The 113,050-nt window shown below is 38.6% G+C and overlaps 4 protein-coding genes across 4 annotated transcripts; 2 read left to right on the plus strand and 2 right to left on the minus strand.

The window, feature by feature from the left end:
- Positions 1-24,831: 24,831 nt before the first annotated feature.
- On the plus strand, positions 24,832-71,286 carry RXFP1 (relaxin family peptide receptor 1; the record flags this gene model as incomplete). Its single annotated transcript, XM_084263721.1, has 18 exons — positions 24,832-24,880; positions 42,728-42,883; positions 55,472-55,576; positions 56,435-56,540; positions 57,822-57,893; positions 59,464-59,535; positions 60,509-60,580; positions 61,204-61,275; positions 62,071-62,145; positions 62,429-62,500; positions 63,321-63,392; positions 64,088-64,159; positions 65,366-65,437; positions 66,338-66,409; positions 66,634-66,863; positions 67,692-68,102; positions 68,610-68,828; positions 70,985-71,286. 18 exons carry the CDS (start codon positions 24,832-24,834, stop codon positions 71,284-71,286), a joined length of 2,301 nt encoding a protein of 766 aa, XP_084119847.1.
- A 1,677-nt stretch (positions 71,287-72,963) lies between these two features.
- Positions 72,964-74,608, minus strand: LOC311190775 (renal cancer differentiation gene 1 protein). The gene is made up of 2 exons (XM_084262796.1): positions 74,298-74,608; positions 72,964-74,167 (listed from the first exon to the last, which is right to left on the minus strand). Exons 1-2 carry the CDS (start codon positions 74,448-74,450, stop codon positions 74,012-74,014), a joined length of 309 nt encoding a protein of 102 aa, XP_084118922.1. The 5' UTR covers positions 74,451-74,608; the 3' UTR covers positions 72,964-74,011.
- A 215-nt stretch (positions 74,609-74,823) lies between these two features.
- Positions 74,824-92,451, plus strand: ETFDH (electron transfer flavoprotein dehydrogenase). The gene is made up of 13 exons (XM_084263802.1): positions 74,824-74,937; positions 76,258-76,404; positions 77,230-77,459; positions 78,302-78,383; positions 78,651-78,769; positions 79,079-79,156; positions 81,735-81,881; positions 83,534-83,674; positions 84,851-84,994; positions 89,249-89,417; positions 90,627-90,809; positions 91,137-91,358; positions 91,651-92,451. The coding sequence occupies exons 1-13, from the start codon at positions 74,904-74,906 to the stop codon at positions 91,812-91,814; spliced, it is 1,860 nt and encodes a 619-aa protein (XP_084119928.1). The 5' UTR covers positions 74,824-74,903; the 3' UTR covers positions 91,815-92,451.
- A 151-nt stretch (positions 92,452-92,602) lies between these two features.
- Positions 92,603-106,187, minus strand: PPID (peptidylprolyl isomerase D). The gene is made up of 10 exons (XM_084263605.1): positions 106,076-106,187; positions 104,092-104,232; positions 103,237-103,343; positions 101,032-101,220; positions 100,145-100,267; positions 98,423-98,529; positions 95,825-95,966; positions 93,520-93,606; positions 93,402-93,444; positions 92,603-92,837 (listed from the first exon to the last, which is right to left on the minus strand). The coding sequence occupies exons 1-10, from the start codon at positions 106,158-106,160 to the stop codon at positions 92,749-92,751; spliced, it is 1,113 nt and encodes a 370-aa protein (XP_084119731.1). The 5' UTR covers positions 106,161-106,187; the 3' UTR covers positions 92,603-92,748.
- Positions 106,188-113,050: the final 6,863 nt, after the last annotated feature.

A 113,050-nucleotide genomic window follows, 5' to 3' on the forward strand; every position in this document is an offset into this window, starting at 1 on the left:
ATGATATGTCTTTTCTTCCTGTCAGAAGAGTATTTTTCTGCTCTGACTAGAGAAGCTCCCAAAGAGTTCACATCTACAGAATTATTAGCACACACCTATTTCTATAGTGTCTGTAACAACACAGCTCATCTGGGCAATGAGTCATGAGGGCAGCCTCCCCTTTGCTTTCAGATTTTGATGAAATTTCTTGAGAATTCTCATTATTCTTATTATTTTTAATTTGTAAGTAGAGAATTCCAGGAGCAAATTGGCTTCAGTCAGTCTCCATTTGTGATCTCAAAGTCTTATGAAAGTAAGTATGAGTATCCTCAAAGAAAATAAGGAATCATGCTTTGTAGTTGAAAACCACCTTTAAAACAATCTTTTCTATTTTTCATACTATCTTAAATATTCTACTACTCTATTCCTTTTGATAAAAAAAAACCAGCCTGTAGTTCTCGCTGTTTGAATGTGGCTATTGCCAACCAGCTACAGTTTCTGCATTTCTTTTTATATGGACACCATTTCCCTCTATTAATTGCTTCATTATAAATTATCACACTTTATAAGCAATCCAAAGGGGACACTGTTAAGCAGTTATGTCCAAAAAATAGACTGCCCAATCTCCATGTCCCTGTAAGCCTCAAGCCTTGTGTCTTGGATTTATTCTTCTTTTTGAAATATTGCTATAACAACACAGATCAAAAGAAAACCCAGGAGGAAAGCCCTAAAAAAAACCAAAAAAAAAAACAAAAAAAAAAAAACCAAACCCCTAACCAAATGTTTCATTAGTATTTACAATCTGCTACAGGTTTCTCACATTCAGGACCATGAATCTGGAAGGAAGCTTTTTGGTTATCTGACCAGGACTCTGGGTAGTGCAGATAACTGTATCATGAAATCCATTCCATACTTGTGAGTCTTCATCTTAAAAACACTTTGGTTCCCATACTCATTTGGAAAGCAACTCCTTGTGGTGATGGTTTGGTACTTTCCAAAGAATAACACGATGTTATTTCTGTTTAAACTTTTTCATACAAGTTGTTAACAATGTATTTGTGTGCTGATGTGGTCTGTCAGCTTCAACAGACCTTTCCCAGTCTCTCATGAGGACTTTTGCTCCCTGCAACTCCACGAACTATTTTCAGACAGTAACTCCAGCTACTTTCTGCCTTCATTTTACTAGGTGAATAAATTGGTTCCTTTTGCATTTTTTCTCCTAAGGCAGGTTTTCTGTGCTCCTGATAATCCTTGTGGATTTTCTGTGTAACTAAATCTGAATAAATTGGAATAATACTCAGTGCACAAGAGGAACTATGAACACCATCTATAAATTCATTAATATTTTCCTGCTACATTGAAAATAATCCTTCTGATGACAAAAAAGATTTCATTTATTTGTTTCAAGGCTACACATTTCATTATTATGAGGGAAACCATGTTCACCTTTTAAGTGTTAAAAGTGTACACAAACTAAAATCAGCTACTATGACATCGTTGAGTTCACCAGGTTAAACATATTTTTAAAATGCTCTAAAGATACACTGTTAAATGTTGGGAAAAAATACTTCTTCAGTTATTAAAATCTAAATTATTCTGCATTGAAATCCACGGGCAAAAGAAATTTGTTGTATTGGGTTTGGATATAATGACCTTATTTCAGCCAAATTCAACATGATCTCAGTAGCTGTAGCTAACAGAATGCTTGAAATTGGTCATGGGCTTCTACAGAAAGTAGAGAAGTATTCAAAGCATGAATTGCTGTGAACAATGACATACTCAAGGATCTAGGGAGAAAGAGGACTAGTAAGTAAAAGGACTAAGCAGGCAGTGAGAGAGAGATGTGAGGTGCAGACAATCATCTAGGGATTTGAGACAAAATAAATGGAACTGAAATGAGGGAGGATTTTAGCAAAAGTTTTCAGACAGGATTGATCTAGCCCTGACAAGGATGATACAACACGCTGTCATTTTGAAAGCTGAAACTGGTGGGGAAGAAGAGACTAATAGGAAAAAATTCAGTGTAGGTCATAAACACAGCAAACTGCTGAAGTGTAATAGGAGTTGATTTTTCACTTCACAGGAAGGATATGGAGATTTACCTTAGTAAGAACAGGTGGAGTGACAAAGACAAAAGCATTACTGGAGAAGAAGATAAGAGAGATTAGTTATCCTTGAGGAGTAATAGACATTCTGGGGAGAATGCCTAAAACACATAAAACATTATTTTGAAGAGAAGGGTAGTACTTGGAGGAAACAATTTCAAGCTAAAAATAACTATGGGGCCAAAGTGGAAGCAGCAAAACTTAGTTCCCCTGCGCAGGAGGAGGCAGCACTGGTGTAGGTTTGAGGAGCGTGCACCCCTCAAACCAACTCTAGGGGTAAGGGTTCCATAAGAAGGTCAAACAGCAGGTCCTGCAGCTTTATGGGACAGACAGTCCAGAACCCCAGAGCTTGCCCTTGATGCAGACTTTGTGTGAAAGCATTACCAGTTTTTTTTTCTTTCCATAGAATTAGTAAGCCCCTCCACAGAGGGTAGAAGGAAACTAAGGTAAAAATATAAGAAGGGCAGGGCAAGAAAGCAAGAGGGATAGGAAAGAAGACATTATTTTTATAAATACTCTAAGAACTACAGGAGAGGTAAGAACACTCTGTGCTCTGCTTTAGGGGAGTGAGATGGAGCTGTATAAAGGGAAAACTAATCACCCATGAAAAACAAATGTTTTATTCAAAGCATGGAATTATAATAAATGGTTTAATTAAATGTTGCTCACTAGATACCATGTGCATGCAAGACATGCACAAGTCTTTCTTATCTAGAAACTGTTTTGTTAACCAATTATTAACTTGCGACTCTGTAAAGGTTCTGAGAAGTAGTATTAAAAAGGAATAGCAGTTAAGGAAAAAATAAGGAAAAGTCTTATCTGCCGTGTTGGTGCCAATACTCTGTTCAAAGCTTAGTTGCTGACATTATCATTTGCAAGCTGGCCTGGTCTTTCTGCTTCTCCCTCCCTTCTCCCCATCCTTTTAAAGGTTAGCAATGGCACAGCAAATAGATACAGCAGAAGGATTTGTTTATGGAGGCCACACTTTCATACCACCTCATTAGTTTTCACTCTTGGCAGTGTTTTGTAGGTGCTGCAGAAGGTCAATATCCTCTAAGAAGAGTTCAATAGTCTTCTGGACCCTCTGCTAATTGTTCTGTACCCTTAGGCACCTAGCAAACAGCAGGACAGTGTGTTAGTGAGTGCTTCTTATTTTACCTTGTGAACTAGGGTGAATTTTGGAGTGAATATTGACTTCTGCATGCATAAATGCCAGCTCTAAAGTTCTGTATTTGGGGAGTCACAAAATCTATAGATACTAAATCCATTTATCCTTACTGTACTAGTCTTACCCCATATTTCAAACCGTGCTAAAATGCAGCTGCTGAAGTACAGGGGTTTTTTAATGCTATGCTTTCCCATCTTTTCATTGGGGTCAAAAGAAAAAGAAGAGGAAATTAAATATTTATCTTCAAAGCCCACCTTGCATAGAGCAACTTTGAGGGACTTGATGAGTAAAAATAACATCAGTTTCTTAGTATCTATTTCTTATAGTAAAAGTTATTGAATTTTGTAAGGAAATATATGCAAATAAATAATACTGGCATTTGATATGTAGACCAATGGTGCAATATGACTGTATTCATAACACTTTTTCATGACCTGAAATCACAGCATTATGCACAGTCCCATATATTGGAGAATGTGCCTAACTAGAAGCATGTGAGCAGTTCTATCATATTTAAAGAACTGGGGACCAAAGGAATCAAATAAACATTAGAATATATATTATGCAAAAATATATTTCAGATAAATGTTTGTTGCAACTCTCCATCTTTGTTAGCAGAAACATACTGACAAGTGCAGGCAGACTAGATTCAGAAGCTGAAAGAAACTGAATACTGGGAGAGAAAAATGTTATAGCTTTTATGTCCCAACTATAATATAGCAATCAGTGCAGTTATAATTCTTCAAAATATGATTATACCTTTTCTCCAGAGTCAGTTATATTTATTCAGATGAATCTTTCATTCCAAGAATGACTTTAATGTGCCTGAATTTTTTCAGCTGAGGTTCTTGGTATTCTGTTCACTCTTGCACCAAAATAAAATATAAATAATAACTATCTGCATACATCAGAAGTCTTCATCATTTACACCTACTATCTCTATTCTATTAAAAAATGAAACAGATGAAAGTGATAATGAGATTCAAATTATTATCAGCACACCTCTCAGACAGTAGCATGAATGTCACATGACAATTTCTTGTTTCCCATCATAGACTCATATAGACATTTGACCATCATGATAATCTGCCATAGCTGAGACTCTCTGTCATTTCAGTGCATAAGCAAACCCTTTGTTACAAGGTTAAAAATATTTACCTTTTTCAGTTCCAGCATCACAAAGTGCATGGCACCAGCTTTAGAACACTGCAGATGCTTCTGTGATATACAAGAAAGTGAGAAAAAATCTTTTTGGTTTTATTCCTCAGGATGAAAGAACAAAAGAGAAGAGGAAATATGGTTTGAAAGTCTGGTTATTTTTAAGACATAGTGTAGATAGTAAAAGGTTCTTGCCTGAAAAATACTTTCTACATGGCTGGTGTGGTGGAGGGAGATCACTGAAAAGAAATACGAGTCCTGTATAACTGAAAACCATTAAGATATTGCTGCATTTGTGTAGGTGACAAGTAAAACAGAAAACAAGTCTATTATTGACTGAGGAAATGCTACAGAAAGAGAAAGATAAACAAGCTGCAGGAGTAAGAAAAGGTATCTATGAAAGTTAATCCTATTAAGTATTCTGTTACTAAATGAGAAAGGGACTTCATTGTTTTAAGGGAATTTTGCACTGTTTAAGAGATGTTAATATGTACTGAAAAATACGGTGTGTTCCCAGAAGGCAAAAAAGAGAAGAATTATGAGTAATGTTAAATGAGGCTCATGAATGCAAGAAACTTCTAGCAGCTAGCTAGAAATTCAGGGCAAAATAGAAAGGACACGTTTTTGTCTCGCCTGATTTCAGTTCCATAGTCAGAAAAGGTTCAGAGACATTAAACAGAGTTTCTTGGATGAGCAAGTGGTAGAAGCTTTACTGTCCCTGGCCAGATTTCATGTTAATTATAAGAAAAACTTTGGGGACTTAAAAATCTACAAATGATTTAGTGGAAAGGTTATGATAGAATGGAAAAAAACACCCATTCATGAAGAGGTTTGCAAGCCTGACTGCTCAAATCATTGAACTATTTATTTTTGTTCTCTTTGCATATAATGATATTTTAGCGCATTCTATAGCACTGTAGGATGCTGCTTCAGCAAAGGGATTTAAAGGAATATATGACGTTAAAGTTCCTGTGTAAATCAACAACACTCACCTCCTTCACCTTTATAGAAGTGAATTTATTACCTATATAAAATATACTTTGAAACCTGCAAAATGAAGGAAACATCTAACTCATAGATAGATAGTTCACAAGTTCAACCTAGAATTCTTCCTGTTCATCTGCTATGGTAACAATCTTTGATCATATATTGTCTATATGCAAACTTGCCCACGCCTGAGTTAGGATATAGGAAATCAATCTTCTTTCCTCCTTCCCTTTTGAAGCCGTGTTTAGGTACTGGATTCTTATCCTTTCTCCCTACCAATATTTCATACTATTAAACTATGTTGGCAGCAAACAATGAACTGAACAGTCTAGTAATACCATATATATTGTTGCCATACAAATAGCTAATTTGGGATAATTGTGACTGTTCTTTCAGTAGCCTAGGATGCTTTCTTCTGGAAAAGGTAGTCATCACTGCTATTCGCCAGTGAAGCATGGGGAGGAAACAGCAGCACCTCAACTGAATGAAATAACAAATGTGTGGGTTTGATAGCTACTCTTGGGCCAGTCACAAACATCTGTCTGTGTCATTGTGTAGGTGTGTGTGAAGTTATTCCTTTGGAAAATTTATGCCTATTTTATTCTAATCACTTGCGAAGAAGCTGTATTACATTATTAGGTTGCTTCATATACCCAAGAGCATTTATCTCCTACAGTATAGAAATTTGTCTTGGAAAATGCAAATGTGAATATCTTCATACAGGATTCTGAAACAAAGCTTGAATTTCTCTTTCCCTAAGCAGATGGTAGAAAGGCAGTTGGTGCAGCCATCAACCAAAAGCACACAGTTATGAGCCTGATATTTTTGTTCAGTGATACGAGTGTTGTGCAAAATACCTGTTACCTCCTGGCCTCCCTCTGTGCAGGTCATGGAAGGTTTTAGTGAGTAGAGTGCGAGACTGACTTTCTTACCTCCATCTGAAAGAGCTGCTACTTGCCATCATGAGAGCAACAGACACGATTTTATTAAGGACCCCCATCAGAAAGTCCCCATTCAGCCTATTATAGCTGAGTAAAGTTACAGGAGCAAAGACTTCTGGATGATGCACTTACATTACTACCTAAAATGTTAGGTGATAACAGTGCTGTCTACTAGAGGCAAAATCAAACAGTTTTCAAAGCAACAACCATTATTCAGATATTGGTGAAAGAAAATTTAGCAGTTCATCAAAGTTGACATAATTACTTTGTGTTTAACGATAGTCAGACAAAGACAAAGAGTGGAATTACCAGATACCAAATATTCCTGGTTCACAAACTTTCAGTTTAATTAATCTCTGTTACCAGAAGTTATTCTGCTTAAAGTATATTCTGGTACCAGATGTAGTGCATTAAACAGTTGTTAAAGATCTAAAACTGGGAGACAGCCACTAAATCATATGAACAAACACTGTCAATGACTTAAAGCAGCAATTGTCCAGACAATACAACCGCAACCTTATTGCAAGGAATCCTGGAGCCACACCAAATGAAATAACAATCAGAAAATTGTTACCTTTGGTCCTTTCTCTGAGTTGCCAATACAATTATTTTTCCCCAATGGCTTTGTTTTACATGCCAAGGTACACAAAAAATACACAAAAAGTGGTTTAAAAAGACCATGCATTTTGATGCCCTAACTTTGCATTGAAGTCCTACATAGATTTGGGATTTCACATCCTTTGTTTCATACTTCCTCTGTGGTCTAAGGTAATTTCATTACTTGAACATACAAGGATATGTTGCTGCTATTCAACACGCACTTTTCACTACGTGTATATATTTATGAAAAAACCCTAAATATTCTGTCATTCCTCATTAAAAACAACACAAGCACATTAAGGGGTTTTTTTTAAGCAGTTAAATGCTAAAATCCTGAAACAATCTTAAAGTGCCTATGTTTTTCCCCTCTTATTTTCTTTAGGGTGAACAGAGTAGTTATGTATTCCAGTTTAAGCTACTAACACTATACCCAGCAGTTGGATCACACTAAGGATTTGAATCCCAACCCTCAAGACAGAGTCACAGTGAGTTGATTTTTAATCAGTGAGAAAATGTATAGAATATGCGAGGGCAAGAAAAAATTATATTCATTAAGAACATTATGTCAAAAAACCAGATTTAAGTAACAATAAAAGGAAAAGAATAATAGCAACATCTCTTTCTTGAGATGGTAATAGCAAAATAATCTCAGTGAGGAGTGTGGGGCACTATTTTCAGAGTCTTGCACATTGTGATAACATACTTCATATCCGTCTATTGCAATAATACAATAAAAAGCAATGTTTCCTGAGTTCATAAAACTGATCTCCAAAGTCCTGTACCAATGAGTCTTTTATTGCTTCCTCAGGATAATTATGATGATGGCATTTTAAAAGAAAATGAAACTAAAGGGAAATTCATTAAGTCTTTATAATAACGGAAGGTTATAATTCTAGAAAGACAGCAAAACAAATCAAAGTTTATTTCACATCTCTGCCCAAACCACTGAATATTTAGCTATTTAAGTCTTAGTCTATTAAGCTTGGAAAAATGATGAATGGTTCAATAAACACTGATTGTCCATCTCTATCGGTGCTGACTGTCCAGCATACCTGAAGAGAAACAACATAGTGATTTTTCTTTGTCTTTTCTTCAGTTTTAGAATGAATTGGCTGAGGAAAAAGTCTGCCCAGGAGAGTAATGGGCTTTTTAAAGCAGGGTTCAAAACAAATCTATTTTCCAGTTCTACAGTTTAGTATTATTGCCCATCTCTGTGCTAGCTAGAATTTCATGCTGCCAAATCTGATTGCAGGATCAAAGTCATAATTGTTTAACTTTCCTCTCAGGAAAAGTATTGCACAAGATGTAATCTTCTTCATTCATCTGTCCTTTGTACTTAAATTGTGTGTTCTAAAAAAAAAAAAGAAGAAAGAAAGAAAAAAAAAATCAAATCTTCAGAATCTCCAGAGAATTCACTGCAGCTCTTTAAGTTAAAAATTTGCTCCGCTATGTCACAGCAGCTCATGGCATTTTTCAACTGTAGACTCCAAAATTGTTTCAAGCAAACCCTAATACTGTAGCTATGGTGGGTTCTCATGGGAAGCAATGCTACTGGTGTGAGAGTTGCTCCTCCTTTCACCTGATTTTTCCTACACAGGGGAACCCAACAAAGAAGTGAATGGCAAATTAGCATAAAACATCTGCACCTGCTTAGAGTGGAGTTTGAGTGGGTCCTGGCACAGACTGTGCAGCTTTTGTGAGAAATTTCTCCTCAGAAAGAGTGGTTGGGCATTGGACCAGTTTGCCCAGGGAGGTGGTGGAGTCACTGTCCCTCGGGGTGTGCAAGGAGAGATTGGGTGAGGTGCTTCGGGACGTGTTTTAGTTAAGTAATATAGGTGGTATGGGGACAGTTGAACTAGATGATCTTGGAGGTCTTTTCCAGCCTTAAGAATCCTATGATTCTATGTAGGAACATGTGTTGCACTGCAGAGAACACTCAAAAGGAAACACCTGCCCAGGCTATGCTACTTCTCTTCCCAGGTATCTACTGGGCAGGTTTCCCTTTCTCTTTTCTTTTTTCTTTGTGGTTTGGTTCCCCTCCCTGGCCAAAAAAAAGACAGTTTCCCCATTAGAGCCTGTGTGTAATCACCATCCATGAACCCTCCAGTAAGTCTTTGTGCATGTCAGCCTGTGTCAGAAATAAATAAGAACATGATGTATTCCTTAAAAAGCTGTCTTGGCATCCCCTGGGACTAGTGTAACTACAACAGCGTAATACCTTCACTGGCAAGTGGTATTTGATGTTGATCTGAACTTGTATACACAGACATACTCTGAGGATAGCTGTTTCCCTCCATGAGTTATATTACATCTCTGCTATTTAACCACCATTTTTGACTTTTACTGTAGCTACAATGACTAATGGCTAGAAATGCAACGAGATAAATGCCCATGCAACATGGAAATATGATTGCACGCAGTGCTATGTACCTGCAGATTTCAGGGTTACCAGGCATGTGTTTCTTTTACTCTTTACTGCTACTTTCTCTCTGAATCTAAGCAAGAATCAAAGTAATATTTGAAATACAAACAATGCTGAGGAACAACATTAAATAAAAATTATGTGCGGCTTTCATCAAAGTTTAGACACTTAAGTGAACCATATAAGCTTGAATATTATTTATTATGCTTTCCTTTTTTTAAATGTACTACCTGCAGACTTTCTCGCTGCAGGGATGAAGGCACACAGGTGCAATTAGAAAAGATTCAGTTGGAAGCAGGTGAAGTTATATGCCCCTAGCAGCCAATTATTCTTTAAAAGAAAATATAAACCAAAGCATTGTTGTTCTTACATTCTTTTGTTACTTGCTGTTAAAACAATTGGTACACCCAAATATTATAAAACCCAAACTTGAATAAGTTATAATACTGAAAGTATATTTAGAAAGGAACTTTAAAAATGACTTGGTTGAATTTTTTTCAAGGAATCTGCTTGATTTAAAGGTAGCTCTGGGAAAGAGCTTCTATAGTTTCCAACACAAGGAGACTGTAATGTATCATACTGGCTAAGGAGGAATTCTTTCTTCAGGAAAATACATCTGCCAGGTAAGAAAGAGGGAGAGGAGGTAAAAAAAAATAGAAGAAACATTATAGGAATGCCGAGATGGTTATTTTCCTCAAATAGATTAACTCAAGCCAAATGAAAGCAGTCCAGCAGACTTAGTGTGATGTTAGCAACAATATTTGGTGAGTGTGAGTAAAAATGTAAACATAATTAAATTTTTCTTTACATTCTTTAGTAGTGTCCAACATTTTATAGTGGCTGCTTCTGGGAGTGCACGTATAGAAGCTATCTCTAAATACCTTATCACAGACCCCTATAGTCAATTGAGAATCCTAAAAGACATCAAGAAACTTTGAATAATCATTGTAAGCTCCACTGGATACAGTGTTCCTTTTACAGACATCTAGATGAGGTGCCTGAAGCTGGAATATGTGAATTACCTTTCTCGGTTTCATTAATTTGCATTATGTTTTCGAAAGAGCCAGAGATAGAAGTCAGCACAAAGAAATAGTCTTCTGTTTGTTTCTACACATGAGTAACCAGGGATGCTAGGAATTCTGCTAACCACATTTTTTGGCTCGGCTGTATTTGTTGCCAAATCAAATCCTCTAAATGAAAAATCTAAACTGGTCTGATACCTTTGGAAAAATCCAGATTTAGAGCCCAGTTAGGATCCCATGACTCAATTTCATCTCTATTTCTCTGCAGTAGTGTTAGGACGCCTCCTAAGTATTGCCCTCTGAAGGCAACTGAGTTTCCCTTGATGGCTTTAGTCAAAGAAACTGTGGTAGAGCCACGTATGAGCCTCGTACTGTTTGCAAAGAGGTTTTTACATCATTGGTGTGCCAGGTCAGACCCTAAGATCTCTTTAGCATTATCTTTCAAGAGCAGCTCATCTTGCCATGACTGTTGCCTGGAGAATTTACCAACAGGGTAGACAGTAGGGAGGCCAACATGAAGCATAGGAAAGCCTGCTGAATGCAGTGACTCCTACTTTAACTCTTTGTATTAATCTGGCAATTTTTTTTTTTAACAGGACTCACCTAATGGCTGTCCTGTCATCCCACAAAGTGAGAATACTTACTCACCATCTTTGGCCGATGACAAATACTCAGGAAACTGCATGAGATTATAGCATCTCAGAGCTATGGCTGGGCCTGTTGCACTGCCTGCAATTGTTTTTAGACTCCTCCTGTGAAAGGGAAGATATGAATTAGTTTAGGATGGCATAAGTGACTAAAGACCCCCTCTAGTGGGATCAAAAAATTTAGTGACTGCAAGAGGAGTTTCATGCAGATGCTATGGAAAGTTCACTGTACTCTTATGAAAACCACTGAACAACACACAATGGTATGTGTTTGAGGAAATCTAGTGTATGAGTAACTGGCAAATGTCTTCTGTATGTCTGTGGCATGCTGCATCTTCCACAGTGTCCGTGTTCTCACAGCAAGTGAACCTAGGAAACCAGTGTCCAATATAGTAAAACAGGTTTAATGTCTCAGGGTGGCAAAGGAAATGAGAGATGTGGTATCAGTCACTATGCATGCCACATGGGGAGATTCTGAATGATCAGCTACTATGTCACGTGCCATTTTGCCAGTCTTGAAATACAGTGAAGCACATAGTACTAATACACTTCTGAGCTTTAAAGTGCCTCCTGATTGCATTTTTTATGCCCCTCCAAAGATGGAACTGCTAATCTGTATGGGGCGTATTGTACCTTGTTAATTTTATAGACCATGTTGAAGAGGGGCTTATGTCTTTGCTGAATAAATTTTCAATTTAAATGTAACTCTCTGCTTGTTACTCTAGAAACGTGGGGTCACATTTAATTGGCTTGCATTGATTGTTTGAAACTGCTTATTAGTTTAATATAGTGTTTTGACAAAACTGTAGCTTTCTGCTTCCTTTCAAATAAATGGAAAGAGAGGTTACTACTAACATAGAATTCTATTCAACTTTTCTATTTCCCAATATATGGATGTACAAAAAGCACATTTATAATTTGCTGGGTTTTTTAAACCATACACAAAATTGGAAGCTGAAAAAAATTAAAATGTAGAGACTGACAGAAAAGCTTTACTTGTTTCTTCTCTATGTAGTGTTTGATCTATTGTGTCCCAAAAATATGCTGATGATTTTGAGAAGAGAGGAGTAATTCACTAAAAGAATGAGAGAATGGGAGTCTGCAATATGCCTTACATGCAATTAAGCATTCATAAAGGGTTATATGCAACACTGAAAGCAAATAAATTAGTTCCTCTCTCTTTATGAAGGTTTTTTAAACCTGCTAAACATTATTAGTGCCGTGTTCAAGTAAAAATTGCCTTGCCAACTTACTAAGCAACTAAATGTTCTGCAAATAGCACCTGCCAAAGTGGAGAGAGAGGAAAAAAACCTAACAAAGCCATAAAACTGACTAAAGAAGTACCACTTGGTTGCTTAGACTTCCTTTGGTCTCATTTCCAAAGAGGAAAAACAAAGCCTGACTAGTTCAGACTGAACATTGCCACTAGTTCATCTTTGGAAAAGGTGCAATACTCCGAAGCTTTGCTGAAAAACCAGGGTCTGTTGATGTTTCCCAAGGGAAGGAACCACTCCCGTGAAGCGAGGAGCTCTGCCTCTACTAGCATTCAGTAACCCCTTCATGATGTCATAGCACAACCTTTATATTTTAAGTCTTTGAGGCATATACAAGGGACAAGAGATTTATTGCTCCTTCAGTGGTCTGGTTAATAGGACTGGTCAGAGCTCCTATCTATCATGGTAAATTCTTCTTCAAAGCAAACTTTCAGTAGCTCTCTTGACTTGATTAAAGTTGTCTGTTCTATTTTTACACCAGCCTTGCCTGCTGGCTCCAAATAAATTACACATTCACACCTGAAGATGCCCGTATCTTTTCTTCATCTCTTGTTCACACTTTCAATTGACAGCTCTTTTGAACTATTGAGTAACAATACCCACTAAGCTGTCATGTGAACTGTACTAAACTTTAGCTTGTTTTATGAAACTTGCAGTTTCTTATACTGTGTCGGACTTTTACTGAAAAGGACTTTAGAAATTCACACTGAAAACTCTGGAATTCTTTGTGGTAGCATTATTATGTTTTCATTGTTTAAAATAAAGGAGCAGAGGTTTTTTTCCTGAAATGTCAGTGGCATTGACACAGCATCTGTGGATGAACATGATTCTACACTATAGTATCTGCCATACCACAACGACGTATTTGTATTTGACAATTGAAACTTCAGCCTTTATAAACCTATTATGATCCAAATAAAATACCCGTGTCTTAGCTGGAAAGTAGTCAAGCTCTGACAGGTAATAATTAATAAATGTCTGTTCTCTATTATGAGATGTAATCTAGGGATCCTGCATGGAATCATGGTCCCACATGAAAAAGCACAGCCAGTGAGGCTAAACTGAGAATTTCACAGGTTTTAAGTTCACAAGCAATAGTTGTAGGGAAGATGGAATATAACACAGATTTCCCCAAATGATTCCAGATTATATGTGTGTTGACTAAAGCATGTTTTATATAGTTCTTCCTGTGGTCATTTATTCCTCTGATTAATTATCCTCGTTATTAGAAAGCCAAGCATTATTTCTTGTTTGTGCACATCTGGCTTTCATCTCTTAACTGCTTATTCATACTACATCTTTCTCTGCTGTATTGAATAGACCATTATTAACCAACAAAAGTAACTCTGCAGGAAAATGTTCATAAAGTTACCTTTTAATCTCTATTTTGATAAACTACAGAGAAAGAATCACTAAAATTCTTTCTTTCCCTCCTTTTTTTAAATGTTCTGAGCACATTTTCAAGTTTTGAGTCCCTCTGCCACAAATTTTAATTTATACAAACCATCAAGAAAGTAGATCAAGTGTTCATGCCCTTGCCTGTTTGCAAAGATAACGATTAACCTCTCTGATTTAGCCAGGCATTCAAAGCACTTTAGGATAAAGACCTTTAGGCCAGGACAGTAGGAAGATATTTGACTCATTTACATATACCCAAAAATGTTCTTTACCTTCTTGCCTCTTCTCATTGCTCTTCTCTTGACCACCTGATCACCTTGAACTTGATTGAAAGCATCCAGATAAAGAGCACTAAACAGTCTAAAATGCAATGATACTAACTAGCATTCATAACACATTTACCAATAAGCACAGTCCCCACCCTGTCCTTTCTTTTTAAATTACATATCTGAGAATTTCTTGTTCTTCTTAATGTCCCTTCTCAGATGCAGCTCTCTTTGTCCTTTTGGTTTTCCAATTTTGGTCAGTGTGCCTGTTCTATACATTTGTACTTCTCTTCAGCAATCTGATTTAATTTCATTTCCAGTACAGTACCTTCTTGTATTAGAAGCTGACAAAAAGTTACTGATTAAACCCACATGATTTTTTTTTAATTACTCTGCCTCTCTTCCCCCACAATAATATCATTTACACTTTTATTCTAAATACTGCCTCTCTAGAAAGCCAGATTTCTTCAGCTTTCTTTTTAGATGAGTTTCCCAGAAGAGTTCACCTTACGAAACCTCAGATTTATGAAGTCTGCTTTTTGAAGCCTGCTATTTTTATTTTGTACTACACCAGCTTTTCAAGCCAAAGCTTCCTTGCAGCTGTACTTTCTCCAAACATGTCAAAAGTTTCAGACCATTTTTGGTTTTGTTAAATTACGTGTGGATGCTCCAAAGAAGCAATAACAATCAAATATGTGTAATAAGCATGCAGGGAACAATGGCTGCCTAAAGGTGGCATCTTCTTTGTCAAAGTATTTTGTGATTTTTTTTTTATTTCACTTTGTGAGGAAATAAACAGGAGAGGAAAACTTGCCCCAGAGGAAAAGCTGTGTGTCATTGCAGCAGAGTTGCAGCAGTTAAAAAGTGCGTGTGGTATTACACATGGCTAAAACTTTGTAAACTAAACTAAACAAGATTGTTATGCCAAAAGAAACACAAAATTCATTTAAGGTGAAATAAAACTTTTAAAAAAATCTGAAGAATAGGCTGTTCCATCTAATGACTTCTCATGATCCATTCATGAAGCCAACCTTTGGAAAAATCTTGATTTCTTTTAATAAAAATTACTCAGACATATCTTGCTTAACGATGAGAAGTCCTAGAGCACGTTTGACCTCTAGATCTTGACAATGAAAGAGATTCCACAAAAGCAGAAAGAGCAGGAATGTCATATAATATCTTGAACCTTTCACTCATATGAGCAGATTTCAAAAAATTGAGAATAACTGCTAAAAATGTACTGAACTTCTCTTCTCTGACTACTGCCTCATCCACACACTCAAACCCCAGCACAATTTCCTAGAATTTTCAACATTTACCGAGAAGAACTTTCAAAATATATTAAACGTTTGACAGTCTATTCCCTCAGCCCTTTATAAAAATTTTGACACTATAATCCTTACTTTCCATTTTCCCAGGTTAATATTGATGAAAATACTCTAATTTTCTAATCCAAGTGTATTTGCCTTTAAAATGCTTCAGTAACAGGAAAGTATTTGTAAAGTCATATACTTATGAGATAGGAAACTATTTCTAAAATTAAAGATGAAAAGAAATTACAAGTGTAGGCCAGGCAGTAAGATGGGACTGATTGATGTCCAATACCAGTGCATTTCTACCACAGTAACACAGTGTCTTATGCTGGTTCCTTTCAAGGTAATAAGTTTCATGAGGCTGGAAGACGAGTGAACTTAAGTCACATCCCCAGCTTCAGGGTGAAGGTATTATTAGCAGCAAAGACAATGCTGTAACAATTTTAGTTTATAGAGGGGTATTTCCAAGTGCCGCCTGCATTCCTAAAATCAGATAATAGATTAGATTGTCAGTGCAACACTTGCACATATCTCAGAAAAAGATTGCTCTATCTATGTTGGAAAATAGAATCATTAATTTCTACCGGTCAACTGCTGAAGATGGGGAGAATGAATTCATTAAAGCATCAAGCAAATGCTTTGTGCTTTCAGATTTTTTTGTGTAGCCCAGTCCATGTAAGAATGGTTTTTAAATCAGTTGTTATCACTGGAAAAGGAGGCCAAAGCATGAAGATGAATGCAAGCTAAAGTATATGGAAAAAATTATTAACTTTTGTTCAGAACTTGAAAAAACAGCACGTATTTCATATTATTTTGAAAATTAATTTTACCTTTAGTCATTTCTTACTTGTTTTCTAACCTCTTCTGTTCTAAAAAGAAGTAGAATAATGGATGAATTTTTAGTAAAGGTCAGGTAAGAATAAATTAGTCATCACACAAGAAGGACTACTTAAAGTCCTTCCTTCAGAAATCTCTCTTTTGACAAGAGAAAAAGCGTTATTCTCTCCTCTTTGTTGTTTCTATGTTGTTCTGAATTACAACTGTTCCCGGGGTAGAAGTATTTGTAATTAGAGGACAGTTATGAAGCATGTTCTTCAGCTGCCTTTACCGTAGAAGAGGAAACTTAATATTCAGGAGCTGTGCTCATGCTTCTTATAGGTACTGTAATAACCATATTTAAAGAAAATTGTTCATCTGGATCAGCAGTTACTAATAATAAAAAACTGATTTGCAGTTTGCTGATGCAGGTAAAAGAAAAATTACTGAAGTCCTTGCAAACTTGTGCTGCTTATTTCAACAAATTAACCACTGAGCTGGTTACCTAGGCATTGTGTGCGCTACACACGGAAATCAGAGAGGTGATATCCGGGCAGTGCACAGGAGCACAGTGTATTTCTCAGCATCCAAAACCGCTGTACAAGGTGCATCAGGGCATACAACATTTGCTTAGACCTTCTGGAGACCACCATGGCATTATTGCCCTTGACTTGAATTCCCCTTGAACTGCTGACACTATCTGACTCTACAGCAAGTTGAGTGCCTGGGGGGTAAAATATTTGGGCTGAAAAGAAATGCCCAGAACCCTAACCAGGCCACACTAATGAACCAGGACACATGAAACTGCTCAATACAAGATGATCAACTAGTTGTAGTGTGGCCTTGGGAAGACATCCCAAAATCTTAGTGACCAGTTTTATACTTCAAATGAAGTGTAACTGCAGCATTATTAAAATCTAGCTCTTTGATTTTCAAACCAGGCATGTATTTATAGTGATTTCCAGCATATTTTTAGATCACAGGTTACAAATAACTCTTAAATAACTTTTGGATTTCCCACCTTGTCCTGGAAGGGCACCAGCATACCTCTTGCTGTGCTGAATATGGACCATCCTTGTGCTGAATGTGGACCCTCCTTATGCTGAATGTCTTCTGCTTAGGATTTCAGATTTATACTCTATATTGCTGCAATTCAATTATTTGTGCTAAAACTATTTCAGCACACAGTTATTGATTCACCTTTTAAAATAAAATATAGAAAGGCTTTATATATATAATAGAGAAATACAGATCTGGAGGAAGCCAACATTACTACCAAGGCATTTAAATGGTACCTGGATAAAGCATGCATAGATCAGAAATATAATAATTGTTGCTTCTTAGAAATCCACTTATCGGTTCCTATTTATTTCCTTTAACATTTTAGGCAATTACAAAGTCAAAAAAGGAATATTAACTCTTAATCCGTATTCCCTCAGAGGCCTGAAGATAAAAGCTCATGGGTAGAAATGTAGGTAATCAAAAAACATATATTAAATCATGCGAGATCTAAACCGGTACAAACGTACCGCATCTTTTAAGCAAAGCAGTAAGGGCTGAAACTGAAAAGGCCCTCAGATTGTTGAGGTCACATGACATCTATACAACTAAAATTCATTGCTAATTTGCTGCTTCCTGGCCACTGGGGACAGTTTGTTCAGGTTAAAGCCCTGCAAGGTTTATTTCACTTTATCTCGACAGGATCCAGAAACTAGGTATTCAGCTGCCTCAGCCCTCTGAAGACTTCATTTCAGAGCCCACCTGTACACCAAAATAGAGTCAGCCTGCATACAAAGCATAATGATGGCCCCTGCTGCTTCCTTTAACCTAAGTGTGTGTCAGCACCAGCCAGTACTGATCGTGTTGCCTCCTTTCATGTCATAGCCCAGCATTTAAAGCTTTTGAGCAGGATGTGGGAGATTTCATTCAATTCTCTCATATCTTTGAGGAGCGCACAAGGGATCAAGGGGAAGAGAATGAACTGTTTCTTTTACTGATGCTACATTCCTAAGCAAAAAATAATCCCAGACTGAGCCAGAAAGAGAGTGCAAGCTAGAGCATGCCATTACAATGCTAGTGGTTCAAACACTTGTCTAGGATTTTTGCTTTACAATCCCTACCACAAGGACACCTTCTAGAATTAACGTGGAAATCATCCTGGGATAAAATGCAAAGCCAGGCTAAATGCATTGTTTAAATTATCTCACTATCCGTTATAATTATACATTCTTCTCTTAATGGTGTTAGACCATTCAAGATTATTAGGGAAAAAATAACAGCAAGAGGGAAGAATATTTTTATACTGTTAGTCAGACAAACACTTGGGAAAAATACCAAATATTTTTACTTGAAATGTTGATTTTGTAAAAATATCTTTCAGTCATGCAAACTTAGCAGTTTCAGCTATATTTCAAGATAAAATTGGAAAACAAACAAGAAAAAACCTGGAGGTCATAACTTCCTGTGGCTTAACCATGTATTCTGCATGGTTGCTTTGAAAATGTTTTCTCCACTTGTATCACTCACAGTGCTTTAGAACTGTCTGATTAATATTGAAATCAATTCCTCATTTTGGCTCAAGCTGCTCGTAGAAATATTGATTTTTTTCATGCACAATTTAGTTGGAGGAAAAGAAGAAAAGCTTACCTAAAAAAAACCCCAAAATCTCTGTTAATATAAGCTCCTTCACCACAGGCTATCAGCCATTCCCCAATCCAACATCTTCCCCAGCTCTGTCAAGCAATTTTCATTTTACGCTTCACAAAAGGTACAGTATTAGATACAGATAAATGTTATACTTTCTTTGCTGATTGCATCAAATGTGTATCAGTGCAAAAGATCAAATCTAAATAACACCCCAAACAATGAACTCAAAGCTGTAGTGAGTTTATTGGGGATATCTACTGGATATTTACTAACATTAAGATAATATTTTACTGGTCACTTGTAATTATAAAGTGATGACTTTGGGATTTCTGAATTTCATAGCTCTCTTTAGCTCTTTCTGTTCTCTGTAGGCTGTTGCAGAAATACAAAATTAGAATTGTAAATTAAGGTATTACATAAAAGCTACTGGATTGGAAATCATACCTACTTCACAAAAGGCAGGTTCATTTTACAGAGTTTATTTTCTTCACAATAATGCAGTGGCAAAGTGTAGGTATGGATACTAATAATCTCACAAATGCACTCTTCATTTCAGTTTTTCAGTCTCCTCATATTATATATTTGCCTTGTACTAAGTCCTGCTTCCTCATAATGTAACACTCCTCATCCTTCCCACTTCCTTTTCTTCCTATGAGGTTTTTAGGGGTTTGCTTTTATTCTTTTTTATTATTATTATTCCACTTTAGCATGTGTTTATCCAACATGTCTAATTGGTTGGTCCTTCTCTTGAATCTCAGTTAAACATTTCCTCAATTTAGTTTATACCACACAGGGAACATTGTTGGTTCACATGCAAAGCCACAGATGAATAAACTAGCTGAAAGAATACCAGGAGGCTCTTGGAGTAGATAATTTCTTAATCCAGGTGATAGACAGCCCATCTGTATGACCATTCTGCTACCTCACACACATTTCTCTCCAACTTTGAAGTTGGCTTTGATAATTCTCTAGCACAAAGGTTTTCATAGATGAGTTATCGAAACACCTTGCCTCCTCAAAACTTGATAAACTGCATGTTTCTAGAGCTCATTCCATCAAAGTATGACTTAATTGTCAATGATTGTATGTTTGGTACCACCTCATGTTACAATATGTAAATATATCGCAAGTGAACCTTTTATGAACATCACATCTTCCCATATTGTGTATTTACCTATTCATATTTGGGAAATTTGCTTTTTCATCTAGAAGTTTAGATGCTGGGGTAAAAAAGAAAAGTAATCTCCCAAATATGACAAAGAGAACATGGAAAAAGAGTCATATGTCACACATCATATGCCATTACTGTGATACTCCTAAAGGGAACAGTAGCTTACCAAAGCCATTAACATTATGCTTATACTCATATGCAATCATAGAACTACTGTGACAATCCTTGATAAATCAAAAGAGTGAAAATGGCTGCTGATGAAAAGAGATGATTGACACAGCTTATACCTTTGGTTATTTTGAAAGCAATGTACTTTCTACATTCCAGCAGCAGCTTTGAGTCAGGCACACTGGTGATCTTTGATTTAGTCAAAACACCCAGCTGGAACAAACATCTGCAGAAAACTGGGGGAAATGAGGGAGGCAGTGACTAATTTGCTCTGTGTGCCTTCTAACACACCAACTATGGAAAGGCAGCTGGACCAGCTCAGAGTATCTTTTGCAGAAGAGAGGAAACATTTCAGTGACCTCAGAGCTAGCTAGATACTGCTGCTCCTTATGCACTGGGGAAAAATCTGTAATGTCCCTGTAATAAAGCCCTCCAGGAGCAACTATCGGCTCAGGTAGTTTCTCCAACAGAGGAAAGTCTGTTAGCTGGGATTAAGCCAGTAATTCCAGCTCATATGTGGCTGTGCTGGTAAAGAGGGTCTGGAGAGGGGAGGGATAAATCCAGTGGACCGGCAACAGAGGTCCCTGTGCTGGGCTGTTAGGCCAGGTGTCCCAGGGTCTTCAGGTTTTTAGGAGGCAAATCCTATTAAATCTCTGGAATTGTGCAGTGAGGAAAAATAATCTTTATGAAAAGATACAGACCCAGTCTGTCTTACAGGACAGATTCAGTCACAAGGGTCTGAGATAGATAAAGGTACAGCAGTCCAGATTACTGTTTGAAAAAAGCTGCGGTAGTTGAGTCTTACTTTTCTGTAGTTAGGCTGCTTAGATAGTCTTGTACATTTCCTAAGATGTCCTTTAGTTTGCTTTGCTCTCAACTCAGGGAACCCAGATATAGGTGTTAAACAAGGAATGTATCCTGCAAAGGTAAGTGTTGCCCTGTAAAATATAAACATCTTACTGTCAGTCTGCAAAGCATACCAGTGGAGCTTTGAAAGCTATGTAAATTAAATATAATTAAGACAATTATGTTCATTTGCACAGTTAAATCTTTTGGATTCTAAAACTGACATACATAATGGAGGATTTACATTTTAAAGGCAGTATTCTGATGCCTTATCTGTACATTAATTATTCACAGTGCTGTAATACAAAACCTAAAGTTTGGCCATCAAATGGCTTGGAAAGCAAGAGGCTAACGTCTTGGGGCATCATTTCTAAATATAAACTATATAGTTTTCATGACTAAGGATGGCAACATGGGCCCAGTTTTACTTCCAGTGCTTCACTCTGCACTTGTGTTTCACTAGGGTACCAAAACAGCAGGAAACCCAGTAAGCATTTTCAGCTGAAAATTCACTTGCTTAATGAGCAGCTTCTAGGTATAATACCACTATAACTATTGTCTTGAGAGGTCTTTGGTTTGATATGTGACATAAAGTATCCTTGAAACTATTCTTAATCAAACCAAGGACAATTCCCACATTAGGAAACAACAATGAGACCCATAATACTGAGAACTTGGATCAGCATAGTAATAGGTAGAGTTTGCTCCATGTAGACTAAAACTTAGAGATACCTTTGCTCCCACCTGTACTGAATCTGTTTGAAGCTTGTCAGCTGTAACACTGAGTGTAGTAGAGTCAGCAGGAAAATGTTTGTTAATCTCTAAGGGAGTAGCTGCAGGCCATGGGAAAGTAGACCTTTTTCTCAAAGCTAAAATGATTTCTGATTTATTTCTGCAAAGATTTTGCAGTACAGTGTATTTTTATTTTTAATGGTGGTGCTTACAAAGGTGAAGTGTGCAACTATGATTTGTTTACTTGTAGGAATTTCCTTCTACATAGCTCCTAGTGTGAAGTATAGAAAAAAACACTACAAAGTGCTAGAAGTTGTCTAGCAGTGCTTATTTGTAAGGGCTTTATAATCATAATTATTTCATTGTAAGCCCTGTATACTCTATTTCACTTTCAACACATTGCAATAGAAACATAAGGTGACTCTTCTCAGTAAAACAATAGCCATCTTTACTTGGATTTAGTGAAACAGTTCATTAATGTCTTCTGATAGGTTGTGTTGCTGATGGTGTGATGTTGGTTGAATTTTTGCAGTGGGATAGTGAGGTGTCCGCTACAGACCCAATATGTAGGTTCCTACAGTTTTAAAACTGCAATTTTAGACCAACTCTTTAGGCTAGTGCTAGTTAGCTGTAGAGACAGAAAATCAAAGTGTCAGTGTTTGTCAATAATCAGTAGAAAAGAAAAATTACACCTTCCTTTTTATTCCAGACAATTCAGTTGATGCTGCTCATTCCTTAACTCAGGGGTAAACATCTTCATCATAACCCATACTGCAATTTTCTATGATGTTTTTGGAATTTCAATTGTAGAACAGCTGTACGTAGAAATACAAGAAAGTATTGACCATCTTTATGAAGCCAAACGTCTTCTCCAAGTTGTTTGAAACAAAGGTGTAATTTGGATGTGTTACTTCTTTTCCTAATAAGGGTTTAGCTTATAAAGCCATTGTTTTCTTGAAAAGACAGTTCTAGCTTTTACATTTTAGGCAGGAGGGGAGTACTTATTGCCCTTCTAATGCACTAAGTGCTTCTTCAAAGAAGTAGTAAAAATGCTTTCAAGTCAGGTAAGCGAAAAGTATTTTTCAAAAGCTAGTAATGTCCTATTCAATGGTTTGTTCTAACAATGATCTTGCCTCTCCTCCTTTTTCTGGTCTGCATTCCAGAGTTCAGAAGTGTGCGTGTTTGTAACTCTAGCTTCATGGTTTAAATATAATCACACTGAGAGAATGGGCTGGAAAGTGCTGCTGCTTTATGTATCCTTATTATGAGTATCTAAGCAATTTAGAAAAAGGACAATCTCAGTGGATTTTCTATAGAGCAAGTGTTCGCAGCAAAATTAACTTTAATGAGTATCCTTGCTAAAGGTCCTTGAAAAAGAGGAGGGCTGGGAAGTGACGACTCCCATTGGGACAGAGCTTCAGAAAATGTGTGGGTGGTATATGCTGCAGTTTTGGTTTTCCCTGTTTATACTGGGGTAGAAAATTCTGAGCTTTTGTACTGGGTTAGATGAGTTTTTGAAGAAACAGCTTGCTTGTTTTATTGTATCAGGTAAAAATAGGATATATGGTTCCTACACATCTCAAATAGAAGTGACTAAATCAGAAGCAGAACGCCATGGAGAAAACTATACTGGGGGGGGGGAACAACTTTCTCTAAAACATCACTTTCTGTTGCATCCTGCAGCATAGAGGTAGAGTTTTTATTTTGCTTGAAAGTGTGTTTCTTCTAATCTTCACATTATTGGTTCATTTTCTTCCACTTCTTTCCCACCTTGGAAGCCCTTTTCAGGCCAGGTACTAGCCCTGGAGTATCTACTTGTTCTTTGAGGCAACCATGGTTTTACTTGGTAGTTTCTAATCTGTTTAACCCTTTTTTGCCTGTACACTGTCTAGTACTGGTGTTGATACAGTAGATGCCAACAGACTTTTTTGGGCTCCCACGGAGAAGAAATTTTTTAGTTTAGCCCCTTCTGTATTTTGTGTGGTTTTATATTAGAAATCAATATACTGATAGTTCATAGTGTTGATTTTATAGACTACATTGCCGTACCAACATTGTGGACTTTGCTTTTGACTGTGATACAGATTCCTCCCATTCTCTAAATTCACCGTTTCATATATGTGTTCACACATGCATCACACATGATGTAGCTGCTGACACGTTACCCCTGTTCCCTGGCCCATGTCATCCTGGCAAGCTGTTTAAAATAAAAATCTATCCTCTGACAGCAGGTACAGTTTAGTTTCTTGATTCAACTGACTGATTCACTTTGAAATACAGCTTTCTGTGCTGATGATTGTTAGCTTTCACGTTATAAAAAAATATTTTTAACCATGTAACTGTATATGTGGTCAAGTATACCATGATCTACTGGTAACAGTAAAGCCAAGGGCCAGAGAGAAATGCCTCAAAGAATTTAAATCAGGAGAGAATCAGTGAAAAATCTTATTCCCATGCAGTACGTGTTTCTGAACATCCCTCTTTGCTCTTTCAGATTGTTTTCTTTAGCATTAGTCACAAAGAGTGGTTAATGTGCAAAAATAGTGACATGCTGTTATTGGAAATAAATTACATTGTGCATTTTTCTGTATTTCAGTGAGTGGCTGGATTGTTACAGAGGGGCTGTGTTTATAAATTTCACTTCCCCTTACTTGAGAAAAGTCCAGTTTTCATCTAAACTATAGCAAATGTTTTGTTTTAAACATATTTGCTGAAATAAACCTGCATTTTTCAGGCCCCTTGCAGTTTTGCGACTGAAGAAAGGGGGGAAGAAGGGGAATAAAAAAAAAAGGAAAAAAGGAAAAAAATAATTGGACAACTGGTGGCAGTGCTCTGGACCTGGCTGTTTGTGCAGCACCAGCTTTGCTTGGGACAGACCCGTGTCCGTGCACATCCCAGCCTTTGCCTGCTGCAGAGCAGACCCTGTTCTGTGAGGGAGAGCCTGAGGAGCCGGTGTGCTGCCGGAAACTTTCACGTGTGTATGTGCCACAGACGGGGGAGAGAGGGAGACCTAGTGCAAAGGAGAGTAAGGAAGGCAGGGGAGAGAAGAGAGCTCGCTTCGTGCTCTGCTGAAGGCTGTCAGAAGCAGAGCGTGTGAGCAGCGTGCTGGCTGCTGTGCAATTTAAGAGACAACGTTCACTGACTTTATTCGTTGAATTGCTGAAGGACAGATATGACATCCAAGTGCTGCTTCTATATGTTTTTACTTATTGGTACCAAGGGTAAGTGTATCTGCCTTTTTTCTTGCTTTGACCACTGTAAAGCAGATGCCTGATAAACTTTTAAAAACTCTATCTGGGTGTTGGTTTTTAGTTCTTCGTAGCAATTATCCTCTGATAGAATTTAAGTGTAATGCAGTCTCTCAAGGTTACTAGCTACATGCAAGGACCAGATATTTATGCATTTAATGCTTTGAGAGTTACTATTAATAGTTATGAGCTGAAATTAAAAAGCAAGAAACAGTTTAAACATTGCATAAATACTTGCTGTAAATATTTAATGAAGGTACAGATAAACGGACTTATTTCAGATGCCTTGAAATCCACATTTTAGGCTCAGTTTAGTGGTTAGCAGTGGTACTGTGCAGTGCTTCCAGAACTGGTAGCTCTGGAAAAGTAGATTGTGTTCAGGTAACAGGAATTTTTACAGTCTGATTCAGCATGGTAGGCAGCATAGCATGTGAGATGGAGGCTGAATTAAATTTAAGTTTCCTTCAGACACAAGTCTGTTCAGCGTGGTGGGAGCTACACCTGGCCTTCTGCTTACTTTTAGTAATGTTTTCTTCATTCTGTTCGAGAGCCCTGCTTGTAAGTACTGCTTTCAACTCGGGTAAAGCCTTCCTTGTGAAGCTGCTGATATTAATACTGATTTATCCGTTGGATTTTCCTAATGATTATGATTTTATTTAGTTGTAATTTTTATATTAAAAATACTCTTTGTTGCACTGTGACAATGCTAAAATAACTTTTTATTAATTTTTAGATGAAATAGTTACCCTTTGCAATAAATAATAGGAGCATAAGAATTAATTCTGCTGCCTTCTTCTCTATAGAACAATCGCTCGGTCTCTCTCCTGTTTTTCAATTAAACCTTTTTGGGTTTATGTGTGCATACTATGCTGCCTAACATAAGATTCATAGAGGATATTGCCCCCATTAGGAGTTTGTGAAATAAAGCTCCACTTAACAGTTATTTTTACAGTTGCAAAGCTTAGTTAAACCTGTGAACAAACTCTAAGCAGTTCTTCTATGTTTTGGAGGAATGCATAATATGCAAGCATGGAAAAAAACCCAGTGATATTAATGTATTTGGAATTAAACAGGCTATGATAATGAGATCTTATCGAGCCCAGTAGCAAAGTCCGTCTTCGTGTGCAACCATGTTATCCATGAGCAATAACCCAGTGGTTAAAGGTAGTAGTACTTCAAGGAATGCAGAACAAAAGCTAAAGGATTTCAAATTGCTGTTTTCTATACCAAGAGAGTAAGCTGTTTAAACATTTGAAACATTTACACAAAATGTGCAAATCATTGTTGGTATAATTTCTGCTGTCTTAAATTCATCTCAGCTGTGGAATTTATAAAAACTACTGAAATGTGTCAAGGTTTATTGCAAAATAGGATAGCAGATGAGGACTGTGAATGACTACAGATCATCTAGTATAAGAGTTAATAACAGCCATTACCTTTTTAGGTGTTTATTTGCTCATCACATATAGTGTATATAACACTTATGAAAAAACCCACATGGCTCATCTAGATTGTTAGAGAGAAGCAGCACAGGCACAGATTAAAGCACAACTCTGCTTTATTTTGTAGCAAAATGAGTTCCTAGTTAATGTTGCTTCTAACTTTGCTCAGTTTACAGAGTTGTGGTTTGAACCAGGACATGTAGCTACACTGCTTTTCAGAGTGGTAGCTGGCAATCTGAATTATAGCCACATAGATCTGCAAGTTTCCTGAGCTCATCCACCCAGTGGATTTAAGCTTAGCCCATGTCTTTAAACTAGCTGATATTAAAATAAACACTCCTAAAGTAAGTATAGTTGTGCTTAGAAATTGGATTTCTTGTTTATGGACTGCTAGTAGTTCAGTTGTGGAGTTTTAAAATTATTATTTCTACATCTCACAGGTGCTCCTAATTCTTAAAAAGTACAATGAGAAATATCTATTGTACAAAAACTACTCTTGCTTGAACCATCCATATCAATTCAATTTACACCTGCGTAGTTTTCCATTCAACAGCTAAAGCTGCACACAAGTAACTACAATAGCTCTTCTATTTCACTCTCTTCCTTCAAGTTCTTCATTAAATCTTTTTATGTGAAAACCTTTCCTTCCAAAATACAAATTATCAAACTACATAGCTTTTTATTCACCAGCATCTGTTGGCAACAGCCTGACTTCTTTTCCCATGTGGAATATTCTATATCAGGTAGAGTGTTTCTTTGAAAACAAAGCAGCATCCATAGTTTTCAGCAGTGCAACAGCATCAATGGTAACATGGAGAAAAGTGAGTTTCCAACCGTAGTGATGGAACTGGCATTATTGAATGAGTAGCCAGGACAAACATCTGCCTTGGTGGCTCACCCCCCTTGCAAAGCTGGCAAGTTGCTTGGGCATGTGGCTGGTGTTGCACTGGCTGCTGCTGCATCTTCTCTTTTAGTAAAATAATCAACTGTAATCACTGCAGCAACCGTAGTGTGCATATGACTTTAGGATCACTTTGATTAGCTTTCTGGGGTCCAGAACTATTTTGACCTCCTGGACTTTGGCTAAATGACAGTCCCACAAACAATTCATTTATCAATCATTAAGAAAAACAGGAGAACATTAGTATCTAAAACTATTCAAAGTGAATTCCAGAAGGGATTTGGCAGGCTCCTCGTGGAAAACAATTGTGATGGTTATTACTTTAACCCTGTATGTTCTGTGCCCTTACCTGAAGTTTTCAAATCCTATTTCTACTTATGTCTGCAGTTCCCCTTCCCTCACCTCTTTCTGTTCTTCCGCTGTATTTTTTTTTTCTTTTGTCCTTCCTTTACTGTCACTTCAAAATTCCAAGGAAGACTTTATTAAAACTGTCTGAAACTTCTTGGCCCTTCTGGTGCTGCATGCACGTGACAGCTGTTTTCAAGGCTAAGCTCTCTTGTGCCAAAAGATTTCTATCAAATGTGGGAAAAAGACCATCCCAAATTATTTGAAGAAGTGCAACTTTATGGTTGTGCATGATAGTGCTCTTGTTTGCATGTTTTGTAGCAAATTTTAAGATCCCCTCCAGATTTGTAAATAAGAAAGTGAAATCACTTCATCCTATGCACAAACTTAAATAATTCATTGTGTAGTAATAATTTCTGGTTATTTCTTTTCTTTCTTTTTTACCGTGGGCCTCAGTCTGATTGCCTTCACTGTGGCTAGAAAAATAATTCACTGCTTGTATATCTGTGTGTACGACAGAGAAAATAATATCTTTGCAGAAGATTTTCCTTGGGAAATCATCTTCCTCTAATACCAGTTAAAGGGTAGTGAAAAGTCTACACAATGATAAATTGAAGCTCTGAAACTTAGATCATGGTCTTCTGCATGGGCTGCTCTGCATGCAACTGCTGCACAGACAAGGCTGCTTTCAGCTCTCCATCAACGTGGCACTCGAGGGTACCCAGCCTCCAAACCTGTTCTGACTCCTTATAGCAACTCTACCAGGCTTGATCCATTTGCTCTGAAATTTTACATGTGATGTGGCCTTTTTTTTTTCCCACCTCAAGCAAAAAGGCAAGAAAAACTTTACCAAAATATTATCAGTTTTTCAGAAAGTGAGAAATTGGTGCTTTGCCTCTGCTGAATGATTCTGGGGATCTTGTGTTAAGCAATGCCTTTTCTTAGATGCTTAAGGGTTTCTGCAGTCTTCCTCTGCAAAATTACTGAGTCTAGGAGAGTGTCCTCTGACAGGCCACCCTGCTACAGCTAATGAACCTGTTCAAGCCCAGTTGAAGCAGTGTAAAAAATCAACCATCTCTAATGGATGTTCCTGGATGCTGGAGACCAATGTCGTCAGAACAGCTGCCACCATTGATCTTGGCAAGTGTTTCCTGTTGGTGCTGTATGTCCCATGCTTTGAATCCATCAAATCAGACTTTGAGATGACTGATTCAAGGAAAGGAGGTGTAGGACGCTGGAGGATCAGGAAGTCGTATTGGTTGTGTCTGGGAAAATACAGGAGGTGAAAATGTATTGGGAAGGATTGAGCAAGAAGACTGAAAGTAGCAGCTGAAGGGAAAAGAAGGTGGGATGCTGGAGCAGAGAGGTGAGGGAAAAGTCTAACATACTTAGAAATGGAAATCAGAAAGAACATTGGTCTGATAGAATAAAGACTGAGGAAAGGGATGAGTGAGAGGGAGCCAGCAAGCAACAATGAATCAAAGGAGGACAAGGAGCTCTGAGAGATGAGAGCACGTGAAGAATGAGGTGAGAGGATGGTAAGACCAGAACTAGGACCCTATGTGGCTAGGAAGAGGCAAGGTTGGGAAGCAGGTAGTTATTAGGCAAAGAAAGAATGGAAGCGAGGTAAGCAGCCAGGGTGAGGAAATGATGAAGCTGAGTAGAAAAAAGTGCTGTTTGGCAAGGTGAGCACTGTGCAACAAAGCTGGAAGGAAGCTGAATATTGTCCTGATTCTTACTGTCCTTGCAAAATGTCTCCTCCTGCTGTGTAACACCCTCTGCTCAGTACTTAATGCTACCAGATCCCCCCACAATCTCAGACAGAAAAAATCTGAAGAGCCCAAGGTTCTGAAATGACACCACAGGGTGACATGTTCTGAAATGTCAAGGGAAAATTTCTTTTCTCTTTTAATATTTTCAAATGTTACCTATATCAGAAACACTATTAATTTTGCAAACTCATTGCTTAGGAATCAAGATAAAGGATGCAGTCATGATTTGTCTTATGTGTACCTATTATGTTTTCCTCATGCAATAGCTTCACAAGAGCTTGTGCTTCATGTACGGCAAAGAATTAATCAGAAACATATAGTGAATTGTGTTGTCTGTGTGACCCCTTATTTGCTGCAAAGGATAAATTGTGAATGAGGCTGGGGATTACAAAGTGATGGCCATTTGATGAAGGCAACTGAACTCTGCAGTGGAAAACCAATTTCTTTTCCTGTTTCTTACCCCAGACAGTAATGCTCTAAATGCTTCATAAATGGATAATAATTGAATGGCAGGTTTTCTAGTTTTTTGGCTCGGTAGTCCTGACATGGCAGTGTTCGTTTCACAGCTGCCACTGAAGCTGTGCTTCAACTAATCCATGAAGCTGATTCTGAAAGTAGGATACTAAAATTAGCAGGAACACTTGTCATGCATATGTTAATGTCTCAGCTCCCCGTCTGAGCAATAATGACATATTCTAAACTGTAATCTAAGCAATCTGTGAGGATTTAAGAATGGGAAGTCTAATTATTGTAGCTGTACTGATTGAAGTAATAAGGAATTTAATATTGCAACTTGTAAGTGGTTAGACCACAGACTAAGCAGTAGGATGCTTAGAAGACTAATCAAAGTGTGGGTAAAATGCATATAGTGTTATACAGAGGTGCGCTTGAAGAAATAAATGAAATTTAAAGGTAGGTGACCGAATTTAAATGTACGCTGCTGATAACTGGCATTTCATACCATAGGGGAAAAACAAGAGACTGTTTGGAAATTGTCTGATAGCCAAAACAATACAACACCACGTGATATTTAGAAGTGACTGTGTGTATGCAAAGAAGCCGTACACAACATTATTCTAGCTGCCTGCTGTGTTGTCTTCAATGCTTCTGAGGCATCCAGCATGCAGCAGTGGCCTGTTGGGAGAACCGGTCCTGGGAGGCCAAGTTGTCCTTCTTTACCTGATGTCAGGAGAACAGGGTGGCCAGGTGGTCGGGAGGGGGAGCCCAGCAGGACCCAAGCTGATCTTGTGGGACTTGTGCGCATAAGATCACTTAGCAGAGTTTATCCAGAAAGGACATTAAATCATTCAGTCCTGTAATGACACAGGTCATCGTGTTCCACCAGTGTACCATGTAGCAATCCCGAGGCTCTATTTGGTAATGATGCTTATTCAGCCAAGTAATTCTTTCCTCCAGATGGGAGCAAGTGCCACTACGGCCCTAAGAGTGACAGAGACTGTGAAGTCAAAGATGTGCCTAGATCTGTCAGAGCAGGTGAACACTGCCTCTTACTCTTCTGTTCTGCAGAGAAAATAAAAGCACTGCCTTGACCTGGGACAAGAGTCTACTTTTCCCATCACTTGTTGTGCTGAACATGGTGAAACTGGCACAGTGCTTAGAAACATGGTGGTGGTATTTTTTTATTTAGCCAAATATACTTTTTCATGTTTGTTTTGTGAGGTGGTTGGGTTTTTTTTACTTTGTTTTTCAGTGAAATTTACAGAAGAGATCTAAAAATAGATGACATAGCAATAGACCGGCTTATCTTTGAAATCAGCTAGTAAGAACAGCATCCTTTCATGAAACTTAAGTTTTGGTCACAACATAGTTAAGTGAGAGTTTGCACCGTGTGGGGAAAAAGGAATTAATGAATTTAAAAGTCATATGAGGGTAGGTCAAATGCCTTGGTTAGTCTGGAGAAGTTAATAGTAATACAGATGACAAAGTTGATCTGCACTTTTCAAGAAGGTTTATTCGAGAGGGACCATCTACCATGACAGTACACTCCCTGTCATTTCCTGGTCTTGAATTCCATGTTAAAACTTGTGAATAAAGTGTTATGTTGTCTTACCTAGGAACTACAGACACTGACTTACAAAAACTGTCATTCCTTTCTAGTATTAAAATAACACTGCAAGCTTCTACTTCTTTTGGTATTGTCTATGTATTTCAAAATGTGTCATATAATTATTTTCAAAGTGCTTCTCAACTAATTCCTTTCAAATTCCTGTTATGGCTGGTTTGAAAATGTTTTCATTTAGAAATGGTGCTTTATATTCAGATTTTCAACATCATGCAGAAAGAATACAATCACCTTCTTTCCAAATAGGTATCAGAAAAAAGTATTTAATAGTTGGGCTTTTATGCACTCATAAGACTCACGTCACATGAGGTTTCTCTTTTTCCTAATATGTTTTAGAAAAAAAGTACTCATTATTTCTCTAGCATGCCTACCTATATATTTTTAGGTATTATCACTATTTCATTTTATTTTCATTTTTTCTTTTTTTAAATCTTTTATTTATATATTATTTTACATATTCACATCACCTCCTGAACAGATTGATTTCTTGCCCAGAGAAACAATTCTTGTATTTAGGGATGTGCATCTTTGGAGAATGTAATAAATACTTTTAAATAATCAATCATGTCAACAACTGCTTCAAGTACTGGGATGTGATCTTGTAAGTTCCAAATGTGTTATTCTGAAATGATAATCTTATTCAATCTATTCAAACAAACAAAAAAAGGCATCTAGGTTTTGATGTCTGGTAATACAGAAGACTCTATTTAGGTATTAACCCTTCACTGGAACACATTATCATAACATAAATTCTCCATTTCTGATGTGAAGTTTTAAGATTTATTCTCAATAACATCCTGTGAGGTTTATGTAGGGAAGCATTAAGTCCTGAGTATCTAATACATTTCACTTGGTAGACTAAGGGGTAATTTATAGGTGAAATAAAGTAAGGATCTTGTGGTTAAAAAAGAAGAAAGTACTGTCATTGATATGATAGACAATAGAGGTACATGGGCACATTGACTTTACATCATAAATGTCCTTTTGCATGCTGTTGTGTGTGATTTGGGATGTCTGAGAAAGCCTTTGGCTAGGTAACTTTTAGAGCCTTGGTAAAAGCTGTGTTCCGATACTCTTCTCAGTCGTCTCCTTTCCACTGTCATAACGTGGCTATCTCAGCAGATTCTTACAATACCCCACTGAGACCAGAGCTATATTTTTCTAGGCACTCTTTTGCATGGCTTGCCCTGAAAAATCCACTGCCTCTGTCAGCAAGTCAGATGCAGAGTGAACAGAGACCTCACAGAAAGGTGTTGCAGGCCTAGGGTGATGCAGCAGATCACTGTCAGATGAAACTTCTCCTCCTTCCAGCTCTGCATCCTGCCTCATGTGCCATGGTGGAGTTGGATTGTGATAGCTGGACTCTTAAACCATGTTTCACAGACAGTGCTTTCATTTGTGCTGGCAAGGAGAAAACAGTGTCAGGAATGGGCGTCATCATATGTTGGCTTAGCTGGAGTAGGGACAAAAGGAAGAGCAGGAGGAACTACAGCCTATGTGGAGGTGAAATCCATCAGTAATCCATATGTGTGTGTTGTTTAGCCAAACTATCTAAAATGGAGACAAATTTCTGAACATAATTTCTCCTTATATTTTCTAACTTGGTTGGGAAAAATGAACATCCAGATAACTTACGCCTACATGCTGCTAATGCAACATTTCTTTATGTACATTAATAATTGCATACAATCTAAAAGTTATAATCTTAAAATCTATCAATCTTAATCTGCATGCCCGTTATTGTATGATCTGCAAAAGAAGCAGTAAGCCAGATGTCTCTGATCATGGTTCAACCAGCTGACATTATTCGCTTTAAGGAAGTCAGAAATCCTATTATCTTGAGATAATTTCTGGTTTATGGCACTTTAACTGGAGTGCAACCATTTAGAGCGGTGAGTTATGTTTACTCATAGTAAAATGTAGTAGAGATAGGAAAAATTGTGATTTTTAAATTGAACCAAATATCCTTGAGTCAGAATCCCAGAATAATTTATTTAAACACGGTGTCTGTAAACTGATTTTTCACAAAATAGTCCCATGAGCTCTTAGAGGAAAAATTCTCTAAAATCCCTTCAAATTATTTTACTTCAAAACAGAACAATATATTATTCCATTTTTTTAATACCTAATGAGGGTGGAATCTCATAGATTCACAGGGCACAGCAACCTCCCAAATCTGAACTTCTAGCTCTAAATTAAATTTAAATACTTAATAATTATAAGTGGTTCTTAGTAACAAAAGTATGTGAATAAATAAAATGTTTCAGATAATCCTGTCTCAGGCTTACCAAGAAATAATACATTTTTATTGTTACAAAATTAATCTTAAGCTTGCTTCAGAGCTTCATTTTAAATGATTCTGGCTTAGTTCTGTTGTAAGAACTATTATTAAAATCCTTTTAGCCTTTAATAAAAGGCACAATGAAAGAAAACAAAACAAATTATGCTTCATATTTCAAATACTTTGTGTACTCAAACCACTTTGTTTCCATTTCTCTTTCTAGAGTCTTAGATAGCAAAAGCTTACCTGAAAGTGTTTTACAAGGATTTATTTAAGATCATGTTAGTTCAGAGAAGAGGAAATACATTGTGGCTTCTGAAACTGGGGCTGATGGGCAGCTTGCTTAGTTTGAGTGACCCTGTAGCAAAAATAAGTCTAAAGAGCAAAAGAACATGACAAAAGAAGGGGTGGGGGAAATCTCCCACTGCACCCCTTCAGGTTCTTTTCCTCAGTCTGTGGTCGGGCTGGATTTCTCAAATCTTTTTTCTATCATCACCATTGCAGGATGTTCATTCTACCAGCCTTTGGTATGCTTTTGTGATGGGGGTGGCAGGGAAATACTTGGTATGAAAGAAGTTACAGCTAAGTAAAGCAATTTTTAGTTGGGGGGAGGGGGGGAAGAGAAGGAGGAAAAGAAGAAGGAGAACTAAAAAAAAAAGGAAGACTGTTTTACCTTTTTTGACCTAAGAAAAGTTGGGCAAAGTTTTTTGATCTTTTAGATGTTTTTCTGTTCTGAGAAGTTAATGATAGTCACATAGTTCTTTGCTATTCTGCTCATTTACAAATAATATATTCTCAGGAGGTCCTGCAATCGGAATGTCAGCAAGTAATTTCCTTGTTCATTGCCTTTATATTTTCATCCTCTTTTTCAATGTAGCTTTCTCCTAGGGCTTTGCTCAAAGTACATTTTTATTTTTTTCACTGGTGTCCTAGAGTTCTTTTACTTCCCGGAATGAATGCATGTGTACAGCATCTCCCCTCCTGTATCTGGTATTGTGTCATGAAAGTCACTTGAATATGCCTTTTCTTTATGGAAACTTGAGATGTTACAAATGTCTGTTGTTTGTCAGTTTAAATAATTCAGTTTTCATTAATCAATGTTTCACTTTTGCTTACATTAAATATGGCTGACTGGGTCAACTTGTGCAAAGCAACAAGTCCAAAGTGAATTTCTATACTGTAATCTCTAATTACTGACATTGTGTATTCAAATTCAGAATGCTAGTTATCCAGATGAGGCAAATGGTTGTTGCTTGAGGGACACTAATTTATTGATAGCCATCTGTCTTTCATCCTCTTGGCTAAAGTACATTTTTTAATTATTTGATTGCTCAGATTAAAAATAAAAAAAAAATCATCAGCCTTATACTGAGCTGAAAAAAAATAAAAAAAAAGATATATGGCAAACACTACTAAAAAATAAACATTTTTCCCCCTGAAATTATAAAGCATCAAAAATGCCATTCCTGGTGTTCAGCTTCAGAGATTATTTTTTTCTCTTATACATGTCTTTAAATCATTAACTCTTACAAACATGGTGTTCCAAAGGAGGGAAAAAAATAATTATTTGAAACAGATTTATCTTTGGGGCTTGAAGAGCCGGTCAAAGCACATTCCTCAGTGGTTATGAGGAGAAATCAGCTCCTGGGAGGAAAGTTTTCCTTTATTTTGATGGTTAGTCTTTGCCTTGTCCAGGCTTCCCAGGCAGGGTGGAACTGACTATCACAGTACTTTTAACCTGTTTACATTGGTGACTTCATTTTTCTATCTAATGCCACCCAAACAAAACTATAGAGCTTCGTGTATCCAGCTTTAGACTTGACATTGCATCAGCGTGAAAGAGAAATTAGTGAAACTGAAAGAGTTACACTGATGCAAAACAACTCTAGGGCAAAGGAAAGCCTCAAATGTATTCTTTACCGGAAATCATGTCAGAATATGGACATATGAAATTATTTCTAACCAGAAGTAACAGTCCTATCATTTAAATTCTGTATATTTGGGGAGGGGATGAAAAGGGAAAGAGGAATGAAAGAAAGGTTTGTCTCCGCTCCTTAATTTCTGTCTTTGGTAGGCATTGTGCTGAACCCTTATCCCCTGTGAATGCCCTACAAAATTTGACTTTCCAGCAAAAAAGCATTGTATTACATATTGGGGCTTCTTCAAATAATATTCTTTTAGCTCTTTCTGTATACCAGAATATTTTCATTCTAAATTCTGTGTAAGTAGAACAAAAAGACAAATTAATAAAAGGTATAGGAGCCAAATCCTCTGGCAAGGTGCCATGTGACCAGTCTGAATTGCTGTTTCTGGCCCTGGAGTGGATTTTATCTGGCAGTTATACAAAGAGGATCTTCCAGAGCTATAACTGGATTAATTATACTGAATTATCTGTGGCATAACTGATAACTAACTTTAGTAATGTTGTTATGAGATTGGAGTCTATATTTTCCGAAAGATAAAGCAAATTTTCTGCTTTCAAAAATGCTTCTGAAATTGTGAAAACCACAGCAAGAAATAAAGGTCCATATGAAATTAAAATCCAAGCTAATGACCAGATTGATATGTAATATAAACTGTCATAATATATGCATTATTTGTACTAAAACACTTTGGACTATATTCTGCTTAATGAAAGGAAACACTTTGTCAGTCATAAACTTCTATGTGTAGTTCAATCACTACATATCCCTACAGTGACATCTAATATGGTTAAGTAAAGATAAATGTAATATGTTAAAACTTGAAAATGTAATTCTGGTACAACAGCCCAAATATAAATAAATGTTAGTGTGCTAGACATTAAACTGTTGCAACCATTTGGGATTCTAAATAGAATTGAAAATTGTAAACAGGATGTGTACGTTATACAGGTATTTAGAAATTGCTATAGACATCAGAGCTGAACAATTCGCAGTGGAGCAGAGGAGCAAATTACAGACAAGGCAATGTAATGATAATTGTTTAGTTATACTCTTGTGGAGATCCTGCACGAGTGTTTAAATCTTTTAAGCCACCGCTGCTTTGCCTCAAGGATTAATGCTAAAGTATCTACTGACACTAGAGCAGGGCATCTTGGTCTACCAGTTTTGCCTAAGGGGTTACGCCATTGTACATAAACTGGGTTTTATTCTTGTATGAAACTAGAAACTATTTTCAATATGTTACTTACAGACAGTTTTTAAATGTTAATGAAAATCATTTTGATGGTGTAGGATTCCCAATACATGTTCTAGAAAGCTTTTCCTAGAAGAAGTATTGGGTTTAGGAGAGTCTTTATAAAATCACATGCCAATAAAACTACATTCCCACTGATAAACCTGTAATAAGTTAAAGAACATATAAAAATTAAATTCATATTTCTACTTTGAAATGCTCTGGACTAACTTCATCAGAGTCTCTATCATAAATTGCTAAAAACTTCCCTTGTTAAGTGGGAAGAAGCTGAAAAACTCAGAACAAAACCAAAAAAACTAATGTAAGAGTCAATTAAATATCTTTCACTTATATTTTTGTAATGGAAAGATCCAAGGAAACTATTATTTAAAAAAACAAAACAAAAAAAAAAAACCAAACCAAAACAAAACAAAACGAAAAAACAAAACTAAGGTCACTGGAAGATCTCATGTTCTTTGTAGTGGGGTTTTTCCTGCCATTTGGTGATCAACCACTTGTCAGTTCTATTCTTTGTCAATCATTAATTAACCATCTTTTAAGTGAAATGAATTCATAGTTATAAACTTTTTTGTAGCCTTGTTCTGATGATTTGCTTTTTAAAGTAAAGGTTACAAGCCTATGAGGTCTTCTCATACGTTAAAGGTTTCTCAAAATCAGTTCGCATGCTCTTCAAAGACCTTTCAGCAGAAGAGGAATTTTTTAATCTACTGTCATCTTGAAGCATTCAGGCTAGCACAAATGATGGGCAAAATTGATTTCAACTTTAATATTTTCTTCGTTGATTCTTTCTGTGTTAGTTGAAGAAAATGTTCTGTTCAAAACAACCATTTCAAAAGAAAATTTTCAGTCCTCTCTTGCTCTAACTCATTTCTCACTGTGTCTAGAAGTACAGCAACTAAAATAGGTTATGGGTGAGAAGGGAGAAAAAGCTGCACCAAGTCTGCATTGGTCTCTGAAAAAAATTGTGCTTTTGTAGGTAAACCAGCTTCCCATTGTACAGGGTGGGTTCTTCATTCCTCGGACCTCATCATCTAAGGACTCCTTTGTAAAAGTAGCTGGATTTCTTCTGCACTTTCAAACTGATAACTTATTTCAAGAGAAGAAAAATGTATTAGCTTGTTTGGAATTTGAGAGTCACTCCATACTCATGGTAATGGGTCTTCATGTGATTCAAATTTTTGAAAGTACAAAAACTATTTTTCTGATATTACAATATTTGAAACTACATGTGATACGATTGAGGCTGACATCATTAACAAGTACCAACCAGTGAGTCATGCTGCTTTGATTAGCTTAGATTTCTGTCTAATCAACCCAGTATTGTTTCCTTTATGAAGTCATATTCACTCGTCTTTCGGGAGCTATGTGTAACTGTTCAGTTCATATTCTTCTATTGCACATGTCCCTTATTTGGTTTCTCAAACAGCGTTTGTGACCCAGCAATCTGTTTTCAAATATCTTTTTTGCCATTTTTCGAACAATGTGCAAAAAATAGTGAGCTTGATGAATCAATTTAACTTGTGAGGAAAGCTGTATTCTCCTGGGAATATGTTGTCCTCGGTTGTCCTAAATGCATCTCCTCTTCCCTCTATGAGAGCTTGAAGAGAGCTGTTGTATTCTTTCCCCAGTTATTCTGTGACTGTATGACAGAGGAAAGAGCATTACCACCTTAAACCAGATGACAAGCCAAACCTTGCTTATTCCTTTAAAAAAGTAAAACAGTGGTAAATTAGTCTTGTATTTTAAAGGGTAGCACTTTCTGCAAGCTGAGGAAAGGTCATAGATGTCAGACTTGGCAATAAGTGCCTGGAAGCCGTAGGTCTAGATGAGCTTAAAAGGTATATGACATAAGTTCTTGTTTGAGAAGAATCGGGGGATGAAGAATGTAGCAGTCAGAAATATTTAATTTGCAGAAAGACGAGCGTGTATTACCCGGTAGAACATTGCTCTGTAATGGGATGGCAGACATCCTGTCAAAAACAGGCATGTGTGTTTGTTTGCCATTTGTACTGATAACAGCTCACATATTTCTTTTCTATTTGTTCTAGAAACACTCCAAATATTTTAATGTTTACTCTGACCATTCTGAAGAAAAACTTAATTGCTAGTGCAGTATGGCTGCAACGCGTGAAATTACCTGTAGGTCATTAGAAAAGCTAGAGGTTGTTCTTTATACGAGATATACAAAGTTCTTTATTCATATATACATATGCAATGCATAAATACAAATGCATTGTATAACATATATATGAAACATACAAAGTTCTTTATACAAATTCTTTATACATAGTTTAACAACTCTTAGTCTTCCTTTATCTATTAGCGTACCACACTGTTTACCATCTCTCTGAAGGACATCAGCTTAAAAGCATGGCTCAATTTTGTCACAGTGGAAAATCAATAAGAGACAGAAAAGTTGGAATCTTTAATATTGCATAGCAAAAAGAGCATAAGAGAGCATTATCTTGGCATGATAAACTCCATCGTCAAGATGGTTTGTATTTACAAAAGAAGTAGTATAGGGGTTTTGTTGTGGTTGTAGCATTACCTTATCTATTTTCCTCATAAAAGAAAGTTTTAATTTCTTTAATCCAAACAAGAATCATTTCAATGTTATCTAGCATTTTACAACAGATTTTACTGTCTTATCTCCTGACTACCTTTGTCAGTTTTTCCAAATATTCCCACGGAAGGTTGGGGTTTTCCATTCATAAATCTCCTGGGATCCATGAGCTCCAAACTTCTGTCACTTTTTTTCTTTTCTTTTTTTTTTTTTTGCATAAACAAAGTGATGTTAAACAAGTCAATGGACAAAGACCAGTGCTATCAGTGATTTAACTAGGATAAAGTTGTTGCCTTGTTATCTTCTTTCCCAGGCAGATATTTCCATGGCAGAATAATCCAACATAGCACAAAATCAGTAATGCAGAGATTCAGAATCAATATAATTAAGGCTATATAAATTTGCAGAGCATTAAACACAGGGAGGGATTATGTATTCTTTCATAAAGAATAATTTCTAAACTGTGGCAGAAAGTAAAATCATTAATTAGTTAAGGCATTAGTACTGTTTGACTAATTAATATTTTCTGGGAAATGTGAGAATCTATTGAATGATACTGTGAGAAGACAAAGGCCATTATTTGGAATTTAAGCTACCTGGAGATCAGCACTATTAAGCACAAATTTCAGCTCGGTCTGAAATTGTCTCCAGTGCGTCAGGAAAAAGGCTTGAAAAAGTATAAGGTGTTGGCTTGTTTTGGTTTAATTTATGTTTGATTTTTCCATATTGTTGCCTTTACCACGTGTCTCAGTAGTTGTTCAGATTGTTAAATAACTGCACTTAAGGGACTCTCAGCTGTCTGTGTTTTCTTTTCCAGCAAGATGCTTTAGACACTAGGTAGTATATGTATTCTATTTGCATGCGCCTCTGTAATATTTTTCTTAATTTTTTTTCTACTTGTTTTTGGGTGCAACAGATTAAACATAATGTTCAGTATAAAGACAAAGCACAAAACAGCAGAGGGGTTTTTTGAACAACGTGCAAGAGTGAATTCACCCTGGGATTGGAATATATCCTTATCTTTGGTGCCAATATATAGGCGAGATAAGAACCTAAAGCAATATCTTTTCTGATCAATTGCATGGCTTATACAATTGTGGATAAAAACAAATAACAAATAAATTAATATGGTGATTCTTAGCAGGAATATATGCGCTTTGTAGGATGATTTTGACAGCAAAAACAATTCTGTGCCTATGGAAATAACAGAATATTTATCTCGGAATTTCCTCCAAATAATGTGCCTACATTTAAAATTCCAAGTGTTGTAAACATTGTCAAGGGTTTCACAGAATCATAGAATCATAGGGGTTTGAAGGGGACCTTGAGAGATCATCGGGTCCAACCCCCCTGCCAAAGCAGCTCCCTAGCTCATACTGCACAGGCAGACATGCAGACGAGTCTTGAATATCTCCAGACATGGAGACTCCACAACCTCCCTGGGCAGCCTGTTCCAGTGCTCTGTCACCCTCACTGTGTAAAAGTTCTTCCCCATGTTGGTGTGGAACTTCTTATACTTCCTATACTCTAACTTGCAGCCATTGACCCTTGTCCTGTCTCCACCGACCACTGAAAAGGGGCTGGCCATACATGTTTCTCCATGTATCCCATGCTTAAGATATTTATAATCATTAATAAGATCCCCCCTTAGTCTTCTTTTCTCTAGGCTGAACAGACCCAGCTCACTCAGCCTTTCCTCATAGGGGAGATGCTCCAGGCCCTTAACATGTAAGAGTTCTTCCAGAAGACGTTTCTATGGATCTGAAATACTTGATTGAATTTCAGGTTATTCCATTAACTGAGAAGAAATCAGGACAAAAGTCAGATTTGTAATAGCACATTCCTTGTTAATCTGAGAAAGGTGTGTAAAAGTTATATACTTCATCTTATGGAAGCAGCCTGGAAAAATAGTTGCATATTTCAGAAATTACAGTATGCTATCTGAAGGAGCATCACGTCACGTCTAATGACATGTGCATAGAGCATTTCAAGTGGTCTAAAAGAGCAAAGACACTTAAAATGTAATTCATATTGGATTTTTTATTTTTCTTTATAACAGCATACTAAGTCAATTAGAAAGTGATACTCCTTTTTGAAAGTACTTGAGAAATTAAATTAGTGGGCCTTTGCAGAGGTAGGCTTACTGGACCCTTGGGAGCATGAAGAGTACTAGGTAATGTTCTGCTCTTCTTCATTTCCAATATACTGGAGGCTGAACAAGCTGCATTCTAGAGTAATTTAAATCCCTCTCTGTTATATGCTCCTGGGAAGAAGATGACTTTGTGATGAGACATTTGAGCTGGCACCCTGCAATCTGGTACAAAAGTAGTAGACCAATTGTACTTACCCTGAAAAAAAGTGGTGGTGGCAGAATTTGTCCCTTGGGTGCACTGGAGGGACATCATTCATCTGCAAATGTGGATAATGGAAGCTGCCTTAGTACTGGATGCTGAGGAACAGAGGACAGGTAGAGCCCTCCAGCTGCCTCCGCAGTCCCTCATCAGCATCCCTCTACTTTCCCTCAGCACTGCTTGAATGAACTCCCTGTATTCTGTGAACTTACTTCCTATGAGCAATGAGCTTAACTCAACAGCATCTGTGTAGCTAAACTTCAGACTGGTAGATTCTGAAACAAATCTCCAATCTTTTTGGACCAGGTTGACTACTTTTCCAAAGGATCCAATATGGTACCTCTGTCATCAAATGTTCTGCAGCAAAACTGCATCACAGATATGATCTCACTTTCCTTGTTCTTTGATCCTTGTTCAGTTTACATTTAGCAATAGCTTTAGAATTAGAATAGGCTTTAAATTTTTTAATTCTGACTTTGTATAAAGAGGACTTATCTGGGTCTAAAATTTCAGCACAAATTAATATAATCCATATCTGCAGAGCCTATCTGGTATATTGCTATAATAAATTAATTTCTAGTGCAAAGCGAAACAATCCTTTTAAGCAGTGTCCTTAGGTCATTTGTCTTGTATGATTAGCATTTCCATCTTATTCCTAGGATGTGTGGAGAGGAATTACCTGCTTACTTTATATCAAAGCAAATTTTAATTAGCTGATGATATAAATGTTTCTTGCCAAGTTAACAAGTACTTAATGTACTATTGTAATTGCATGTCCAATGAACTAATATATATTTATCACTTGATATTCACATTCAAATGCAAATGAGTATTTATAAAAGCATTATCTCAAGATATTTAAGAGCCCATCTTAAAGAGTGCATATTCTTTCTGTTTCTTTTTAGTCATCTGTGATTCTCTGGAAGATCATGTTTCTGAAGCTGGGGTAAGGTGCCCCCTGGGCTACTTTCCATGTGGCAATATCACAAAGTGTTTGCCCCAACAGCTTCACTGCAATGGTGAGGATGACTGTGGGAATCGGGCCGACGAAGACAACTGTGGTACGTGGCTGAGATTTTCACTCTGTCTAGCACCTTCCGTCACCAAAACCCATGCACAGCTTAGACTCAGGAGAGAGGTGTAGAGTGTTAGGAATGGGGAAGTTAAATGTTCTGCAGAGGATACAGCAGGTAGTTGGTTTAGCTAATGAGGCCACTCAATGAGCCATTTTCTAGGAAGGACGGACCATGTTTTTGTTTCTGTATGGTAACAGTTTATCCAATGTTATCCATGCTTTGAGCTTGTTTGCCTGTGTCATTTTGATGTGAACAAATGTATGTACAAGATCTAGCAAAAGGTCTCTGCTGAGGAAAGGTAGATGCATGCGCTAACAGAGTTTATATTGTGCTTAATGTGACTTTTAAATCAAAAACTCTTGACTGTGTGAACATGTTGCACTGCTACCAGGCTTCAGGGCTTGGAAATGTCGACATCTGAGGGAACACACATCACCAGGTCACTGCTGCCTGCTGTCGTGGTCCTTGTCAGTCCCTGCCCTGCCAGATGGTAGCCATGAACTTGACTTGGTTCACAGGCTTTACCCTTCCTGCAAATTGAGCAAGCCCAGGGCACATACTTGCCCACACTGCTTATTTGTGAGTGTGTCCACCACACAGCTTTACTCTGTGCTGAGCAGCACCTGTCACACAGTGCATGGACACAGCTAGGAGGGTGGCACAGCCCTGGGATAGTCTCAGAAAAGGCCTCTATTTCGTGAGAAGAGAGCTTAGCCATTTGGTTGTGAGCTATGACCGCAAGAAGAGAAAATCATCCCTAGAACATTTTATTTACTGGTATTGTCAGGCTGCCTGCAGCCTGGATAGTTTCAGAGCTATCCTCCAGAGCTGCTGATCCATGGCAGATGGGGAAACTAGACTTCCTATTCCTTAGCAGTTTGCCTGTAGACATGGAGGGCAGCCAGATGCATGGTGCCCTGCCTCGCACTCTGCATCCAGCTCCCCAAAGCCAAGCTGTGAACAGTCTGACTGTCCCAGCCAGGCATGTTGCCATAAGAGCTGGGGGGCAGGTGGAAGGATTAAAATATTAAGTGAAACTTCTAACCTATGTATACCAAAATCAATTTTCTGAAAGAAATGCCAAAGAAAATATGGTAGAGGTATTTTCACAAGTGTTCTCAGCAATGTCAATGAGGTTTGGAAAATAGCTGCTCTCACTGCATATCTGTGGAGGTGACTTTTGTACCAATATGTAGTATGTTATTCTTACACCTATTGAATTTCAGCATTTTGCTCCATATGAAAGCCACTTTTAATTCTAATCCCAACTAACAGACCCACATCTCTTTGTAGTTTTATGTTATTTGCTGATGCTATCATTTCCATTGCCAGTAATCAAAATCCTGAGAAAATACTGCCTCTTGTTCTATTCTTCTGTAATTATCTTGCCCTACAGTGGCAGAAATTGCTGCTGATGATGCCCTCTTATGTTTAAAAAGTCCAAATACCATAAACAGTTGGCTTATCCATGTTTCATTTCTGTGCAGTACCAGAAAGTCTGTGATGTAAGGACTTGCTGAAAGTGTACAGCTTGATCAAATGGTAATTAGGATATAGACAGTTTTATAATGGAATATACAAGACAGTAAAACCTGCAAAGAAGTTCAGCTACTGAATCCTCCTCTGGGTATTGTAATTCAAGAAAGAATTAGCCTCAATTTCTGAAAGCCTAAATTACAAAAAAATGAGGAGTCGTACTGACTTACTGGGAAACCTGTGCTATTGGTGTTTTTCTAGTATCTTGGTCCCATACTCTCATTTAGAATTGCATGCCATGTGTAACACACTGAGGTCACATTTTGAGAAAAATTTGCTACTTAAACTGGCATTGCAGCCAACTTTTGCTGTTGGAAGAGTCGCTTCGTTGCCTGGGAATATGGAATATCCTGATTGAGTTTTTCTGCAACACCCCCACACTGTAGTAAGCATGGGGAACTTTGTGGGACAGATCTGTTTGTGACCATGAGTCTTGCTTAAAATCCAAGCACAGAAGAAATTTTTTGCTGTGAGGGTGGTGATGCCCTGGCACAGGCCGCTCAGAGAGGTTAGGGAAGTCCCATCACTGGAGAAGTTTAAGGCCAGGTTGGATAGGGCTTTGAGTAGCCTGGTCTCATGAGGTTGTCCTTGTCCATGGCAGGCAATTGGAACTAGACGCTCTTTGAGGCATTTTCCAAACCAAAGCATTCTATGATTCAATGATTGATTAACTCCCAAGGCAAAGAAACTATCCAGAATTTTTTTCTTTTTTTTTTTTTTCCTGCAGTTTCTCAGGACTACTTTAGAATGCTTTCTTTATGCTAGCAGTTCTTTCCACTTTTTCCACCTTTTTTTTTTAATTTACACTTAGTTTTCAGTTAAAGTCATTGATCCTGGTTACAGAAAGGAAATTCAAAATTAAATTACTCCAGTGCAGTAATTGTTTCGTGCAGTACAACTGGAACTGTTTATCTTCTCAACAATGTAGTCTAATTAAGTAGCTCAACTTTTAAATTATTGTACAATTTAAATTTGCATAAATTTGAATAAGAGCTTTGAGGTGGACAGTCTACAACATTCAACTCAACAAGTGTCGGGAGGCAAAAAATCCACGTAGAACATCAAATTCAGAAATACTTTCTTTTTTAATTTTTATTTTTAATGCATATATGTCAAACACAGCTAGGTAAAGCAACTGTTTTACTAGAAATATCTTCAGTAAGGATAAAGCATTATCTTAAGCCCACAAAAATGTTACAGTCAAGCTTAGCATATATATTCTATGCATACTAGTATTATAAAGAAACACAAAACAAGACTCTGTCATGGACAGCAAGTATTCTTTGTGATGGAAAGGACAATACTGATGAAGAAGAGGGGAAAAGAAAAAACAAATACTTCTTTTGAAAACTATAATGCTGCTGTTTGGGGAAGAAAAACAACAGTGCTAGAAACATAAGAAAACCCAAAGTTCATCTGTTCAATTCAAGTATCAAGCATACTGAATATTAACAGCAACTACAATTACTGAAATAGCCCTTTTAAGATACTTTGGTGAATTAAACTAACAGAGAAGCAATTAGCTTTAAAAAAGGACACACAGATCTTCCAAGAGAGTGACTTTGTAAAAGTCTAAATGACCTTGAAGCAGAAAGCAGAAGGTATCGGTGCAAATGAGACCAATATGATAGAAGCCTCTGCAAATTCTGAAACAAGTCACTCAAACCATCTTGTAGCAATTCTGACCCTTTCCTTTTCTTATGAGCAAAGGTCTCTTGTTCACCCCTTCATTCCTATACAGATAGTTATTGTAGTCTTCGAGACAATTTGCAATCTGAGTCCTGTTTCATGCACTGCATGTGCAGTAACAGAACAACATAATTACAAATATTTGAAATGAAAACGAAGTCCTCACTGAGAGATGTTTTCAGATGCACTGTAATCACCATTCACAACACATACAGACTGGCTTCATCTTGCCTTCTTCAAATCTCCTTTCTCTTTCCATTCCAGCATTCTCTACGTATTAAAAAAATAACAAACCCAAAACCATAAAAACCCCACGCCAACCACAAAACTAAGATCCAGAGAAGTGAAATGACCTGAAATTTGGATGATAGACAGACTGAGAAAAGATTCATGGTCTCTGACTGCCATGCTAGTCCATAACCTCAGCATGTGGACATTGTGCTGGTCAGTTCCACTTCAGCATTTCTTCTACTTCTAGAAAAGGGTGAATTGAAGCCAATATGTTACAGCAGAAAGAAACCACTTCACTTTGAAAACTCACTCTGTTGGATTTCCAAAAGCAATAAAATACCATGTGTGATATTCTGATGGGGAACAGCTTGAGGCAATATAGTGAACTGCAGTAAGAGGAGGAGGAAGCTAGCAATCTATCATGACCAAAAGTGATGGGAGGCTCACTTTGAACTATGACTAGGTAACCTTAAACATACGTGGAAAATACAATCTTACCTTTTGAAATTGTAAACACAGTCCATCAAGTAGAAGTGAGTGTCTCTGCAAATTTGTGACAAATGTAATATTTTAAAATAATTATTTATTTAAAGTTTCATAATTTTTCAGAAAACCTTATGGCTTTGAGGACTTCCTCTTTTAGGCTTGAGTATGGAAGAAAATTGTTCTGCCCCATGCTCGTTCTTTCTGAAGCGCTGAGTTCTTAAAACACCACGGCAATCTTAAAAACAGTTTAGCCTATATCACGTTTCACTTGGAGTTATTTCTGTATCTGTTAGCAAAAGCCAAAATCTGTGGAAAGAGTAGAGCAATTCCAGCATCCTTCTGAGCTCAAACTTGATTAAAACTCAAGTTGGCAAAGCAGAGTGAGTTTGATAAGAGTTTTGTGCTACTGAGCCTGTTTTATTTCAAACATAATGGCTTTGCCCTAGTTTTCACGGGAAGAGCTTTTCCTGCTTATTTACAGCTGTTAAGATTTGATTCTACAGCTACTTGATGTTTATAGATGGGAAGTTAGAACATTTGTTTACTTCATTACTTTTTTTAAATGTGAGTAGGAAAGATAAACAACAGGCATAATAGCAAATTCTCCTCACCTAATGCTATAGCAGTGTTGACATAGGAATTGTTCCTAAAACAAGTAAAAAATATTTCTTACATCAAAAGCAGTATTGCTGCAATGTTATTGTTAATGTATTCTGAACAATCTCTAGGCAAAGCCCTTTAGAGCCCAATGACATAGTGGAAGTGTTGAGTTCTTAGGTACATATTCATGGAACAGAGCATGTTAATATCTCTGCTTTGGCAATGACCCTTTGCAGCACTTTGTAATTATCATGATAATTAATGATAGACAAAACAAAATTAAAGCCAGGAAAAGTAGAATAAAACAGAAGTTGGTTAGCACAAAACAAAAATAACAGTATTTGTGATTTAGCTTTTCACTAAGGCCATATGTGTTTTATTGTCATAAAGCACATGTTCATTTAGATGACTTAATTCTGACATGAAAAATTGCATAAACACATGAAAAGTTAAATCTTAATAGGAATGTACTCTACAAGTTTGGACAGAAGTAAATTTGCCTGTATGAAATGTATGGATTATATTTTTCTGTTTTCAAAATATCAACTCCAAGTAGCTGCAGGGGAAAAAAAAACCCTTAAAACTTATAAGCACTCTTTGTGTGTGTGTGTGTGTGTGTGTGTGTGTGTGTGTGTGTGTGTGTGTGTGTGTGTGTGTTAAAGTTTTCTGATATATCCATCTACTGGGAGGGCTGAATGAGCAAACTTTTTTCTTGGTAAAGGTCAGCTTACTCTGAATAAAATATTCCTGCTCTTAAACACAGGAATAAATTTTTGTGTGATGTCATCAGTCTAACAATTTTTTTTCTAAATATGTCACTGGGTCAGTTCTCAATTGGTAGTCATATCATGCTAATAAGGGCTGCAAAAACTCTCAATGCAGTTAAATTTTAAATCATTGAGAGACAGAATATTTGTTTTTTCCTTTGTTACAATTGAGCTCCATCTTCCATCCGTTCCGTGGGACAGTCAGCATGATTTGTTCGCTGGAACTGAAAATGAGCTGTGATGCTAATATGATTCCAGTCCTTGGGGAGAAACCTCCCAGTAAATCACAGTGTAACTTACCTCAGGTTTCTTGTTCCAAAACCACCCATCAGCTCTTGAATTTAGTTTCGTACAAATTGTAAATGGAGAAATACAGTCACATTATCAGATCTCAAAAATTCAGACCTTTTCTTCTTGGAAGGGAATCTCTGGACTTGACATCCTAGTTGGACAATTTTGAGACATATAATAAAATATGCATTCCAGTCTAACATTAAGCCCTACTGCTTTGTCTCTGATATATTTAGCACTGTGTGTCAGCATACTGTAGATACAGGTTCTGGAAATCCCTTCAATGTAAAGTACAGGTGCACTTACTTCGTTATAAATAGTCCCACTAAATAGTCTTAGTGATACTAAATAGTATCACTTTGGGTTTGATATTACCCAAACATACAGTCAAAACCTATGTAGTTGGATTCATAACATTATGTTCTAATTAAAAATGCAAACAGTAAGATTGATACAAAATCTTCAGTCACGCCAACTGAGCTTCTGACAACAACATGTCTTAAGAAGTCAGAGAACTGACCTGAACTGACTCTGTTGTCTTCAGTGAGCAAAGAATCATAACTTACCTAAATTAGGAAGCTAACAAAAAGTTTGGATGTTTCAAAAAAAAAAAAAAAATCAATTTGTGGCTCATGTTCTAGTCCTCTTAACCATACTGGATACAATGGTTTGGAAACACACTGTTGTGAGATTTGGGGGTTCTCTTGCTGGTTGTTTTTTGTTTGGGTTTTTATCCCCTAAATGAGATTAAGAAATCTTGATTGTGATCTCTTACAATGCCACTAAAACAGGAGATGTAAGACACAATATACTTCCCATGTAGTCTGCAATGTATTTCTCATAAATAAATGCCCACATTCTTCTTCTCTTAAATTTATTTGGAAATTGAGTAGATACCACTCATGCTTTGTTTAAAATTAGGATTACTGCTACTGAATCATTCTTATGCTCCATCTCCAAACTGGTTGTTGAAACATGTTCTTCATTTATTACAAGTAAATCTCTTGAGTAAATGGTTGCATGCGAATAACACAGGTGTAAGTAATATATACAATAAAAACTAGTTTAGCAGAAGCATAGTTACAGACATTAGCACTTCAGAGTCCTTATTTCAAGACCAAAGCTGCTCACGTTGGGCCTAATCACTTGTACAACCATAGACTGGACTGTGAATGGAGCATTAAAGAACCAGCAATTGTTACATATTTGACTACCACTCCAGTTACTAGCAATAATAAAAGGGGAATGGAAAGAACACCACATTACAGGGTTTCATTTTATCTTTTTTTTCAAAAGCAGGGTCTTTAATTATGTAGTAGTTAATGGAACAAAGTAGCCTGAGCTATTTTGAGTGCACAAGTTTCCTCAGTGTTTAGATATTTGGCTTCTGGACAATTTTGCTGACAGTTCTGCAAAACTGTTTTTTGGCAGTTAGGGAATGGTTGTAGTGTGTCTGCATTTGTTTTTTAATCACGGTGTCATAGCCACATTTTTCCAGTCCAGTGAAGCAAGAACAGGCATGCAGATTTAATTTAAGATGTTTCTGACTCTCTGGAGAAGTTCTTCACTAACTAAATGTATTTACCATTGTGTTGCTCTCGGGCCTGAGAGGCCCCTAAACAAAAGGCCGCATTCAACTTCCCAGATGTAAAGTTCGCTTATAGATGTGAACTTGGAATGCTGAAACAGGTTGCCTAGAGAGGTTGTGGAAGCCCCATCCCTGGAGGCATTTAAGGACAGGTTAGATGGGGCTTTGGGCAACCTGGTTAAGTGATGGTGCCTATGGCAAGGGTGTTGGAACTAGATCTTTGAGGTTCCTTCCAACCCAAAGCATTCTATGATTCTGTGTTCGTTAAACTCTGCCTAGCTCATAGGCTGGAAATCACAGACACTTTTCAGAAGGAACTGGGACAGGGGGAGGCCGTCTGAAGTCTTGTGCCTATTTACCTCTAAAAACACAGGCCTCATCTGTTACCATGCCCCATGCGGTTATCGGGCAGCTGGCTTGCCTTATTTATTAAGTTGCTACTTCTTTTTTAAAAGGGCCTATAAAATTCAACAAGATAAAAGTAATAAAAATCTATATAGATGTCATGCTGGTTTGTATGTGTTTCTTTGAAGGTCTATAAACCTAGAGAATTATTGCAGGTCTGTAGATTCATTAAATCATCTTCTAGATTTCCACAGCAGAATACTAAATTTCTATGGGATGTTTCAAAGCATCTATACAAAAGATATATGCTTTAATATTACAAGATTGTTCATAAGGAATGAGAAATTTCAGAGGGTCTGAGTTTCCCATTTTTGCCTCAGTTCATTGCAGAAGAGCTTGATGACTTTATATTTCATATTAATACTAATAGTGAATAATATAACAGTTGGTCTCATCTTTTCCTGGCATGGCATTTTTTCCCATCATACTTAAAGTGTGAGGTTTAAATGTATGAGCCACCATTCAGTTTTGAGCCCTATATAGTAAATTCTGTTTATGAAGCAAAAAGAAAACACTTGGAAGTCATCAACATTCTAAAAATGTAGCAAATACTTGGCAAGTGATCAGAGTTTCAGGCTTCATGTGAAAATTTTTTATATATGGCCAAACTTTTTCTCACTGACATTGCCATTAACTCATATGTAACACTGAAATAATCAGGTTTACACTGATGCGAAAATATTATCAAATAGGATAGTTTCGCTGAAGTTCTGAAGGCTTTTAATTTATTCCATTATTGAAATCTTTAAATACTGATGATAACTAAGGTGAACATCTATGTTTCACTAGCCTTTTTTTCTCATCTGGTTTCCATTGTAGTAGCTGACTGCTAAGGGAACCTTAAACCAACTTAAGGTTTTACAGATTTATTCATGCTATTAGTTTATTTTAGTTTGTCACAAATATTTAAAAAATTGTAAATACTTTGAGAAAAAAACCAGAATAGAAAATTCACTCTCTATAGGTTAATATATATTAACTGGAAAACTTCCCTGTGCAAATGATTCACAGCAATTAAGCTACAATATTGAGAAGGTATTTTTCTTTCAGAATTTCGAGTCCATCTATTTTATTAAAACCTGCACCGGATTGATTGTTTTAAAGTCAAGAATAAATTTTTGTAAGCATGTAATCGAGTTCATCCAGAGAAGTACAAACCTTTTTTGAACTGATTTAATCCTGTCTGGTTTTCTGTGATTGCATTGTCACCTATAAGTAGTCAAGCTATATCTTAAGTAATCAACAGGTACAAAAAGTGGTCCCTGTGCACACACAGTTCAGTGTGGGGTAAAATGCCTTTGCCTTGACTTGCAAGTGTCCAGTTTCTATGTTCTTCATTTTTTTCATTCAGGTATCTAAACTGGGGCAGTGGAATTCACTCACAAACTCTCTCAGAACTGCAACACGCCTCTTTATAAAATCTCAGTGTGGTCTTGGTCTGATTGTAAGTTATTAGGCTGTATCAGCGTGCCCTGACACCATAGAAAAGGGCAATCATATTCCTTCATCTGGTAACATTTTGGAAGGAATTGATGCTTCTCTGAAGGGTACAGGTTTTCCTCATTCCACTGAAAGAAATCTTTGAGAAAAGGCTGATTTCTTATAGCAAATGAAAGTATATTTGAACTACCAGCAGAAAGAAATATGTCCGTGGGTTATGACCTCCAACAGCAAAAGTGAAATCAAAGGGTTATAGAGTGTTTCTTTAGGGTCCTTATGCGTTTAACTGATAGTGTTTCTACCCATGAAGATATGGCCAAGAAAAGGGGGAAGTCGTCTAGATAACACCCTTTTCATAAGCTTCAACCTAAAGAAGAGATATAACTTTAATTGAGTAAAGCTGGTATTTTCTTGCATCTTTCACTGAACAGATTATACAAATCTGTAGTTTGTCAGGATTAACACGCTCTTTCTCATTCTCTTTCTGATCAGAAATGGTAATTGCAACTTTTAGCAAGGAGCAGTGTATTAATCGGTAGTCAGATGAGCCCTGTTTACAATTACTTATTTCGCTTATCCAATGTAGGGGAAGATTTGCTGATGCCTTGTTTTCTCAGATCTCATTTTTACAGAAGTGCGGCCAACATAATCTATTTTAGAACTGGCTTGGGAAAAAGTAATTTCTTATCTGAGCTGTACTCCCCCAAATGATAGATTTAGGATTTGAAGACCAGTACTATTACTGGTCATTTCTTAAAGTGTTTGGAGAACCTCGTCTCGACCGCAGTAAACAGGTCACAAACCTACCATATAAACTCTAAACAATCGCAAAGTGATTTACAGTTCTGGCATTGAGTGCTTCACTGAACAGTTGTGCTAAATATAGTTATTTGCACAATACATTCTTCTGGGATTTGACAAAACAGTTTGTATAAAATATAGACTGTCCCAGACTTGGGCACAAAACTGAGCCCAAAGCAAATATTTCTGAAGGTTGGAAAACTTCAAATAACTTGTTCTGTTTTTTTCAGATATGGCTTTGAATTTCTACTAGATGACAGAAAATTCAATGCCATGAGAAAAGCCCATTATTTCAAATGAACTGACCAGAAACTCCAGACAACTAGAGTGGTTCCAGTACAGAATAATCCATCTTCTCCTGTCTCTGTGCTTATTTTCCCCTTTTCTTTTATGGCCACCCAATAATACGCAGCCATCTCTCAACTTCCTTGAAAATGTTAGTGAATTTTCCCTTTGTGGTGACCTGCTCCCTCATTCCCCAGAGTGTAGGAGGCTTTTTCTCTGCAATTGTGAACCATAGTGGGAGTCGCCTCTTGCACATGATTTGTCACATGGCAAAGCACTTTTAAAATGCTAAAGGATAGAATACAATCTTCAGTATCAGAAGCAGGGAAGTGCAGGAAAATTATACTTTTATGTTCATTGGCTTACAGGAAGACTAGGATTTATGACTTTTAACTATATATTCATGATCTGGATAAGTGTTTAGTTGTCTAAAACTTTCTATAAATGCAATTATGAATTAGAAAATCCAAAAATATTTTGTGAGTATTTTGCAACAGCAAAATATTTATTGATATGGTTATGCTCCAAGAATAATCTCATTTTTAATATATCTTTACAAATTTTTATTTAAAAGTCCTCAATGAAAAATGCCTTTGTTCTCAAATCTCACGACCTCTGCATATATTGTATTCCCCCTAGTTTCTTCAGGTCCTGGTTGTTTGGTCCAGTCTTGCAAGTGAAAGTCAGTGGATGTGCTGTAGTTTAATATTTAGAAATAGTGATAGAGGTAACCTCATTGCAGCCCTAACTACAGGGTAGTAGGATTAAATGGCACTCATCACTTGGCAAAGGATCTGTTCTCATCATTTCATCAGTTAAGGATTCCATGCTGCAGTTCTACGAGCTGGTCCTAAAACTGAACTTCTGAGGATTTTAAAGAGGTAGGAGCGATAGTTCTGCAAGTTTGCCAACACGTTTCTTTTTGTCCAAAAATCACTAGGCTGCTTCTGAGTATCAGCTTGATGATCTAACCTGGCAAAACTGCCCGTGGATCAGAGCATACCAAGCGCTTTTGAGGAAGTTAGTAAAATGTGCTTAAATGGCTTCTCTGGGTGGGAAAATGGCATTCTTGCAGGGCATAAATTAATTCCCTTTAATTTCCAAGTGACTTTTCAAGTCCATTTTTTCTCTTCATGGAGAAATTCCTGAAGACAGAGATTATTGGCTTGCTTTAAATTGTTTACCTTTTCAATTTATGCGTAACAAATGAATAGCTAGAAAAAAACTGCAGTTTGCCTGAAGTAACTTAAGCTTTCATAATGTCTATTAATCAGCATGTACAGTACCTTTTCAGGTGAGGCAGCGGAGAGGACAGCATCTCAGGACAGCTCTATCTGCTAATAGCCTGTAGGCAGGCTTTGGGAGATGTTCTCAAGGTAATTTCCCTGACTAGCTGGGAAAACAACGGAGTTGTAATGTGACATGAAAAAGGAGATGCCATTTCAAAATGGGAAAAGTTCCAAAGACGTTATTATGCTTTATTTCTCCCTGCCTATTTTGAGGCCAATAGATATAGTAGCAATGTGTACTTGAATATGAAGATTTATCGAGAAATGTCCATGAGCACATGTATTTAAGTATAACTGAACTATTACTGTGAGAAGTGGGGGAGGGAGACAATTGCTAGCATATCATAAAAGTGAAAGTAAGACTGCAATGACTAGTAAAGCAGAGCCAGCCCCAGAGTTCTCATGTATTGTTGTTTGACAGTAGGTATCATTACGAAGTAATGCTTTCAATTATCACTGCTGCTTCGACTCACCAGCTAGTAAGCGCCATATAAGGAGCATTTCTAGTACATATTCATTACATAAGATGCTTTGAACTAAAAGGATCTTGGTGTTGTCCAAGCTGAAGAGAGGTCAGACCCAAATGAAAACTAAAATCGGTTCAATTTTTAAAGACAAGTTCATTTTTTTCCTCTCTTTATAGTAGCTTTCCAGTACCTGAAGGAGAGGGCTACAGGAAAGCTGGAGAGGGACTGTTTATTCAGGGAGTATAGTGATAGGGCCAGGGGTAATGGCTTTAAACTAAAAGAGGGTAGATTTAGATTAGATATAAAGAAGACGTTCTTTAGTGTGAGGGAAGTAGTCAGTAGTAACAGTCATTTGAGCTTTTTTGGGCAAAGTGACAAACCTGCACATTTAAGAAGACAGAAAATAAATGGTTCGCTCTCGTTTGTAGACTCCTACGTAAACAGAAAGATCTGAAGTGAAAGATTATATTTGTTCAGTGCAATTGTCATGGAAAATATCATTGTTGAAGGTATAATAAGCTGTTTCTACATAATCTCCATACATACGTATGATGAAGTAGCTGTATAAAGATAAGGTCATCTAACGGTCTGTGAAATGCTGTGGAAAAATCACGTTATTGAGATAAAAATTGAGGCAAAAAAAAGAGATACAATTAAATTTCTATTTTAATGTGTCTTCTATTTGTGTTTTTTATTAGAAGATAACAATGGATGGTCTCTGCAATTTGATAAACATTATACAATGGACAAATACAATAAACTGAAATCTCTGTATGCATTTCAGACAAAGACACGAGAGTGCTGTAAGTAATTACAGATATTCATTGTGTGAGCATTACTGATGATTCCTAAGGAAAAAAAAATGCTTAGAAAATATGTTTATCAGAAAGTGAAATATAGTGCATTTTAATTCATAGTAAACCAGAATTAATGTCTCAGACGAACAAAAGCTTTGAAGCTCACTTCAGTTCCATTAGGAGTGATTCATTTTCTGTAAGGGAAGCATCAAACATATGCCAAATTAAGAGGGCGATACAAATGTTTACTTGGATATATTAATACAGCTAGGAAGACCATGAAACACAAATTTCAGAGTGAAAAGAGACAATATTCCTCCAAATTCACTACTTCTACAGCGAATGATGTATTTCTGCTCTGCTTCTGCTGGCATTCATCCCTTTGCATGGATTTTCGGACCATGCTGTCTATTGTAAGCACTAGCTGAAAGCAGAGAGACAGGTAGAAAAGGAGGAATAAAGACTTCCTGACCCATTTTCATCCCATTTTCAGCTGGACAGATTTGTGCTCATTCTAGTAAAAATAAGAGGACTGAATAATCTAAACAAGATGGAAAAAAAATCTGAAAAACTGCTACAATGTCAAATTATTGTATATCGAGTTTAAAGCTCAAGAGCTTTTACAAGCTCTTTCACAGAGGTCAGGAGGCAACCTAATTTTTTGTGTCCCTTTTGTATTTATTGCTAGGATATTCCCAGGTCTAAATCAGTTACATTGCAAGGTGTGCTTCGATTTCTGTTCAACACAACCTGGTATGTCTACCTTTGTGCCCACCATTCTTTTACACCGTATTTCTTTTCTCCCCATCCCATCACACTGCCCATCCCACCTTTTGCTGCCATCAAATCCTTGCTGTCCTGCAGTGGCTGGTGCTCTGCCAGTGGAGTGTACATGTCAAGGGCTGGAGATCATCTGCGATGCTGCCAAATTGCGTGCTGTCCCGTCAGTCTCTTCAAACATAACCATAATGTAAGTAGAGAGGAAAAGGGGTCTCTTGCTCTGTTGAGGCTCGAGTGCTGATCCTGCGACCTTCTCACAACTACAGTCCTATAATAATGACCAGTTGGCTCAGCTGGTACTTGTGAAGGCATAGCATCTCTGTGTTTACAAGCCCTTTTATATTTTAAGCACAGTTTTTTCCCTGCATAAAAGGAGAGAAAAAGAACTAAAAAACTCTGTGTGAAACAATCGCTTTGTATTTGTAACAGTGACTTGAGCTAGCAACAGTTTCAGGAAATCTAAAAAAATCTTCAGAAGAAAGGTTTCCTTTTAAGACATGATGTTCTGGGACCTTTTTATTATTCCATGAACCTGCCTTTATTCCTAGTCTATACACCTGCCAGTAAAGTCAACAACCCCCATGTGAGTGGAACTACCTGCTCTAGCAAATCTTTTTTGTTCTCTTTTGATGCCTCTGAGTGTGTTGTTATTTAAAAGGTTTTCGTCTGGGCTAGGTCATCATGCAGATAGCTATGTAAGCCAAACTTTTTGAAGAGATGAGGGAATGGTTGATACTGCTCTTAGCTTGCACGTGACTGTATGAGAGGACGTTTTCTGTGTGGTGAGCTGAGGGCAGCATCTCACATCCTTGCTTGAGGATCTTCCCTGTAGAACAGGGGTACGTACCTTTCTGCTTTGTATCAGTTCATGCTAATGTGTGGCTGATCTTCTCCTTGTTGGGTTTGTGTTCGAATACTGACATAATTTATAACAACAATTGAGTGGAATGTCAAATGTATATTTAAACTGGCCTTTGTCTCAGATTCAACAAAGACTTCAAAAATAACAGCCCAGTTCCAGCTTCAGAAAAGGCAGTGTGTCAGCTCAGCTGATTTAGGGCTAGACTCTCCTCTATTCCATGCTCTGAATAGTTTTTGTTCTTGGCAGGACACTTGAGTTGGTGCCTCATGGAGAATGGGGCATAGGGACATGTACACTGGGAAATAAATTCTGTATTCATTTGGTGCTTGAAATTAATCTGTGGTTCGGTTTATACACAAGTCTTTTTAACTTTTAGATTTAACTATTATTTCATTAGTTGCTCTGGGGACATGGAAGAATTTTTTTTTGATGATAAAGTATTTGGCTTACTGCTTAAATAGAGACAGAATAGCAGAGGTAGCATATTCAGACAGTTTCATGTTGCTTATATTATTTAGCAGTGTGAAAGCTGCTCATATTAAGTAACAAAAGTGGCAGCACTGTAGGAAACCAGGAGAGTGGTTTTACTGTGTGCTTTCATTCCTATAGGTCTCTCCAGAGGAATCTGCTAAGGAAACTCTCTGCTGACATTTTCAAGAAATACCAAGACCTTAAAAATCTGTAAGGCAACATTTCAACTTTTATTTTATCTATTTAGTGCCTTAAATATTCATCTTTTCCCTCTCACATTCACATACAGATCTTAACAGCCAAGTGACAATCCTCAGTTTATACACAAAAATTAAGTTCTGATTTGTCTTATTCTTCAGTATACCATCTAATTGTGTAACCTCATGGCTCAAGTGGCTTGACTTGGCTCTCTATTTTTACAAAAAACATAATTTCTGGGGTTTTTTGTTGTTTATATTGACTATCTTACACAAGAAAACTGCTACACATAAATCATGTCTGAAGGAAGTTACGTTAATAATGAACGGTAGCATACCAGAGGAAATTCAAGTAACTAAATCCATTCAGCTCCACAAAAAGTTAATTTCCCATTGCCATAGGGAGTTTACTCACATGGTTCTTGGTTTTACTCTTAATTATGTGGTACCAACATAATGATGCTTCAGCTAGTCAAATCAGTACAGCAGAGTCATACTTTGCTGCACTTTGTGATGTCTAACATGTACTGCTCAGAAGTCATAGTCTTTAACATCTGTGCTTTACTATTTAATTAAGAATCAAATGCAAAAGTCGAGACCAGGGGTCTAATCTCACCAAGTCAAGGCATTGTTCCCAGAAGATTTTGTGGACCTCTTATAGAAACCGTGCTGTACTGCAGCACCATCTGGTGTTCACAAAGTTAAGTGCCATTATAAGAGCCCAGACAGTCACATTTTCAATAAAAGAGATAATAATTAGTATATAATAATATTAATTACGTTTATTTGATTATGTTTACTTAATTTCACACATTTATGAATGATAATCACAGATTTTCAGTAAGCTTTGGGACACTGTTTGGTAAAAAAACATTTTGTAAAAGCCAATGTCAGATTTCTTATTGCTTCTTAACAGCAATGAATCTGGACACTTCATTGACCGTAATTTAATTTAAAGTATTTGTATTAAAATATTTCTCATAGAATAGTGCACTAATGCTTTAAAATTATTTTAGAAGGATTTCATGTTTGGAATTGACTTGCTTTAACTTATTTAATGAAAGTAGATAAAAACAGAAAGAAAATAAATTGTATTCTTTAGTTCACAGAAAATTATCAACGTTCATTTTACATTTCTACTATATCATCTTAAAAAAAGCATAATTTTAAAGTTCTCTGATACCACAAAAAAAAATTCAAACAACACCTGTTAATTTGACATTTGCCAATGTAAAATTTTGGTTGTAGAAGGGTTCTGGGTAAAGATGAGAGCTGCAAGGTAAGGACTAAAGCTGGATGTCACGTCCAACCACTTTGTTCACCTCAGGCAGCCCAAGTGTGTCTCTGAATTAATTTTGGAATGCTGCTGGAGGGAGGTATTTCTTTTAAAACACCTTTGCAGTCTCTGCAACTATCACCATAGAATGGATATTGTCAAATTTCGCAGGTAACAGGTTTGACAGCTGCTTTTCAAGTATCACACATGCATTCAGTTTAGTTGACAGATTTTAACTGGTTATTTATTCTGGCTTTGATTTTGCATGTTTAGAGATTTAGCTGTTGTTGGTTTTGCATCTTCTCAGGTATCTTCAGAATAATAAAATTAGAGCTGTATCTGAACGTGCTTTCAGAGGTTTATACAACTTGACAAAACTGTGAGTATTGCTTTTTGAGCACTGAAGAGCAATGGGAAGAGCTCTGAGAGTTGCTTTGGGTGTCTCACTCTTTCTTGATTCAATGTTAGGAAGTTGCAAAATGGTCCAAATCTTTAACTCAGTGATTGGATTGGGAAAGAAAAGATAGATATTTCACCAATAATTCTTAATCTATCTATGTAAGAGTAACTGACAGGTCCATACGTCAGTTCCTCAAATCTGCAGAATGAAAGAGGAGGCAGCATGGTAGTTATCTGCGTAAAGTCAGAAAGAATGAAAAAAATCTGAATAAATGGATATAAAACATGGATATAAAAATGGAAGGGAATAAAACAAAAGCCAGAGCTTGCGATGAATGAAAATGCTTTACCACCTTTTTCTAATTTTGTGTCAGCTTTCTGAAAAGTGCTGCTAACTTTTAAGGGTAACAGTGAAGGAGATGACACACACAATTCAGTTCAGTTTTCTGTTCCTGCAGTGTTTTTAAAAGGAAAAATGTGAAAGGTTGTACCTCTTTGTTTTCAGTTCTGTGAGTGCAGTTGATTATCTGTTGTTATAGCTGCTGTTAATTACCCTCCCAGACCCTTTATATCACACATGCATATCTACATTTGGCTAATGTCCTTAGCTGAGACTGAATGGGATCCTGGGAACAGTCACGCAACAAATTGCTCCACACAAGGAAACTGCAAAGGGGCTAAAATATGGCACAGTGAAAATATTTCATTTGCTGTGTTTTCTTTGAGATAGGATGGAGTGTTCTGCATGGTTGCTCTGAAAGTCCCCACTAGAGTGTGTCCCTCCTTGCTCTCAAAGAAGAGCGTGAAAGTTACCATATTCAAAAATTACTATTATGAAAAAAAAAATAGCACTATTCTGATAAATCCTAAGGGGGGAAAACCCCACTACTTTTCCTGTATCTGATCCTAATTAATCATTCAATTCCTTTATCTTTTGTCGTTCTTGGTTTCAGATACCTGAGTGACAACAGGATAACCAGTTTGAAGCCTGGTGTCTTTGAAGATCTCCACAAACTTGAATGGCTGTATGTTGTTTTCTGATTTGTATTTTTATTTTCTCAATGAATGATTAAAGCAAGAAAAAGAAATTACTTTCATTTTTGTACATAGTAGTGCCTTTTAGTAGATAATGCCTAAATAACTCCTGGCTCCTGATCCACTGCACAAGGTAAAAACCTGATTGAGAGTAGAAATTAGTTCTTGGACCTTAATGACTCCAATGACTGCTGACTTTTGCAATACTAAATAATGTTTATTAGTAATTGCATGTTACATATTAATACAGTAAATAAATCAGATACTGTAAAACAGCAGAAATACTTTTTTGACTTAGTAAAGTATTAAATCTAAGCAAATAATAATATGCCTAACATTTTTCTCTGTTTTGAACTTATGGATCACTGTGGAATGTCGCTATGTGGTGTTGCTTTGTTTTCATAGGGAATTAATTCATATTCTTGATCAAAGAAAAACTGGCAAGAAAATACTTTTTTACCTGCTATGGAGTTGTGCATTCATTTTTTAAGTAGTTTGAATGGGTATTTGAAGAAATCCACTGCAAAGCATGGTGGTGGTGGGGAATTATCTGTTCAATATAAAAGACTGCAATCAGTTATCAATCTGACACATGCTTTGGTGTAATTTATAGGATAGTTGAAAATAATCGGATAAGTCGGATCTCTCCGTTAACATTTTATGGACTCAAATCACTTATTCTCCTGTAAGTATGGAATAAGAGCCAAAAGTGTCATTTAAAAGAGCAGAACAGAAAGTGCAGATACACACACAACCTTTTTCTAGCACCTGTGCTTGCTCACTGTGGCGTGCTGGCAGTACACCTGCTGCTTCTTTCTTAACCCCAGGCCAGATGTGCTGGAGTAGGAAGATTTGGCAGCAGCAGACATGCAGTGTCTGGAAAAGTGTAGGGAAATGGGTGGAGAAAATGGTCAAAAGACAGTGTCACTGAGAGGGCAGGGACACGGTAGTTGCAGCAACAGGTATCAAGTGTCCTCCAGAGCCGCTGGCTGGGGAGAGGGTCCCATAGATCTAGCCCCCAGCAACAGTCCAGCCTCCCTCCCTGAAACCTGTCCACAACCTGCCGCTGCCCTCTCCAGAGCCAAATGCAAGGGACCCCCTTCCCCTGCAGCCCAGAGGGAAACCTCCTGCCATCTCTCCCTTCCTCTTTCACCAACAGAATTCAGGTGCTATGACAGAATAGTCAAAATATTTGCATTTATTTGCTGTGGTTTGGATAAAAAGCAGTGAAGAGAACATCTTTCTTTTACCTAGTAATCAACAGGTTAAGGATAAAACACTGCCCCGCAGAATGCCATAGGGAAACTATGTAGACATTTAAGAAAACAGTAATATCTCCAAGGGTATGATAAATTAATCAAGTTTTGAGTCTCTTTTATTTCCAAAGTGCAGACAGAAGAGATGTGAATTTTTTTCTATATTATTTTTTGCAAATATAGTGAGTTTTATGATTTTTTCCTTTTTTAATTTTTTTTTCCAGAGAGATGATGAATAATTCTCTTGCTCGTTTGCCTGATAAACCTCTGTGCCAATATATGCCAAGACTAAACTGGTTGTAAGTCCAGCTTATTTCACTATAAATTATGATTTTGTTGTCTTTGTATGGTGCTTCCACGCCACTTTTTTTAATGGTGCACTGGCTCTTTACAGAGTGCTTGCTGGGTCACTGCAGGGTTGATGACCTGAAGTCATCAACTAGGAGGGTGGAAAATTAGATGTCTGTTTCCCACTCTTTTTGTGCAGTCATGAATTTCTGGCAGTATTTTTCTTTAATTACCTTAGAATAAATGGTGCCTCAATTTATTTTCAGTGATTGATGTTTTGTTTTTATACCCCAGAGACCTTGAAGGCAACCATATCCGTCATGTAAGAAATGTCACCTTCATCTCCTGCAACACTTTAACTGTACTGTAAGTAATAGGGTATGCTAACCAGCCAGAGTGAGATATGCTGGTGCTGAACAGTAGTCAACTGATTCATCACAGCTAATATAAAAACTTCCTGAGTATCATGGTTATTTAGATCTGAAGGAGATTAAATTAAAATGCTTGGTCTTAAATGAGCACTCTACACAATAACCACTGTTTATAGCGAAGTTCAGCATTGATATATGCAACTATATGAAGTGATACAATTGCTAGTTTGATTTAGAAATGTTCTAGGCAGGGAAAATCTTACAATAAAAAGCAGCAAGCTTGACTCTTCATTTTAAAGCAGTTTATTGGTTGGTTGGCTGGCTCAGCAATTTCTGAAATTTCCCCAAGGTTTCTTCAGTGATGTTGTAATCATCTTCAGAAAATCCCTTCAACCTTTTGCTGGATTATTATGCTCCACGGTACCTGTCGCTTTCAATTTCTAACTTTCCCGTGGTACCTTCACTCTTGGCTTTCTCTTTGCTGTTAAAATCCATGTGATTCATTTAGGGTGAAGGAAGACTTGCACAGCCATATGCCTGTCTTCAGTCACTTTAAAATAGCCTCCTATGTGGGGGTGGGGTATGGGGGAGGGTGTGTGTATATATACATACACATATATGCACAAATACACGCATGTCTAGACAACAAAAGATTTAGCAAAAGGTAAAATAGTAGATCTGATTAGCTTGTTAGTTGAATTGGACAAATATTTGAAGATGCAGATAAGAGGGAATTTTTAAAGTTTATAAAGACTTTTCTCCAAAACCAGATCAATGTCAAGAAGTAACAACATACGCTTGTTTTATTCTTTCAGGGTGTTGAGACGAAATAAAATCAGCTCTTTAATTGAAAACAGCTTTTCTTCTCTCCAGATGTTAGATGAATTGTGAGTTGATTTTTTTCTCTTACTTGTATAACAAGTCATACTGTCAATATCATTTATCATAAATTCTGTTTCATATAACATGCTCTGAAGAGAGTATCCGTCCTTAGGGGGTTTTCCTATATATTTAACAGGAAATAAATAGATGATAGCCTGTATCAATAATAACAGGGGGTTTGCTCAAATGTTCATTATGTTCCCTGGACAGAATGACATTAATTAGTCCTACATCATCACTGTCTAGGTGCACGTGACCTTTTCTCTTCTGTCCGCAGTTATTAGGATTTATGTTTAGTGAAAATAAGGAGCAAGGTTGAGAGAAGAATTGAGGGAAAAATATGCTTGCTAGATCATGTGAAAGAATTCCCATCGTGAAACAATATGTTTAATTTATTTCCAAGTCCCTACAACCCAAGTGAAGGGCTTTTACTTTCTTTTTGATGTCAATAAAATTATAGTAAATTATGTATCTAACAGCATATCTGAACTAAGCAGACAGGGAGATCTTATGGATCTAGCTTTCCACCTTGCTTTAACAACGTTCTTTTATAGTCCAAGCTTCTGATAACCCAGGTCATAAATAATATTCTATTTGTCACTTAGAATAAAACTGTGTGTCTTGAAATTGCAAAACTGTTTGGTAAAATTACTGATCCTAGTAAGAACTTACTGTATCCTACCTGTGGCTGTTTCTGCAGAGATTTGGCTAGCAACAAGATTGAATCCCTTCCTCCATACATATTTAAGGATCTAAAGGAGCTTTCACAACTGTAAGGATTTTTATTCATAATAATAATAATATTTTTGTTGTTGTTGTTCTGTGTAACTGTATATTACTCATTTGATATGATGCTTTCAGTTATCAGTGCTGGGAAGAAAGGAGCACCCTTGTTTGTGTGCATCATTTAAGCTCTGCCTAAAATACACTCATACCAAATGTAATTCAGTATAACGTTTTGCCTGGAATTATTTTGTAAAAGATGTGTATATTTCATGTATATGCAAAATGAGATAGACTAGCTATACCCTGAGAAATAAATACTCTGATGGGAAATTTTAGGATTTGGCTCTAAAAAAAGATCCATAAGCATGTAAGAATGTCATAGAGCTGTCTTGTTTGCAACTGCTTTTTCCTGTGAGAGTTCCAAAGTATGACATATTGTAACACCAGAAAATCGTCCTCTCTTCTTCCCATGACATGTATATAGGCAACTTCTCAAATGCAGCTACAGAGAAGTCCCAATCTTTCTCACATAACCTGTGAGAGACACTAGTAACAAATCTGAAGGCCTCTCCAGACAAGAGGAGGAAGGAAAGGAAAAATTTACTTTTGTGTTTTTCCAGCATCATTGGGATCCATCACAATGTGCTGGAGCAACCAACTATGTACAGCTGCAGTTATTGAGTTTGCACATTTTAACTACAATGTCAAAATGAAGACATAAGGAAAAGTCATAGGGAGAAGAAAAAGGGGATGTACCTAGCAGCACTCTTGTGCAGAGTGATAGCATTTAATGCTAATGTGGATTTTTACATACCATTGCCTGTCTCTTCTTGAGCTCACACAAATGATTATGAAAAAAACAGATTTTAGCAGCTAGCAAAATAAATTGTCATTTATATCTAATTCCGTGAAGTTAGTTCAGTTTTCTTTTACCTGAAAAAACAAGCCTGGGATATTTAATAACTAAGTATTTCTATAGTCAAAACCTTTAAGCTGCAGGTTGAGGAAGATGGGCAGGGCAGGCTGTGTGTGTGTACATGACAAAAGGATGTCTGTGGAGCATCTCACTACTCTTTCCATTGGCTTAGCAAGCTGAAAAACACTAATTGAATGTTACCACTTGCAGTTGTAACTAGCAGTTGTACAAATCTTTCCTACAGGACTGGAAATGGCTTATGTAGTTTGACTTTACTTTTAGAACAAGCTGCAAGGATGATGTACAAATTTAATTATGTCACTGTTGTATTTACAGGAATCTTTCTTACAACCCAATCAAGAAAATACAAATAGACCAGTTTGACTTTCTAATTAAACTCAAATCCCTGTAAGTGTTGAGTTTTTATATTTTAGTTCTATTTTCACTGTGATTGTGCACATTTCCTTAAGAAGTACATCATCCTGAATATGTTTTATAAGATACTGCCTTTGAAGTATTATATAGTCTTATTTATGATCCTCAACAATTTGAGCCTGGCAAATGATTACTAGCATTTTCTTTCCTGAAAATGCCAGTTTCATAATGGACATTTTTCCAAGAAAAAGAGATCACAAATTCGGCATAGAGGACATTGGCTTTTCTGCTATTACAGAACAAGATAAATGTGACCCTTGTTTAAACCTGCACAATTCGTTCACAGGGCTTAAGGGTTACACATGGTCCACTTGGGCTATTAAGGTCATGAGCAGGTACCATTAGCATAGGTAAAGACAGGAATTATAAAGGAATTTGGTGAAATCCCATCTATATGTCCCAAGTCAGCGTTTTCCTTTACATGCCATGTTCTGTGCCCCAGATTCCTGCTGCTCTTGACACAATGAAGACTGAATTCCTGCAGTGATTTGTTTGTCTCCCCAGGATAAGAACATAAGAGGCATGTAAAATATTACTCTTGGAACAAGCTATTATTTTCCCAGAGATGATGAAGGAACATGAGTAGAACAATACTTTGGAAAAGCAACATGCTAATCAGAGATTGCACTGCTGAGAGCAGTGAAGGAGCCACTTCTGTGATTTTGGAAGAACGAGTGTAGCTGCAGTTCATTTCATTCCACTTTAGTTTTTATGCAAACTTTCTGTTCAAGTTTAAAAGGGATGACAAGTTTGATGCAATTAGAGTTCACCTCTAGTTACATATAATCATAGAAACACAATTAAATGCTCAAAAAGTTTGTTCTTTTGCTAGCAAGTTTCTATTGCCATTTATTGAGAGTATATTGTTTACAGCAGCTTGGAAGGCATTGAAATTGTAAACATCCAGAGAAGAATGTTCAGACCCCTTAGAAACCTTTCCCACATGTAAGTAGATTATTCCAGTTTGCTTTCTTTTGCTTTGAATCTTACTGTTTACAGAATACTGAATAATTAAAAACAAAACTGTATGAAAAGCAGCTTATGAAGAGTTGTGAAATTTGACAGGTTTTAATTATTTTTTTCTTCTTTAAGAATATGTTTTCTGAGTTTTGACATTCTGGTAACCAAGCTGGAACCATCTCTTATCTGTTTTTCTTTCTCACAACCAGATATTTTAAGAAATTCCAGTATTGTGGATATGCCCCTCATGTGCGCAGCTGTAAACCCAATACTGATGGGATTTCATCCCTTGAGAATCTTTTAGCTAGCATCATACAGAGAGTGTTTGTCTGGGTTGTGTCTGCCATCACCTGCTTTGGAAATATTTTTGTTATCTGCATGAGGCCTTACATCAGGTCGGAGAATAAGCTCCACGCCATCTCAATAATGTCTCTCTGCTGTGAGTACTCCATACGTAAAAGGATATTGGTTTAGGCTGCTTGCAACATGTATGACATTTGTTGTTATAATGTAGTGACATATGTCCAGCACTGGATTAACTGAACTTTTAATGCTGCTGTGAATGACGATACCAAATGCATGTACCTTATGTTTCAGGAGGTCCCATTAGATGCTGCTTTTTTTCTGTACCAATAGGCCAGTTGATAAATTCCAAAGGTTTCACATTTGATTTTAATGCTGTGGGTGTTATGTCAAATTCATACTTTCTTCAGCAAGGAAAAATAAAATTCCTAGTTCTTCAAAGGCCATAAACCCAAATTATACTATGCCTTTTTGAGTAAATAGCAGTTTCCCTGTGTAAACATTGTGCTTGAGATTTTATTTTTCACAGAAGCAAAAGGTTATTTATGCAAGTGAAAAAACCCGATCTCTCCTAGCCCTCTCATATTAAGCATTAGGGTTTTTCTTTATTTTTGTCATAAAAGCTGGACAGGTTTATGGACAAACTATTTGGCAGTACAGTCACTGTAGTCTCAAGTACCCACCTCCACACAGGAGAGCCTACAAGCATTTCACAAATGCAATCGATTGCGTTTTGAAAGACCGCTGTCAAAACGCAAAGAGAGAGGAAGAGAACTGAATTATACTGTCTTAATTGTAATTCACAACAGCATTCCAACTATAACACTGACCGTATTGATATATATTACCTAACTTGTAAATATGTACTCATATGTATGTGTGTATGTGTTTTTCCAGTTTACATATACACAGAGAATGGGAAATTCAGATGTGTAAATAATGATGTTAAGCACTGTGCCCACAGGTGCTGACTGTCTGATGGGAATATATTTATTTGTGATTGGAGCTTTTGATCTTAAATATCGCGGCGAATACAACAAGCACGCTCAGTTGTGGATGGACAGTATTCATTGTCAATTGGTGGGATCGCTGGCTATTCTGTCTACAGAGGTGTCAGTCTTACTGTTGACTTACCTGACTTTGGAAAAATACATCTGCATAGTTTATCCTTTTAGGTGTTTGAAGCCCAGAAAATGCAGGACAATTTCCATTTTGGTTCTTATCTGGATAATTGGGTTTGCTGTTGCTTTTATCCCACTGAGCAATAAGGAATTTTTCAGGAACTACTATGGCACCAACGGCGTCTGTTTTCCTCTTCACTCAGAACAAACAGAAAGTTCAGGAAGTCAGATTTATTCTGTTGTCATTTTTTTAGGTAAGTTGCATTTCTTCTTTCGTATGATTGTGCTGCTACATGTACTCAGTTTTCAAACAAATAAGATAGCTTTGCTGTGATGTTCACACTTCATATTTAGATGCTCCTATAAGTACTTCAAGAATGTTTCCAGCCTGAATATTGTATTCTATTAGATGGATACTTACATACCTTAAAATGCATGAAGGGCTAAGAAAGTAGAATGAACTTAATGATTATTAGGTTCATGAATTAATAGACTTTGTCAGGGCAGTAGAGCGATGATAAGGCCAGAGGAGAACTACATAGTTTGGTGCCATTTACCAGGTGATGATGAATGAAAAAAATACCTAAGTGGAGGTGGAAATTCAGTGCTCAGGTAAAGACAGACTCAGATCTTCTGGCTGCCTAATTCTGTTGTATGTACTTTAGGTGAAACGTTTTCCTTTACTGTCCAGCCTGCAAATAGGTGATGTGGAATTGCTGTTATGCTGTTTAATTATAACTAATTCTAACTTCTTTAAACAGGTGTAAACTTGGCAGCTTTTATCATCATTGTGTTCTCCTATGGGAGCATGTTCTACAGTGTTCACCAAACAGCTATTACAGCTACTGAAATTCGGAATCATATCAAAAAAGAGATGATCCTTGCTAAACGTTTTTTCTTCATTGTATTTACTGATGCACTGTGTTGGATACCCATTTTTATTTTGAAACTCCTTTCTTTACTTCAAGTAGAAATACCAGGTATATCCTTTGTTTTGTGAGGTTATTTTAACTGTATCTGTATGAAGAGTTCTGTTTCTGTTTCAGAAGAGAAAGACCTCAATATATTGAACTATATTACTACAATGAACTTTGGTTTATGTCTGTGTGTATGTACACGCAATACAAGGAACTACATAGTTTTACTGCTGGGTTAAACTATATTACTATAATCATCAAAGATTAGTGATCTTTGAGTCAGTTAAAAAACAAAACAAACCTCAAAATTCAAGTCTATAAAATGTACAAAGTGTATTTGAAAACCAAGGCTGAATTGCACTGGCTTTTCTCATCTCCTGGCTTTTGCTGGTTCTGTTGCCTAAATGTGGCTCAGGACCTTACAGTGATTCCTATCTTGATTTAACAATATAATTGTTATCCTGAAATAACTTTCTTTTATGAACTGGTACTTACAGTTCAAAACATTAAGTTATATAAAGCTCTGTTTACCTTCTTTATGCTATGAATATATTCCCATGTAAAAATAACATAACCTAAAAGATTAAGAAACGCACCTTATTTTTCCCCCTTCTCTTTGCAATACCAGTACATGCCAGAAAAATATCCTCTTTATGTAGGGCTTGCAAACCCTGTTAGAAAGACTACATGAACATGAACAGTACCATCAGCAATAGCAGATACAGACTCAACACATAGATATATATCACAATATTATGTCAGTGAGAAAACCTTTTATCTCAGAGGATTTTGTCTTACGTGCTGACCAGGAGTGCTGGGAGTTACCTGTTCTGAGTTTCCCCTTACATTTTAAACATCTGAATGTTACCTTGATTGTGGCAAATATTTTCAGTTATTTTAACTGTTCTAAAATGCTTCATCAAGTTGTCAAACCACCTAAGAAATTTGAAAGAAAATATAATGAAAAGTAGAAGCAGACCTAATTCTGAGTCAAGAAATGTTGAAGAAATCTTGCTGAACTACAGGAAGACCTTGGGTTCAGCAAATGAGTGTTCTACATTGGAAAAACCAGGTTGAACAATAATTACTTGTCTCATAAAATTAAAGGCATCACAGATACCTGTCTGAATTTTGAAGAAGTTCTAAACTCTTATTTGCTAGCACTTGTTTTCCTTGGGGATACTCTGTGACAACTTCTGAACTAAGCACCTGTTTGTTTCCAGAACTGTAGCAAACCTGATGGGTGTGGGTAAGACTGTATTGATATTGCAACAAAGTCCTACAGACAGAAGCTGGGAGTGAATGAAGCTTTTTGTGTAGGTTGGAACAGCTCCAACCTGCACAATATAAATCAAACAATGCAAAGAAGGACACCAGTAACATCTTTCAGTACATTAATCCTGTCCCTTCTCTGCCTGTCCAGGTAACAAGCTGACTTATCTCCCACAGAGTAAGGATGAGAAGGGACTGCTAGAAAGACACATTCAGATGCTGAGATAGGCAGAAGAGTAGGAAACCTTTGAAAGGAAGCTGGTGTGAACACAGAAATTCTTACAAACAGGGCAAGAAGGAACTAAGGAGAACTTATCCCATACCTTTTGTGGGGGGAAAAATGGAGAAGTCCTGGTGCAGAGGAGAAAACCAGTCTCTGAGGGGATGCAAGGACTGCAGGTTATTGCTTTACAGGACAGGACATCATGGTCATCATTAGAACCACAGAATCACAGAATTGTAGGAGTTGGGAGATACCTCAAGCGATCATTGCGTCCAATCCCCCTGCCAAAGCAGGTTCCTTAGGACAGGTTAGGATTGGATGTGACTAGTTGTGAGAAGAGGAAGGGGAACAGAGATCAGAGGAAGAGATAAGGAGAAAAACAGAGACAAAAAGCTTTGATGCAAGAAAATGGGGCTCAGCCAGAAGAAATGTGCTGGGGCAAATCAGGAGCTATGGTACAGAAAAGTAAAAGAGATTAATGGCACTGCTGGGAGAGTAAAAAATGTCCAGTTTTGCAGGGAGTTCTGGAAACAGAGGGAGGTAAGAGAGCAGTTGTGAGCATAGCAGTGAGAAGGACAAGTACGTGAAGTGACAGGAACTCAGCCTAGGAGTGCATGATCACTCCACCTGCCAGGAAGCTGTGCAGGCAGCAAGTGCTTGTGTAAGTAACGGGTACAAACGCTGGAATGGATGTTACAGCTTCCTTTCTTTTTCCCTCCCTAAGGTACCATAACTTCTTGGGTGGTGATTTTTATACTGCCAATAAATAGTGCTTTGAATCCTCTTCTCTACACTTTGACCACACGACCTTTCAAAGAAATGATTCATCAGGTTTGGTATAATTACAGACAAAGAAGATCCAAAAGAGGTAAAGGCAGTCAGAAAACATACGGTCCATCCTTCATTTGGGTAGAGATGTGGCCAATCCATGAAATCACGCCAAAGCTAACCAAGCCTGTGCTTTGTACAGACTCCTCTGATGCCTCAGTGACTACACAGTCAACAAGACTAAACTCATACACGTAAATACATTTTGAATCTTCATGGTGACATCTGCACTGTTAGCTTCACATCTGTGGGCTTACTGCTTTACAGCAATGAGGAAAAACGAGGAAGAAAAAGGGCACCTGGCCTGACGTGAACCAAAGCAGGACAAGGAGGGAGCAGTGTATCTGTCTGCAGGTAGAACTGACACAAGAGCAATCTTACCATCTCGCAGCACCCATTCCCTCAGAATGGGAAGTCAGTTGTTTCATTTTTTTCTTCTCAAAAGCCAGGATTGTGGAAAAAAAAAAAAACCCTGAATTGTTATTTAAAACATCTCACCTTAAAAGCAGAATGTTTCAAAAACACCTTTTTTTTAATTCCCCATTTCAGTCACTGAATTTTTTTAAGACTTGATGGATTTCCTCATTTTTTTTTCTCCTCAAAATTTCTTACTGGCTCTATGGTGGCTACATCAGCTCTTACAATCTTTAGGAAGCAACAGCCCTATAGGAAAAATATTTAAATCTCATAATTGGACCAGTTTATTCTATCTGTCACAGCCGAACAAGTGAAAATTTTATTCTCTGTCAAAGTTTATCAACTATTTCTTTCATGTAAAGACAATCCTGAAAATGCAATGATGGCTCTAAGTCAGCACTACCAAAACTGGGGGAAGAAAAAAATAAAGAGAGCTTTTTTTCTCAACTAAGTATCCCCCAGCTACAGCTGGTGGAAACTTCTCCCCTCAGAAGTGCATCCTTCCTGGGAAAAACTGGACTGAGTATCCCAAAGTCTTGATGCTGCTCTTTTCTTCAGGTTTCTTAATGAGCTACCATAAACCACTCCCCAGAGCTTGCAGACTTGGAACAGATTTCAGTCTGAAGATGTCTAACTCTGTGTGTGGAATAACGGGAGACAGCCAATTAGAAGACTGTCAGTCCTAATAGGTGTCGTGACGTTGTGTATCTGATTGGATGTGTTACAGTGAAACTAATTGAAAGAGCACAGCCATTCAGCACTTTTAGGGGGTAAATAAGACAAGCAACAAAGCCAGCTGAAACAATCCTTTAGAGGCATTTCTTTCACATATGCTTACTGAAGAGAATATTTTCCATTATGAACAACTGCATTTTCCCTAGTTCTTTTGGTACTGTGTTTGCAGTCCAACAGCCCAGAAGCACATTTAAGTTAAAAGAAATGTTTCTTCTGCATTGATGATTTGAAGCTTTTTAAAAATGAAGTTTAAGGACATTTCCAATGTTTGCACTTAACTTCTTGACAGCTTAAGAAGTGGAATATGAAAAGTGACTCACACTTCAACTGTTTACAGAACTTTGGATTATCTTGAAATCGAAGATTGTTAAGCCTCTTGTTTCCACTACTGTATGTTTTATTGAAATAAAAGATTACCTGCTGAACAAAATTACTACTTTTACAAGCTGCTCAGCAACATTTTGGCTTGTGGGGTTAAAAAACAGCTAAGTGAAATCCTGCACATGGATAGTCTTTATCTGGGGTAACCAGGAATCAATTTAAGAGAGCTTATGTACTCTAAGGGGTCTTCTCAATGACTGTAACCTCTTTTGATGGGATAGGCAAGGATGCCTGTCCTCAGCTTTACTTCTGGTCTTCGCTTAAATTGATTATATTTACTCATAGAAACAAAGATGACATTAAAGTAAGAACAACTTATTTCAGAATTTTTTGTAACATCTTTATTGTTTTGATATGAAAACTACATTTTGTCTTTTAAAAAGTCCTTCAATCAGTAAAAATAAGGCAGACTAATAAATCATGGTACATCCATGTTCTCCTGCAGCCTCCCATAGCATTTCAGCATTACTTTTTTCACCTTACGCTGGGTAAAGGTACAGGAGTTTCAATACAGCTATTTTCTACAGATCAGCAATCTTTCAGACCAAAAGCTCTAGACTAAATAACTAGTAACTGCTTAAGGCAAAGATAGAAAATAGGACCTAAGACTGAAAAAGCTCTACTGTGCCTCCCAAGAGATGGGAGAATACATTTCACAGATCCTTTTATAACCAATTCAAGCTTTTACTTATAGTTCAAAATCATCCACCCTATTGGTAAACAATGCTGTTAAACTTTTACCATTCAGATACACATGGTCCACCATAAGGCACTTTATTACAATAAAATATACTGTAAAATTGCTTGTGGCAAACAAACATCTTGCAAAGAACTCTAGTTTCATAGAATATATTGCAATATTGCTAAAAATAGTAAGGTTTGAATACAGGGCATATCTAAAGCTCGTAAATAAGCCAGAACTTGCTGTATGATCCCATCCTCAACATGAAGAGAAAGCGTGCATAGGAAAACTGAAGCCAGATCAGGAAGTTTCTCTAGAATTGGCAGCGTTTGTGCTGGCCAGAGCTCTAAAAAGAAGAGGGCCTATAGTGTCCTCTTTGCAGGACACCACTTCCCTACCGATAACGAATTGGGGATATATCACAGACATTAACTTTGTATCCACCACATCAGCACGGGGGGAGGAGTGGGGAAGAAAAACAAAGGGAGACTATTTCACGTGTGAGGTTAGACGTGTTGCAGCTCAAGCAAAGTCAAAACTGGTTCCCTAAGCAAACTCGGTGACTTATATACAACATCCACAGGAGCCATCAAGTTATCTCTGAAAGAACTCCGGGCTGAGAGAAAACAAAAGTCCACGTGAAGCCCCTAAAAAAAAGTCGTTTAAAAAAGAAGAACCGCATCCCAGTCCGACACAAGCGGGGCAGTGTCAGCCGCTGGGCTTCAGGGACTCGTACCCCTCTCTCAGCAGGTCGCGCCATGTTCTGAGGAACCGGGCGTTCTCCGAGCACTTGGTGGCGAGCTCCTCCACCTGGGCCGACACGGCCGACGTTGCCTCCAGGATCTTCGCCAGCGAGAAGGCGGCCTGGAGGAAGGGCAGATTAGTTAGGGGCTGAGGGTCGCCGCCGCCCGCCCAGCTCTCCCCAGGTGTCCTCCGTGAGGGGATCCCCGCCCGCCCGCCCGCCCGCCCGCCCGCCGGCCGCACTGGCACTCACGTCGCCGATCTGCATCTCCACCTCTTCCAGCAGCTCCCACGTATCGCCGGCCAAGGGCCGCGACCCCTCGCTGCCGGCGCGGGTCCTCCGGGGCCCGGCGCTGGGTGATCCCTCGGGCACCGTGGCGGGAGACAGCGACTCCACCTCGGCCATGTCCCGCTCCGCTCAGAGACACCGCCCCGTCCCGCCCATTCTGCGCTGAGTTCCGCCTCCAGCCCGAGCCTGCCCCTCAGTACCCACTGGTGAGGGGCGTGGGTCGGGGTTGCGGGCGTCGCGCTGCACACTGGGAGCTGTAGTCCTTTCCTTCCTGACGCAGGGCCTCGAGGCTTCAACCTCTCCATCGCGCTTCCTCCGAGCGTCCCCCGCGTAAGTCAGGTGAGTGACTCGGCTCGTACCGGCCGCTGCCTCGCCAGGGAGGCTGGGATGGGTCTCGCCGCCGGGAACTCTGGGGGCTGGAGTCCTGCCGGCGGGACGGGATGGGGCGGGACCGGCGTCCTCTCGCCGGGACCCGAGTGCGCAAGTGCGGCGCGGCCGAGCGTCGGCGGGGTGTTCACGGGGCTGTCGCCGAGTAGCGGAGGGCGCCGAGGAGGGTTGTGGGTTGCTGCCATGCTACTCTCCTGCTGCCCGTCCTCCAGCCGAGGTAACGCGCTGGCTCGCTCCGGGGGCGGCTGACCGTCCCCAAGGGACCGGAGCTGGCTGCCGCCGCTCGGTGGGGCGGAGCTGGCAGCTGGCGCGGCGCAGAAGGAGAGCAAAGGTCGCGGCTGGGGCGCGCCCGGGTGTCCGGACGGCGGGGCGGCCGCTGGGCCGGGAGTGGGTTCCGCGGGCGAGGGGAGTCCCGCAGGCGGGGGGTGGAGGGAGGGAAGTCCGGCGGGCGGAGGTCGCTGAGCGGTGTCAAGGGTGGCAGGGCCGGGGCTGGCCGCTGCCCCGGCCGCCTCTGTCCGTCTGAAGGTGCTCCTGGACGGGAGGGCGGAGTGAGCGCTGGCCCAGCCTGAGCTGCCTGCGGGTTATTAAGGCGTTGTGTTGGTCTGTGAGGTGACCTGTAACGCGTGTGCCCCTCCTGTTTTTTGGAAGCCAGCATAGGTAATACGCATTACCCCGCACGTAGGGGCCAGTGTCCGGACTGTCACTGTGCAGTTGTTACAGATGTTTGTGCTGGCCTTGCCAGTCGCCATGCTCAGCAGAACATGTCATCGTAGGACATTGGTTGGCGATTTTACTTAGGTCGTTTTGTGGAAATACTCTATACACGATATTCTCCTCCTTCACCTCTGAAATCAGAAAAAAGGAATCCCTAAAGGAAGGGAAAATAGCTGTCAAGTTGCGTTAGTTCACAGGCCTTTTAGCTATAACTGGTTTCAGTGCTGACCAACCTCCTTTTCTCAGTACAAATTGCACACATCTTTAGAATCAATGTTTTTGTGAAAGAGGAAAGTTAGAGGAAGAATTCCTAGCTTTGGCTAAAGTTCTGCTTGGGTTTAACTCTGAGCTTTTAGTGCAGACTACGGCATTTACTTTAGATGAACTGTCTAGTGTTGATAGCCCAAACCGTGTGACTCAACACGCTCAGAGATGTCAGGTGAGATGAACTTGTGTGCCCTGTCTCTACAGTTGTTTGGAAGCTTCAAATGAAGTCTGAAATAAATCGTTTGAAGTTCAAAATGAAGTTAGAATTTAAAATGTGTTTTACCCATTTACACATGGCCAGCCGGTGTAGAGTGGTATCATCTCAAGGGTGATTAAAGAGGAAAGTCTTTACTATTTTTTAACGGTTATTATTTATTTTCTAATATAAAATTACATAGCACATTCCTAACTTGAAAATTCAAAAATCTGTGTTCCTCATCTTCACACCACCTGGTAGCCTTTTGCGAGGAGAGATACCATATCTGTCTTGTGCCTCTGAAAAGTTGAAAAATTTGGAAAATTACTGATTGGACAAATTTGTTTCGTGTTTTTGCAGCACGTGTGTGTTTTCGTGCTCTCAAGTTGATAAAGAGAGACTGCCTTCCATCAGTGCATATTGCAAGATGTGCATCTACTGCCTCTGTACCTCGCATAACTACGCATTATACAATTCATCCTCGGGACAAAGACAAACGATGGGAGGGTAAGCAGGAAAAATGCATTCTTTAAAAGTTTCTTTATTGTTATTGCTCAGTTTTAAAGACACTGAAATCTGTTGCTGCTTTTTTCTTTTTACAGGAATCCTGTACTCTTAGATACAGTACTTACATTCCAAATGAAATTTTGTGGTTGCTGTCTCACAGGGAGTGTCTTTAGTGCTATAAAATACTATCAGATTAAATTTGATCCTAGTTATTTAAAGTATATGTATAAGTAGCTTATGCTTTAGTCACAAAAATATTTAATTCTGCCAGGTATGTATCTGTTGGGGTTTTTTCAGTTGTTATTACCATGAGAGCTTGTGAGAAAATAAGAGTTATCTGTATCTCTGGGCATCTCTGTCTCTACATTCAGCATTTTTAATGGCTTCACTTACATAAATGGTACATGGTAATTAGTTTAGAATAAAGTCATGTATTCTAGCTAAGGGTCTCTTTTCTTTCTGCCTTAGCTAGAGTTTCACTTCAAGTCTTTCATACAGCTTGCCAATTGGGCTATTAAGTTTAACGTTCTAGGATGATACTTAACTCTTGGTGCGTAGAGATTGAGTATTTGTTTTATGGTCTATCTCCTTGTGATTTAAATAGAGCTAATTTTACATTGGGATGCTAATGTCTTGTGCTCTTCCAAGAGCTGAAGTAGGGATTCTGTTGAAAATTTATCCTCCTTTTATGCAAAGTAAAAAATCTGGGATACCCAGTAGCCAGAATCACAGAGGAAGGTTTAGTAAGAGAGAGGATGGGAAAAATTGGAAATTGCTTTATGTTATTATCTCTCTTTTTTTCTTTTTTTTTTTTCTCTGTTAAAGGGGTAAATATGGAAAGATTTGTAGAGGAAGCTGATGTTGTCATTGTTGGAGGAGGCCCTGCAGGTCTTTCTGCAGCTATTAGACTCAAACAGTTAGCCGCTGAGCACAGCAAAGAAATACGTGTTTGTCTGGTGGAAAAGGCTTCTCAGATCGGTGCACATACATTGTCTGGTGCTTGCCTTGAGCCAAGGTCCTTACAAGAACTTTTTCCAGACTGGAAGGAGCGAGGGGTATGTATGAGCATGGAAACATTGCAATTGATCGCTAGTTTGTAATGAACTCCATATCCGACTCATTCTGGTGTGACTTCATACCTTGGTACCATTGATACTTAAGGGCATTTAAAAAGACAAACCAAACACAAAACACTACCTTCTTTTTAGTCTGATTCCTCTAGTTCAACGGTGCTAAGCTTTTATATTTACACAGGTAGGCTGTGGCCTTTGCTCTTTTGTACAGTGGTCTCGCTGCGTATCTGAGTGTGTCTGGTGTGTCCTGGGGTGCGCCACGCTTACTGTGTTTGTACAGAATCCAGCTCCCATGCACAAGCAGTAAGGTGGTAGGTTCTTAATAATGCCAGACCAGTTTCTGCACATTGTCTGAGGAAATGATGGGCAGTGCACTGATTTCTGTGCAGATGTGGTGGCGTAATGAAGCCCTAATATGCTTTTAGCAAGGAGGATAAGAAGAGATGAGCTACTGTTTCTGCCATCTAATGGGCTGACGGCTGCCTGCTGTCACCCTGGAGCTGCAAGAAGCAGGCTGTTGGCTAGTTATTTTGTCTTCGAGACTAAACATGCAAGTTGAGTTGCCTGCCTTAGGAAGGTCTAGAATATTGATGTAGCACAAGCCTGTGCCCTGTCCCAGTACTTTTACGCAGCAGTTCTTCTAATTCTGATGACTTCTAATTACCTGATGACTGCCTCATAAGTTATTTATCTACTGTCTTTTGATACTTTCCTATACAAGTGCTTTATTAAACCTTTAATTTACTGCCATTTCAATTAGTTTGGTTTTGTTGGATTGGCTAGAAAAACATAACGCTCAGTACTTTCTTTTTTTTTTCATGTAGGCTCCACTTCATACTCCTGTGACTGAAGACAAGTTTGGAATTTTAACAAAGAAATCTAGAATTCCAGTGCCAATTCTTCCAGGTACAGTTTGGTGAGGTACAGTTTGGCAATGAGTCATCTTTCTTGGTACCTTTGTCAGCTTTTCCATGAATGAAACAATGTATTTGATTTGATGTGGAATGTGATAGCTTCCAGTGATAGGATCCCTGTAGATGATGCCTGCAGCAACACATGATGTTACCGTGAAGATAGTAGTTGTAGAAGATGATCCAACATCTGATGTATACAACTTTTACTGTGTTGCTTAGTGTTCTGTGTTTTATGTGTGTGTGTGTCTTTTTTGCCTAGGGCTTCCGATGGTTAATCATGGAAATTACATTGTACGTTTGGGCCACTTTGTGAGTTGGCTCGGGGAACAAGCAGAAGCTTTGGGTGTTGAGGTTTATCCAGGCTATGCAGCAGCTGAGGTAATAAGGACGTCAGTGTGTACATGAAAAGTGTTTTTTGGAGCTCTCTTCACTCCCACTTTCTTTCTGCAAACACGACAATCCTTTTGAGAGAAATGCATTTTGAAAATTCTGTTTCAGTGTCTAAACTCCCTATCCCAGATCCAACTAAGTGCAAGTGGATCATACAGTATGTTAATAAATACATAATCTTCAAGCTTGACCATTAAAGATGTAGCGCTTACAAGGCCTGCTTTAGAATTTTTTATGAATGGATTAAAATGGCAGGTCATTAAAATGGTTTGTTTGTTTCTTTAAATATTTCTAAAGGTTCTTTTTCATGAAGACGGTAGCGTGAAGGGGATAGCAACTAATGATGTAGGCATTCAAAAGGATGGAGCACCTAAAGTAAGTAGCTGCCTTCCCCCTAATTAGGTGTCTAATTATTGTGATATATTTGTTTTTGCCACCATCAGGAGTCTTGCTGCAGCCTAAGTAAAAGTACAAAATTCAGTACCTGTTTTCTCTCTTTGTATATAAAATGGATTGATTACCCATCAAGGCTCTGGTCTCAGAATATTGTAAACTACTTCTGAGATTAGTAGAAGAAGCCTTCACAGAAAGGAGGTAGGTCTGAGGGTGATGTGAAGGAAGTATTGTAAGGGTGCTTTTAGTGTGTGTTCAATGAGGAAATGGAGGGGAGGATTCCAGGAACACCTGGAAAAGAGGTACGAAGGTGAAACAGAAAGCTGTTGTCCAGCTGGTAATTGACAACATGTGAGTGTGTGTCTGGCTGATTTATTTTCATTGATCCTTACACCTGCAGTCACATTTGCTGACAGACTGTCTACCTTTCTGGGGGCAGGGTGCACACTGACTCTGTACGCTTTTGCTGCCTGGTCACATTCCTGTCTCCAGAAAGTGACTCCCTGCCCTAGGTGTCAGACTTTGGCTGATTTTTAGTGAGATCCAGACCCTGTGGTAAGCATATCACTTCCTTGTGTGAGAATTCAGCACCTCAGAGTAACTCAGAACTGCTTTCACACAGAATTACCTGGCTACAGAAATTCTGGCTTAAAGTTGGGAGTTTTAAAGATCTTTCTTTTGTAAGATTTCTTACTAGTTCCATAGACTTCCAAAGAAGTATCCACTTTCACGTAAAAGCGTGGGTTATCTTTCTGCTTTAAGGCAGAGGGTGAGAAGAAAAGACTGATTCTTATTTTTAGAGAATATTGCCACTGGAGGAGGGGGGTGGCTGGGAAAAGTGATGTCATTTCTCCTGCAGAATATTCGGGCTTGTTGTCAGTATGCGTTATCTCCAGTAGAGGGCACAAGTAACGCACAAAACTTGCTGCAGTAATCAAGATTAATTAGGGGATTGGTTTTTAAATGGGAACGAGCTGCGATTATTTATTTTTTTAATTAAAGCATCCTCAAAACCTAGCTATTCCCCCTCCCCCGTTTATTCTGCAAGAATGTGTCTGTTAACTTTTTTAATGTACATAATTAGTGTGCCACTGCTGCAAACTTTGAGTAGTCATGTTTTCACTGTCAGGTCAGCTGATGATACCTCCAGCATGTAAAAGTTCAGGTAAAGGAACAGAGTTTGCATAACCTTTAAGGCAAAAATATCTTTAATGTGTTTATACAGAGCCTAATCAAATAGACTGTGGTTAATGAGTAGAGTTTCACCTTGTAGTCAGCACCAATCACAAGTGCCAGTGGAATAAAATATGTAGTAAAAAGTAGTGCATTGTGGGGTTTTTTTGTCTAGATGATGAAGAGAGGATGTTAACCGAGAACTAGAACTTTGCACATTAGAGAAGTGCTTCAAATTAATGAATTTTTGGTATTTACAATGTAGGTAATTGATTTTATATAAATGTACTTCAAATTGAACAGTATATATTTTTAATCTATAGATCAAGTAGTAAGTCCCTGTAGTTTGCTTAGTGATTTTTGAGATTAATTTTCAGGTTGACGATCAGAAATTCAAAGGATACACAAAAAAAATTGCACAGTCTTGTAACTTGTGCTTAAAGGTAATTCCCAGCTAAAGGAAATGCTTTCATTTGTTAGCCTTTTTCAGAGGGCTCCAACCAGTAAGTTACAAGCAGATCTCACCTGAGAGACAATCTAAAACCAAAACAATAAGCTTCTGAATGTATGCTGGCTTACCTTGAGATGGTTTTGTTGGATACTGTGGATATCTTAATTCAAAACTGTTTTCAGTATCTTTTTACATTAAGCTTTCTGTCTCAAATCAAGCCTTTTTCCTTCCTTCCCTGCAAGATTTATGTATATTTGAAATAGCAAATATAATCTAGTAGTGTTCTTTTCCAGTGTGCTCACATAAGTGGGTGACATGCTCATATGTGAGTGTGCTGGTTCCACTTACTTTATTCTGGATTTCATTGTTGGAGTTTCTGATTAATTTTTTAAATATAAATAATGGTAGTTGAAGTTAGTTTAATTTTAGTATAAGTTTTAACATGTAAGATCAGTGTAGTATTATTGTAACTTTACTCTGAGGTACTGAGTTCTTTTGGGGATGGGGTGATGATGGTTTTTCTGATCTGGTGTGTCTGTCTAGCTTCTGTCATAGGTGTGTGTGAGGGGGCACCATGTTTTGTGGTACTGTGACTTCATGTGCAAAAATTAAAGTGTGAAGTTACAGGTTCTCCTGTTAGGGTTCCTTTGCACCACATGAATGAGCAGATGTGATGAACATACCCTTTGATCTGGAAAATGCTCTCTTCTTCAGTAGTGAATGCCAATTCACTGTAGTGTTGCTCTACTGATACCCCCTTAGGTTTGCCAGGGGTGCATCACGGTTAGGTGGAAAGGACAACTCTACTAAAGCCATTGTGAACTAAGGTTTTAGGTTCTGGGCAGAGCCACAAAGTAATAAAAAATAACTTTATTGTCCTCCAGTTTCTTGCTGTGACACAGATCTAACTGCTGATTAAATGCTCTACGTTTGCAGGCTACCTTTGAAAGAGGCCTGGAGCTTCACGCCAAAGTCACAGTCTTTGCTGAAGGTTGTCACGGGCACCTAGCCAAACAGCTGTACAAAAAATACAATCTAAGGGAGAAATGTCAACCCCAGAGCTATGGCATTGGACTGAAAGAGGTATCACCTGCATAATTTTAACTAAGGAACATACTGTGAAGCTGTAAGGTAGTTCGTTTGTTTTGCAGCTCATTTATGTAAAACGTTAGAATGACAGATTTTTGAGTTACACTTGCAGACTGTGCTAGTCTGAAGCTGATCAGAGAAGACACTCCCTGAATCTCGTGACAGCTTCATCTCATCTGCTTCTCCTCTTATTCTGTGGTATAACTAGAGGTGGATCCATTCTGTTACAAACATTTTGATACGGTTTCAAATTACATTAATTTATGAAATCTTTTTTCAGAAGTTTTAATAGTTGAGAGAAGGATGAGCCCAATTTTAGGGGGTTTTCTTACCTGAGGAGAGGGGGAAAGGTTTTTTCCTGTCTTTTTCTGGATTTTCTGTGTTTTCAGTAGGGAGAGAGAAAAGGGCGGTTCCAGATGTGACTCATGCTCTCCGAAACACCTTCTGAATGACCTTTTTTGCCCCAAAATCCCTTCACTGGTCTTATAAAATTGGGATAAGGATCAGGTTTTCTTTTTGAAGTATTTTATAATGGGAAATACCACTTACAGAAAAGAGCTGTATTATTTAGAATAAGTTCAGAGTTTTACTGTAATATATTCTACAAAATATTTATAAAATGATTAATTTACACTTTTGCAGACTATAACCACTCTGTAAATGTTTCTGTACATGATGTAAATCTTCATGAAAATTTCCAATACCTAGGTTGTCAGTAAAGCAGAGATGAGACTGTGTCTGTGTTAGCAAATAGTGCAGTCCAGTAAGAATGGATCTGTAGTGAAATAGTTGGTGCTGATGAGCTGATACCCATACTATGCACATAGCAGGTTATTTTTGCTTTAATCCAGTGAGTACCCTTTTATGATTGGAATGCTTTGGATTGACTTCTGGGGCCTGTCTTACGGTTCATTTCCCTGTGAAAGGAGCCCAGTTTGTGCCTTCCATGGCTGCTGTACGATAAGAACCAAAGCACAGTAAATTGGAGGAGTCAGGCAGGAGTTGTGCTCAACAGTGTGGTGCTTAGTCCAAGCTGGAACATTGATGTAGGTGTGCCCTCCATGCTTGAGCTGATCTGATGGTGCTCAGCTGCCCTTGGTCATTAAACTGCACCTGGCACATAACTCCATGGCCTAGAGATGTTTTGTGACATGAGCAGAAAATTGACCCACTAGTGAGTCAATGCTTTTCTGAGTGAAGATCCTTTTGTGAGTTCGCCGTGGGTCAGATGAGTACTGGAGGTGTGTAGGAGAGCACAGAGAGAGGACAACCTGTTTGACAGCCAATATTGGGATCAACTCAGATGTATTATTAAGCCTGACATTGAAAAACTTGTGAAGAAATGCAGGGATTGATACGAAAAAATAAAGTCAATGTAAGCATTGCATTCCTTAGCAGAAGTATCTATCAGAGTCACTAAGATAAAGGATCTTGTGGCTGAATGAAAATTTTGGGTGTAGTACTGTAGTCTCAGTCATGTTTTATGATGTGCAGCAATTCGAGAAAGGGTATTTTGCTGTGTGAGCTTATGTATTGGTCATAGCAGTAAATTAATTTTCTTCTATCCTTAATTGTGTGTTTGTCTTCTATTTCAAATAGCCTTTCAATAATAAAAACTAATTTTTTTTTGTGATCTCCATTTTTAGTTATGGACTATTGATGAAAAGAAATGGAAACCAGGAAGAGTAGAACATACTGTAGGCTGGCCTTTAGACAGACATACATATGGAGGGTCCTTTCTTTACCACTTAAATGAGGGTGAACCTTTAGTTGCTCTTGGATTTGTGGTAAGTGAAGTTGTTTTCTCCGGGCTTTGTTGTTGTTGTTTGATCTTCATTTTAATGCAGTTGATTTTCTCTGATTTAATGTGAACATGATAACACAAGAATAGCAACAGACCAAATGTAGTACTTTCTCAGTCTTACTGGGTGTTTATTCTTATATTAGGGAAGATTAATTTCTTGTATTAATCTGTCTTTAATCCAGTGTCTGTTACTAAGAACGAAATGGAAAACTTACAAATACTTTTTTTTTTTTTTGCAGACCAGATAAATTTTGGTAAAGCCAAAACTAGATGATTAATCAAAACTTACTCACAAATGTTTTTCTAGTTAGGAAATAGCTAAATCATGTACACTTTGTACAATCAGTTTACTCATTTGTGGGTCAACTTTGGATGCACATGCTCATTGAGAGAAGCATCTGAAGTGGAAGCTTCCCACAGTTTTGCTTCCACAAGCAGCATCCCTTTCTTTTCTGAGATCTTCAGTTGCTTCTGTATCATTCTTCACCCCTATCCAATGGCCCTCTTTAGCAACTGTCTTTCTGAATTAGGCAGCTTCTTCCTTCTTATTGCCTCTTTATCAGAAGCACTGAGATCACTAGTGAGACTGTGTTATTCCACCAGGCAGTGATGCATAAGTGCATAAGATCAAATCCTAGGCACCCAGCCAATTGGCCAAGTCTTTTTTCCTCTATTTTATGCCTTCATCATTGCTTCCCTGTGCTCTATTACAATGGCCCACCTAATTGGAAATGATAATATGTAGAAATAATTATTTACTACTTCTTCCAGCTTTTCTAAGGCAAAGACATTTTGAAACAAATTCAATACAAGTTTTCTCACTTATCCTGCCCATTAAACCATGCTTCATTAAATTTAACTTTTATTTCAAAGACAGATGGAAGGTGGTTACAAGGCAATTATTTTCCATGCTTCAGGTTTCAGGTAGGTCAGAGAACAGTCTTACAAGAGCAAATTTTCAGATTTGCTTCAGTATACTGTTAGAATGTGTTTTTGCCAGTAGTTCTCTTAAGTAGAAAGGTCCTGAGGTTGTTTTAGTATAATAGATTTAAAGAGTTGATGTGATATGTGATTGTTTCCTTTTCAAACTTTTGTTGAAATTTCATCCTTTGTTTTCATTAATGTTGCACTTTTTCTTTTTTTTCCTTTATTTTTTAAGGTGGGTTTAGATTATCAAAATCCCTATTTGAATCCATTTAGGGAGTTTCAGAGGTGGAAGCACCACCCAAGTGTACAGCCTACTTTGGAGGGTGGAACAAGGGTTGCCTATGGTGCCAGAGCATTGAATGAAGGTGGTTTTCAGGTAACCTTTTCAAGTTTTTTTTTACTTTGAATTCTTTGTAGCCATGTTTTTCATGGTGTAGATTCAGATTGCATGCTGTTGGGAAACAACTGATCTATAACAAAGATGAATAATGGCAGAAGTTTTTCTGGACAGAAATTTTTATTATCTTGCTGGATACTGGCTGTTGAGATTTGCTAGACTTGGGCTGTCATACTAAAATTCTTCTGATGTAGTCACCTGACTTTCTAAATGAGATGTGAAGTACAGTTTATATTGCAATCAGAAGTGTTCAGCAGCAAAGAAGCTACAGGTAATTCTCCATTGTGCCTAGAACACCAGAGAAGAGAGCTAGCACCATTCATCTGAGGAATTTTTGTGGGGTTTGGGGCACATTTTCCTAATTACTTGCTATCCTAGCAGAAGGAATTTTTTTCCAATGCTTGACCTTTAAGTCAGTGATAGTGCCAAAGTTTTTATGGGAGCTTGGGAAATGAAACTCTTCACCTCCTCATGTACAGATACCTTCAGGATCTTTCATGCACAACTTGGAATTTCTGTGTTCTTGGGAGATGGAGTACCTGGTTCATGTTGTTCCCTTAAGGGGTCTGAAAGGTTAAACTTTAAAAATGTATTCATTGGGACTTAAGTTCAGCTCAAAGGCTTGGATCAACTTGCAGGAGAAAGAGTCTAGAATTCATACATAGCAGCTAAAATCCCTTCAACCTGTTAGCATCTCATATGAGAATATTGAAACACAGGACATGGCTGTGTGTCCTGGACTCCCAGATCACCTTCTAGATAATTCTTTCAGTTTGGAACTTCAAACTAGCCTGAGTGTTTATGATCTGCAGCCTGGGAGCAGAGGCGGCATTCCACTCTGCTCTCTGTCTCTGTCTTTCTGTTTTGAACCTCCTCTTCTGTACAAATGCAGCTTTGTGAAGCTTCTGCACTACAAGTAGGGTTTCAGCAGCAGTGTAACTCCTGTCAGCCTTGTGGAGTTAGGCTTTGACACCAGTGTGTGTGCCTGGGACTGAGTCACGTGGGCTCATGATTACACACGTGACAGACGTTTAATCAGTTGGTGGGTTGATGACTTTGTCCACTTTCCAGTAGAAATATGTCACATGTTGTAACAGGACTGTTTGTAACACATTTCAGAAACCATTGTCAGACCATTATTAACAGCATAATAAGATGTAAAATGCAAAGATACTTTCATCTAGGCTTTTATACAAGAGGGGTGTCTGTTGCCACCGCACACACTAGTTTCTCTGACGGATAGTTATTGAGTTTGAATCTGCCTTTGAATTCACCAGATTGTGACTTCAGTTGCATATTCCTCATACTGCTTCAAACATATGGCAGAAAGAACATGGTATTTAAGTAACTTACAGACATTGTTTGTGCTAAGTTACACAGACAGTAAGGCTACAGCTCTTGCACATCTCTGCCTAATCTTTGGACTTCTTCACTGAACTTCAGACAACATGCTGCTTTGCACTGTTCCATGCTTTTTGTGGTGTTTGGGCTTTTTAATTTTTTGTAGGTAGAACTGTCTAGTTTATCATGAAGTCATACTTTTAAATGGCTTTTTTAATCCATGCTTTCAGTAAAAAAAGGCTTTATTGATGAGTCACTTAGGAAGATTTTTAAGATTAGCTCTTCTTTTGCATGTGTTTCTTTGCTTAATAACTCTAGCAGTCTGACTCATTTGCATCACTGGAGTCCAGGAATATTTTCTTATGTAAGTTGTTCTGTAGCTCCCAGTTTTCATTTTGGTGACAGTACTGCATGAAATAGGTGTACAAAATTACCATCAATCTAAACTTTTTTGTTGTAGATAATTTTATTATATTCTTTAATCTTTTAACATGTAGTGATGCTAAGTTGATGTGTGAGAGAGAACAGTCTTGGATGTTTCCCTAATTTGTAGCTTTTTGGGATATGTGGAGGGAGGGGACAGAGTTTCCTGTGTCCTGGTTTACCCCCAGCCTGCAGCTGGGCACCACCTGGACGCTCACTCACTCCTCCGTCTCCTGGTGGGACAGGGAGGACAATGGGAAGACAAAGGTAAAACTGGTGGGTTGAGATAAGGAGAGTTTACTGGGATGGCAAAGGTGAAGGAAAATAACAACAATGGTACTTAGAATGTATGAAGTGGGTGATGCACCGTGCAATTTGCTCACCATTCAGAAAAGCAGAGCTGAGCTGTCCCCAGGCAGCAGCAACTCCTCCCCTGCCAGCTCCTTCAATATACTGGGCATGATGTCATACAGTATGGAATACCCCTTTGGGTCAGCTCCTCAGCCTTTTGTGAAAATTAACTCCATCCCAGCTGGAAAACAGGACTATTAAAATTGCAAAATCAAGCACTTAAAAAAATTCCCATGCATCCTCTGTCTTGTCCCAATTTTATTTAAAAAGTTTGAGAAGACTTTAAAGTTTTGGGGAGGTGGGGGTGGAGAAGGTGTTGCTGTTGCTGAGCAAGGCGTATTGTGAATATCCAGGGAAAAAACCCTTCTTATTGATGACCGATTCAGGTGTCAAACATTAGACTCACTTAACACATTTTCAGTGCAGAGCTGAGCTAAGTGAAGGAGAATGTGGCTGTGTTTGTGTAAGAATGCAGGGAATAAGTGTCCCTTTCTTCCCTCCTCCAAACCAACCTTGTTTTCTCTGGCTGCTGCCACGAGAGTGGTGGCTTCTTCAGGTGCTGAAGGTTGAAAGGGTTTCACCTTGTATCTCAGGGGCAGGGACATGCTGGCATCTTGTGTTCCTTTTGCTCCATAAATGGACTGTGAAAACAGGCACCAAGTGCTATAGTACTAACGATGAGCAAAGCCACTGTGGGTGATGACTAATCTCATTTGTACAACTAGGTATCTGTTCAGTGAAACAGTTGTTGCAGAAGAAAAATACATCACCATATTTTTATGTAGTCAAGAAGTCTTTCTATGCCTACATTGCATCGTAATAGATAGGACAGAGTAATTGTTTTCAGCCAGGGTCATGTGAAAAGAGAGGACATCCTGCATACTTAATGCCTTTGAAATACTGCCCTGTAGCTGAACTTCTGGTCACTGAAAAGTAAGTTATCATGTGTAGTTATGTTTTCAGCCTAAATTACCTTTCCTACAAACCAAATCACTAAACCTGTGATTAAATAAGTTGCCCAAAACACAGAGGAAATGCTGTGTAGTACAATTTTTTGTGATTATAATATGAATATTCAGAAGTGGCCAACCCTGGGGGAACAGTAAACAGAACAGTTGAACAAACAGAAGAAACAAAATGTTTGTTTCAAATCACCTTGAATTTCAAGGAAAACACTATTATTTTTTTCATGAAATCAAGCTACTGGCTTGGGGTCAAATTATTTAGTCTATTAAAGATGAATTCTTACAGGCAGCTTTAATAAAAGTGCTGCCCAGTCCTGAAGACTTTTGGAGGAATACCATGTTCATAGCTTAGCTTCAGCAATTTCAGACCTAGCATTTGATGGCAGCTTTCTGCTCAAAGTGCTGCAGGCATTCCATGTTCTGGAGCTGTTCCCTGCCTAAAATCTTGATCTCTTTGGATGAGGGCAAGAATAACTACCTTGATAGTTGAGGTACTGCTTAGTTAATACAGGCATATAACATAATAATAATACAGTGTTTGCAAATCATCAGCTGTCTTAGATTTGTGAGTTAACTGCCCTCAGTGACATTATCAATCTGCTTGCAGAATGGGAGTAAGGCAATGGTTTTTGCACAAAAAATATACTTGTTGGCTGCTGACCAACTTCTGAAATAGGTGGGGCTTAGGGGGGAGGGAGGGCAGCACAGGGCACTGTGCAGTTTCATGGAAACAAATTGTGGGGGAAAAAAGCACTGAGTAATCAACTGTTAGATGAGATGCATACAGTTTACTCTGTGGAAGGTAACTAGTTTTTTTTAATAATTCATTTAAACTTGGAGGAGGAAAGCAGTATCAGTGTGTGACTCTACCATGGTCTTGTTGCAGACAAAGCAACTGGAGAGAGGACAAAAGGAAAATGTCTTGTCAATGCCTGTATTCTTACTTGCTTACTATGGCAAAATCCCTTGATTAAATGGAGTAACTAGATGTATTTTTAGGTAGTGCACATGCAAGTCTAAAAATGTAAAGGACACTCAAGGCTTGTGTCAGTTTCATTTCCAGAATGTTATTTTCACTTAAAAAAAAAAAAAACACCCAAAAAACCCAACCCACCAAACCAACCAACCACCTTTGTTTCTGTTTCCTCTTCAGTCAATACCCAAACTCACCTTCCCAGGTGGATTATTAATTGGTTGCAGCCCTGGACTCATGAATGTTCCGAAGATCAAAGGGACACACACAGCAATGAAAAGTGGCATGTTGGCTTCAGAAGCCATCTTTAGCCAATTAATCAATGAAAATCTCCAATCAAAGACAATAGGTAAGGTCACTGTGCTTTGACTTGTAACTACCTTTTCAAGTGTGCTCTTCACTGTTTTGTTGATTATTAGGATACCTTTTTCCTTTTTGCTGTCCTCTTTTTAATTTTATAGTATTCTCAGTTTGAGACTATGTAACTAAGATTATAGGTGGTGCAAGCACAGTGAAATAATCACCTGATGCTGCCCACTTTGCAGTGATCCATTTAAGCCTTAGTTGTTCCCTTAAATCTGTTGAAGACTGTACAGAGAGAGAACCCAGTCAAAATTCCAGTTATTCTGGAGAAGGATGCTACAGGTGGGTGCCACGATTGTTATTTTAGAAATCTTTTCTCCTGAGGACTGGATACAGTCCTGTCAAGTTCCCCTTCAGCTGAAACATGACCCACAGGGTATGCCAACAACTAAAACTGGTGCACTAGTTGAGAAATGCGTAGAACCCATCTGAAACAAGGAACACTCCTAATGCCCCACTCTTCATTAGGGATAGGCATTGCACATAGTTGCCCATTTTATTAAGACAGTAGAATATTATAGTCCACTTTCTTCTCTGTGCAGAGGTAACGAGTTTTTTTCAGAGCCTTACCTGAGTCAGAAGATATGGACTGAAGCATGTTCTTATGTATAGACAGAGTGTAAAAGTTATTATCAAGGGCACTTATACAGTGGTAGTAGTGATGGAGAATGGTAATGGGGAAGGCATCTGAGAATTTTGATTTGAAGAAACTGTGTTTTTCCAAGATAATTACATGGTGTTAACTACACTGCAGTAGACATGTCACATGTCTGCTGTGCAGTGTCTGGTATTTGTAAAGAATACAATCAGATAGTTGAAGTCAAAGGTTTGTGGTCATTAACTTGCTGATTACAAGAAGAGGAAGCACTGGCACTGGCATCATCCATTGGGCCATAGTTGGTTACTGAATTGGGAATGTTTGTGGCTGCATAACTTGTGAAGAAAAAACTGTTGCACTTGGCAGTGTTAAACTTGCACACCTGAATCACGGATCACAGGTGAATTCTCCTGGCCAGTTCTTACAGTCTATGAGTGAGTAGCTGTTTTCCCATACAGCTGCCAGTGTAGTCACCTGGCTGGTTATCCTTTTATTTTGAGGTAATTTAATGTTGCTTGTGTGTCACTCACTAGACAAAGAAGCAGCAGCTATCTGCTGATAACTGCCAACAATATCTTAGGTTTTGTACTGTTTTAGGGCTTGATGTGCAAGAGTATGAAGAGAACCTGAAGAAGTCCTGGGTCTGGAAAGAGCTGTACGCGGTTAGAAACATCCGGCCCTCCTGCCATAGCATACTCGGTGTGTACGGAGGAATGATTTACACAGGCATATTTTATTGGCTACTGAGAGGAAAGGAACCATGGACACTAAAACATCCAGGTAATTGCATCATCTGCCGAAAAAAGATACTAAATGCATATGTCAGTCTTTTCTGGGCTTAGTGGAAGCTAGAGCACATCTGGTCAAGCAGCAAGGCCTTACAGTGTAGAAGTTGGTGAAGCAGACTCATGTTACCTAGCATGTAATGTAAATGAAGACATTAAAACACTTCTTGGCCTAGTGTTGTGTCTTGTGAAAAAAGCTACCTTTTATGAAATATTCCATTGTGATTATAAGGAAAGTTAAAATACCTTATTTAAATTGTTCTAGAGTAACTGCAAATTGCCGTAATTTATACTGAAACTTGTTTATTAAAAATGTATTTAGGACCAGATTTTGCTCAGCTCAAGCCAGCCAAAGATTGCACACCTATTGAATACCCAAAGCCTGATGGAAAAATCAGTTTTGATCTCCTGTCATCTGTGGCTTTAAGTGGGACAAACCATGAACATGACCAGCCTGCTCATTTAACTCTCAGAGATGACAGCGTCCCTGTTAGTAGGAATCTGGCTATATTTGATGGACCAGAACAAAGATTTTGTCCAGCAGGTAGGTAATAAAAATGCATCTGAGCTGTTTTTGCAAGACAAAAGACAAAGCACTTGAGGAAGAATCCACCTGTACTACGTTCTATCCTCATCCTTCCCCTCGAAGTGGGTTCAAGTGCAGGTATTTGCATGTTGTGTTAACAGTACTTTCCTGACAAATAGTCAGCAAACATGGAAGCAGACAGGAATCACTAGCAGTAGACTTCCCTTGTTGTGCTTGCTGGTAAGCAGTAGAGCAAACATGCATGGGAAGACTGGTCAGTGAAGTGACAGCTCTCTTCTGCTCTTCACAGGAGTTTATGAATATATTCCTCTGGAAACAGGAGAAGGATCGAGACTGCAGATAAATGCTCAGAACTGTGTCCACTGCAAAACATGTGACATTAAAGACCCAAGCCAGAACATTAACTGGGTGGTGCCTGAAGGTGGAGGAGGACCAGCTTATAATGGGATGTAAACTGTTGGGAAATTTATTCCGTGACTTCTGATTGCCGACAAGTATTTTCTGCTGCAGTTTCACTGAAGTACAACACTGACTTGGAAGTTGAAGAGTTTAGGACTAATGTCCCCTTCTGAATTTTAGGTATGACTGTTGCATTAAATGGAAAGTTGGTGCCTTCTGGTTAAACCCTAGCCTTATTTAAACAGGACTTCTTTACGGGAGTTGTGTGTGGCAGGCAGAAGTTCTTCTCAGGATTGGCAGAGGAACTTTGGATCCTGGATTTATGGAAGTTCAGTGATACCAGGAGCCATATCCAGAATTGTGGGTATGGTGAAAGATTTTGGTACCTATCCTTAAAAAAAGTATTTTCTCTCTCTATCTGGAGTGATTTACTATATATAATCCTACTTTGCAGTAGGGAATATACATCAGTCTAGAAAATTGTCACTGCTTTTAAGTGTTAACATGTTTTGTATCAATTTTACAGTTGTGGTTTTTTTTTTTTTCCTGATGATAACAGGGAGCCCATCTGCAATGCCAACCTGTAAGGCTGTTTAAGAAAAAAGTGTAATATCACACCTTTGCTGTCTGTCTACCACCAGTTTTATTCCTTACAAGAAATCAGGTCTGCTTTAATAAAAACTCTAATAGAAACTGCCTAAATTGTCTTGGTGTGAAACCAGGCTTCTTAGGAAGCACTAACGATTAAGCTGTAAGAACACAACCACTACTGCTTTACACATTAGAAACACACCTGAGTCGCAAAACACAAGTTGTTAGAGCTTAAAAAGAGAAAAAAAACATTTCACCTTTGAACAGTTTGTCTTTATTATTAGACTCTTTAGTTGTAACACTGACAACTGCAGTACAGGGCAAATGGAAGAAAAGCTCTCTTTGTCCTTTCGCGTGAGTTAGTGCATAGATTGAAAAGTTTAAGAGAAAAAAAAATTCAAGCAAACATTTTAGCATAAGCTGCCTTCTCTTTCTCCTTTTGGGCTTTTATCTTCTGTTTGATTTTGAGGGTTTCCGTCTGGATAGCTGCTTGGAAACAAAATCCATGATACAGTTACAGTGATCTCTTCACATTTGGTATCCCAGTATGTCAAGACCAGGTCACACTGATGCAATTTACCCACGCTATTTTGTTTAATAGAATTGCATTTAATCTTTTATTAGGTCAGATACTAGATGCAAAAAACACAGTGTTTCTTATTTTGTTTCACCTGGTAAGGGAAACAGATAGAGGAGGGTGTAGCAAGCAGAGTATTGGCACCAACAGAGAAGTTATGAGCTAAACATCTTAGACCAGGAAATTTAAGGCATTACTAAGACCCAAGTGAGACAGGGAGATGGTTCAGGAGGCATGCTACTGACCTACATGAACGAGTTTCCCAGCATAACAGAACCATTGCTGCTGTATAAAAACAGGTTTTCCACCTCAGTGGGCTCTGTGCTCAGCACATCAGCATTTAAGCTGTTACAAGCCAGCATTTTAGGCATCACTGTAGTATGGTTTCCTACTAAATACTTCCCTGGTTAGTTTTTTACATTCTTTTTTTTTTTTAAAAAAAAAGCATTTATAAAGAAACAGTTTTATTTTACCTTTGTCTTCAGGGGCTATTTCATGAGCCTTTTTAAGATCAGCCTTAAAATAGAAATAGAAATTAATGATCTGATGGAAAGTTTAGATTTGAACAAATATGTATATAGTGATCATTACCAGTGCCTGATCGAGATCTTTAATCCCCTGCCATCCTTGGGCCCGTCTGTAGAGAGCTTTAGTATTTGCTGGATCTATTTTAAGAGCCTGTAAATTTAATAAAATTGTCACATTAACATTTCATATACTTCACAGCCTCCCATCTCTGCAAATGGCACAGTTCACACCAGCAATCTCCCCAGTTGGTTTGAGGGTAAGCTGTCAAAACATTAACGGTGTAAAAAGGAATGCAATGTTGTAGCACACTGCAGAGCTAGCTAATCAGTTCCCAAATCCCTACCCCAGAAGTGGTGGTTTGTGAAGGACAACTATGCATGAGGATAAAACGTACCCTCTCTCTCCCTCTCGCCATCTCAAGACAAAGATGTTGCTGCCATTCAAATTATCCTAACCTCAAATCTCACAGTACAACCATATTGCAGCTCCTTCCTTCACACCAAAAAAAGCCCTCAGATGGCATCATAAAGAAAACACACACACTTCCTGTAAAGTTTTTTACAGTGTAGGATAGGAAAACACATACAAGCAATTAATCTCATGCTTCAGGAACCCTGCCACCTTCCAGTCATTACCTCTTTTCTGAGCTGAATGGTTTCACTTCTGTGTATATACCAGCTGTAATATGACAGTATCAAAATAGGAAATCCAGTGGCTGGGCAAAGAGACTGTTCCAGTGTTTGAGTACTAAAATTATTTTTTTGCAAGTACCTCATCTGATGTGGCTAACTCGGGGTTTTGTTTTCTTGCCTGTGAAGATCACATTCTTTTTTCTTATTGCAGATAGTTCTACAGCATGTCTTTTTATTAAAGAATACAGTTTCTAGTGATTAGAGGAAATGTCTTTGCATGCATGTGTGGCTTTATTAATTTCATATTAACTTTAATTTGTTAATTCAGGGTTACATAAGATTATGCATCCCTTTTTTTTAAATCACTTCAGCTATTTGTTGTTCATATAAAGGATGAGTTACTCTGGGTGCTCATCCTGATCTGTCTGCTCTAAAGCCTGTTCTGTAACAAGAATTAGAAAATCAGGTGCCCGCAGTGTATACACACAGGTGGTGATCCTTGGGTTTAGTTTGTCCACTGTGCTACAGCTACTGTAAAGCAAGGCTTGTTTGAACAGGTTCAGTTGTTTGGATTTTCTTACACCGATTAATGCATCTATTACAGAATGTTCATTTAAAATGCTTTTGGCCTTAGGAAATCATAAGTGAGAATGTATCATTTCTCATTAACCATTACCTTGTACTCTACTAGTTAACCTTAGGAAACTGTTCTATACACTATTTAACATTGGTTAAGAGATGTAAGCTACAGATCTTCCAGAAGTCTGTTACAAGTATGGAGTACCTTTATCTAATAATTTTGCAATCTTAAAAAAAAAAAAAGGTTTTTTTTTTCTTTTCCTTAGTGGCAAGTATTAAGATTAGTAACTTCTACCTGTAATGTTTAAATGCTGTTTCAATTTCTGTCATTTTCCAGATGACAGATACAACATTACCCAGTTTCCTTACTTCTTCTCCTTCCCTCATCCCCCACCTGTCCATTCTGAATATAGGTTTATGAAAGTTCTCCGTGCGGTAACACCACCGGCAGGCTAGAAAGCCAGCCAGCTCTCTAAAGACCCCTCACACACAGATTAGCCAAGACTCCTGCTTTCAGCACGAAGCCCCAGGAGATGCTGCTAACAGATAAGAGCATTCTTTACCATTTTCTTCAAAAATTAACAATTTAATTAAACTTTCCTCCAATGTACTAAATTCTATCCATACGTCTGTCACAGGTTGGGTTTTTTAAATTCTATTATTTTTCAATATTTCCATATGTGTTCTTTCCTTCTTTCTTCCTATTCAGTGGTTTAATTTCACCACTAAATCTATCTGAAAGAGCTTTAGTCAGAAGAGTCACTTCAATTAATAAAATACAAGACTACCAAATTTAAAAGCAAGTGCAATGTTTTGCTCATAATAGTCTTCCAGAGAAAAGTACTCATCTTTCACTGGAGATAATTTTACATGAGAAAGAGTTACACTAGCTCTGCAAACCAGACTGACAAGGACAGTGTGCATTTTTTCTGGCAGTAAGCAACAGCCCTCTCAAGTTTCTTTCTAATAAGTCATTTAAATTTCAAAATCTTCTTAAAAAGCCACATGCTGGAAAGTTAGTAATAATTTCTCAGCCTTCTGTTTTGTTTACTTTCAAATCTTAAGCTTGTCAGAAGACTCAAAAAAAGCTTTGTAGTTTCAGTCTCCATTTTCTATCTAGGCCAATTGTTAATCAAAACACTGAATGTTAAATTTACCTCTGAACAACTCTCAATGGCTCCCTGCCAATCCGACAGTTTTAGTTTACAAGCGCCGATGTTTAAAACACAGGTCAAAGCAACAGTCTTCAACTTTGGTTTGTCTGCTTCCTCTGCTACTGCTTCAGAAGCTTCTACATACCTGCAGAAAAACAGATTAACAAAGAACATGTATCAGTGTTGCACCTCCCATTCTGTTCTTCCCAGCCATGTGCTAAATGGCCTCTGCAAACTGCTATTTATAAAGCAGCTTCAATTCCACTATTACAAATAGTTATTAACTTAAATATATGACATACCATGACAAAAAAAGAGATGAACTCACTAGCAAATGTTTTCCTGTAACTTCTCTCAACTGTACTAACAGTGTTCTTTTTCTTACACAAATGCATAATTTTAGATGGCATTAAACCATTAGAATTTATCTCAATTACTGGTTCATTCTCAAAAAGATGAGTGGCAAAATGTCAACATGTTCATGGAAGCTTCATTTCAGCTTCAGTTCCCTCAGCAGCTTTTTAATGAACATAGGCATTTATGGCTAAAACATGAAGCTAACTTTACTTTGTAAAGGAGGGTATTTTATGACCATTAGTAAGTCCACCTTCTTTACACTGTCTTCTTTCATGACTTTTTTCCTGAACTTCAAAAGACACTGGTTTGGGACTAAGCCACATCACTCACTGCATCGCTGTTTCACAGGCAAGCTGTATCTTATTCTGAATTCACAGTGTTTAATGCTCTCAGGTATTTATTTCATTTCAAGTGGCAAAGGTCTGTTCTGGGTATAAAAGTTCACTCTTTTAATGGCCTATTTGATAGAACTCCCATGGGTTTTATTCAAAAAATAAGAGCCATGTGTTTGCATACACTGGCATTTTAAGCATGCCATGGTTACTGCTGCCTCTGCAGATCAGTGCAAGTTCAGTTTTGGCATGTCCTGTCTTTTGAGTGCTGCGTGCACTGTGTACAGGTTTGGAGCATAAGAAGTGATACTTAAAAAGACATCAGGTGCAGTTGCACTGATTCTTCTGCTTGCTGGGGGCATCATGCAAAAGATGAGAACCGTAAGAGAGAGAAAAGGGTAAAAAGCTAAAGAGAGTTATAATGCAAAAATGGGTTGTGTTCAAACCAAAACTTCAAAGACTGCAACCATCCCAGAAACAAAATCAGAGCTTGCAAGTGAAAGAAATCAGTACGATGAATATCAAGAGAGAAAATAGGAAGTCATAATTTTTTTGACAAAAAGTGTCGATTCTCGCATATAGAATAATTTCTATTTTTTAAATGGTTAGTCAGCAGTAACACAAGAACAAAAGGTTATAATGGCTATTGTTGGTAAAAAGAAAAAAAAAAGCAACACTGCCAGATGGTTTGCTTGGTGAGTTGTACAGAGGACATGGGCCATACCCCAGTAGGAGTTACTCTGTTCCTATCTGTTCTGGGCAGGTAAAGCAGCCATCCTCCCTCAAGCATTAGGTTTTTAAGATACGACAGGGCATGGCCACAGAAGTATGACCTCTAAAGAAGAGCTGGAATGATCTGAGTTCTTTACAATAGTTACTATCCTTCCCATCTGCAAGGACAAATAAGCACCAAATAGAAAATGTCTATGGAATGTGCTTAAAAGTAAGTGTAACAACTAATTCTAAAGGATGGCATAATTATACCTCATATTTACCTAAAAATGGGGAGAGGAAATGGACAGACAAGATACACAGATCCTTAAAGATCCATTACAGCCTTTTTTCTGTATGATTTCTAGAAATTTTGCACAGAAATCCTATTTACTTCGGGGTTCCTGTTAGTCTATGATGAGCTTTTTAAGGGCAGGGGTAGACTTTGCATCAAGGGTTAATAGCTGTAATTAACGAATTCATTGTTATGCTTCAGAAATAGGTTAGGGGTTTTTTTTCAAACCTAGTAACTCAGCTGATGCACACAATAAGCCTGAATTCCTTTTCTTTCATTATTGTTACTGCTAGTTAACTGTTACTGCTATCATGAAGGTCAGCATAACTTTTAAGAGTTTTAGGAGAAGCTCATGTACATAAAGCAAAAGGCATGGGAAGAAGGAGCCCTATGGAGACAAGAGCAGAAGGACCATGATTTTGAAGGCAATTCTGAATTACACATGGAGTCCAGATGATGGTCTGGAGCCTCAGAAAAAATACTAATGAATTACAGTGTCACATCTGGGGTACTCCTGAATTTACCCATTTTCTAAGCCTCCTGTTTGGGCCTTTTTTTTAGAAATCAGAGAAAAAGCATCTGCCTCCTTTCCTGTCCATTCACTGCCCTGTATACTTCTGTGCTTTTCTTCACAGTTAGGCACCAGCACAGCAACACCATTAAAAATGGATCATTTAGTCAGTCCAGAACAGTACTTCTTGCCTATAGCTCTTACCTAGCAACAAGAGGATCTACTTCAGTAAGTACCTAAAACTCAACTGGGTGTCTGAGATTCAGGAAGCTCCTTTTTTCTTTTTAAACAGAAAAGAGCACAGCACAGGGACTTTTTAAATGCACATATCGATGCTGGAGAGCAGTATTGATTTGGGTTACAGGAACTATCTGATTGAATGATGATAGCCTTACCGTAAACTTTTACTATACTTTTTAGCTGCCACTGCCCAATTTTGCGATTTGAAGGAAGTATTTCCTATATTCTTTATGTCTTCTGCTATGGCCACAATCTTGTCAACCTAATAAAATAGATGGAAAATATAAAGGGTGAAGAATGTACTTAGGAAAGAAGTCTTGATTTACTTAACAATAGGATCCTGTGTCTGTCTTCTTTCAAAGAGTATTATAAAATCTCAGAATAAAATTATTTCCATTTTAGAAAAATCCTGGCTTCAAGCCACTTCTATAATACTCTCTTCTTTATATAACACAATAGTCTGCAAGATGAAAATTCCTAATGGGTTTTCTATAGTATGAAGGGCGAGAAAATACAAAGACAACAGAGCAGTTCAACTCCTTCCCCTAAATGCTGCTACCCACACAGAGCTATATATAAAGGCACTGACCGTTATTCATAGAAAAGAAGACGTTAACAATCGAAGTATTCAATGAAAACTGCCTTATTCACAAGACAATTTTGTCTTCTGCTCTCAAAATGGCCTAAATGACCTGAACTCTGCACAACCTCAAACTGGAAGTTGTACTAACACAGTTCTCCACCTCTCAAAACATTTCCAACACCTATGAAAGAAGAAAAAGAACAACTGCCTGTCTTTATCAAATCCATTAGTTCTATTTCCAGAGTGGCAGACATTTCAAGAGTTAAGTTACTTTTCCAGTGGCAACAGTTTACAACTTCTGCTGTCTATACCACAGTTGTCTTAAACTCTGTCAAATGAGTACACTGCCATGTGTAATACTATCAGTTTACACTTCTACCCTACTGGAATTAATGACCTTGGGGAAAGAAAAAAAAAAAAAATCACAGCATGGGGCCAATGTCACTGTGGTTTCTGTACTTAGTTTATATGAGCAAGCTTAACTTCAAAGGAGGCAGGGACCTGCCAAGTTCAGTTCTGACCCACAGCAAGTGCTATCCAAAGACATTCTCCCAAGCTGAATGTTTCTCAATAGCCAGGTACAAGGAGTTTCTGGATTCTGGCTCTAATGGTTTTTTACTCTTCTAATCCTGTGCTTGGAACAGACATGTACAGTTCCTTTTTCTCCCTTCTCACAAGTCACTGTTTCATTCACACAGTTTGTCTGTTTCACTGTCATGCTAAAAACCAGCAGAAGAGCTTCTTTCTCCAGACTGCTCCCTAACGCTCAAGAAGAGGTCTTCCTTCAGTTTGAACAACCTGAAAAGCAAACAGCTACTGGGAATTGAGAATGACTAGTTCTGATGCAGTAAAAATTTTCTAAAAAGGCTGATCCTTATCATTTCTAGTAAGTGAGTCAAAATCGTTTTAAGAGCGGGTATTTAAAAGTTGCACAGAAAGAGTGTGTAGATACAACATTAAGTTAGTCATCTGCAGGATGGATTTATAGCAATTGCAATTTGTCACTACAGCACAAAGTAAAAAGAAACAAGCAACAGGAAAAAAAATAAGTGTAGTAACTAAGTAATTGTGAGTTTAGATACTGGAGAAATCAGCTGCAATTAGCACTGAAAAAAGAGACAGCAACCCCTCCCACAGCATTCCTTCCTAGAACTGAATGTCACCATTTAATCACGACTTTGATGGATTCTTAAGAAAAAAGGCTTAATGAACATCATCACAGACACCTTTTAACTCAGATCACCTACAAGTCTTGCATTCTGTAAAACAAGTACCTTAAAAGAAGAATACTTACATCTTTCAAGTCTATATCTGCATCTTCAGGAAAATCTGGATGAGCATCCCCAGATCCATCCTGGGGAACAATTCCCCAGTCATCTCCTTCCTTTAGCTCTCCACATTCTGCAATGACGCACAGCTGGAAAATGAAAGTGTAAACAGAAGTATTAGTTATTAAGACAATTAAAAAAAAAACCCACAACTTCTGAGTGCTCTTTGAAATTTAGTAAAAATGCTTTTTCATCTGTTGTTTGGGTGCACTGATTTCAGAAGCCCATCACATCAATCCTCATCAAAAGGCTTTTCTTACAGAAAGTGTTGCCTTCAGAGAAGCAGCATTCCAAGAACACCATACACATGCTCCATGGAGAGGCTGTAAGAGGAACTGGCAGCAAGCTGAGCTGCAGCCAAATACAAGACATGGAAGTTCTACCACATGAGAGAAGAAAGTTCTTTCTGAAACTGCCAAGTCTTTTAAAGTTACAGGGGTATTAATTTTTCAAAGAACATAACCTGATGAGACTTGTGCAAGTCACAATGGGTTTTCCAGAAATACAACTTCTGACAGAAAATTTCTAAGAATTAAATATCACTTTGATAGGGTTGGGAATTCCACCTTTTAATGTCATCACCCATCCTACACTCCGAGCTGTGCATTTCCACCTTCACCCTAACAAAGGCTTCCACCCTCACAGCTGTGTTGAGTAAATCAATTGTTTGTGCATGAGAAATTTAGAGCAAAAGAACAAAAGCCCCTTAACAAGGACAATAAACTGGAAATTAACAATAAAAATAATAAGATTTAATACTTCCAAGCATTATACCAAGCATTTAGAGGAAAAGCATATACATCAAATAATGGAAGAATAAAGACCATCCAAAAGTGCTTTGGATTTTTCTTACCTTAGCAGGATTTTCTCCTTTTACTTCAACGTTTTCTAACATTTTAACTACACCCATTCCTTTGATCACTTGGCCAAACACCACATGTTTCCCATCCAGGTGAGAAGTAGGCACCGTTGTAATAAAAAACTGAGAGCCGTTAGTACCAGGTCCTGCATTTGCCATGCTCAGCAGCCCTGGTTTGTCATGCTGCATGGGGGGGGAAAAATCACAACCAACATATAAAAGGTCTGTTATAAAACCATACACAAGTTAATATATAGCAAGGACAACTTGGTAAACCAGTTACCTAGAGTCGGCAGCTAATTTTACCTATGACGACCGAAGAGGGCAAATGCCTTACTAGTCACAGCAGAGCCACCTGTAGGACTCTGTGCTGAAACAGCTCTCTGCTACTTGTGGGCTCAACCTCCTGCACAGTGGCTGAGTTTAGACAGATCACCCAGGAGCTATATGGGCAGTTCCTCACTGGGTTATTCAAGACCACTGGCCTCAAGAAAAACAAACCACTTTTAAACTGTACACTGTCAGACAGATATATGTATTGTTAATTTTATAAAGGCTACTCATACAACGTATGTTGTAGAACTGTGGCTTTTAGAGGTCTGTTACTATTTAAAAGTTGGTGAGGGTTTTTTAACGCCTTTACTTTCCTAGAGAGGTAACTTTTAAAAATTTTGTTGAGATTTTTAACCATCTAATTATTTTGGCTCATGCTACCAGGCCAAAAACTTAACAAAAAAAATTAATGACAGCCTAATGTGAGAAGGTACCAAGTTTATCTTGTTTCCTGTAAGTACTTTTTCCTTCTTTGAAATAAGAATTATCTTGCTCCAAAATATGTACTCCAAAAATGTACTTTTCACATGTGTTCTGAATTTCTTGCTGTTAAACTGGCACAAGTTATTAAGATCTTTTTTTTCCCCAAGCTGATCCAGCCATTAAGTGCAAGGATCTCTGTTTAACATAAGTCAGTATGTTACACCAAGACACTAGTCCATGACTGAAGCGTGCAAGCTGTCCTATTCCTAAGCAACTTGATACTGTGGGGAGGAGGGGAGGGAAAAACTAAAAAAAAAAAGTGTGACAGCACAGAGGGGATGAAGCAGAAACTGCTGTGAGGCAGTCCTCAGAGCTCGACGGGAGGTTGATTAGTTTGAGACAACTGTATTTAAGCATCTGGTTTGTCCCTGTAGTCTCCACCACTTGCTGTTTTGAAAACTCTTTTTCCTACACAGTGTTTGGATTTCCACAGTGGCAGGGAGAACTCCTTGCCTGAGGCATTCATCTGGTCATACAGCACCATGAAGTCTGAATCTGTCAACTGGGATTTGGCTCAGCAACTCTGGGAAAAGGTTGTACCACTGAAAGCTAGAACTGCACCCAGCCAACAGAAAGCTGCTACTGGAATGATCCTTCCTACTCCTTCCTCTCTTCCCTCAGCTGGGCTGACAAAACTGCCTGTGGGACAGCGCTAGTGGTTGCGAGTAATGAAATACTGAGCTCTGGTACAGGAGTGGGAATAAGTAACAGGAGGGGTAGGAATTTCTACCATCAACGTCAGCAGCTCTTAAGATGACATCCTCAAATCGAGACCTTTGCATATTCAAACACTTGCTTTGTTCACAGCACGTTTTTCCAACATTCTGTGTGAAAAAAGGCAATTCATAAACAGCCTGATACTTTTCATATCACTGAAAATTACTGTAGTGGGGAAAATGCTCTCTCTTAAATTTTCCTTTGGGTTAATTCTGCAATCTACACACTTCTGAAATAAGGAAGGTATTTCTCACATTTAATCTTATGAATATTATTAGTATATTTAAAACCCAAAATCCACTTAATGCTAACACACTGTATGTGCTTCAGTGACAAGATCTGCCACACTTCTAAAATAATACCCTTACTTCAGTAAGAACTAAAATAGTGTTTCAAATTAATTTCTGACGGTGCAATTAAAATGAAAAATTTAAACTATGGTTATCTCTGTCTTAATGAGGTTGACCTCATTTTGTATGTATTCATACACGTATTTGTTCTGTATTCAAGGAACACTTTAAGGACAAATTTGTTTGGGAATTTTTTGCTGCATTCTTTCCACTGCATAAAAAGATGTTAACCTTGGACTGAAGAGCACTGATTCTGAACTTTCAGAAAAATCATAATAATTGAAACTTCAAAGACTGAATACAATCAGTAGAATACCTTATAATGGAAGTTTTCATCCTCAAATTTTTCACCATATATACTTTCTCCACCTGTGCCATTTTGGTTTGAGAAATCTCCACCCTGGACCATGAATTGCTTGATAACTGTAAAAGAAAACAATTATAAAATACAGCAGCAAGGCAGGAAAGGCACAAAGAAAAACAATTCAGAGATGAGAAGCAATCACTGTCAACACGTTTTCTTGATCAGGTCCCCTCGAAATATTATTTCCATTTGATCCTTTACCTGAAATCCATTTCCACCTATTAACAATTCATAGAAAAGGTTAAGAGGGGACTGTATTAATGTATATAAATATCTCAAGTGTGGGACACAGGGGGAAATGGGCAGCCTCTTTTCTATGGTCTGTGGAGACAGGACAAGGGGCAATCGCTGCAATTTAGAGCATAGGAAGTTCTGCACCAACATGTGGAAGAACTTTTACACAGTGAGGGTAACACAGCACTAGAACAGGTTGCCCAGGGGGGTTGTGGAGTCTCCATCTCTGGAGATATTCAAGACACATCTGGTCGTCTATCTGTGCAATATGAGCTGGGGAGCTGCTTTGGCAGGGGGGTTGGACCCGATGATCTCTCGAGGTCCCTTCCAACCCCTACAATTCTGTGATAGTAGCCAAGTTTCACTATTACTACCTTACTGGTAAATTTGCTGCTTACTGCTGTCGATGCACGGTTAGAGAAACATGTACAGTCATAAGGAGGATCAAAAAGTCAAAAACTTACTTTCAGTCAAGTTATTTCTTTCCAAAATAATTATTTAACCTTATTTCAAATACTGGCAACGGAGGAGTTCTGTTACTAACAGGAAACCAGAGGATTTCATAGAACTTACTTCTGTGGAAAGGACATCCTTTATAATGGAGAGGTTTGCCAGTGGTAGGCCCTGTTCCTTTCTCTCCTGTACATAGCGCACGGAAATTCTCTGCAGTTTTCGGTACTACGTCAGCAAATAATTCAAAGACAATGCGTCCCACTGAAATGACAGAGAGAGAGAGAATGAGGCATAACTTTAAGTTCTGACCTTGGCACGGTGTTGTGTTGAACATTACAGGGCTAGGAAAATCAGTGATTCAGACAATTATTTTTTTATTAATTCACTGTTACATTTGTATTTTGGGGTTGTTCCATGGCAATCACTGTCAGGGTTGCATTAGAATTTGTAGCAAGGTTACTACCAGCAATGAATTCCACAATCAAGAAGAATTTAAGGGAATAAAAATTCTGAAAAACACTACCCAAAATGCCAAATGCATTTTCTGCCAAAAAAAGAGAAATCACAGACATATATTAAAGTCAAATTATGTATTTTAACATGCAAATGTGTGCCTATTTTAACAAATATGTAGCTTGTTCAATCAAAAATAGATATAAAAAATATAATAGATATAAAAAATGGATACTTTTATTGGCTTTATTTGGCTTATGCCAAGCATGTACACCAACCCTACTCCTCATTGCCTTCAACCCCAGTTTTACTAAGACAGGGTAATACTTAACATGCATATGAATGATGGCTATTTAAAGATACTACAAGCAATCATTAAATCTAAAAATGTACACATTTTAACTGAAGGAAGTGAAACCTGACTAGCTAACAGATCCTGTAATAGTTGATAAATGGATTCTGTGTCAAATTCTCATCTTTTCACAAACTGGCTTCTCAGAGAGCTACTTCTCACTCCTAGCAGCCATCAGTTGATGCTCCTGTTTTCTCATCAGCCTCACAGTCAATTAGTTAACGTATCTTCACTCTACAGGAAGCTAAATGTAAATATATTAATTGTAATTAATACAGGAACGAAAACAAATTAGGCAACTGAAAGTCAATAAAAGGCAAATCATCTTACAGACTTTACTCTCATTCTTTTGAGCAGCGGGATGAATAAACAAGAGGCAGCATCCTGACAAACAGGCAGCACCTATTGTCACCCGCGCACATCTGGGAACCCTACGCTTTCAGTACCACCCCAAGCTTCTTATTTTCTTCCTGTTTTGATCGCTTGCCCAGACTTTCCAATGACCTCTGGCAGCACCGCGGGTTCGCCCTCGCTTCTACGCCCCGAGCCGGCCACCACCGCGCAGCAGCCGGGTAAGGCCCGGCGTGTCGCAGCCCGGCAAGTGAGTGGGCTGCTCTGCTGGGGGCCGAGCTCGGCACACCGACAGCACGCGGAAGGGCAACCGCACACGGAATTAATTCCTTGTGTAGGCGCCGGCACGGGGCCCATGTGGGGCGCCGCGCAGTGCAGTGCCGCGCCGTGCCGCGCCGTGCCAGCCCCCGACGCTTGTCAGGGTGAGGCCGCGTAGGGGGCGTGTCGCAGGGGGCCACTGATGGCGGTACGCGTACCTGCGCCCCCGCATCACCCGCGGGTACTTCCCCCCCGCGCTGGGAAGCCCCGGGGAACGGGGTGCCTATGCGGCCATGATGCTTCTCTGGTTCCTCGGGCCTGTTCGTTCTGGCGGGGAAACCTCACGGGGAGGCACCCTGCCGCCCCACAGGCCACCCGTTCGCGGCAGGGCCGTGTTTCTCCTCCTCCCCGGCGCCGGGTGGATGCGCTCGTAGCCCGCGGGGACAGCGCCCGACACGGCCCCACCGGAGCCCCACCGTCCCTCCCCTTTGAGAACATTCCGCCCCGCGGCCCAGGCGTGAGACGCACCGCTCCCGCCCGCTTCCCACGGCGCGGCCCGGCATGGCCCGGGTCCCGCGCATTCCGCACAGGGGTTCCCCGGGCCTCCACTCCCCGCACCCCGCCAAGGCCCCACCGCGCGGGTCTGGCCCGAGTCCCCTCCGCCACGGCCCCTTCCCGCCCCCTCCCCACCTCGCTCGCCCCCGATGTCCACATCGAAGAAGGCGCGGGGGTTGCAGGGCTTGCTGGGCCGGGCGACAGGGGACGGGTGCGACATTTCGCAGCTGCACGCTGCCGCGGTGGCTCCGCCTGCTCGGCCGCCGCGATTCCGGCCGCCGCGGGGTCGGGGCCGCTCCCCGCTCCTCCCACCGGCTGGGCGGGCGGGTGGCGGAGCGGGCCGCGTCCGCCGAGGGTAGAGAAGCTTGGCCGCGAGTTAATGGCGGCGAGGCCCGTTGCTGCGAGGCAAGGCTGAAGGAGCGTGGTTGGGCTGGAGTACGCGGTTGTGTCGCGGGCGTCTCCCGGTGCTGGCGGTATGGTCTCGCACCGCTCCCCGAGGCGCCAGACGGAAGGGCCGCCCGCGGTGGCGGCCTGAGGAGTGCAGGGTACCGCACGGCGGAGCCAGGGCCCCGCAGATGGCCTGCAGGCAAGGCCTGCTGCCGCGCCTGGCCGGGAAAGCACGTTTGTCTAAGGATATATACACAGAGAAGGCCTGGAAAGGCGGGTAAGGAGAGGGACTTTTTATTTTGGCAGGCTTTATGCATTATGGCAGAAAGGCAGGCTCTGTGAAAAGCTGTGACCCATGTAGGAATTGGCATATTGTCAAAGGTGATTTACTACCACATCAACGTTGAGAAACACTGAATAACACCAGTCTGCTTCAGGTCTGAAAACAAAATGTCTTTCCTCACAAAGTAGGAGTATCACAGTAATTGCTGCAAGGCAAACAGTGTCTTTTGGCCGCTTGTGCTGAGCAGGGGGCGTGAATGCCATCAACAAAATTTGGTTTCTGCTCCTCATGGTGCAGAAATCTGAAGCAAAGGAATGGTCAGCATGGCCACTTCCCAGGCTCACTGCCATTATGAAGGCAGGGTATGTGCTGAGGTAAACGCAGAAGTGGCAGAAGAGTTCTGGGCTCTGACTCACAAAATTACAGTCCATCTGGGAATGGTGCTGATCAAAACGAGCCTCTCTATTCCTTTAACTTCTCTAATCCATCCCAGAAACTTGTATATTCATTCTTTGATTTGTTGTAGCCTCCAAAGGCTTTCTCCTCTAATTCATGCCATCTTCATATATTTGGACTTGAGCGTCATCGGGCTGGTTTTCATCTCTTTCTCAGAATGTTCTCAATATTAGACATGTCAGAGGGCAGTTGTAATTCCCAGATTGAAAGAAAAGATAAATCAGCATTGATATTAGTAACACTGCAGTCCATATATTGCATCAAGATCATTCCCACAGCCTCTGTACAGATGTTGGTGTGAAGAGGTGATCAGCACCAAGTGCTGTTGGATATTAAAATCTGGGAACCCTTAACAGAAGGAAAAACCATCTGCTACCATCTGGGAACACTCAGCAAGGAACCACACTGTGGCATTTCTCTCTCTGAGTCAGGTCATGCAGCTGTGTAAGGGATTTCATATGCTCCACAACACCAAAGGCCACCAGAGCTTCGAGTCATCTGTAAATCACCAGGCATCTGGCCATAGGCACTGGCTGACATTTTTATCATTAAGCTTAGCATAGGTGAAGTGCCGTGGTGTGGAAGTGGTATCAATGAGGCAAGTACAGTCTAGAAGAGATTCCTTCCACAGACATCAGAGTAAAGGCTGTTGTGTTAGTGTGTTGTTTACCCCACACTCCTTACACCCCCCTTGAAGAGCTGCTGGCAGCTTCCTTTCAAGAAGCAGCAGTGATTCATTCTTCCAGGAGCAGTCCTAGGCAGTCCCTGCAGCTTTTTTCCTGGCCAAGTCGGAATAGTCTAGATTCTAGATTAGTAGCCCATATTGCAGTAGTTGCACAGAAGTCTCTAACTGCATGTGAGGTACAACGAAAAAGGCAGTTCTAAAGTACTAATTTGGAGATGCGAGCTGAACAAGAGAGAAATTAAGGAAGTTTATCAGTGCCAGTAGGAGATCCTGCTAATGTGAGCCGAATTAATATCTCTCAAGCACAGCAGATAATTGCTACACATAATGATTTATAGACATTGATAGATTGTAAAAAACAAGCATAATGTGACTTCTGTCAAGAATTTACTGATTGATTTTATGTTCAAATTAATATATAAGCTGTACGATGGAATGATAAATGGTCTCTTTCAAAGTCAGACTTACTTTATAACATTCTCTAAAATCTCTGTTTTCAAGTAGTAGAGTTATCTTTGTGATCCTCTGACGCTTCATGATCTTGTAATTTAAGAATATTTCCTATCACCAAAACATGTCCTGTACTTAGAGGTTTCCTGTAGCTTATGTAGTTAATACTTGTAAAGCAGTACATTGAAAATAAGCACTGAACTGAACTGTCTGTTAAATGTTTTAATTCATGTACTTACTTTTCTGTACACAGAGCTACCCAGTAGATTTGGTTTGAGGAGTATTATTAGATAAATATGTCTTGGGAGTGCTAAAAACTTGAAGCCATGGGCTTTGAGTGAAGGATGTACTTGCTGGAGTATGACCCTCCAGCCTTATTGAACTCAGGTATCAGCCAAAGGGATCTTATACGTCCAACCAGCTATCAGAAGAGGTTTTTGCCTCTTCTTTCCTCCCTAACTAACTAAGCTGTCATTGATAAATGTTCTGAAACTTCTACTCTGATGTAAGACACAATCAGCAAGTTTATTTCATAACCATTTTAGCCTGTCAAACAGCAATCGCAAACAAATAAACTGTAAAATAAACATCATTTGTAATTGTTGCCAATTGTGTAAAATAGGCCAATATGTATACATTCTGAGTAGGATTTTTTGCTTTTTGTTCAATTCTTTTGCTGCTTTTTTTTTTCCACCTCCGAATCTGTATTCAACACTGTGAAGAAAATAGAAGCTTAAACGTGTCCGTTCCACCAGAAGGTGAGTGCTGTGGCTCAGTGCAGAACTATTAAACACCATTTTGGTTTGTACAGGAGTTGTATGTTTGTGAGTTTTTCACTGGACAGAACTGAATTTCCAGAACATGCTCCAGTGTGTGCACTGATGGGATCCACCTGACAAGTGACTGAAACACATACCTCACCAGCTTTTCAGAACAGCTGTCAAGAAACTTCCAATATGCATTCTTTTTTTTGTAACTGTCTTGGAAAAGATGCTTTTCCCTGCTTGCTGTGAAATAAAGCAGGGACTCAGCCTTTCCTGTGCCGTGTGACACATGGCGTGCATCATGTGCTATTCCCATGTGATCTGGCACATCAGGCATGTCACCTGCATGAGAGAGACAGAAATCTGTTTTTTCATCATTGGGCTTATTGTTCCCTGTGTGCATCAAGTCTTCTACTCCATAAAGCTGAGTAAAGAGGTTCCAGATTAAGCCCATGCTGAGCAGTTATTGACTCTGGGCTGATTCCTCTAAACTGAATTAAAATGCAGTGTTTAACAATGAAAGAACCATATGTTCTTGTCTCAGGATGTTTTAAAAAAGAAAATTGTCTACACAGAGCTGACATAATGTGACAGAAATTGAAAGAAGTCATGCATTTACTCATCACTAATTTTCAGATACGCTGATCCCTGAAGAAATGGTTTAGCTAAGAACCAAGCAAAAATAAGCCAACTTTTTAGCTTTATGTTTTAGATCAGCATAGAGCATGTTTTAGAGGCAAATAACCAGAGTAGCATTTAGGACCTTGGGACACCCTGGCAGAGAGAGCCCATGACTTCTGTAACAGTAGAAGCCATGGTTTGCAAGAAGGAGAGGCTCAGAGTCTTAGCTAGCCTCTGGCCGCTGTTGCCACAGTGCTGATGGGGGGTGTTGCCTCACTTTTGATTTATGTCCTCTATAGTGTGGCAATTTAATGTGCGATGTTGTTTATTATAGCTATCACCAAAATGTATTAAAATATCAATTATGATGACTGTATTAATTTTTTATGTAGAAGGCCTTTTGGGTCTGCATCTAGTGTGGGTGGGATGGAGTCCAAGGTAAACTACATCAGCATGGATTTAAAAAGACAGGAGTGCAACCAGCAAATAGTACATCCCACAATGGATTTTGCCATTGAAAACCTGGGACATGAGGACCTCAAGCTAGGCTTTGGATGGCTTAGAAATACAATCTAGCAACATTAAGTCTGTCAGAGAGGAACCAAACCAGGTTCTAAACAAGCCTTTGAACATATGCAGGTATGTACGTCTGCAGACTTCTGGAGGGAAAAGTAATCTACCTTTGCTGTAGGGAATTTGATAAGGTACAGAAGTGACTTCAGAGAACTGTAAATACGTATTACCTCACAGAATCTAATTCTTAACATATTACTCGGTATTTATATTGTGGTGATTAGAAGACACCCCTTATCTGCTCTTTCTCAAGTATTTTTAACACCAAAGACTGTTGAAAATCAAATGTTTCATTACATACATCAACACTTCCCAGTAATTTTGAAACAAATTAATATTTCCCTTTAAACTGTCTTCTGTCTTACACTGACTGTACCTTCTATGCAAAAAGAGAGTGAAACTGCTTGTCTATATTAAGGCAGCACGTTTGTGGCTCTGCTCAGGAACTGGGAAAAGTTGCTGCAGCAACAGCGCGAGTTATATAACACTCCCTTCAGTGAAGGATGAGCAAACTGGTTTGCAGGGGGCTGCAATCCCAAGCTCTCTGGTTCTGTCCGGTTTTGTCCCTGCTTGCAAGGTGTAATACATTTTATAATGGGTCTTAAAATTCTCTGAGGAGAGTACTTTAGACTTCCTGTGCTGAACAGTAATAACAACAGTATGGAGAGAGAATAATTCTAGACATTTCTTGATACTACATTTTACTTGGCATGTTTGAAGTGGTGATGAAAGTCAGATTTTGTTTATTTTACAGAATCCCAAATGTTGCTGATGCGTGACGAAGTGTAGCAAGGCTTACTGTGTTCACACAAGTATTACAACATGCATCGCTACACCAAGCAGTGTGTCATTAACGAGCACCTAGGATTAACAAGCTCATTGAATCTTCAGAGTTTACCTGTTCTGGCCTCTGGCTTCTTTCTGTGGCTCCTCCAAAGCCTACTTCTGATAACAGAGGTTTGGGAGCATTTTGGACTCATGCATTCAGGACTGAGCAGGCTGGAAGGGCAACAGCCATACCAGAGCTCAAAGTTTCATCCCAGTCTAAAGGACAAGGAGGCAAAGTGTGACTGAGGAGACTTGGCTTTTAACCCACATTGTCCTGGTTATCAAACCTAGTTACTGCACTCTCAGGAGAGAATATTCAGATTTATGCTCTATGAAACATAGAAATACTTATCCAAGCATTCAGCTATTCCAGGGTGTGATTGATCCTTTTTTATGCATTGACAACTGTCTAACAAAATCCCATCTATTGCTACATCAAGAATCTGTCTCCTTTTCTGACTGAAGTTTCACCAATTACATCATCTTTCTCTGCACATAAGGAGTCTGAGCCTTCATCAGAATATTACAAATAAGGTGTCGATACTCGTATGCCAATGTTTCTTCAAAGAGTGAGGGCTGTAGACACAGTGTCTTGCTGTAAATGGTCTTTCCATGACATATAGTATGGCTTTTTTCTTTACCTCTGCTCATATTTTGGACTCATGGGTTAGTGAAAAATCTCCATCTTTGCTTTGCCGGGTGCTCTTCATAGCCAAACTGTGTTTGGGGTGGGACAGCACAGAACTGACTGTGACAGTTTTGTTGTTGTCATTTGCTGATGCTGCTGTGTTTCCACCATATTTTTTTTTTTTCAGAAATATCCTTCAGAATGCTAATGTCTTAATGCTTTGTTATCAATTCCAAACCGTGGTGACTGTCACACACATTAACAGAAAATACATCTAATTTTGCACTGATCATCAGCCAACGTGTAGGGTGCATTTACACTGCCATTTTTGCTTTGTCTTTCCTGCATTTTCATCCTGCTTCTCATTCTGGAGTGGCATCTGGGCCACATAGAAAGTGGATCATTTTCAGATTAACCTAAACCAGATGTTTTTCAGAAACACATCCATTGAGCTCTAACCACTGACACTCATCCATTGTCAGGGAGGGATTACAACTAGTCTAGAATAAACTGTGATGTGGACATTGGGCTCTGCAAGACAACTGGTTTAGTCTGTGATTGTGCCCAGCCCCAGCGGTCAGCACCTCTTGCAAACCCAGATGTGGCAGCCGTGGTGGTTGCAGCTTTCAAGTTTCTCGAGGCTGTAGTTTGAGAAATCCAGTCCAGTGCCTATTTCTGGAGCTGGATGCCTAGATTCTCATTCGTGTTGATTACCATGTCAGCCGTGACGTCTTTCATCTTGCCCAGCCACACCCTGCTATTCACTTCCCTTTCTGTGTACTGTCATCACCGTAGCCTTAATTTTTTGTCCCTCAGCTTCGGATTGACCTTAATGGCTGGAGGCATTTGGTGATGATGGCAGAAGTAAAGAATCAAAAGCAGCAAGAATGTCCAAGCTGAAATATTTACGGTGGGTATTCTCACAGATGAAGCTGCTGAGACCCTTCAAAACAGTAATCCCTTCTGAGAACAGACCTCCAGACAGGGTCAGATGAGCATTATAAGATTCAGTCTGCTGTTCTGGAGGGAGCAGAGAATCACATAATCAGGCCAGTAGACAGGCATCTCTTGATTTTCATTTGAAAAAGAAATTGGCTTTGAAGCAGCAGCATGTCCTCCACATCTTCTGCCACTACTGGACACTGAGTTTGCAGACAACTATTGTAATGATCCATCACAGCTACTGTAACGATTGCCACTCCCTGTGTCTTGTCTCCAGGTTTCCTGAAAAGAGCAGGAGGCTATCGTGATTCTGCCAGCTGTTGGGGGTTTTTTTGCCCTCCCCCCACCCCCGGCACTAGGCAGCTGCCTACCCAGTTAAAAAGGAGCATCTGAAGTTGTTCTCTCTTGGTGGGTGCGTGGTGGTGTCATCCTGCTGCTGGGCAAACCTTGGGCACAACCCTTTCCCCCATAATAAACAAACAGTCACCAAGCT

This window comes from Gallinula chloropus (genome assembly GCF_964237585.1).
Source record: "Gallinula chloropus genome assembly, chromosome: 4".
In the NCBI taxonomy this organism is placed as follows: Eukaryota; Metazoa; Chordata; class Aves; order Gruiformes; family Rallidae; genus Gallinula; species Gallinula chloropus.

Excerpts from the sequence above, each read along its gene's own strand:
- LOC311190775 (XM_084262796.1), bottom strand. The coding sequence starts at position 74,450 with ATGGCCGAGGTGGAGTCGCTGTCTCCCGCCACGGTGCCCGAGGGATCA. Across the intron at positions 74,168-74,297 it reads TGGAGATGCAGATCGGCGAC|GCCGCCTTCTCGCTGGCGAA; the intron begins GTGAGTGCCAGT and ends CCCTTCCTCCAG.
- ETFDH (XM_084263802.1), top strand. The coding sequence starts at position 74,904 with ATGCTACTCTCCTGCTGCCCGTCCTCCAGCCGAG. Across the intron at positions 79,157-81,734 it reads AAAAGGATGGAGCACCTAAA|GCTACCTTTGAAAGAGGCCT; the intron begins GTAAGTAGCTGC and ends CTACGTTTGCAG. Across the intron at positions 83,675-84,850 it reads TAGTTGCTCTTGGATTTGTG|GTGGGTTTAGATTATCAAAA; the intron begins GTAAGTGAAGTT and ends TTATTTTTTAAG.
- PPID (XM_084263605.1), bottom strand. The coding sequence starts at position 106,160 with ATGTCGCACCCGTCCCCTGTCGCCCGGCCCAGCAAGCCCTGCAACCCC. Across the intron at positions 103,344-104,091 it reads AGGATGTCCTTTCCACAGAA|TTATCAAGCAATTCATGGTC; the intron begins GTAAGTTCTATG and ends TTTCTTTTACAG. Across the intron at positions 95,967-98,422 it reads AAGTATAGTAAAAGTTTACG|GTATGTAGAAGCTTCTGAAG; the intron begins GTAAGGCTATCA and ends GTTTTTCTGCAG.